We start from the raw sequence: 143,644 nt of genomic DNA, 5'->3' as shown, positions 1-143,644 counted from the left end.
TACCTGTTCTGCTCCTGAGTCCAAACGCTCAGATCACACTATCCAAAAAAACTCTACACTTTTCTTTACATGATAACTTTATAAGAGAATTGTAATCCATTTCTTTAAAAACATACCAGGATACCTCAAAAGCTCATGGACATGAAATTAAAAGATAAATTTATGTTGTCATGAAAAAAAATTTGAAATCCATGCATAAAGGGTATATTTAGGGCCGGCTCACTTGGTTAATCCTTCTCCTGCAGCGCTGGCATCCCATGTGGGCACCGGGTTCTAGTCCCAGTTGCTCCTCTTCCAGTCCAGCTCTCTGCTGTGGCCTGAGAAAGCAGTGAAGGATGGCCCAGGTGCTTGGACCCCTGAACCCGCATGGGAGACTAGGGGAAGCACCTGGTTCCTGGCTTCAGATAGGCATAGCTCCAGCTGTAGCGGCCATTTAGGGGGTGAACCAATGGAAGGAAGAACTTTCTCTGTCTCTCTCTCACTGTCCAACTCTGTCGAAAAAAAGGAATATTTAAAAGTTCATGGATAATGTGTGTTATAGAAAAAAAGTTATGCATGAATTTCAAAGTTGTTTGTACCAAAATAAACATATCTTTCAATTCAACTGTCTGAAATTTTCGAAGTATTTTCATATATGAATCAGAGATTTATTTACAAGTTTAGAGTATTGCTCTGCTAAGAGACAAAGTCAGACTACATTTCTTTATAGCCATATGATTTTTTTTCTAATTGGGTACCTAATATCTATATCCTTAAGAGAAGAGGGAGCAAAAGCAGTGATGAGTCATTCCCTGTGCTGGGCTAGCTCTTCTTCTTTAGTGCTAAGAGGGAAAAGTTGTGACTAGAATCATCAAACTGGGTTCTACAAAATTATTACAAAAGCAGTTAATTGGGTCATGTTCCACACTGCCTAATTTATCATAAGCATTGGATCATCATTTTTTTCTGTTCTCCCAAAACATGCCCTCCTGTACCCTCTGCCCTTTTGAAATTCTCAGCTGTCCAGGGTTTTTATGGCATCTTTAGTTTATTACCAGAGAAGGTACATTGAGCCCTCAAAGAAGAAACAAGGAGTATGAGTCATGGTCTTGTTCACAGCATTTCTGTTTTTCACTGATGTCCTGGGTGCCATCATCTTTCTTCACAGCTTTTTCTTTAAAAAATATTTATTTAGGCTGGCTCCGTGGCTCACTAGGCTAATCCTCCACCTGCGGCGCCAGCACCCCGGGTTCTAGTCTCAGTTGGGGTGCCGGATTCTGTCCTGGTTGCTCCTCTTCCAGTCCAGCTCTCTGCTGTGGCCCCGGAAGGCAGTGGAGGATGGCCCAAGTTTGTGGGCCCTGCACCCACATGGGAGACCAGGAGGAAGTACCTGGCTTCAGGCTTCAGATCAGAGCAACGCACCGGCCATAGTGGCCATTTGAGGGGTGAACCAATGGAAGGAAGACCTTTCTCTCTGTCTCTCTAACTCTGCCTGTCAAGAAAAAAAAATTATTTATTTGAGAGGTAGAGTTATAGACAGAGAGAAAGGTCTTCTAACCACTGGTTCACTCCCCAGATGGCTGCAATGGCTGGAGCTGGGCCAATCTGAAGCCAGGAGCCAGGAGCTTCTTCATGGTCTCCCACATGTTTGCAGGAGTTCAAGCCCTTGGGCCATCTTCTACTGCTTTCTCAGGGCATAGCAGAGAGCTGGATAGGAAGAGAAACAACTGGGACACGAGTAGGCACCACAGTGCTGGCCCCACAGCTTTCATTTTAAGACATTTAGAGAGCAATCTCAGGGCTGTTTCTAGGTGGACAAAACAGGAGTTTAGATGGCATAGATGGATTCTATAGTTCAGTGCCACAAGGTTCAATCAAGCAAACAGAGCATCCCAGGATGTCTTGAGGACTGTGATTATGGGGCTGTCATTTATAGGCCTTGTGAGATTACCCATCAGAGAGCAAATTTCAATTTGATTTCATCCTCCTCTCATCAATGTCCAGTCTGCCTCCACTTCTACTCTAAACAGACCATCCATGGGGTTTGCTCCTCATTTGCTTAAGGATTATCACTCGAGTAAGAAGAAGCATCAAATATAAAAGGGGAGAAGAAGCTCAGGTATTTGCAGCATTGCTATTCTGTGCCAGGCAACTTCACACTTCACATAGATTGGTTATCTCATTTTATCCTTAATGCAAGTCCCTTAAGCTCTATCCCACCTTCCCTAAACAGAGGAAACATTCATGCATAAAATCACTAAGTGACTCACCCCATATCTCACAATCAGTATTTGGTGGTTAGGATTTGAACCAAAGACTGTCCAACTCAAAAGCCTATGTTGTTTCTTTTCTACCAGTGGTTCCATTAGAACCAAGCCATAGTAGAATCACCAGGGGAATTTTTCAAGCAATGCTGACACCTCAACTTCTACTCCAAAGCAATTAAGTCAAAATTTCTGAGAGCATGTCCAGAGTGTTTTTTAAAGCTCCCCAGATTATTCTCCTGTGCAGCTAGAGTTGAAAAAAAAATCTCTCCTCTACAGCAAGTTTAACGTAAAATGTCAAGGGTGGAGAATGAACAAATTATTACAGATTCAATGCTTATGGATGACTAATGTGTGACAACCCTATTGATTATGATAAAAATTATTTTGACATTTATACCAAAAGCACTCTAATTGTTCGTGCTGTCTCTGAAAATGTAATTCGCACTATTCTCTCTAACTTGAATCAAGAATAGGAAACTGAACACAGAAATTCAAATTATTTTCTCCATTTTGCATCAGTGGGAAATGGAGAACTTGGCAAAAGAAGAAGAAAATGTTCAGCCTGCTATGATTTAAATCATGGTGTTTCTTCCAGAATTCATGCTGAAACATACTACCCAAAGCAACAGTGTCAACAAGTGTGGCCTCTGGGAGATGATGAAGTGATGAAGGCAGAGCCCTTCCTTGGATTAGCATCTTTATATAAGAGCTGGACGTTGAAAAAGTGCTCTCTTGTCCCTCCGCCTTCTGCCGTGTGAACACACAGTAACAAGGTGCCATCTTGGAAGCAGGCAGACCAGGCCCTCGTGGACACTGCACCTACCGGCACTCTGATTTTGGACTTCCAGCCTCTATAACTGTGAGAAATAAATTGCTGTTCTTTAGAAATTACCCAGTCTGTGGTAGTTTATTACAGCAGCACAAATGGATAGACATGGCCTTTTATGTAATCCCCAGCACCTCACTTTTTCTGCCATCCAGGGCCCATGTATTCTAGCAGTTCGATCCCAAAGCCCCATTTGACAAATGCATCTTAAAATTGGAGTATGCCTGAAGTTTCTTTCCAAAGGAAATAGAAAATAAATCCAGCACTTTGTTTCAATACCTATATTTCTTAAAAACTTCATAGAAGCTGTGAAAATTATGCTGCAGCTTATAACCAGAATTCATCAAGAAGGAAGAAGGAGCTCATAGGTTCCACCAGCTTTGGATGCATAGAGTTCAAGGTTGGTTGCAAAACAAAACAAAACAAACCCAACCAACTAACCAAAAAAATGTATGCCATGCATGAGCCATCAGAGGCAGCACTGCAATTTCTGAAACTCAGGGTCTTCTGACAGTGTTGGGATCTAGGTGCCAGAGACCTTTGTCACAAGAAGCCTGTGCACATGGAGAGTGGGGCAGTGACAGCTGAGAGGAGAAATTACAGAGGGAAAGAGGAGCGAGAGATGGGAGAAGCTTGCTGGATGAATGTAGCGCGCTCTGCAAGCATCCCAGATCCTTCAGTCTGCAGGTGCCAGGGAAAGATGGAGAGCATCTGCAAGGGCTTTCTCTCCACATGAAGCAAGAACAGGGCCTTCGGACCTTTGCCTTGTAAACCACAGAAGTACCTCTGATTGGTCAACATTTCACCTAGAGAAGGAGCAAAGTGGGCAACAGCAGGCTGGTAAAGAAGATACTGAGGCAGGTGGGACCTCACAGTCGCCCTCAGATCACATAAATGGTATTGGCTAATTTGCCACCTGTGTGGCCAGGTGTGCTGTCTTCCCTTCCCTTGAGAGGCATCACACTAGAGCCTGAGAGTCAGGGATCCAGGTGGGATTAGAGCCATTTGCCCTGTCTCAGAGTGCAAATGATTAGTAAGCTAGTCTTATTGAAGTCTAAATCTTTTTTTAAAAAATGTTATTTATTTATTTTGATTTTATTGAAAGGCAGAGAGACAGGCAGCTCTTCCATCTGTTGGTTCACTTCCCAAATGCCTGTTAACAGCCAGAGCTGGGCCAGGCCAAAACCAGGAGACCAGAACTTCATCTGGGTCTCCCAAATGGGTGGCAAAGATACAAGCGCTTGGGCCATTATCTGATGCCCCCAGGATAATGCACAAATTGGAAGCTGAGTTGGAAGTAGAGGAGCTGGGATGTCAACCAGACACTCCAATCAGGGATTCGGGTGTCCCACTTGGCAACTTCACCCTAGCATCTAAATCTTGAGGGCAGCAAGTGCTATGATCAGATTCTATTCCACAAAGACAATCTTGCCAGCAATGTGGAGCCTGGATTAGAGATGAAGGGGGGACAGAGAAGTGAAAAGACTTCTGCTGACATCCAGGAGATTTGGAGGATTGAGCTAAGGTGATGGTTGTAAAGTACCAGAGGAAAAGCCAGATGTGAGAGGCGTTTGGGGAGTGTGTGAGACAATATACAACAGAGAGAAGGAACAATCAAAGGCGACCCCAGAGGTCCTGTTTTGCGCAGTTTTGTATATGGTGGACCACTGACTGACTGTTGGATGCAAAGCACATTTATAAAGCTGGGAAATTGGAGTGGTATCAGGAAGGGCGAGATACAAGCAAAAGGATATAAGAGAAAGGAAGGAATGGCAAGCAAAAGCAGAAGAGTGTTGAGGAGCAGATGCTGAACTCGGTTTGGGGCACTTTATTCTCTCCTGTCTGTCTCTCACCAGCTTAGATGTCAAGTCCATCTTCTGAGTTAATCATGTGGACCCATCAGAAAGATGTCTTTCCTGCTCTGATTGTTCCAGGAGGAGCAGGAAGATGTGGTAATTACTACTCTGTTATCTCCTCTTGGGAAAACTAAATCTTTTTCAAAATGAACATAAGTCTTCATTGACATAGGAAAAAAATGACCAGAATGAGAGCAATCTTCCTTTGAGGCTGAGAATAAAAGTCACTCACTGTAATCATTTGTCTTAGCTGCTGTCACCAAAAGAGAAAATGGTTAGGTGATCATTGCTCTAGGAAAAAGGTGACCAACCTGTCCTGTGTTGTCTGGGACTGGCATGGTTTTATTGTGGAACACACCCAAAACTGATTGGAGGAATTGTTATAGAATCCCCTAAACTGGGTCTACTTGCCTGGTGTTCAGCAAGTCAATTATTGATGTTGGGAGCTGGAAGAAAGCAGGAGTATATTTGCAATGCACAGAGCAAGGAATCAGACAGGTACCACTCAATTCCCAGGCTCTCCAAGGCATTAAAGGCAGCGAATCTTTTTTTTTTTTTTTTTTTGACAGGCAGAGTGGACAGTGAGAGAGAGAGAACAGAGCGAAAGGTCTTCCTTTGCCATTGGTTCACCCCCCAGTGGCCGCTGCAGCTGGCGTGCTGTGGCCAGTGCACCACGCTGATCCGATGGCAGGAGTTAGGTGCTTCTCCTGGTCTTCCATGGGGTGCAGGGTCCAAGCACTTGGGCCATCCTCCACTGCACTCCCGGGCCACAGCAGAGAGCTGGCCTGGAAGAGGGGCAACCGGGACAGAATCCCACGCCCCGATCGAGACTAGAACCCGGTGTGCCGGCACCGCAGTTGGAGGATTAGCCTATTGAGCCGCGGCACTGGCCAGCAATGAATCTTATAGGTAGGCATGAGAAGTACATAATTTCCTCATGTGTGGGTCTCTGATTGGTCCATGGTGTGCCTGGCCTTTCTTTGATGGGTCAGTGAAAGGAGCCAACATGTTTCTTTTGGAATGGCAAGGGTAGGCTTCCATCTCTCTGAGTCTAAGGGTAGTTTGGGTATTATTTTGTTGGATCAGGGCCTGTGAGTTCCTGCAAAGGTATCAGAATAGAGAACAGCATGGAAATATTAACTATAAGGACAATTTGATTGACAAAATGATTCGGGGTCTCAACTCTGGTTTTACCCCCATGTCACTCTCTTAACTTAATTAGTTAAATGTTACAGAGAAATTTCAAGCTGAGGAAGAGATACTGGAGACTGATAAATTTCCAGGTTATTGGGGGGGGGAGACTCCGGTTTGAACACGGGGTATATTGACTTCACTCCAGGCTCCTGTCAAGCACAAACACACGCATTCTAAATGCTGACATATATAAGGTACACAAAGTAATATAACCCATTTTATTCAAAAGGTAAGAAAGTGAGAACACACACATACATGTGAGCATGGTTGCCCCACACAGAGAAATACCCATCGTGAGTGAGCAGTGGGCCAGAAGAGAGGAAAATGAGGGGAGACAGCACCCAAGCAGCAGGGCCTATGGTGGAAGAAGCCCTCTCAGTGGGTGGTACCTCCAAGCATGATGCCCCTGTGAATTATAGAGCACCTCTAAAAATTCTACATGGAGCTCAATATCCTTATTTTCATGGCATCCCCCTTTTAGTTCCAGGTGAAGCAGATGCATCCTGGGAACTGGAGCAATTTGATTGATAAGTAGAAGGGTAGAATTACATAGGGCAGGGGGCAGGGAGTGTGGCTGGCAGGTACTTTCAGCTCAGTTGACCTGTCCAGCTGCCTGCCTGTCCTGTACCAGCTCAGCTTCTGTTTTGGCACAGAAAGTCCAGTGGTTAACCTCTTCAAGAATTGGATTTCGATTCTAATCTTGGCTGTTTTTGCTGCTTGATTGAAAACTTGGGACACACTTTCCTGAGTAGTTTTCTCCTCCGCAGAATGAGGAAAAAGGGCCTTTCTTTGTACATTCTCTCCTAAGGCAAACTCATGAGGCCCCATGAGTTTAAATATATATTACCAAGGACTTCAAAATGTGTGTATCCACACCTGAGCACCCCTCCCACTCCTGACCTACATACAGATTACTCCACAAGTCCTCAGATGGCTAATAAACATTGAACACTTTAATGCCCAAACAGAACTCTTGATTTTCTCTCCCAAACCTGTATCTACCCAACCTTCTCTTTCTCAGTAAACAACACTATCAACTTGCCAATCCTTTGAACCAAAAATCTAAGAATCGTCCTTGATTTCTTCCTCTGTTCTCTGTACAAATTCCAATCTAAAAAATGTTCTGTAGGCTAAACCTCTAAAACATGTCCCAAATACATCTAAGTCTCCCAATAATAGCCAGAAGGATAAAAACAAAGCCCTGTGCAACCATATGAGGACATCTTCCTTTCCCTCTAACCGAGTGACTAGCTGTACATCTGCAATTGTACAGGAAGTACATCTTCCTTTCCTTTCCACATCCCAATTAACAGGAGTTAACTGCTAATCTTGTGACTGATGAGAATGTTTGTTGAACAGATGCTGGCCTAAGACTTTCAGGGGGTAATATCAGATAAGGAAGCAATTTATAACCACCAGTCCCAAACAGCCAAGCTTCATATCCAAGAATCCTCCATCTAACTGGCATCAGAGTAACTATCAGAACCGACCCTAGAAACCTGACAACTAGCCCTCCCCACCCACGCACCCACCAAGTCCTCTTTTTCCATTAAAAGGCTTTGTGCTTATTTGCAAATTGGGAAAAACACTTCTGATGTTGAAGAGGTCTGGCTTTCCCCCCCGAGGCCGCATCAGCTCTCAACTCTAGTGAATTGGCTGTTCAATGTCAAGCAGCCCAGGGCACATACCACTGCCTCCTTGCTGTGTTCCATGAAGCCTCCCCAAACTGCTTCCCTCTCCTGTCTCCCTTCCTCTCTGGCACCTCTATTTCAGCCCTGGGCACACTGGCTTTCCCTGATGCTCAGCTGTACTCAGAGCCCCTGCATGTGTCCTTCTGATATGGGTTAGGCAAGAAGTCAGTTAGGCCTGGAAGATTTTCTGCAGTTTCTGTTTCTAGCCCTGTAACCCTAACACCACCTCCTTGTGTGCCAATTCAGTACACCCACTTTCCCATGATGCACCAGAATCTCCTCCAGTACCAAGAAGATACCATGATGAATACATGTAAGCTGAGCTCCACACCTTGAAACTTTCCCAGAGGACACATGCACTGAACCCTATCCTAAGTCCACTCTATTTATATATTCAATTAGTGTACCATCTCCTGCTCCATTAAGGAGTCCATTGGGTTGGGGGGTACTTGCTTGCTCTCTCTTCTGGGTGGGAGTACACACTCTCCTCATAGGTGAATTCCCAAGGCACACACCCGTCTCTCCTGCAATGGCCAAATCTGGACAGGGACCAAAGACCAGAACCGGGAACTCAATTCAGGTCCCCTATGTGGGTGGCAGAAACCCATCCACTTGAACCTCCAGGATCTCTATTAACAGGAAGCTGGAATTGGGAGCCAGATCAAGGAATTGACCCCAGGCCCTTCAATATGAGTATATGGACTTTTTTTTTTTTCATTTTCCTCTCTTCTCAATTTTAGGCATTTTTTTGTATAAATTTCTTTTCTTTTTTTTCTTTTCTTTTTCTTTTTGACAGGCAGAGTGGACAGTGAGAGAGAGAGAGACAGAGAGAAAGGTCTTCCTTTTGCTGTTGGTTCACCCTCCAATGGCCGCTGCGGCTGGCGTGCTGCAGCCGGCGCACCACGCTGATCCATAGGCAGGAGTCAGGTGCTTCTCCTGGTCTCCCATGCGGGTGCAGGGCCCAAGCACTTGGGCCATCCTCCACTGCACTCCCGGGCCACAGCAGAGAGCTGGCCTGGAAGAGGGGCAACCGGGACAGAATCCGGCGCCCCGACTGGGACTAGAACCCCGTGTGCCGGCGCCGCAAGGCTGAGGATTAGCCCAGTGAGCCGCGGCGCCGGCCTATTTGTATAAATTTCATAAATACAACTTTAGGAACGTAGTAATTCTTCCCACCATACCCACCCTCCCATCTACACTCCTACCCCTCTTCCACTTCCCTCTCCTGTTCCAAGTCTTGCTTTTTACTAAGATCTATTTTCATTTAACTTTACACACAGAAGATAAACTTTATTCTATTCAACACTTTGTATGAGGAAGAAAAAGAAAAAGAAAGAAAGAAAGAAACCAAAACAAACAAACAAAAAGAAAAACTAAAAACATAAAGGAAAAAAAAAAAAACCACCAGAACAAAAGCTGTTCCTCAACAGTCCAGATAAGGGCTGTTCAAAGTCATTGCATCTCAATGGTAATTTCGCTTTTTTTTTTTTTTTAACTTAATTATCTTTTAAAAGGAACCCAAGAATGATACATCTTTTGTGAGCACTTAGACATAACTATAATTTGTATGACAGAAGAATATTCTCCACTTAATACACTAAAATGAAGTAATTCTTTGAGAACAAGTTTTACTATTAAGTCTCATAATGCAACTCTTTGAAGACAGAGGTCACGCATGGGAAGTTAGTGCATAGTGACTCCTATTGTTTATATAACAATGAACACTCTTATGGTTGACGTCAGTGATCATCCGAGGCACTTGATGAGAGTTGCCTAGGGTATGGAAGCCTTTTGGATCCACAAACTCCTTCAGTAATTCAACAAGGCCATAGGCAAAGTAGAATTTCTCCCCTCCTTTTGGAGAAAAGTACCTTCTTCTTTGATGACCACTTCTTTCCACTGGGGTCTCACCCACCGAGGTCCTTCATGTAGGACATTTTTTGCCACAGTGTCTTGGCTTCCCATGCGAGAAATGCTCCCCTGGGCCTTTTAGCCAAACCAGAATGACTTAAGGATTGATTCTGAGGTCACAGTGCTACTTAAGGTGATTGTCATTCTATGAGTCTGCTGTATGGATTGCTTCCCATGTTGGAATATTCACTTTCTTTTAAATTCAGTCTATTATTGTTACCAAACACTTATCCTATTTATATGATTGTTTTAACACTTGATCCTATCTATATGATCACTTTAACACTTAATCCTATCCGTATGATCTCTGTAACACTTAGAATGCTATTTTTACCACCTAACTTAAGGGGATTTGGGGGTCCCATGGCAAGTTTTTAAGCTGTACCCTTAGAAGTAAGTCCATAGGAATGTATGCACAACTATACTGCTTTACAGTTACAAACTTCATGCATTTCACAATTACAACTTTAAGGTCATGGTGATTCTTCCCTCCATGCCCACTCTCCTTCCTCTTTCTTCTCTTATTCTGACTCTTATTTTTAACTGTTTCCTCAACCATTTTAACTTTTTTTAAACTATTTTCAATTAACTTTATATACACATATGGTTAACTCTATGGTTAGTAAAGAGTTCAACAATTGGTATGAAAGAAAAAAAGTACAAAATACAAAAAAATCAAAACTGTTCCTCAGCAGTCAAGGCATGGGCAATTCAATGTCGTTGCTTCTCAAAGTATCAATTTCACTTCTACAGGTTGCCTTTTAGATGCTCTATTAGTTATCACAGATCAGGGAGAACTATGGTATTTGTCCCTTTGGGACTGGCTTATTTCATTAAGTATGATATTTTCCACTTCATCCATTTTGTTGCAAATGACCAGATTTCTTCTCTTTTTCTTTTTTTACTGCTGTGTAGTATTCCATGGTGTACATATTCTATAATTTCTTTATCTAGTCTTTAGCTGATGGGCTTGTGGGTTGATTTAAAGTCTTTGCTATTGTGAATTGAGCTGCAATCTCTGTAATATGCTGATATAATTTCCCATGGGTAAATTCCCAGGAGTGAGATGGCTGGGTCATATGGTAGGTAATATTCATGTTTCTGAGGTACCTCCATACCATATTCTATAGTGGCTTTACCAGCTTACATTCCCACCAACAGTGGATTAGGGTACCTTTTTCCCCACATCCTCACCAGCATTTGTTGTTGGTTGATTTCTGTATAAAAGCCATTCTAACGGGGTGAGGTGAAATATCACTGTGGTTTTGATTTGCATTTCTCTGATGGCTAGCAATCCTGAGCATTTTTTCATCAGTCTGTTGGTCATTTGGATTTCCTATTTTGAAAAATGTCTGTTTAAGTCCTTGACCCATTTCTTCACTGGGTTTTTTGTTTTGTTGTTGTTGAGTTTCTTGATCTCTTTATATATTCTGGTTATTAATCCTTTATCAACTGTATGGTTTGCAAATAACTTCTCCCATTCTGTTGGTTGTCTCTTCACTTTGCTGATTTTTTTCTTTTGCAATGCAGAAGCTTCTGAATTTGATGTAATCTCATTTATTGCTTTTGGCTTTGATTGCCTGTGTCTCTGGGGTCTTTTCCAAGAACTCTTTGTCAATGTCAATTTCTTGTAGGGTTTCTCCAATGCTCTCTAATAATTTGATGGTGTCAGGTCGTGGATTTAGGTCTTTATTCCATTTTGAGTGGATTTTAGTACAAGGCGTAAGGTAGGGGTCTTGCTTCATGTTTCTGCATGTGGAGATCCAGTTTTCCCAGCACCATTTGATGAAGAGAATGTCCTTTTTCCAGGGATTGATTTTAGCTCCTTGGTAAAAATGAATTGGCTGTAGATGCTGGATTGATTTCTGGAGTTTCTATTCTGTTCCATTGGTCTATCCATCTGTTTTTGTACCAGTACCAAGCTGTTTTGATTATTACTTCTCTGTAGTAGGTCTTGAAATCTGGTATTGTGATGCCTCCAGGTTTGTTTTTGTTGTAGATGATTGCTTTAGCTATTCAAGGTCTCCTGTGTTTCCATATGAATTTCAGCATTGTTTTTTTTTTCCTATATCTGAGAAAAATGTCTTTGGTATTTTGGTTTGTATCACATTGAATCTGTAAATTGCTTTTGGTAGTGTGGACATTTTGAAGCTACTGATTCTTCCAATCCATGAACATGGAAGATTTTTCCATTTTTTGTGTCTTCTTCTGTTTCCTTCTATAATGTTTTGTAATTCTCATCATAGAGATCTTTGACATCCTTGGTTAAATTTATTCCAAGGTATTTTTTTGTAGCTATTGTGAATGGTATTGATCTTAGAATCTCTTTCTCAGCCATGGTATTGTCTGTGTATACAAAGGCTGTTGATTTTGTGTGTTGATTTTATACCCTGCTACTTTTCCAAACTCTTCTGAATTTCAACAATCTCTTAGTGAAGTCTTTTGGATCCCACATATATAGAATCATGTCATTTGCAAATAGGGATAGTTTGACTTCCTCCTTCCCAGTTTGTATCCCTTTGATTTCTTTTTCTTGCCTAATGGCTCTGGCTAAAACTTCCAGAACTACATTGAATAGCAGTGGTGAGAGTGGGCATCCTTGTCTGGTTCCAGATCTCAATGGCAATGCTTCCAACTTTTCTCCATTCAATAGGACACAGGCTGTGGGTTTGTTATAGATTGCCCTGACTGCTTGAGCAATGATTCTTCTATACCCAATTTGCTTGAGGTTTTCCATCATGAAAAGTTGCTGTATTTTATCAAATGCTTTTTCTGCATCTATTGAAATAATCATATGGTTTTTATTCTTCAGTTGTTAATGTGATGTATCATATATATTGATTTGCTAATGTTGAACCATCCCTGCATACCAAGAATAAATCCCATTTGGTCCCGGTGAGTGATCTTTCTAATGTGCTGTTGGATTCGGTTGGCTAGTCTTTTGTTGAGGATTTTTGTCTCTAAGTGCATCAAGGAAATTGGTCTGCAGCTCTCTTTCTCTGTTGCATCTTTTTCAGGTTTAGAAATTAAGGTGATGCTGGCTTCATAGAAAGAATTTGGGAGGATTCCTTCCCTTTCAGTTGTTTTGAATAGCTTGAGAAGAATTGGAGTTAGTTTTTCAAATGTCTGGTAGAATTCAGCAGTGAAGCCATCTGGTCCTGGGCTTTTCTTTGTTGGTAGGGTCTTTATTACTGATTGAATTTCTGTCTTGGTTATTGGTCTGTTGAGGTTTTCTATGGTTCATTTTAGGTAGGTTGTATGTGTCCAGGAAACTATCCATTTCTTCTAGGTTTCCCATTTTGTTGGCATATAGCTCTTTGTATTAATTTCTGATGATTCTTTTTATTTCTGTGGGGTCTGTTGTTACATATCCTTTTTCATCTCTAATTTTGTTAATTTGGGCCTTCTGCTTCCTCTTTTTGGTTAGGTCCATTTGGTATATAGTGTCAATTAACTGTTTTCTCCTTGCTGATTTTCTTTCTGGTTGCTCTGTCCATTCCTGAAAGTGGGGTATGGAAATCCCCCATTACTGCACATTTGATCTGTGGAGTCTTTCCTGTGAGCAAGGTTCCCTGTCTTATGAGCTGCAGTAGGTAACGGAGGAGCTCAGAGTGTGGAGAGGCACTCTGTGGTTGCCCAGGATCTAGCCACACTGTCTCCTCTTATGTAGTCACTGTTTTTTCAGCTCCCAAGGCCCTCTAGGTCATGGATTTTCAATGGGGCCACTCCACCCTCCTAGTCAGTCCTGTTTATAAGGAAACTCAAGTGTTCCCAGAGCCGCTGTGTGTGGTCCTCCCAACCAGCTTCAGTGTCTGGGGGCGGGGGCGGGGTGGGGGGGTAGGGTTTTACCTCTGGTTAGGTCTGTGGTTCACAGGTGTGTAAAGTGCCTGCCCACTGTAGCCCCACTCAGTTCTTGATGGTGCTCTGCGGGTAGGAGAGTCCCACAGTCTGTGTTGCCCCTCCCCTGCCGTTGCTGGGCAACTGGTGCAGAAGGGGAAGCAATTCTTCTGAACTGTTGTGGCCCTCACTGATTGGGTCAGATGCGACCCCTGTTATTTATTGTTGGGCTGCCTGTGTCCAAAAAAATTGGCTAAGCCCATGAGCCCTTCCCCCACTGGTTGCAGATCTCTGCTGTAGGGAGTAGGGGGAGGGACACGCAGTCCCCCCACCCCACCCCGCCCCGCCCCGCTTCTGCTGACTTAGGGAGTTCGCGTGGAACTTTAAAAGCAGTATCAGCAGCACCGTGGGCCCGGGGAGTCCCCTCACCCGATTTGCCGCGGCAGGGGTCTTCCTCCCGGGATCCAAGCTTCTGTTGTTTTCTACTGTTTATTTGCTCCCTTGGCACGGGTCTGGAGCATTTCTATTGCTCGCGCTGGGTCTCCTGCTGGGGTTCCCCCAGAGCTCTATCCTACCAGTGTATTCACTCCCCTTTTTAAATATTATTTTCGTTCCCGGTCAGATTGGGCTGTTGCTATTTTGCCATCTTGGAACCCCTGTTATGGACATCTTAAGTACTAGAACAAACAACTGTCCAGGATGTCTCCTTTTGTTGTTGTTTTTAAGATTTATCTTATCTTATTTGAAAGGTAGAGTTACAGAAGAGGCGGAGAGAGAGAAAGGGAGATCTTCTGCCCACTGGTTCACTCCCCAAATGGCCACAATGTCTAGGGCTGATCCATGCCAAAGCCAGGAGCCTGGAACTCCATCCAGGTCTGCTATATGGGTAGCAGGGGTCCAAGCACTTGGATCATCTTCCACTTCTTTTCCAGATACATTAACAGGGAGCTGGATCAGAAATGGAATAGCTGGGACTTGAACAAGCACTTGTATGGGATGCCAGCATTGCTGGTGGTGACTTAACCTGCTTTACCACAATGCCAGGCCCAGGATGTCTCTTAAAGAAATTTGATTTCCTGGAGCTGGCATTGTGGCGCAGCGGGTTAATGCCCTGGCCTGAAGCACCGGCATCCCATATGGGCACCAGTTCGCATCCCAGCTGCTCCACTTCCAGTCCAGCTCTCTGCTATGGCCTGGGAAAGCAGTGGAGGATGGCCCAAATCCTTGGGCCCCTGCATCTGTGTGGGAGACCCAAAAGAAGCTCCTGGCTCCTGGATCCTTTGGATCAGCCTAGCTCCAGCCATTGCAGCCAACTGGGGAGTGAACCAACAGATGGAAGACTCTCTCTCTCTCTCTCTCTCTCTCTCTCTGCCTCTCCTCTCTCCATGTAACTCTGACTTTCAAATAAATAAATAAATCTTTTTAAAAATTTTGATTTCTTGTGCCCATTTACATGGTAAATTTGAACTTGGGTCTTTCCTGAATCTGTGGGAGTTTTTCTGACCTTGCCACACTATTGGTATGTCTGGTGTCAGATTCTGTACAATTTATGTGTCATAAAGGAAAATGTGAAAACCTCAAATTCATTGCTGTATAGCTCTTCACATGAGATTCCTTTATATCTAAATTCTTGTCTCCTCATTAGTCACCAATTTGTGGAAATTACCTTCCAGAGTGTTTGTGAATGCAAGGTCTGCCCAGCTTAAAGCGGCAACTTAAATTCTTGAGAGCCTGAAATCATCTAAAGAGTTTTCTTCCTTGCATTGTCCTGAGTCAGGGCTTCTGCCCAGAGCTGAGTGCATGCTCCTAAGAGTGCTTCTTGAAGATGTTTATTTTTCTCATCCCAGAGATGCTGAAGGTACATCTTGTACTGGAGAAGAAGTGCTTATCTTGAGATGTGTGTAAGGATGAAGTACTTCAATAAAGAGCCAGTCCTCTGGTACATTTACCCTGACAGCTGAATTTTGTATTCCAGGCCTTGCTCAAGCCCTGGAAATTTCAGGGCTGGATCACAGCTCAATTTTTTTTAAAGATTTTATTTATTTGAGAGATAGATTTACAGACAGAAAGAGGGAGAGACAGAGAGAAAGGTCTTCCATACACTGGTTCACTCCCCAAATGGCAGCATTGGTTGGAGCTGAGCCCATCTGAAGCCAGGAGCTAGGAGCTTCTTCTGGGTCTCCCATGCAGGTGCAGGGACCCATCACTTGGGCCATGTTCTTCTGCTTTCCCAAGCCATAGCAGAGAGCTGGATAGGAAGAGGAGCAGCCAGAACACAAACTGATGCCCATATGGGATGCTGGTGCTACAGGCGGAGGTTTAGCTTACTACGCCACAGCACCGGTCTCCCACAGCTCAACATGAAACAACTTTGTGTTTACCTTCGTATTCTAGGGACCATGCTAAGTGTTCTTTGTCAACATACTTACTCAGCCTTCTGATACTCTGAGGTGCTATGAGCCCCATGTCATCAATGTATAAACAGGAGCTTGAAGAAGTTCAATAACTTGCTCATGGCCACAGAGCTAATAAATGTGAAGCTGGAGTGCAAACCCAGGGCATCTGTTAAGATCCACTCATGACATTTTTGAGACATCAATTGTTTCAGTGATTTGCTTAAGCCAGTGATTCTCAACCCTGGCTGTACAGTCGGACCCTCCAGAGGAGTATTTAAACATCTTGATGTCCAAGTTGCACCCTAAGCCAATTAAACCAGAAATTCTGGAGGTGGAATCCAGGCACCAGTAATCATCAGAGCTCCCCAGGTGATTTCAATGTGCAGCCATATTGATAATCAGTTGCTAAGCAATCACAATTCTTTCCATCTGTTAAATTTTTTTAATGAGAAAATAATTCGATTCCATTTGCCCAAGCAATAGCTGGGAGGACCTGATGTACAAGGCATGGAGCTACTCTCTGTACTCTGGCACTTCTTTTCTCCCTGGGGATCCAGAGAGCCCAGGCCTTCACTTTCTTATTCTGGAACAAAGAGGAAGGAGTGATTGCTATGGTAGACCTATCGCGTTTAGGTTCGCCAGACACTTTAGGAAGACTTCCACTCTTTTTTTTTTTTTAAAGATTTTATTTATTTATTTGAAAGAATTACACAGAGAGAGGAGAGGCAGAGAGAGAGAGAGACAGACAGACAGACAGGTCTTCCTTCCAATGGCTTACTCCCCAGTTGGCTGCAATGGCCAGAGCTGTGCCGATCAGGAGCTAGGAGCCAGGAGCCTCCTCTGGGCCTCCCACGCGGGTGCAGGGACCCAAGGACTTGGGCCATCCTCCACTGCTTTCCCAGGCCATAGCAGAGAGCTGAGAGCTGGACCGGAAGTGGAGCAGCTAGGATGCGAACTGGTGCCCATATGGGATGCTGGCGCCTCAGGCCAGGGTATTAACTCGCTGCACCACAGTGCAGGCCCGACTTCCACTCTTAATAGTATTATCTTCAAAGGGATTTTAATATTATCTCATGACTTAAAAGAATGCTTTGTTGCCATTAAGAAAAAAAGTTACAAGAAACAAAGGCAAAATGTCATAGATTTATATCTGGGGTGCTAAAAATTATCCTTGGTTGCCCCTGACACCTTAGAAGTGTTGAAATACTGATCCTATTAAAAGAGCTGTGAAGTCACTTGCCTTCCATCTGGACAGGAAGAAAATGAGCTATTACTGAGCACTTATGGAGATAGGCAGACATGAGTTCAAACCCCAGGGTTGCTATTTACTAGCTTTGGCCTTGAGCTTCTACATCTGTTTCCCTGTCTGTAAAGTGAAGTCGATAAAGTAGGACTGTCTGATTGGGGTACTGTGCATGAAGCACCTGGTGCCTCCTGACACGTGGGATCATGATTTTCATGTGGCAGACACCATGTTATCTACATTGGTTATGTCACATAATCCACACAGGACACCCTCAGAACGATGCTGTTGTTCCCGCTGAAGGGAGATGAGCCCCTGGGAGGCTCCACCGAGGGCCCAGGGCACATGGCTGGCGCAGTCAAGTTAGGATTTGTCTCTTGTGCCTGCAGCCTGCATTTTCTTTGTTTTTCAGGCCATGTGGCACCACCTTTGCTTCACAGGCAATCTCATGGCTGACTTATCTTTTGGAACAGGAAGAGCAGGCATTGGGCCTAGCGTTAAGAATCCACAGCAGAGTTCTTAAGATTGATTCCTGGCTTAGGCTCCTGATTCTAGATTCCTGTCAATATAGACCCTATGACGCAGCTGTGAGGCTCAAGTAATTGAGCTTCTGCCACTCACATGGGAGACCTAGGTTGCATTTCTGCCGATGGTCCCAGTTCCAACCTTTGCAGGCACTTGGAGGGAGAACAAGTGGATGGGAACTCTGTCTCTCCGCTTTTCAAGAAGGAAAAGGAGGAGGAGGAGGAGGAGAAGAAAGAGAAAGAAAGAAAGAACTGATATTCTCTAGATAAGTAAATAAAATTAAAAAGACAAACAAATTTCCAGCTATCTCCCCAGGATGACAAGGGATACTTGGTAAAGGAAGGGCAATTGTATTCACCCCTTTTTCCTTTTAAAGTGGGGTTCTACTTGGAGAACACCTAAGATACTGAAACCACAAAGCTCACTCTGGCATCAAGAACCCAGGCTTAACTTTCTGCTGAGTTAAAAAGCCTGGTTATCCATTGTCTGATCATTCAGAATTCCTTAATAGTTCCATATTCCCAAGAAAATTAAGTATAAATTCCTTCTGGGGCCAGCGCTGTGGTGTAGTGGGTGAAGCCACAGCCTGCAGCGTCAGCATCCCATATGGGCGCCAGTTCAAGTCTTGGCTGCTCCACTTCTGATCCAGCTCTGTGCTGTGGCCTGGGAAAGCAGTGGAAGATGGCCCAAGTCCTTGGGCCCCTGTACCAGCACGGGAGAATCGGAAGAAGCTCCTGGTTTCTGGCTTCAGATTGGCCCAGCTCCGCCATTGCGGCCAGTTAAGGAGTGAATCAGTGGATGGAAGACCTCTCTCTCTCTGCCTCTTTCTCTCTCTGTGTAACTCTGACTTCTGATGCTAGCTTTTGTGATTCCTCTATGGGAGATGGCTTGTGGGAAATATTTTAAGTAATTTAAAATGAAATATTCCTGAGCCGGCGCCGTGGCTCAATAGGCTAATCCTCCACCTTGCGGCGCCGGCACACCGGGTTCTAGTCCCGGTTGGGGCGCCGGATTCTGTCCCGGTTGCCCCTCTTCCAGGCCAGCTCTCTGCTATGGCCAGGGAGTGCAGTGGAGGACGGCCCAGGTGCTTGGGCCCTGCACCCCATGGGAGACCAGGAAAAGCACCTGGCTCCTGGCTCCTGCCAGGATCAGTGCGGTGCGCCGGCTGCAGCGGCGGCCATTGGAGGGTGAACCAGCGGCAAAGGAAGACCTTTCTCTCTCTGTCTCTCTCTCTCACTGTCCACTCTGCCTGTAAAAAAAAAAAAAAAAAAAAAAAAAAAAAAAAAAAAAGAAATATTCCTGAAATAGTTTAGGAGCTCCCTGAATGGGAAACTAGGAAAAGAGAGGACTTTGGAGACACATGCCATCCAGAGGAAGGTGTCGAGTGCTCACTGGGAATACAGCATAGGACCTTGGGGCACAGTGGACCTGAGATATAAATTGTTGAGACCATGAGATCAGATGAAATTGATTGTTTTAGGGTTAAGAAGAAGCAGAAGCAGAAGCAGAAGCAGAAGAAGAAGAAGAAGAAGAAGAAGAAGAAGAAGAAGAAAGAAAATCCAATGGTATCTGAAGAAGAAGTGTTGAAAATTAAATTTGAGGAATACTAGCATTTAAGGAGCAGGTAGAGAGAGAGAAATTGGCAAGGGAGACCGACAAACAGTAGACTCAGCAGAATCAGGTGACCTAAAAGGAGGGCAGTGTGTCAGAATGCAAAGGTGAGGAGAGCTGTGAGGAAGGACTTGGAGAAGAAATGGGGGCAACGAGGTCAAGCAAGGACAGGAACTGCAGTGATGTCATTGGATTTGGCAATTACAGTGTCGGTGACCCTGGGGACCAGAGTTTCGGTTGAGATGGTGGAATCAGAGGCCTGAGGAGGAGTTAGGGCTGTTGAGCACAGACTGCTTATTGACTACTGAAGACTTCTGGCATTCCAAGCAACTATTCTCATGAAACCTCAGTTAGTCAGCGAACATGAGTTGGGTGTCGTATTTCCTGGCATTCTGCCTTCAAGATTCTTAGTCAGGTTGATTAATGCAGATGTCTTTCTTCATGGAGAAAGCAAGGCACAGCAACTGGCCATCTCACTGCGTGGCATACTCATTTCCCTGGCATCCTTTGCTACGCTTCCTGTGGGATCTTTGCAGGAGCAAGTGAGTCAGGAGTGGGCACACACACATATTTAAGCAGAATAGTTCCAGGGCGGGGGGTGGGGTGGGGGACAAAGCCAAATGGCAAAGCATTTTGGAAAAATCAGTTATAAGCAGTTTATCAAACATCATTGTCAGGAATCTGGAAATGTTCCTTGCACAAGTCTCATTGTGAACCTACAGTGTAGGTTGCAAAATCTTGGGGCAGTTGTCCTATCAAGTTTTTTTCCCTTTCAGTGTGGCATATGTTTTTCTTCTCTCACCCAGTCCCATAACTCCCATGGGTCTACGACATTCATTTATGTCATCTGTCTGTCCCTGAAAACATGTCGTCTGTAACTTCTGCCAAGGTATTTGGGGGCCTCCTTTCCAAGTGACTTCTTACATCTAGGTATTGTGATCTATCTTCCATTGCTATAATGAAATACCACAGGCAGGCTATTCTAGAAAAGGGTTTATTTCGCTCACAGTTTTGTAGGTTCAAGAGCATGATGCTGGCATCAACTCAACTCTGTTGAGTACCCTCTTGGCTATGTCACATCCTGGAGGGAGCATATAATCAAAGTAGGAGATAACAGCATCAAACAGGAAGCCAGAGAGAGTCAGGGGTGAAGCTCAGGCTTTTATAACGACTTGCTTTTTGAAAGCTACTCTAGGAGACCAAAATTCCCTTCCCAAGGCAGTGCCCCAGTGACTCACGGTCCAGAATCCTTGCTACCTACATGGAAGATCCAGAATGAGTTCCCAGCTCTTGGCTTCAACCTGGCTGTTGCAGGCATCTGGGGAGTGAACTAACAGGTGAAATATCTATCTTTGTCTCTCTGCCTTTTAAACAATTAAAAAAAAATTCTGCTAAGCAAACAGGTAAAAAAGTGGCATTTCTGTTTTAATTTGCTTTTGCTTAATTACTTATGAGACTGAGGATCTTTTGATATTTATGTTGACCATTAAATTTTCTCCTGTTAATATTCTTTCCCCTTGGGTTGTCTTTTTCCTGTTAAATTCTCATTGCTTTTTAAATGTGGGTCCCTATACCACCTCTTTGATAACTGTGTTGTAGATGTCCTCTCATAAACTATCACTTTGGATGTGAACTTTTTCATAGACGGGATTTAAATTTTAATGTGGTGCTGATGATCTCACCTTCTCATGGTCGCCTTTGCTCTGTAGATTGTTCTCTCACCCTTCCAGCACCAACCTCAAACCCCTCCGTAGAAAAGTTGAGGCACACTTTCCAAGATGCTCCACTTTTTACAACTTCTCCAACTACTTGTCTCTTTGCTTTGCTTCATAGCAAAGTTTTTCAAAAGAAAGTTGTTCCCTTCTCTCCACATCCTCTTCACTCCTCCATTCATCAAACTGGCCTCGGTGACCACCCTTCCACTGGGTTGTTCTCATCAAGGACACCAGTAACCTTGATGGAGCCAATTGAAGTCACATCTCTCTTCTCACTACATTGCGGTCATGAGTGACCGTTTCTGCTTCCTGAAACTTTTTAAAAAATCTTGGCATTGATAAGTGAGTTCTCAGTCTTCTTCCTGGCTTCCTCACCACTTCTATTTTTTGCTGACCCTTCCTCCATCACTACTTCTCTGAACAGTGGCGTATACCAGGGCAGAGACTTGGACCCTCCTCTCCAACTTCTTATCAAGTAAACTAATTCTGTGTCATTGAATATCTTCTATGTGTTGATGAGTTCCAAATTCATATCTCTGTCTGACTGCTACCTTGAAATTTGGACCCATACATACAGCTGCCTATAGGACGCTTCCACATGGATATTTCATGCTTAATGGGTCCAAAATTTTCTCTTGGTTTGCAGTGCCCTCCCCTCAACTTTTCCCACTGTGTCTTACCCTATATCCCCAAGAACTCTGTTGCCCAAACAACTTAAGACTCCTCCTGATTTCCATTCTCTTTACTTCTAACACCCAAACCATCTGCACACCCTAGTTTCTATTTCCAAAATGTGCTCACCAGCCACCCACTTCTACTCATCTCTGCACTTCCCACACTATTCCTTGCCATTGGCATCTCTCCTCTGGGCAAGAGCTGTAGACTCCTAAGTGGCCTCCTGCTTCTGTACTTGTCTCCCTCCAGTTCATTCTCCTGTTAACATCCTTTTCAGCATTTATCACCACCTTAAGTCGATGTGATTTATTTATTTATGTTGTTTCTCCCACTAGATCACTAGTTCTACAAAGGCATGGCAAATTCTGATTCATTGCCAATTCCTGGGACATTGAAACTTCTCAGTAAATATGTTTAGAATAAATGAAAGATATGAAAGGGCAGATGAATGCATATTTTTAAATAGTAGTCATGTTTGTAATTTGCCTACTCAGAAAATTCTCCTGAGATTGACTACTTCCAAGATAGGTGGGATGGAGTGAAAGGACACTCTATTTTGATGATCCCTAAAAAGAAAATGAAAACAAAAACATATTTGGGGGGACTAGCACTGTGGTGTAGTGGGCTAAGCCTCTGCATGTGGTGCCAGCATCCCAGATGGACACCCATTCGAGTCCTGGCTGCTCCACTTCTGATCCAGCTCCCTGCTAATGGCCTAAGAAAGCAGTAGAAGATAGCTCAAGTCCTTGGGCCCATGCACCCAAATGGGAGACCTGGAAGAAGGCCCTTGCTCCTGACTTTGGATCTGTCCAGCTCTGGCCATTTTGGGGGAGAGGGTGAACCAGTGGATAGAAGACCTTTCTCTCTGTCTCTCCCTCTCTCTGTCTATAACTCTGTCTCTCAAATAAATACATATTTTTAAAAAAAAACCCAACATATTTGGACACACAATTGGGAGCAGGGGTTGCAAACTCAAATGTCGCAGGCTTGGGCAGGTAACAAAATTGAGGTAATGACCACGTGTAAGCTACAATGAATGGCAGGGACTGTCACAACGTGGAGACCTCAGCTCCAGCTAAAACAGACTTACTGGCTTCAGCTGACTATGGCCAAGTAGCCGTGCAGGCAGAAGGTTTAGAAATCATCTCAAAAGAAAATGCAAAGTTTGTATGTCAGTTACATTTGGGTTTGACTATTACAACTGAAACATATTAAATCAAGTGGGATTACCAAAAGTGGTCTGGGGTGTAGACTCTAGGGTTCCCAGAGACTCGGTGGAATTCGGGACACAGGCTCCTAATTTGTTGCTTAACTGGCATGATGTCTATTATGAATTGAACAGGACTTGGCTCCCCAAAACTCTTGCAGAGGTTTAAATCCTGAAGTCCGATGTTAACAGCTGCTGAAATCAGGGTGGAGTCTTGATCTAATCATGGCATCTGGTCAGTGGGCCTGGTGCTTGCCCTCAGAAAGCTGGTTATTTACGCTGGGTGCTCTTATGTCTCTCTGCTTCCGAGATTTCCATGTGATCATTCTTCTGCACGTGCTCTGCCGTCCCTGGCTCTACCAGCCGGACTAATGGTGCTGCCTAATTTTGAACTTTGAACCTCCAAATTATAAGCCCAAACAAACCTTTTCCTTCCCAAGAAGCCCCGCTCAGGTATTTTAGTTGCACTACTGAAAGCTGACTAATACAGCTTCCATTTCCAAGTCACATCATGGTCCAATGGACCGATGCAGCTCCAGCCGCTGCCTCCTCATTCAGGGAAGCGAGGAGAAAAATAAGGAAGATCCCGACTGTTCTTCTATCAAGAGCCTTCCTGGAAGCTTCCATGCACCACTTCTATTTCATTTCTTTGCTAGAATTTAGTCCTGTAGTTACTCCTAGCTGCACGGGAGGCTGGAAAGCATCCTTTTTATTTCTAGTGGACACGTGCCTAGCTCGAGAAGAAGCCAAGTTCTAAATGAGAGGCTTTCTGCCAGAACTGGATTTTCATGTGAAGCTCCCAAGCTTTCATCCTACAGCAGCCAAACAAAGTGTGCCTATCATCTGGATTCAGCAGAGGAGCTTCAGTTTGGGGAACCCTGCTCAGAGGGGCAGATATGCACGGGGTGCATTTCTATGACAAGTGGGGCAGTCAGCAACTCATAAACAAAGGTCAGCAGGGCTTAGATGAAGCACACAAACAGGAATGTGTTCAGGTGGCCTGGGGAGGGGGGCAGGATGTGGAGAGGGTGGGGGAAGGTGGGCAGTGGGTGAGGCAGTGTAGTCCTTCATCTGTGCATTTACGGAGTGGCCCTGGCAGTAACAGGGGAGGTCCATGGCATCCCTTATGTCTAGGTGTGAGCAGTTATTCCATCTCCTCTGAACTGACTTTCACCAAAGGTGTCCTCTCACACCACCTCAGGGTCACCCTCTGGAGCGACAAGCAATCCTGAGTCAGACCCAGTAAGTCACTATCTTGGGCTTGGGCTCGGCCCAGTCTCAGGCTTGGTGACGATTCCCTTCTAAGTGGCTGAACTTCCCATCCGTGCTGGATTGTCTTGCTGTGGAGGCACGATGCTATGATGAAAAAAGCACCGGACTTGGAAGCAGACTTGAAATTCCTGCAGCGTCACTCACCAGTTGAGTGGACCATAATAAATACTTTTATAACTGTAAATTAGTCTGGCCGGTAGAGCCAGGAACGGCAGAGCACGTCCTTACCTACTTCACAGGCTTTTTGGTGGATTCACGGGGATCACTTACATAAAAAGTTTTTGTTTAAAAACTAAATAAATAAATAAAAAGAAAGCGACCGGCACTGTGGCATAGCAGGTAAAGCCCCGGCTGCAGTGCTGGCATCCCATATGGGCGTTGGTTCAAGTCCCAGCTGCTCCACTTCCAATCCAGCTTTCTGCTATGGCCTGGGAAAGCAGTGGAGGATGGCCCAAGTCCTTGGGCCCCTGTACCACATGGAAGACCCAGAGAAAGCTTCTGGCTCCTGGCTTCGGATGGGCACAGCTCTGGCTGTTGCAGCCAATTGGGGAGTGAACCGGCGGATGGAAGACCTCTCTCTCTCTCTCTCTCTCTCTCTCTCTGTCTTTCCTCTCTCTGTGTAACTCCAACTTTCAAATAAATAAATCTTAAAAAAAAAAGTCTAAACAGGTCTACATACAAATGTAAGGTTCCAGTAAAGATTCTCTGTAACCACCCATATGTTTGAAATTAATGACTTTATTGACACAAACTTTGCAGTGGAAAGTGTTTTCCCAACGGGATAGCAAGAATCAATGCCTGTCTCATATACACACGGAGAAGCTGCCAGATGAATTTCCAGTAACTTGATTTAGCTTCTGGTCACTGTCTCAGAGAGACCCAGATGGTTCTGGGGAGGGCCAGATCACATGTCCTTCATTCCCTTCTCCCCTAGAGGCGAAAAAGTGTTTCTGGATAAACAGAGCCACCTTCTCAAGCTGCTGAATTCCAAATAACCTGTAGCAGTGAACTGAGGCAAAAACAGAGTGGAAAGAGAAACTAGGCTTAGCCCATGGCTCACAGCACAGCGACTGGTGAAAGAACGCCTTACACAAAGCAAAACACACATGCCCTGGGAGAACAAGCCCTTGAACTTGCAGGATCATTGCCAACCTTTAGAGTTGGGGACTCCTGCTGAGTAATGCCACTAGGGACATATGAGTCACAGGTTTTGCTTTAAAATAATAAAAGTTAAAATTTTTTTTCAGAATGTGAAGTCCTTAAAAGCCCTTTTTCAAGGAATCAAAATGAGAGAGGTTTAGGAAAACTTGTAGTTTTGTGTATGGTAAAGGCTTGTACAATGATGATGAGAACACCCAGATCTGTCATTTAGGACACACATCAACCCTACTATAAAAGCAAGACTCCATTGCAGAGTAATTCACAACACACACTACACCTTAGTGTCGCTAAGTCAGTCCTACTTGTTAGGCCTACTGGTAGATTCTGGATATAAGGTCGCAAGAGGCCTGACCCCACATCTCTCAACATCTGCACAGTAACTGGCATAAAGTGGGCACTTAATGTTTAATGAATAAGTATAAAATCTATCAGCAGGAGGAAGAAAAGGAGGAAGGGAGGGAGGGAGGGAAACAAGAAAGGAAGACATTATCCTCTGGTGTCTGAGGAATACCAGAGTTAGTAGGTGCGCCACTGAGTAACTGAATTTTAACCTCGTAGGTCAGTTCTCGGGACTATGTTACATAAACACATACCATCAAGCTGCCTATTTCTGCTAAACATGGAGTTTATTGGTATAGTTTGGTACAACTTTAGTCCTACTTTTCCCAATCCCAGACTTGTTAGCAGTTCTTTAAAAATCATGCTACGTTATTTTGGAAGAAAATACTTCCAGCTGAACATGTTTAAGGAAATGCTAGAAAAACTTTTTCTATCAGAACATCATTTTACTGTGTCAACTACCTGATCTGTAACACAGTGCACATTAGTCTAATATCAATGTGAATACACATCCAGCAGGTGCTGTCTTTCTAAAGTAGTTCCTTTACAGATGCCAAAATGACCCAGTCCTGGGGCTGTGGACAGAGAAAGCTCCATGTGCTGCCACAGGTCCCTAGACTATCTCTCTCCTGTGAGCAGTGTCTAGTTTTCAATTAACCGTAGTGAGTGACTCAACTGGAGAGAGAAAACTACTAAGACAAGCAAAGGGAACCAGAAAGCTATGAAATACGCAGTGTCTGCCTGAGCCCTGAGTGGTGTCCCAGGCTGGATGCATGGCCACTTTATATGACATGACGCCACAGACTGATCCTGTGGTTTGGAGGCAGGGGAGGAGCAGGTGTGACAGCATCACACAGACTTCCCAAGGACACGCCATGGGCCTTGCCTGCTGGAGTTAGTGTGTGTGAAACAGGATCTGGTCTGATTGTGAGCTAAGGAAATGAGAATAACCGGGACTTTTCCTGTTTCCTGATTTCACATCGATCTGGGTTTACAGTTGGAGGAAAGCCAGCTTTTAGGCGAACACAGTACGCTTTGTGATGGTGATGTTTAAAAATAAAGAATGAAAGGGTAAGCTTGCCTGAAATTCACACTACTGTGCTCAGAAGAGCTTGGCACTGATGTGCAACTTTTTCACCCAGGAAATCTACTCTTATTTTCCTCTTTCACAAACTGACCTGTGGCTCCAGCTCACCACTGTACCCCCACTCCCTACTCCAGGAGATGCAAAGAGGCAAACTGAAGGGCACATTTGCAGGTTATTCACAAAGGTGAGGACTGTTAATGCATTCACGTGCTAAACAAGAGGCTCAGAGGACCCAACAGCTCAGGCAGGCATTTGCTGTGGGGTAAGACAGTCCCACAAGGCACTCAGCAGCGTTCATGGTCAGTAAGTGGTCCCCACTTTTTCAACTTTCACCGACAGGAATCAATATCATGAAGTCACCGAAGAAGTCCACCTGCCCTTGTGTTTGGACACTCGGCTAGTTGACGCAGTTCTTTGTGATTCTTTTACTTCTGTCCACCTGTCGGATGCTGTCTGTAACGTTGATGGTGACTTCTTTTGCAGACATTCTCTTAGCGTCTCGCTTAGCCTGTTAAAAAGTTTAAAACAGCAAATTGAGTTCATTGGAAACATCCAAGGCTCTTGCACTTGCATTTATCTCCTGAGCTTGTTACACACACAGGCAGCCGGAAGGGCGACCCACAGAATGCATGCATGGCAGCACAGCCAGAGGTGTCCTGCTGGATCTCCAGTCGCAACTAGCAGAGGCTGGCAGAAGACATGCTGGGTATTGAAGGTTGAATTAGCGAAGGTCTATCAAAGGGTAATGTGAAAACTTTCACAGTGGGCTTCAGTAGAGTGGGTAAGGGTTTGAGCTTTGGAGTTAGGGAGACGTTGGTTCAAAGACTGAGCATATGATTTCTCAATCAGCAAGTTTTTCCTAGCCTCTCTAACCTTTAGTTTTCTCACCTGTAAAGTGGGGAATACGATATCATCTACCTGATAAAGGTTGTTATAAGCATTAAATAAGGTAATGAATATAAGACACTTAGCATGATGTTTGTCACTAAATAAATATAAGATAAAACAATCTTTAAAAGCACACTGGGTAGAAGTTTGACACATTAGTTAAGACATTGCTTGGCAGGTGGCAGTGTCAGCCCCCCCGCCCCATCCTAATAGGGTTCGCTGTTCCTACTTCCCTGCCCGCCCCTCGGCAAAGTTTTAAAAGGACCTGTTCCTGAACACATGTGTCTCTCTCTCTTCCTCTCCGTCTCATGACCTGTGTCTGTCTCTGTCTCTGTCTCTCTTTCTCTTATGCTCTCCTTTTCCCTCTTTTCCTTCTTTGCTCCTTCCCTCCGGTCTGTTGAGTTTCCCCCAATAAACTCTTTCCCTTAAAAAAAAAAAAAGACATTGCTTGGAATACCTGGTTCCCACATCAGAGTGCCTGGGTTTGAGTTCTGGCTCCTCTCTAGCTTCCTGCTAATGCTCACACTGGAAGGCAGCAGGCTTGGCTCAAGTACTCAGGCCTTTGACATGCACACAGGAGACCTGGCTTGAGTTACCAGCTTCCAGTTTTAGACTAGCCGAGCCCTGGGTGTTGTGGGCATTTGGATCCCCCCATCCCTTTTCTCTCTCTCTCTCTCTCTCTCTCTCTCTCTGTCTTTTCAATAAATAAAATAAATTAAAAGTTTAAGTACAAGTTCAAAGTAAAGATAGACCAATGACAAAAGTCCAGAATTAATATGAAGTTCCAAACTAAATGTAGGTGCTTCAGTAATATGTTCCCAGTGCCCTATCTCTTACTCCCAAAGAGAAAACAACTTCAACCTGTTGGGACTGGGGCTGTTGCAAGTTGTCTCCAGAAGCAGATGGGAACAGCTATGTGCCATCCATTTTTCACTCCAGGAAAGACCTGACACCCACTTACAGGGAATACAGTTTCCCGTAGCCCTTTCAGGGGTGGCCTCACCTGCAGAGAATCCCCTCTCTCAAGGCTGTGCCAGAGGAGGCCCAATATCGGGGTAAATGGAGGAGTATAAAGACCTGGCCATTTGGGCCCAAAGCAAGCCCTGCTCTAGTGAGCCATTTGGTTCCAAAGCTGTCCCTGGGGTGCAGTCAGCAGAGGCCATTTTCATCCCACATTGTGGATCGACTTCTCCCTCTGTCCGCCCCTGCCTCCTCCTCTTCCTTCCACGTGTGTGGACCTCAAGGGCTTCCTAATGAACATTCTGTGTAGTGACATCTCAAGATGTGCTTCCTGGAGAACATAGAGCCTGTGGGAGTCTGTCACAGGGTATGAGCATCTCATCGTGCTGGGTGTGAGTCCAGTGCTGACAGATGCATGCTTTTCATACAACATGGCCCTGAACACAAGCCAACTGTGTTATCTGTAATGCCTCCAAAGAAATGGTGGAGTCTTGCCCCACTGGTTACATTTATCAACAGGTGATATGTAGGTTTCTAACATTTCACTTCAGTGCTGAGTACTGTAGCCGCTGCTGGCAATGGCCATTCTCCACTTTGCCTTTACATGGCTATGCATCTGTACCCCAGCTGCTGGGAGTGTTGCCTGCTGACTATTTGCAGCAGCACCCTTCTGAGAATTGGCCTCATCTGATTGGAACCACTGCTAGAGAACGCTCATAGCCAATGCTTGCTTGTTGGAGATATAAAAGGTTGGCCCTTTTGCCTCATAGAGCTGAAATCTATGATGCCATTCTTGCTCCACAGCCCTCTGTGAGGTCACCTGTCTGGTGACCTTGGGTATTTCTTAGCTTGATGGTCTGCCTTGCCCTGGCTCCCCCACTACTGTGCAGGGGTCAATCTACTACTTGCACAAGAAACATCATCTCAGGCCCTGCTTCTAGGGAACCTGATGTAATATTTATGGTGGATTTGAGAGAAGTTTAAGGACAATGTCACTTCTATGTGATTACCTGTATCCATTGATTTCATGACATTGGATTTCGTTGTTTCCTTTTATTTTCCCACTGCCCAGCACAGTTCTGAGAGATAGAAGGCCCTACATTTAACTTTGTTTGACTAAATGGATGAACAAGCACCCAGCGTTTGTCCACATACTCTTACTCTATGAACCAATAGTCAGTAGTGTTTAGGGTTTAGTTGTACAGTTGGGTTTTCAGAGCCTGAACCGGAACCAGAGCTAGCAGGAACTTGTGTGGGCTTATTTTATCCCCAAAGCGGAGAACTCAAAGTCACAAAACAACCTTCAAACTAGATAGCTGTAGGTATTCATCTGCAGCTCCTCCTGTAAAGTCCTTTAAAGTGATTCTTCCCAGGACTACTTCCTTCATCTTCTCACTCCACACTGGGCTTCCTCCTGCCTGCTGATCTCACACACACACACACACACACACACACACACACACAGCATTGTGAAGAAAAAGAAGGCAAAAAGAAATGTGTGGTGATGCCGAAGCCAATTCTGTCTGACCTCCCATTCAGGTATTGTTACACAAACTCTGTGGAAACTGGGACATGGAATAGAGACATAGAGGCAGTATTTGAAATGAGCCAAGTTGACGGCAGCATTCCTTTCAAACTGGTGGGAAGTGAGAGAGCCTTACAGAATGGAAATGTAAACTTTCTGAACTCCAAAAGTGTTTTCCTTTGGAAGAGATTATTGGCAAGATTTCACAAAAGGTTATTGAAGGCTATCCATGGAAAATGCTTTGCTCTCTATTCTTGCCTGCATTTCCATGCTTGAAAATCTAAGCAAAAGTTTAGTAGTTGGATAATTCTTAATTTCCAAACCTACATAAAGAGTCAAAGGCTATAAAAAAGTCATCCTTAGAACAGCCTCAAAATAAGGGATTGTAATTGTACTTACAGTGGGGCAATTTCTTTTTATTTCATTTACTTATTTGAGGGAGAAAGAGAGAGAGAGGGAGAGTCGGGGTTCACTCCTCAAGTACTCAAAGCAGCTGAGGCTGGGCCCAGGTAAAGCCAGGAGATGAAAACTCAATCCATGTCCCTCATGTGGGTGTTAAGAACCCACCGACTCCTGGGATCTGCATTTCAGGAGCCCAAGGCAAGAATTGAACCCAGGCACTCTGATATGGGATACAGGCATCCTAACCACTAGGCTAAATGCCTACTCCAAAGGGGGCAAGTCCTTCAATTTGTCTATCACAAGCCTGCAAAAAGGAAATGTTCAGAGCACAAACTCTGGGGCCAGAGAGACCTGGATGTATTACAAGGCTTTGCCACCATTGGCTATAATAACACTTACTGCTTCATCTCTCAGTTTCAATTCCCTTACTTGAAAAATGGGAGGCCAGCACCGCAGCTCACTTGGCTAATCCTCCGCCTGCGGCGCCGGCACCCCAGGTTCTAGTCTTGGTTGGGGTACCAGATTCTGTCCCAATTGCCCCTCTTCCAGTCCAGCTCTCTGCTGTGGCCCGGGAAGGCAGTGGAGGATGGCCCAAGTGCTTGGGCCCTGCACCCGCATGGAAGACCAGGAGGAAGCGCCTGGCTCCTGGCTTCAGATTGGTACAGCGCAGTGACCATAGTGGCTATTTGGGGGGTGAACTAATGGAAGGAAGACCTTTCTCTCTGTCTCTCTCTCTCACTGTCTAACTCTGCCTGTCAAAAAAAAAAAAAAAAAAAAAAGGGAAATAATGCTGCTTCCTAAGTTCTTTGAGAGAATTAAGTATATCGCTTAACATTAATAAGCTGGTTAACATCTCCCTGTTTACCACAGCCTAAGCCATTTTCAAACAAAAAGTCCCACACCCTGAAACCTCCTTGGTCCCCAACAAACCAGGGAGGTTACTCAGCCCTGTTACAGGCATTAACGCTAATTTCACTTGCAAAACGGCGGTAGCAGTCAAGCATTCCAAATCGGAAACCTCCTTTAACTGAAAGATTGCTACAACCTCTAAATAGCAGCAACACAACAACAGACCACAGAAACAGCAGAAATCTAAAGGGCACTCTAGACTCCTCTATGCCAGTAACGGGCACAAAAGCTTCCGAGCCATAAAGCATTTTAGTTCCAAATTCTTGCACGGTATCACGTTCAGCAAATTAAGCAAGGAGAATGACAACGCATTTTCTGGGAAGTGTTTTAGGCAGGAGGAACCGCCGAGTCTGAGACACGAGCTGTAAAGGGCCTGTCCTTCGCACAGCTGCGAGGACACGCAGGAGGCCCGTAGTGGCTGCAGGCTCGTCCCCACTCGGAACGCTCCACACTTAAATGAGAGGACGAAAGAAGATAAGAAAGACAACTACAGTGCTAGGCATTTTCTCCAGAAGTAAGCTCCCTGAGAAGTCGAGTTGCTTTGCCCGTCTCTGAGAAAACAGCTCTTTAGACCCAAGGAGCAATGGCACCATTGTGTCCCTCCAAACCCTTTGTACCACCTAGATGTTTCCTCCCTTTGATAGGGTTTCAGCTAGCCAGAGCTTTTCCTCTAACATCACACCCTTGTTATTAATGACTGGAAAAGAAAACGTATCCCTATTGCATATCCCTATGGCTTAAAAACAAACAAAAAACCCAACTGTGGTTCCCAGTGCCATGATGACAGAGGGCTCTCCAGCCCCTCCTCTTTGCAGATGTCTGCGGCTAGTTCAACCCCTCCTCCATTGCTGATATTCTCGTTTTGTGAGTTTTGTCACCACTGACTCTTGTTAATGGGCCACCTCCTGTTTCTCACCTAGTTGTACAGCTGTTCTATTCTTCCCTTGCCTCATTTTAATTTCTGCAGGTTTAGTACCCTGTGAATCATAGATTTTAGTCTTCTTGATAGTGCCTCTTTAATTAAAAGTAATTTATTGGCTGCCATCTCTCAAGGATAACCAGATTGGCTGCGATAACTTCTTGGCAGTCTCCAACCAGATGGACTTGTTTCCCTTGGGGCTCAGAAGCCAAGGATCAAGTTCATTCCCTGCGGAGGTGGGGACAGCTTGGCTGCTCCCAGGAGACTTGGAATCAAGACTGCAGCTAAATTTGCTTACTTTCCCCCCAAATAGAAATAAGAAATGTTCTTGGCATTGCCTGAACTCTACAAATATACCTGTACTCAACAGGGTATTATACAAACCTTTTCACAGACAACAAAGGAAGGCAAGGATTACTAAGTTATGAATCTCAGATGCCAATTTTTCTGCACAGTTAGTATTTCAAAACTGTAAAAGCAACATACAATCATGATAAAAATAAATAAATAAACAAACCAGTGGAGATGGGCAAATTGAAAAGCATTGCTTGATTCCTTGCCCTGGCCTCTAGGACTTTCCCCAGAGATGCCCATGGCTAATAATTTCCTATACAGCACTGCAGGAACTTTAAGCACATACAAACTTGAGGTGCTGTTACTTACTGTTTTTCTCTCTCCCTGTACTGTTTCTTCTTTCTGGCCTTTAACCAAAGTTTAAATTATATATTTGGTTTCTTGTTTATTTTCTACTTTCTCCTCAAACTATAAACTTCAAAAAGATAGGAAAAGTCTGTTTTGTTCATAGCAGTATTCCCAGAATCTTAGGGCCTATCACATAATAGACACCCAGTTAGTACCTTCACAAAGGACACGTGTGAAGGTAAATCTTCATAAAGAAAGAAGGGGAGAGAAGATTCTTGGAAACAGAGTCTGTCTGTATTGCCCTGCCTACATGTTCTAGAACTTTCCTTTGGGATTTCAATTATGTGCATAATCAATTGTTCGTTGCACCACCCCTGAGAGACAGGTGGGAATGTTACTGTGTTCACTTTCCCATTGGGGCAGCTGAAGTCACTCAGGCTAATGCAATTTGCCCAAGGCCAATGTCAATATAGGTGCTGAGTCAGACTGAAGATGGTGGCCTCAAGTCTCACATCCAGTCTCTCACAACTCCATTCTCCATCATTATGTTTTAGGTAACAGGAAGGATGAACATAAGATCTGGAGGCACACAGACCTGGGTTTGAATTCCAACACAGCCAGAGCACTACTTCCTTGGTCATGCTGGCCAAATGCCTACTTTCTGAGCCTCTACTTTCCCAGTTGAGGAAGGGTACTACTTAACCTTTTAGAGTTGTGGGAGCTAAAAATGATGTCATAGATAGTGTGGCTGGCATGGAGTAGGTACTCTAAAATGTTAGTTTCTTCCTTCCCAAAAGATTAAAGACCATAGTTTTGGGGCCGGCGCTGTGGCACAGCTGATTGAAGCCCTGACCTGAAGCACCAGCATCCCATATGGGTGCCAGTTCTAGTCCCGGCCGCTCCACTTCTGATCCAGCTCTCTGCTGTGGCCTGGGAAAGCAGTAGAGGATGGCCCAAGTCCTAGGGCCCCTGCACCCACGTGGGAGACCTGGAAGAAGCTCCTGGCTCCTGGCTTTGGATCGGCACAGTTCCAGCTGTTGCAGCCAGTTGGGCAGTGAATCATCAGATGGAAGACCTCTCTCTCTCTCTCTTCCTTTCCTCTCTCTGTGTAACTCTGAATTTCGAATAAATAAATAAATCTTAAAAAAAAAAAAAAGACCATAGTTTTGTCAGCTGCAACTCAAGACATCTGGCTTCTTTTCAGTACTGTCCCATGGAAAGGAGATAGGCAATACCAAATGTCTAATGGTTCCCAAATTCATATATTTGCTGCTGCTTCATGAATTTTTGCAGCATTAACGCAAGATCAGTGAGGGAACTTTTGATCTCAGCAGCTCCACCAAGGGCCAGCTGGAGTCTCAGAAGGCAGGGATCAGATCATCCTTCAGGCAGAACTATCATGAATTCCCCAAGCCTGGAGTGAATCCTGTGCAGACCACAGCCTGTGCCCAGCTCTCGCTTAGACAAACTCAGCCTAGGGGTTTTCAGTAAGTGCCAAAGGGAGTTGTTGCTTTTCAACTTGAACCTCAGATAGAGAAGATCAAACACAGGGAAGGCAGTAGAACCTGCTTTAGGAGAGCAGCTAGACTCCTACAGAGTAGTCATCAGTGACAGTGATGCTGGAGTGGGGATGGGTGGGGTGGAACCCATGGGAAACCTTCCTAATCTGAGTGAATTACGAGGCTGTCTCATTCAATCAGCACGTAGTTACTGAGTACCTACTTGGTGCAAAACCCTGATGTAGGCTTGGGGGGCAAGGGAAGTAAGTGAAGAAATATTTTTAAGATCTCTATCCCAAAAGCCTTAGGATTGACCTGGTTTTATTGTAGACTATTGGATGAACAGTGAGTCTTGCAAATCTCTACACAAGGCGGCCACTGATGCATATAGGTACACATCCCCATAGTGTTAATCCCTTCTGTTTTCTCAGACGTGAGCTAATGAGTGCCCCAAAGTGCCCTAACACCCTCCTCTCTCCTTGGTGTTCTGAAATGGTTACTTCGGTCCTCTCCATCCTTTTATTGTCTTATTTTAATTTTTCCGGCAGAGACTTCACATTTACTTTCCAAAATTTTTCCTGATATGTCTCCCATTCCTGTTGTTCAGGAGAAATTCTGGGGAGTCTTCCCTTCTGAAAGATTCTCTGTGGGGTTTCACTGTTTCTTCTTAGACGGGGCCAAGCCTTGCAGAGGATTACTGGCCAGGCACTGGGGGTGGGGAGAGAGAGGCTCCTTAGCTGCGAAGCAGTCCGGGCATCCGCGAACTCCTTCGGCATGGGCTGGTTGCTTAGCCAAGGACAATGAAACCACTGGAAAACAGGCAGCTTCTAAGACATGAGGGCTCACTGGGAGGCCAGCTGCACACTCAGAGCCTTGTCTACACAGAGCTCTATCCACACACACACACTTCTGCAGCTGAACGCTTCAGGAAATGGTTTGAGGGCGAGGGGTGGAGGGTAACTAAGATGGTACATGAGGCTACACAGTAAATATCTGGGGGCAGCCCAGAGCTCCTGAACACGGGAAGACAAGCGGCTGCAAAGCAGTCTCCCGTGCGGTTTGTGGGAGCTGAAGATGCAGCCAAGGATGTGTCTGACACTGCAGGCTCAAAAAGGTGCCAATGACCGAGGAAATCACAGTGCCACAGGGAAAGCCGACTGAGACTGTTCTGAATTGAAAACTCATTTTGCCAGTTAGCACCTATTAACACAAGGCTGAAGGCAGGGGCCTGGAGGAACTGGGAAAAAGGAGACGGGGTTAGTTTGAGCTGGGGAAGAAGGACTCAGAACGCGAGATGCGACTGCTCACGGTCCTTAGCCACGTTGAGTCGCCCCTACCACCTTTCAGAAAAAGACGTGGACTGCGGTGTGGCATCTGTGTTACACGGAGCAGTTGTTCCCCTGTGCACGGATCTTCCGCCTCCCTCAGAGCAGCATTCTAAGTCTACACTTGCTCTGTGTATTTGTTCCATACTATCTGACTCCACTCCCTCACCCCATTAAAACTGGCTGTTGTCACTCCTGGACTGTTGGCAGCAGCACAGTGCCTGGCGCTCAGACAGCCCTCGATGAACACTGGATGAATGAATCTTAAGAGTGGTTACAGGAATGGAGCAGGACTTTTTCCAGGTCTAACAAGGACTGCCTTAACACACAAACGTGTTTTGTAAATCTGAATGGGAAAACGGAGGTAGCCTTGTAGATGAGGATGAAAAGGACCTTCTGGAGAAGGAAAGGTTTTTTTAAATATTTTATTTACTTATTTGAAAGATAAAGTTATAGACAGTGAGACAGAGAGAAGTCTTCCATCCACTGGTTCACTCCCCAAATGGCTGCAACAGTTGGAGCTGAGCCAGTCCAAAGCCAGGAGCCAGGAGTTTCTTCTGGGTCTCCTACGTGGGCACAGGGGCCCAAGCATCTGGGCCATTTTCTACTGCTTTCCCAGGCCATAGCAGAGAGTTGGATTAGAAGAGGAGCTGTTGGGATTTGAACCAGTGCCCATTTGAGAGGCCAGCACCACAGGCAGAGGATTAACCTACTGAGCCACAGTGCCAGCCCCAGGAAAGGGGTTTAAAAACAACCACAACAAAGAACCATCACCTGGCAGCCTGGTGATGCGCAAGAGGAATGCTGTGAAATGTGAATACACGGGGTTATGCCCTGATAACCCACTGTAAACTGAAAACACTGCAAGTCAAAACTGCACTTAATGCATCAGACCTATGAACACCCTAGATTCCCCCTCTGATCCTGGGGCTGCCTGGGAGCTGTTGCCACTGCCCAAAGTCACAAGAGAGGAGCCTACCATGTATCACTAGCCTGAGCAAAGACCAAAGTCCAAAATTGGAAGTTGTCTCTATTGAATGTATATTGTTTTCACACCATCAAGTCAAAAATTAAGTTAAATAATTATAATTTGGGGGACCACCAACAGGTCATCTTGGGGGTACAAAAGAAGACTAAAAGGGGCAAGTGGATACTGATTTGAGCCAGATGCTGAAAATGCATGACACTTTGGCCCACAGCATAAGAGACAAGCTAGGAATAGACAGTATATCAAAGGCCAGGGAGGGAACGGAAAGAAAAGTAATTCCTTGGGGCAGATTCTAGGCAGCTGAGGCCTGCTGAGTGTTGGCATCAGATAGTTCTGCCCGGGGAAGCTTCAATCAGAGGTAAACACCCTTGTAATTGGACACCTTTGACAGAGAAATCTGTGCCCTGGCCTTTGAGGGCCTCAGAAGTCTGGTGGCTGGTGAGGGCTTGGGACGTGAAGACCACCGATGGACTTGAGCAACTGTCTGAACACTTAAAACTAATGCTGTCAGTTCCTGGATCTTATTTTGGATATCATTGCAACACAGCCATTGTTCATTGAATTAAGGCAACAAAAGCTGCCTGGACTTCACTGACATGCGCCATCTACCCCAGCACAGTGTGAGTCAGGGATGTGTGGTCATCACTCCCTGGCCACAGTTCCCACTGTTGCTGGAGCCCTGTGCAGAGCTGGCACTGCCTGGCTCCATTTGAACCATCACACAGGCATCCAGACATACAAGGAGCTTCAAAAAGCTTGGAATTAAGAAAAGATATGTTTCTTTTGGTGCAGAAATATTTTGAGGGATAGATGTTGTGGTATAACAGGTTGAGCCACTGCTTGGGACACAAGCTGGAGTGCCAATTCAGGTTCCAGCTACTCTGTACTTCTGATCTACTTCCTGTTAATGTGCTTGGGGGGCAATAGATGATGGCCTAAGTACTTGGGTCCCTACCATCCCTACCACCCACCTAGGAGGCCCAGAAGGAGTTCCTGGCTCCTGGCTTTGGCCTGGTCCAACCTTGGCTGTTGTGGTCATTTGGAGAGTGAACCAGCAGATGGCCATTAAAGTAAATAAATCTTAAAACAGTTTTTGAAATCCATGATAGGACCAGCGCTGTGACATAGGGTAAAGCCACCGCCTGCAGTGCCAGCATCCCATATGGGTGCTGATTCGAGACCCAGCTGCTCCACTTTTGATCCAGCTCTCTGCTATGGCCTAGGAAAGCAGTGGAAGATTGCCCAAGTCCTTGGGCCCCTGTACCCACGTGGGAGACTCAAAGGAGGCTCCTGGCTCCTGGCTTCAGATTGGCGCAGCTCCGACTGTTGTGGCCAACTGGGGAGTGCACCAGCAGATGGAAGACCTATCTCTCTTTGCCTCTCCTTTTCTCTCTGTGTAATTCTTTCAAATAAATAAATAAATCTTTAAAAAAAAGAAAGTCATGCAAAGTTTTTTCATAATATGTATTTCCATGAACTTTTGGAAGACCCTTTATATTCATGGATTTAAAAATTTTGTACCAAAAAAAAATTTGTACCAAAATAAACTTATTTTAATACTATTTTCCATGAACTTTCCAAAGTAGCCTTGCATGTGTGTGTGATGTATGGTGTGTGTGGAGGAGTGCTTTCCTTAGCTCTATCTGAGTCTCAATTCTTAAATATAAACTGGAGACAACAATACCAATATTTTAGTTATTGTGAGAACTAAGTGAGATAATATAACGCAGTGCTTAGCATCTTATGTTATATCTAAAAAACACACAAATAGATAGTTAATATGACAAGCCTAAGGAAGATAGACTAAGCAAAATTTATTGTTTTTTTTTTTTTTTTTAATATTTGTTGAATGAAGAATTACAGAGACTGACAGAGATCTTCCATCCCCTGGTTCCTCCTCAAAAGCCCACAGCAATCAAAGTTGGGCTGGGCTAAAGCCAAAAGCTTAAAACTCAATCCAGCTCTCCCACATCAGTGGTAGGATCCCAAGTACCTGGGCCATCACCTGCTGCCTCCCAAGGTATGCCTCAACAGGAAGCTGGGATCAAAAGTAGAGTCAGGACTCAAGCACGAGCACTCTGATATGGCATGTGGGCATCCCAAATGGAATCTTCACCACTGTGCCAAATACCCAGCCCCGATTTTTACATTCTTATATTCCATAACCACAGAACACATCCTCTGTTGATTAGAGCATGAAGTGGTATAGTCACTTTGGAAAACTCTGTCAGTATCTTTCAAAGTCAAATATATCCCTATCCTAAGATCTAGCAATTCTTTTTTATTTTTTTAAAGATTTTATTTATTTATTTGACAGACAGAGTAATACAGAGAGGGGAGAGGCAGAGAGAGAGAAGTCTTCCATCTGCTGGTTCACTCCCCAATTGGCCGCAACAGCCGGAGCTGTGCCGATCTGAAGCCAGGCGCCAGGAGCTTCTTTCAGGGCTCCCATGTGGGTGCAGGGGCCCAAGGACTTGGGCTATCTTCTACTGCTTTCCCAGGTCATAGCAGAGAGCTGGATGAGCAAAAGAGCAACTGGGACTAAAACCGGTTCCCATATGGGATGCCAGCGCTTCAGGCCAGGGCGTTAACCCACTGAGCCACAGTGCCAGCCCCTAGATCTAGCAATTCTACTCCTAGTTATATGCCCAAAAGAAGTGATGTCCACCAAAGAGCGTGATAAGAATGTTAATTGCTCTATTGTACACAATAGCCCCAAATAGGGAATGACTCAAAATGTTCATCAAGTAGAATGGGAAATTGCTGTGTATACAGATAATCAAATATATATGATAATGAAAATGAAGAAATTATTTCAGCTCACAATAACATAGATGATGGCCGGCGCCGCGGCTCACTAGGCTAATCCTCCACCTTGCGGCGCTGGCACACCGGGTTCTAGTCCCGGTCGGGGAGCCGGATTCTGTCCCGGTTGTCCCTCTTCCAGGCCAGCTCTCTGCTGTGGCCAGGGAGTGCAGTGGAGGATGGCCCAAGTCCTTGGGCCCTGCACCCAATGGAAGACCAGGATAAGTACCTGGCTCCTGCTATTGGATCAGCGCGGTGCGCCGGCCATAGCACGCCGGCCGCGGCGGCCATTGGAGGGTGAACCAACGGCAAAAAGGAAGACCTTTCTCTCTGTCTCTCTCTCTCACTGTCCACTCTGCCTGTCAAAAAAAAAATAAATAATAATAACATAGATGATTTTCACAAGGATTATGTTAGGCAAAAGAAGACAGACACAAAAGAGCACACACTGTAGGATTCCATTTATAAAAATCTCAAAAATAAGCTAAACCAGGGCTGGCATTATAGCTTAGTGAGTAAAACGGCCACCCGCAATGCCAGCATCCCATTTGGGCACTGGTTCCTGTCTTGGCCACTCTACTTCTGATCCAGTTCCCTGCTAACAGCCTGGGAAAGCAGAGGGAGATGGCTCAAGTACTTGAACCCCTGCTATCCATGTGGGAGACCAGGAAGAAGTTCCTGGCTTCAGCCTATACTGGCTATTGCAACCATTTGGGGAATGAACCAGATCTTGATCTCTCTCACTTTTCCTCTGTAACTCTGCCTTTCAAATAAGTAATCTTTTTTAAAAAAATAAACAAAAATGATGTACAACGCTAGAAGTCAAAAGAGTGGTTATAGTGTGAGGGAGGATGGTGACTGGGGAAGGGCATTGACAGGATCTCATGACTTTATCTGGGTGATAGTTATATGAGGTTATATCACCTTACAAAAATACGAGAGGCAGATGATTAATGTGGTGGTTAAGATGCCACTTAGGATTTCCTGAGTTCGAGTCCCAGCTCCACTCCAAATTCTAGCTTCCTGCAATGCTGACCCTGGGAAGCAGCAGGTGCTGTTTGAAGTAATTGGGTCCCTACCACCCATTTGGGAGACATGGATTGAGTTCCCGGCTTCAGCTTGGTCCAGGCCTGGCTGTTGTGGACATTTGGGAAGTAAACCAGCAGATGGGAGACTTCTCTCTCTCTCTGCCTCTTCCTGCCTCTCAAATAAATAAAATAACACAGTTTAAAAAATGTACAAATCAATTGAATTTATGAGTTGTACATTTTCCTGAATGTAACCTGTAGCGGACTCCCTTATGCTCTGAGTTCTCTGTCTACTTCAGACAGATTACACCTCCTTTCCCTGCTGCTGCTGGGCTCATCCATTTGACTTGTTTTGTCAACAGGATGTTAGTGGGGATGATGGGAGCAGAGATACAAAATGTGCTCAGGTCGCTTGGTTTTCCCCTTCTGGAGTTTCTGCCACAGTCATGGGAAGAATAGAGCCGAGAGGTGCTGCCTTCCTGGCCCGATTCCCAGGCAGGCTTAACCCTGAAGCTACAGCGACCATGAAGAGGAAGCGAGGGCTGTTGCTCTAAGCCTTGTGTGTTGATGTGCATTTTTAGGCAGCACTATTGAGACAACAGCTGACATTCTTTTTATTAAAAAAAAAAAAAGGCACTTTAAGATCTTATGTTCCCCCTTTCCAGTAATCATCTTTCTACTGTTTGAAGTGACTGACACTCATCTTTACCACTTCTGTGGTCTGATTCAGGTCACACAATCAAATAAACCTCATCCATGAAATGGGCAAGATGCTTCCTTCACAATGCTCTTGGGAGGATCTAATGAGCCAACAGACCCCACAGGAACTCTGGAAACTGCAAAGCCCAATTCTCAATGATGGGTGACGGCGCAGGAAGTGAGGTGGAGAAACACATGTGGGGGTTTTCCCACCCACCAGGCAAACTGACCTCAACCCTGCCGTGGCTCATCCTGTCTCACAGTGTGGGGGCACAAATGGAGGGAGGATGCCAGGGGCTGAATGCCTGGGCCTGCACTAGTGCAGTCACAAAGCATCTGTGCACAGTTCAACAGGGGCTGCACAGCCCCAAGAGGTGACGATGATGACTTGGGCTGCAAAACACCAGCCCTTGCACAGGAAAAGTAGGCCACAAGGACCCTCACAAGGCCACTGCCACCCTCAAATCTACCTCCGCCCATCATCTTCCATAGTGTGCAAAGGGCCACCCGCACGCTAGTGTTGGGTTATGGCTCTGAGTGCCTAGCGACCCTCTGTCACTCCTCATTGCCATTCTTGTGTCATGTCCATTAGCAAAGAGCAGGCCCATCTCTTCTCTCATTTTGATATTATTTCCACTGTGTGGATAAGAACATGAGATTGTATAGATTGATCCTCGCAAGGCCCTCACAGACCGGAGCAAGCATTTTATCATTAGATTACAAGTTGTACCTTCAAAACACAGGCACATTGGCCTGCAGGGACAGGATCAGTAAGTTTTGACAGGAGAGAGAATAAAAAATGGATTTGGAGCATAGCAGTAGTGTGGACTACGGGAAAGGTGATTGGGAGACAGGAACGGGCTGCAGCCCCTGGGGAGCATGGGCCCTGGGCTGTGCCTTCCCTCATCCATGGGAGGAGCCACAGGCTGCAGCAGGGGTACTTCTAAATAGCAATGGGAGAAGAGACAGGATCAGGAAGAATGCCAGCCAGAAACGGAGACATCAGAGCCCTGCCCAGTCCCTGACAGCAACCGTCTGGGGATGATGCTGTCAGCATATTTTGCTGTGACATCTATCATGGGGACTCTGCTGCTGCCTCTGGAGGGTGGAAGGCAAGATACCAGGCCTGCTTCCTACCACACAGGTCTCTCTCCTTCCTCTGCTCATCCCTGGAACTAGCCAGGAGCTCAAGAGAGATCCTTGAACAAAGTTGGACTTAAGCAAACACACACTTTCTTTAAGAAGGCAAACAGCATGGGGCTGGTGCTGTGGTGCAGCGGTTTGAAGCCCTGGCCCGAAGTGCCGGCATCCCATATGGGCGCCAGTTCTAGTCCCGGCTGCTCCACTTCCAATCCAGCTCTGTGCTATGACCCGGGAAAGCAGCAGAAGATGGTCCAAGTCCTTGGGCCCCTGCACCCATGTGGGAGACCCGGAAGAAGCTCCTGGCTCCTGGCTTCGGATTGGCATAGCTCTGGGCGTTGCAGCCATCTGGGGAGTGAACCAGCAGATGGAAGACCTCTCTCTCTGTCTCTACCTCTCTCTGTAACTCTGTCTTTAAAATAAAAAAGGAGGAGGTGGACGAGGAGGAGGAAGAGGAGAAGGAGAAGGAGAAGTCCCATTTCTGCTGATTCAGCAAAACCTAGCAACCTGCAATGGCAAGAGCTGGGGTAGGTATGAAGCAATTGTTACCCTGTGGTGACGTGTCCACTGGGGGTAGGGGGATTTCCAGTGCCACAGGGAGCTACCACAGCTCCTCCCCTGGCCACAGCCCTGCCCTGCAGCAGGCTCCACCCCCACTCTCCAGCCCCACGCGCATTCCCAGGCTCAACCCTACCTCTGTGGTCCGAAGGCCGTTCTGCTGCTGGGGCAGAGGGCCCGAGCTGAGGCTCTGGGGATTCGAGCACTGGGTCCCACAGCTCAGCTTCTTCTCCAGGTTAGAGAGTCCGCCCGGCGCTGCAGATGGAGGCGCAGCACTGGAGGGCAGTCCATCTTCCAGCACACCTGCGGGAGGGAAGCAGAGGATGGCAGCAGAGCCTTGCACAGGGCAGCTGTTGCAAACACTCCCAAGATTGTGGAGAAAAAGACAGTCACAGAGAGAACTCAGATGTCCACCCCACCGTGCAGAGCTCTCGTTTTCTAGAACGTGTGAGCTTTTTTATAAACATGAAGTCTGAAAATAATTTTGGAACCTGGCATTTCTGCTTAATAATGCATGGAGTGTTTTCCTGTGCCACTGCATGTTCAGCCATGTTATTTTCTGCACCGTGTCTGTCAGCGTATGGATGCATCACCATTGACCTAACCAACCTCTTTAACTGGCTATCTGCTCTTTTTAATCATGAACGTCCCTGTGATGAAACTCCTTGTGGTGAAGGCTTTCGTCTTAATTACTCCCTTGGGACACATTCCTAGAAGTGGAGTTGTCGGCTGGAAGGTTACACAGAGATGTTTGCATAATTCCATCTCAAAGCTTTGACCTCAGGTGTGCCTCCCATAACAAACACCAAGTGGCCTAGAGAAGCGACAGGAAGGCCACACAGAGGCATTCACAGGGAATGACCAGTGTCTGGAGAGAGAAGAGGGGGCCCACGAAGCAAGGGGAAGGACACCGAGGGGGAAGCAGGAAGCTGGCAGAGGCCCTGCAATTGGCACGGGAGGTTAGAAGTGGCCAGCTGCATCCGCCATTCTGCTCTACCTGCTTGAGACCAGACAGCAACGATGGAGGGGTCTGTGAGGGGCTTGGCTCAGGGACAGGGGCAGGGTGCTCAGGTGCTGGGGACACCAGAGGGACAGAGAAAACCCAGGCCAAGAGGACTGCCTGGCTTGCTGGAAACAGTGCCGAGAGCCAGGCCAAGAGCTGCCATCCCATCTCTGCCCTCCTGTGGGCTCTTCAATTGCTGCAGCTGACATTCCAGCAGACGCTTCAGCTCTAAAACTTGGCACAAAAACCAGAATATGCCAAAGAGCTGGGGCAGGTCAACACCAAGAAAGGGAGACGAGGAGCTCTAGAAGGTGCACACACCTGAGGAAAGGGAGCTAATTGAAAGGCAAAACAGGATTTTAAATAAGAGTAATAGACGATGAGGGTTTATTTAGAGACATCGGATGTAATCTTAACTGTTGATATGAAAGGGGAAACCTCAACAGAGAAGCTGCACAGCAAGGTAGAAAAAGAGCAATTGAGGAGCCAGCGCCGCGGCTCACTAGGCTCACTAGGCTAATCCTCCACCTGCAGCGCCAGTACCCTGGATTCTAGTCCCGGTCGGGGTGCTGGATTCTGTCCCGGTTGCCCCTCTTCCAGGCCAGCTCTCTGCTGTGGCCAGGGAGTGCAGTGGAGGATGGCCCAAGTGCTTGGGCCCTGCACCCAATGGGAGACCAGGAGGAAGCACCTGGTTCTTGACTTTGGACTGGCACAGTACGCTGGCCGTAGCGGCCATTTGGGGGGGTGAACCAATGGTAGGAAGACCTTTCTCTCTGTCTCTCTCTCTCACTGTCTAACTCTGCCTGTTTAAAAAAAAAAAAAAAAAAAAAAAAAAAAAAAGAGCAATTGAGTGAGCCGGAGGAACTCTCCTGGATAGGAGCTAAGGAACTCTTCCTGGGTAGGAGCACAAAGGGGCAGGTGAGTGATTACCAACACAGTAGGAAACTCACAGGATAGAAATCCAGAAATTACAATACTGACCTAATAGGAGCTTTGGAAGGCAAGGGTAGAGATGATTACGGGGAAGCCAGAGTCACAGAAAGAATAGGTCAGGATTTCCCAGAACTGAGCAGAGATGGGAAACATCAAACTGCAATGCCCTACCAAGCACTTGGCAAGATAAGTAAATATGGAAGCCAGCATACACAGATCTCGGTGATGTTTTAGACCATCAGTAATAACAGGAATAGCCTCAGAAGGAGAAAATATCAAGGAGACTGACATCAGTCTCCCATCAGCAACCAATGGAACAAAGTCATCAAGATTTTGAAGGATATGCACACTTTTAAATCTTTTGCAATACACTCCCAAATTCACCTCCATGAATCTTTCTTCCTGTTGTCCTTCTGCCAACAGCACATGACGGAGTACTACTCCCCAAACCCCCACATTTGGGGAACATTCTCTTCTTTTTTCGTTTTTCATCTTTGCCAATTTAAGAGGCAAAATAAAGTATCTCATTGCTTGGGTGTATGCTTCTTAATTCAGTAGAGATATTAATCTGCTTATTGACTAGAGGTATAGCTTTTTAAAATTATCGAGTTATCTATCTTCCCTTTGGGGTGTTTGTCTTGGCTTACTTTTAATCAAACTTAAGTAAAACAAACCAAATCCTCTCCCTGGGCACTGAGCAATGATTTGCCTTGAGGCAGGCATCAGAGGCCCAGTGTACTTAATATTCTAAGGGTAGGGAGTGGGATTGGCTGAGCTGAGCTAATGAGGCTGCAATTCCCACACAACTGGGAAATCAGGAGAGTCCACATGACACACATCCATGTGTCACCCATCTGCTCTGGGTGGGTGACATGCTAAAGGGCCATGGGATAGAAATTAGAATTTAATGCATTGAAAATCACAATAGAAAATACATCATCCAGGCCAGCGCCGCGGCTCAATAGGCTAATCCTCCCCCTAGCGGCGCCGGCACACCGGGTTCTAGTCCCAGTTGGGGTGCCAGATTCTGTCCCGGTTGCCCCTCTTCCAGGCCAGCTCTCTGCTGTGGCCAGCGAGTGCAGTGGAGGATGGCCCAAGTGCTTGAGCCCTGCACCCCATGGGAGACCAGGAGAAGCACCTGGCTCCTGCCTTCCGATCAGCGTGGTGCACCGGCCGCAGCGCGCCGGCCGCGGCAGCCACTGGAGGGTGAACCAATGGCAAAGGAAGACCTTTCTCTCTGTCTCTCTCTCTCACTGTCCACTCTGCCTGTCAAAAAAGAAAAAAAAGAAAATACATCATCCACAGTTTGTTAATTGGTAGGTCTCAGCCTGGTCCAGATGCCAGGCAAATGGCTGCTTTCATCTAGGCTTATCCCAAATCTTTGGGGTCCCCTTTCTCTAGCAGCCACAGCCTACCTCCCTTTTCCTCCCATCTCCTCTCTATCCTGAGCCAAAAGAGGTCAGCACTGCATAGGCATGAAAACCCAGCACACGTATCAAAACTCTATCATCACTCCTTCCTGCAGACAACTACTCCTTGGCCATGTCTTGGGCCTAGAGTAGTGCATACCTGCAAACTGGATCAGGAGATGAGGCCCATGAAGACACAGGAAGCAGGCTTGCTTTGATTTGGATTGGATTCTAGCATCCCAGCACCCACAGAAGAGTCTAGAATGGAGCTTGTTGTCACTGGTCTGCTGTGAAATAAGTCTAAAAAACTGAGTGCAAGCATATAGAAATTTCTATGCAACTTGACACTGATGAATATCCAAGGATGAGTTTGATTGAACGAGATACAGGTTAGTTCGGGTGCTATCAAACTCATGTGATAAGTCACAAGTGGCATGAGCTGTGTATCAGTCATGCACAACAGGATTACACATTTGTGATGGATTGCAGGGAGCCAGGGGGAGGGGAAACAACTAGTCCTAAAGGAGGGCTGGGGACTTTGGTAGATGTGTCCCCATAATCCACAGATAACGCACCGTGGGGAAGGGTGTGGCCAGTGGGGTGGAAGGGCAGTTATTCCACGTACCTAAGCCTAGGGTGGAATTGCCTTCAGCACCTGGGGCTGGTGACTGGGACTCAAGGCCAGCCAGGGCTGCCTTTGCTGTTCACTGCAGGGTTCCATACAAAGGTGGCATTTTCAGTGTGTACTGTGACTCCAGACTCGTATGGAGCATGGGTGAGGGGCCCCTACTACTGTGGTTTGGATGTTGAATGTCCTCTAAATGCCCAGATGCTAAAGGTTTGGTCTTCAGGGTGGCACTCTTGGGCGGTGGCGGAACCTGTAGGAGGTGGATCCTGGCAGGGTAGTCCTTAGGTCACTGGGTGCATGACTTTAGAAGGCGGTTCTCACGTAACTCCTGAGAGGCTTGTTACCAAAGCCTGAGTGGGCCCACCCATTCTCTCTGCTTCCTGGCTCACCACATGATCCATCCTCTGTACTTGCTCTGTCATCTGCCACAAGCCCCCTGCCAGAGTCAGTCTACACCATGCCACATAGACTTTGAACCTCCAAAGCTGTGAGCTAAATAAACCCGTCCTTTCTTCATAAGTAACTTGTCTCAGGGTTTTTGATGTAGTAGTGACGAACTGACGAATATACCGAGTCATCCATTAAATGCAGCAGCCTGATTATTTCCAGCCTGCCCACCACCTTGTCCTACTCTGAGACACTGTAAGACGTGCAGCTGACACCGAGCTCTGCACATCCATGGCGGGGGCGGGGGCTGCTGGGGTTGGGAGACATAAAACAGTTCCCTGCCCGTTTCCTCCCAGTGCAATACGATTGCTCACCCTAAAGAAGTCGGTTGTCTCCTTTCCTCTCCATTAGCCACATGAGTCACGTTCTTGACTGTGAGTCACAGTCAGCTAAGTGCTAAGACGTCGGCCCTCTGAGTCTGATAAATAAGCAGAAAAGCTCTGATGACAAGCAGAATACAGGGCCAGCGTAGGGACTGGCATTGCAAACAGTGAGAGGGGTTGTTGACCCGGGTGGTCAAGAGAGGACCCTAGAGAGTCAGGAATATGAGTTCATTTACTGTTACTTCTGCCTGCAGCAAACATGGGGTTAACTTGTATTTTCTAGTTTCAAAAAATTGACTCAATCTTAGAGAATTTATAAAACACAGAAAACCTAAAAGGAAAAACCATTTTTACCTCATCACCCGGAAAGATGCCTTGTGTAGGAGATGAGAATAGCCCACCTCAAAGTACGTTGTTTTGGAATAAGATCGTTTTGAGCTGAAGGCAACTGAGAAGAAGCAGATACAAAAAGTTCTCTGCTCTTACCCCATTTGTCTCAAAGTAGGACAGAAATTTATAAAAGTGTCCCTCCTGCCCTCTCTACCAGGAAGACAAAGGTTGATCAACAAGGACAACTTTACATCCTTACCAGCCTGGAGATAGCACTAGAGGAATCGACATCAGCAAACGTCACTAACTAGTCTTTCTCTTCTACATATTTGCCTTCCCATGGGCTGTGGTCCCAGGCTTTTTCTTTTGTCTTTCTATGTCCCTTCAAACTTACTGTTCCTTGTTAAAGATGCTGTACAAGGTGGAATCCTCAGCCACACCTTTGAGATTTACTCATTCTCTGGGTATCCCCACGTATGTGAGAAATATACATGCTACTAAACCTCTGTTCGCCTTTTTTTTTTTTTTTTGGACAGGCAGAGTGGACAGTGAGAGAGAGAGACAGAGAGAAAGGTCTTCCTTTGCCATTGGTTCACCCTCCAATGGCTGCCGTGGCCGGTGTGCTGCGGCCTGGCACACTGCGCTGATCCGAAGGCAAGAGCCAGGTGCTTCTCCTGGTCTCCCATGGGGTGCAGGGCCCAAGCACTTGGGCCATCCTCCACTGCACTCCCTGGCCACAGCAGAGAGCTGGCCTGGAAGAGGGGCAACTGGGACAGAATCCGGCACCCCAACCGGGACTAGAACCCAGTATGCCGGCGCCACAGGCGGAGGATTAGCCTATTGAGCCTTGGCGCTGGCCACGCCTTTCTTTTTTCTTATAGAGGGTCCACTCCATCAGCGAACTAAGAGTAGAGGGAAAAATTAATTAACACAAAATTTATGTAGAGACATCTGTTAGCAAGGAGATATACATCCTTCCAAACAGATGCAACTGTGCTTGCCAGACCCTGCAACTCTACCCCCAAATCTTCCCCAGCTGCAATGATGGCTGGCATCTCATTACTCACCCCTCCAGCTTCTCCTGACACCCCTGGAACCCTCACACCAGGGTGGGCCTGGCCGATTATATCAGCAGCAGCCCAAGCCAATGACTGAAAGTATGTGTATGTGTGTGTGTGTGTGTGTGTGTGTGTGCGCGTGAGCACACACAAGGGATGACACGGATATAATAGCCTTTTGCCTCTGAGCAATTTCTGTTCCTTCATTTTTTTTTTTTTTTTTTTTTTTTGGACAGGCAGAGTGGAGAGTGAGAGAGAGAGACAGAGAGAAAGGTCTTCCTTTGCCGTTGGTTCACCCTCCAATGGCCACTGCGGCCGGCGCAGCACCGATCCGAAGCCAGGAGCCAGGTGCTTCTCCTGGTCTCCCATGGGGTGCAGGGTCCAAGGACCTGGGCCATCCTCCACTGCACTCCCGGGCCATAGCAGAGAGCTGGCCTGGAAAAGGGCAACCGGGATAGAATCCGGCGCCCTGACCAGGACTAGAACCCGTGTGCCGGCACCGCAAGGCGGAGCATTAGCCTATTGAGTCATGGCGCCAGCCCTGTTCCTTCATTCTAAAGCAAGCAGATCAGGCTGAGGCTTTATTAATCCTGAAGCCACATCACTGCTCAGCTCCTGCTCCCACCCCTTCCTGCCTCCCTTGCATTCTCCCTCACATGGATCTCCTCCCAGGAATCACGTCTGCCAAATCCCCACCTCAGGCTCTGTTTCCAGGGGACCAAACCCAAGACAGGATATATGCCCTGCTTGCTGGCTATATTTCTTCTGCCCCTCACACTCTTCTTCCCTGTTCTATTTCCCAGGAGACTGACCCGAGTACATGTGTCAAAAGGTTGTCTTTCCAAAGGTTTTGAGCTGGGTTGGCCAATGGGAGGCACTAGTGAGTGAGGGAGGAGGGGCTTGAGATCAGGTCTTGATTCTCCTAGCTCCCTCCCTGCGGAATGTCATGGGTGGCTGTGTCCTCTAACTCCTCGACTGGAAGAATTGATAGAACCAAGAAAAAACCAGGAAATCATGCAGTTAAGAGTTTTCTGATGACTTGAGGCTCAAGGATGAGGCAGTAACAGAAGACAGAGGGCAAGTTGTTGAGAGTACAGAAACTGTATCAGAATTCTTAACTGCAAGCAACAGAAATTGGCTTGTGAGTTAAAGTAGAAAAGGGGTTTATTAAAGCAATATGGGGAGCTTGCAGAATTTCTGGGCAGGCTAGAGGCTGAGTCATGTCAGGCTTGAGGATGTCAAGGAACAATTTTCCAAGTCTGTCCTCAGACCTTGTCCAACCAACTTCTAGACTCTGGAATCTGCTCTCAGCATTACTGCTGTCATATTTGTGATATAAAAAAGAGTTGTTTTCAGAAACTGAAGTTTAACTGGGTGTCCGGCACTTCATCTGGCAACTCTGTTGGGTGTCAAGTGCCCCAGACCTGGGCCACTGTTGTGAAAGCTGCATTGTCTTGGACCCCGGGTTCCGTGTAGAAGTCCACTTCCCAGCACCTGCTAAGCCTGGAAGGTGGGAAAATTACACTTCATTATTTCAAGAAATTAACATTTAACCCAGGTTCTGTTTGTTTCCAAAGCTTGTGGCACTAACAGGTATTTCCTTCTAGGAAACACTACCAGGTAAACAGTTCTCAAATTTTAGTGTGCATGAGACCACCCAGGATGTTAAAATGCAAATGCCTATATCCATTCCTCCAGAACCTCCCGTTCAGAAGGAGCCCAGGAATACACATTGTAACTAATTCCCTTCACCCTGCCCCTGGGGGTACAGAGGCTCACATACAGTACAGGAATATAGATATGTAAAGATGTCTCTATCTATCTGTCTATCTATCTACCTATCTTCTAAATGTATGTCTGTCATAGAGATGTTAGTGTTGGGCTGCATGCAAAAAAAAAAAAATGCTATGATTTGAATGTGTCCTCCTTCATGTGTTAAATAATCACCTCCGTGAGGTACTGAGGGTGGAGACTTAATTCAACAACTTAATTTAACATTTGGAGGTAGAGCCTTTATGAGGTGAGTAGGATTAAATAAGGTCATTAAGATGGAGCCCCCATGATTCAATAGTGGTGATTTCATAAGAGGAAGAGAGACCAGAAGGGCCACACACACACACACACACACACACACGATCTTGCCATGTGATGCCCTGTGTCACCTTAGGACTCTGCCAGCAACAAGGCCACCACCAGATATAGCCCCTTGACCATGGACCATGAGCCACAGTAAACCTCTTTTCCTTACAAAGTGACCTAGCTTCAGATATTTCATTATAATAATGAGAAGAATGGACTAATACTTTGCTTGTGTATATATTTCCACAGTAAATTCTGTAGCAGTAAATTAAGAGACATTTGTGTGCCCCTACAGAGTTTCTTTTTTGACACTCTTCACAAAATTTTCATTCCATCCAAGAGAAAACCAAATCGCTGACTGCCAAAAGATAGGAAGCAGCTGTGTCCAAAGCTTGCTGGTGAACTGCAACTGATACCAGCACTCCTTGCAAATTTGGAAATGGAACTGGTGGGAAAGCAGAGTATAGACATTAACAATGGCAGCTGGAAGCCATGTGGAGAGCAGACCAAGGGGTAAGACCTCCTTAACCCAAGCATCTGACTTTTCTTGGTGAAAGTAATCACAGAGTTGTGCCTAAAAGTCTTTGAAACCACTTATAAGGCATTTCCCCTCAATAACAGAAAACCAAAGTATAGTACATTAGCCATCTATTTGGGAAGCATCTTCTAAAGTCACATCAGATGAAATTCTGGTTCATCAAATACGGTCTGAGTTCAGGTCCTGAACACACAGGTGATGACAATTTTGTCTAAACTGAGGCATAAATTAAATAAACCATGACTACCCACTTATTGAGAATTTGTCTCTTCATCTTTTGAAATGAACTAGGTACCTGTCATTTCTTCAATCTTATGAATAATTTGCTGACTATATAATATGATACTGCATGGCTATTTTAAAATATTTTAGAAAATAGTGAGTAACCTTTACATTTATGGTAAATTGATTTTGGATGAGAATGCAAGACAATTCAATGAAGAAAGAATAACTTTTCAATAAATGTTCTGAGATACTTGGATATCCACATGGAAAAGAATGGACTGGACCCCCTGCCTCACACCATATACAAAAAATTGGGTTGAAAGGCATCAAACATGTAAATGTAAGAGCTAAAACTAGAAAACACTTTTAAAAACATAGCAGTAACTTTTCATGACTTTGGATTAGGCAATAATTTCTTAGAAGTGACATCAAAAGCACAAGCAGCAGCAACAAAAAATAAATTTGACATCAAATTGAAAACTATTCCTCGCTATAATCCAGAAGTTGTGCTTTTGAAACTTATATTTATTAAATAAAAGTTTCCTATAAAAAAAGAAAACTTTTGTGTTTCAAAAGACACTGTGAAGAAAGTGTGAAAAAAACCGACATTGGGGGAAAATTTCTTTTTTCAAATTATTTATCTGATAAAGAACTCTTACTCTCAAAGAACACTTACAACTCAATAATAATAAAGATAAATAACCCAATCAAAACATGAGCAAAGGATGCGAATAGACCTTTCTCCAAAGAAGACAAGCAAATGGCCTGTAAACACATGAAAATATGCTCAGCACCATTAGCTATCAGGGAAATGCAAATCAAAACCACAAGGAGACACCACATCACATCCACTGAGATGGCTATATTGAAGACAGACACATGATAAATGTCAGCATTATTATTATTATTGGGAAGCCTCACACGCTGCTGGTGGGAATCTAAAATAGCACAGCTGCTTCCAGCCGATCAGCTCCTCAAAAGCTTACAGATAGTTACTATAAGCCAGAAACCTACTCCCAGGCATTTAGCTGAGAGAAATGAAAACCTATATCCACTCAAAACTTTACACAAGACTGTTTATAACAGCATAATTCATAATTGCTGAAAATACAAACAACACAATATCCATCCATTGATGAATGGGTAAATACAGTATATACATATAGTGGAATACTATTTGGTAATATAAAAATCTAAGTACTGATACTTGCTATACAAATAAATCTTAAAAACGTCATGCTAAGTGAAAGAAACCAGTTATAGAAGGCCACATGTTCTGGGATGCCACTTCTGAAATCTTTAGACACGGGCGATTCAATAGAAAAGTGGACTCCTGGTTGCTTAGGAAAATGGGTATTGGCGGAAATGAGGAGTGACTGCTAAGAGGCATGGGGTTTCTTTTTTGGGCAATGACAATGTTCTTAGGTCAATTGTGGGGGTGAGCTGCACAACCCTAAGAATTCTACAAAAACATCTAATTGTATACCTTTAACAGGTTAATTGTATGGAATGTGAATTATAACCCAACAAAGCTTTATTTTAAAAATGGTGAGCAACACATTTTGGAATGTGATTCTGAATGAAGAATGTAGGGCAGCACACTTGGACCTGAGAGAGACTAACTGGCACTGTACAGCTCTTACGGCTGCAGTCCTGGAGACAATGAGGGCCCTGGAAGCCCTATTTCTGGAGATGAATCCCCAGCCTGCCAGATGTGTCCTTGGCCCCTGGGGTCTGTCCCCGCAGTCTCCAGCCGTACACGGGAAGATGACTGCTGAGAGCCACAGCTGTCACCGAGTTGACGGCAGTGACACCAAGCCCGCGTTCTCCTCTCCCCAAAGACACGTCCCGAGATAACAAGCAAGCCAAGGGACCGGAGGCAGCCAAAGAAAAAGCCGAAACCTCACTGCTCCTTTCCCTACAGCCACCCTCGGACCCGCTGGTCCTCCCTGGGGCTCCAGACTTCCCTCCGTCCCTCCTGTCCCTCCTGTCCCTCAGCGGCCTTCCCTTTTCGAAGGTGCACCTCTGCTCAAGATCCCCACAGAGCACATTCGTCAGGGTGGGTTGCACCTTGTGGTAATTACTGTGGTGCTCCCGACTCAGAGGTGCAGATTCAGCCCTCTCTTTCTTTTTCTCTCTCTTTTTTAGGAGAAATAGAAAATGCCTTTAATTTGTGAAGTTTAAGTCTTGTTGAAGTCAGGAACTGGGGGAGCCTGAGTTCATTTTCAACTCTTGGGACAGTATAATTTGGATAGACTTAGTGATAGTGGGATTCTTTGTTTCATTTGAGCTCTAGGGACAGCTTTCTTTTTCTTTTTTTTTTTTTAAACACTGGCCCAGCACTTGTTAATTTCTTTTTGTTTTCATTTTAATTAGTTTTTAACAATATGATTTGTGCATACAATTCTGTCTTTTAAGATTTCTTTATCTGAAAGGCAGAGTTACAGACAGGTGGAGGCAGTGAGAGAGAGAGGTCTTCCATCTGCTGGTTTATTCCCCAGATGACCGAAAAGGCTGGAGCTGTGCTGATCCGAAGCCAGGAGCCAGGAGCTTCTTCCAGGTCTCCCACAAAGATGCAGGGGCCCAAGGACTTGGGCCATCTTCTACTGCTTTCCCAGGTGCATTAGCAGAGACCTGGATTGGAAGTGGAGCAGCCAGGACTCAAACTGGCACCCACATAGGATGCTGGCACTGCAGGCTATGTCACAGTGCTGACCCGGGGACAGCTTTCAACATATCAGCATTCAGTAAAGTTTGAAGTGTGTTTCATTTTTAGTAACATTTTGTTAGGTTAGGAGTCTTGTTTTGTCCCTGGTTTATGAAGATTTTTTCAGGAATAGATGTTACATGTAAAATATTTTCCTGTATTTGTTGAAATGGTATTTTTCCTCCTTTATTCAATTTGGTGAAATACACGGTTGATTTTTTTTTATTTTTTAATTTTTGACACGCAGAGTGGACAGTGAGAGAGAGAGACAGAGAGAAAGGTCTTCCTTTTGCCGTTTGTTCACCCTCCAATGGCCGCCGCGCTGCGGCCGGCGCACCGCGCTGATCCGAAGCCAGGAGCCAGGTGTTTCTCCTGGTCTCCCATGGGGTGCAGGGCCCAAGCACTTGGGCCATCCTCCACTGCACTCCCTGGCCACAGCAGAGAGCTGGCCTGGAAGAGGGGCAACTGGGACAGAATCTGGAGCCTTGACCGGGACTAGAACCTGGTGTGCCAGAGCCGCAAGACGGAGGATTAGCCTATTGAGCTATGGTGCCGGCTTACACAGTTGATTTTTAAATGCCTGAACAAGCTTGTGTCCTTGGGCAATAATCCAAATTAGAAGTTTTGATTAAATTTTTATATAAAATAGGCTTTTAAGTATCTTTTAAAATATTCATAATGGCATTTTAAAAATATTTATTTATTTATTTATTTGAAAGTCAGAGTTACACAGAAAGAGAAAGAGAGGCAGAGAGAGAGGTCTTCCATCTGCTAGTTCACTCCCCAATTGGCCACACTAGCCGGAGCTGCATCGATCCAAAGCCAAGAGCTTCTTCCGGGTCTCCCAAGTGGGTGCAGGGGCCCAAGGACTTGGGCCATCTTCTACTGCTTTCCCAGGCCATAGCAGAGAGCTGCATCAGAAGTGGAGCAGCTGGGACTTAAACCAGCACTCATATGGGATGCTGGCACTGCAGGTGGCGGCTTTACCCACTACACCACAGCGCTGGCCCTTTAAGTATTTTTTAATCTATGTCCATGAGTGTGATTGGCTTAGAATTCTCTTTCTTGTTGTATCACTTTATTTTAGTATCAAGGTTATATGGGTCCGAAAAATAAAACTGCAGACATTACACTCTGTATTAGTCACCCATTGTTGTCTAACAAATTGCCCCAAAACTTAATGTTGTGAAACAACATTTGTTATTGCAGTTGTTGGCAAGACTCAATTCCTTAGCGGCTGTTGTATGTAAGTCTGTTTCCCATGAGCTGTTGGCACGAGGCCACTCCTAGTTCCTTTTCATGTGAGTCTTTCCATAGGGCATCACACAAGACAACTGGCTTCGTCTAAGTGAGGAAGCAGAGAAAGAAAGCTTGCCGGTACCAGTAAGAGAAAGTGTGCCAGCATTCTTATCCCACTTCCTTTCATGTCCACACAAGGTGTCCTCCTGTGGCCAGGTCTCTTCCCACCAAGGCAACAGCTCTAAGCAGTTGGGGATTTAAGACACGCTGGAGATTCCCTTCAGCCACCCCTGGTACCATGCCAGGTTTGATGGACTGGCCTTTAGACTCTTCTCCGTAGTCAATGAAATTCTTCCTTAGGGAAAGAGCCTTCTAATCCAGTTTTCCTCTGTGCTATGTTCTGAATATCGATGTCTTGGTGTCTAAAATGTATGTGTTGAAACCTAAGTCCCAACACAATAGAATTCACAGGTAGGGCCTTTAGGAAGTGAATAAGTTCTTAAGGCTCCATCAGTATGAATGGGACTAGTGCCCTTATAAAAGAGGTTGAAGGGAGCTGTCTTGCCCCTTCTGTCATATGAGGATGCAACAAGAGCCCCCATCTTTGAGGCATAAACAAAGGCCTCACCAGACACTGAGTCTGGTAGTGCTTTGATCTTGGACTTCCCAGCCACCAGAACTGTGGGCAATGACTTTCTATAATTTACAAATTAACCAGTCTAAGATATCTACTTATAGTAGCTTGAACACACAAAGACATTCCCAATTTTCCTTACTTCCCTGTTCAATCACTTTTGGGGTAGCTAGCCCTTTAAGGAAGGAGGAGTCAGTTTCTTTTATTTTCATCATTTAGAGAATATTTTATCAGTTTTTATAATAAAACTCACATAAATAAGACCTTACATAGTTAATATAGTGTGTTAACCTTGTAGAAATGGAAAAAATTAAGTTTAATATCTCAAGACCAATATGGCTCCAAATTTCCATAGAATGCCAACTCAAAATGGTAAGCTGGGATACAGAAACTAAGAAGCAAGGAGGGAGGGAGGGAGGGGAAAAAAGAGAGAGAGAGAGAGAGAGAGAGAGAGAGAGATACTCCCATCCATCCTAAATGCCCTAAACAGCTAGGTCTGGGCCAAGCCAAAAACTCAGTCCAGGTCTCCCATGTAGACTGCGGACTCAACTACTTGAGCCATCACTTGCGGCCTCCCAAGAGTGAGCATTAGCAGGAAGCTGAAATCAGGAGTGGAACTGGGACTCAAACCCAGGCACTCTGCTAAGCCAAACACTTACCCTACTCCTTGACACTTTCTAAATTTAGTACAACCAACTTCCTCACCAAGGCTCTTTCCACACAGGCCAGCTACAACTAAACAGTTCTCTTGGATATTAGAAATTAGATGATATATGTTTATTAGATCTAAGGTATTTGAGGGGATGGTGTTGCTGTGTAGTGGGTAAGGTGCCATCTAAGCTGCCAGCATCCCATATCCATGCTAGTTTATGTACTGGCTGCTCCACTTCTGATCCAGTTCCCTGTTAATGGCCTGGAAAAGGCATCAGAGGATGGCCCAAGTGCTTGGGCCCCTGCCACCTGTGTGGGAGACCTGGAAGAAGCTCCTGATTTCAGCCTGGCCCAGTCCTGGCTGTTGTAGTCATTTGGGAAATGAACCAACGGATGAAAGATATCTCTCTCTCCCTCCCCCATCCCCCTTTCTGTAACTCTGACCTTCAGAATAAATAATCTTTTTCTTTAAAAAAGGATATGTGAATCAATCAACAGTAAAGGAATTGAATCAATTGAATTGTTTTAATTCTTGAAATTTTTAAAATACCCAAAGCTATCCATCAATCCTCCAGCATCCCTTGGATATCTACCCCACACCGAGCACTGTGTTACACTTAGGGGATACCTACCCAAACCCTTTATTCTTCTATAATTTAATTTGGAACGTGTGGCTTATTAAAGAATTACTGAAACACAGAGTCATGCAAGATGAAATCATAATATATCATTTCTTAGCCATCCGAATGTCAAAAGCTAGGATGTCTGGCAATATCAAATGTTGAAAGAGTATGGGGTTAATAGGCTGTCTCCTGTACTGCTGGTGGGAACACAAAAAGAACTGTTTTGTAAGGCAGTTGGCAGAATCTAATCAAGTTTAAAATGGGCACACCATTATGACTCAGCAATTTCAGTGCTTGGTATCTGCTTTAGAAAACCTCTTACTGTTGCATAAAGAGGCCTATTGAGGATGTACTTCATACCGCTGAGCTGAGGAAAAGTGGAATTGGCATAGACATTCAGCATCTGATAACTACTGAATAAATTGTGGCTTGCCTGTACTCTGGAATTCCACACAATTTAAAAGTATGCAGATTTATAGATAGAAGCTAAATATATAATGATGAGTATAAATGTGTATAGCATAAAGTGGAGCATAAATATGTACAAATGGCAGCTTTTATGGTGAAAAATACTGGTACATACTAGGTTATTACTTTTCTTATAGGTATACACCTCTATTTGTGTCTGTGTGTGTGTATACAGAGGGATGCCCCACTAACTGATGACTGCTTCTGCAGAACAGACAGGGGCCAGGATCAGGGGGAGGCCCAAGGAGCCTTTTCTATGAACATTTCTATATTTTTCATACACTGCTCGGGAAATAAAGATAATTTTTTAAAAATAGAGCTATGTCACTATGTTATATTCTACCTTTTCTCATTAGTGATAGCTTTGGAAGAATATTTGACTTTTTAAAGTTAATTTATCACATTTGATCATCAAACATGCTATCAAAAATAGTAATCAAATATAATGACTTGTGGCCAGCCCTGTGACATAGCAGATAAAGCCACAGCCTGCAATACCAGCATCCCACATGGATGCCAGTTCAAATCTTGGCTGTTCCACTTCCAATCCAGCTCTCTGCTATGGCCTGGGAAAGCAGTAGAAGATGGTTCAAGTCCTTGAGCCCCTGCACCTGTGTGGAAGACCTGGAGGAAGCTCATGGCTCCTGGCTCAGATTGGCGTGGCTCCAGCCATTGCAGCCATCTGGGGAGTGAACCAGTTGCTCTGCAACTCTGCCTTTCAAATAAATAAATAAATCTTTTTTAAAAAATCAATCATCTAAAAATAGATATAGATATATATATATTGACTCATAAGATAGAGAACATGTGAGAATTCACACATTGCCATATTAGCCTAGTCTCCAAAGTCCAACCCTTTTAACATGCAGAGATGAGATGTTCAGTTCTCTGTTGGGCAGACACTACTGTTGGTGGAGGCAACCCAATCTGCAGAACAGCTCTTGGCTGTTCCCAAGAAGCTGTGGGTTCAACAACAAAACAAACCACCCACTTAAGAGATGGGCCAAGGACCTCAGTAGACATTTTTCAAAAGAGGAAATCCAAATGGTCAACAGGCACATGAAAAAATGTTCAAGATCACTAGCAATCAGGGAAATGCAAATCAAAACCACAATGAGGTTTCACCTCACCCCGGTTAGAATGGCTCACATGCAGAAATCTACCAACAACAGATGCTGGCGAGGATGTGGGGAAAAAGGGACACTAACCCACTGTTGGTGGGAATGCAAACTGGTCAAGCCACTATGGAAGTCTGTCTGGAGACTCCTCAGAAACCTGAATGTAACCCTACCATTCAACCCAGCCATCCCACTCCTTGGAATTTACCCAAAGGAAGTTAAATTGGCAAACACAAAAGCAGTCTGCACCCTAATGTTTATTGCAGCTCAATTCACAATAGCTAAGACCTGGAATCAACCTAAATGCCCATCAACAGTAGACTGGATAAAGAAATTATGGGATATGTACTCTATAGAATACTATACAACAGTAAAAAAAAACAATGAAATCTGGTCATTTGCAACAAAATGGAGGAACCTGGAAAACATTATGCTGAGTGAAATAAGCCAGTCCCAAAGGGACAAATATCTTATGTTCTCCCTGATTGGTGACAACTAACCGAGCACCAGAAAGGAAACCTGTTGAAGTGAAATGGACACTATGAGAAACGGTGACTTGATCAGCCCTTGCCCTGACTGTCGATGAACAACTTAATATGTTATCCCTCTTAGTATTTTTTTGTCTGTTCTACTTAATACTATTGGTTTAATTCTGTAATTAATACACAGTTATTCTTAAGTGTTGAAACTTAACTGAAAAGTGATCGCTGTTAAATATAAGAGTGGGAATAAGAGAGGGAGGAGATGTACAACTTGGGACATGCTCAAGCTGACTTGCCCCAAACGGCAGAGTTAGAAACATACCAGGGGATTCCAATTCAATCCCATCAAGGTTGCATGTACCAATGCCATCTCACTAGTCCAAGTGATCAATTTCTGTTCACAATTGATCATAATGATAGGACTAAGAATCAAAGGGATCACATAAACAAGACTAGTGTCTGCTAATACTAACTGATAGAATCAAAAAGGGAGAGAACGATCCAACATGGGAAGCAGGATACACAGCAGATTCATAGAATGGCGGATGTCCTAAACAGCACTCTGGCCTCAGAATCAGCCCTGAAGGCATTCGGATCCGGCTGAAAAGCCCATGAGAGTATTTCAGGCATGGAAAGCCAAGACACTCTGCCCAAAAAAAAAAAAAAAAATGACCTAAATGAAAGATCTCTGCGAGTGAGATCCCAGTGGAAAGAACAGGTCATCAAAGAAGGAGGTACCTTTCTCTGAAGGGAGGAGAGAACTTCCACTTTGACCATGGCCTTGTCTAAATATGATCAGAGTCGGTGAACTCAAAAGGCTTCCATAGCTATGGCAACTCATGACAAGAGCCTAGGGTGATTACTGATGCCATAAACAAAAGTGTCAACTTGTTAAGTCAACAACAGGAGTCACTGTGCACTTACTTCTCATGTAGGATCTCTGTCCTTAACGTGCTGTACATTGTGATTTAATGCTATAACTAGTACTCAAACAGTATTTTTCACTTTGTGTTGCTATTGGGTGCAAACTGTTGAAATCTTTACTTAATATATACTAAACTGATCTTCTGTATATAAAGAGAATTGAAAATGAATCTTGATGTGAATGGAAGGGGAGAGGGAACGGGAAAGGGGAAGGTTGTGGGTGGGAGGGAAGTTATGGGGGGGAAGCCACTGTAATCCATAAGCTGTACTTCAGAAATTTATATTCATTAAATAAAAGTTAAAAAAAAAGAAGCTGTGGGTTACTCTCATGACTAAAGTCAGGCATGGTCAATCCGTAGACAGCAACAAATGCTTGAGCAGTGCTCCAAAGGAAAGACTGGCCATTGATGGCATGAAGTGTAATGGAAGAATGGAAATGTAACGCACATTTGTGGGTTCACGCTTGCAATGGAGGATACAAAGACAGAAAGACTCATGCAGTGATTCGTAGCTCAGAGCATGGCATTGGAATTGGATTCACAGCTTGACTTCATCGTCATAACCACCTTGTAGGTAGGTGTTCAGATCCTCCCACTCCCCCTTCATTGTCAGAAGAAGAACTGAGGACCGGGCAGGGAGGCTGGGTAACTCGCCTTGCCCGAGGTCCTGCAGCTGGTGCCAGGGCCAGGTGTCCAACCCAGGCCTGCCAGACCAACATCTCTGCTTTCAAGTACATTTGTGTTTACTCACATCATTTAAAACAAAACAAAACAAAGCAAAAACCTACCATGAATCAGATTCTCCTTTTCAGGTCTAGGCAATAATGAGTGGGAGTATGAAGTCATCAAAATAAATGCAAGGCTTTTGGTTTGTTGCTTTAAAGATAATTCACAGCTCACATGTCTCAAGGCTGCAGCAGATCTTCAAAGTCCAAGGAACTTGCTCTCAGAATCAAGGCGGTCACACCGAAGTACAGTCAGGAAGAAGATGGGTATGTTTCAACTCCCTCAGCGCATTTTCTACTCCTCCAACCTGTGACTGGTCCTCCCTCCAGGCTCAGTCCTCTGGGTCACCCACTGAAGAGGAGACATTTATTCCTAGCCCACAGAAGTCCCTGCCAGGCCCATCTGCATCAACAGCTCCCGTGTCAAGGGTGCCGCCAGCTTGCCTGGATCAGTCTCTGTTCCAGACAGGATCACGACTACCAGCTGCAAGGTGGAAAATCGTTCCAAGTAGGCTCACCAAGCCAGGCTGCTGCAGGCGTCTGGTGACCAAGGGGACAGGGCAAGGCTGCTCAACCAAGCAGAGTGGGGGAGTGGCCTGTGTACTGCGTTCTCATGGGCAGCAGAGCCATCTTTCAGATTTGGAATCTGATCTCAGATCTCCTCCTTCATCAGCTTCCAGTGTCTTTGGGATAAAGATCCTGCTCCCTGCACACCACGCAAGGCTCTCAGTGAGCTCTCCTGCCCCTCCCAGCCTCACAGGTTCCTTCTCTGTCCCCTATGCTCCAGCCCTACAGGACATCTAAGTCACCCACCACCTTTATGACGGAGTCCCGGGTATTCAGCCGGTCTGCGTTTGGCCTGGCTGATTCTCCAGCTCAGCTGACATGCGTCCTCTCAGAGGGGCCTTCCCACACCCCTCCCCACCCTAGGGTGGTTGTCCCTGTTCCCTCCCACAGCACTGTGTTTCTGCCGGGGAGCATTTATCGCTGTGGGGATAGTTTCAAGCCTGCCGCCCTTCTAGCCTAGGAGACCCACGAAGACAAGAACAGTACCTGTCTTATTGGGTGCAGGCCCAGCCTACATTAGGTATTCAAGAAATGTGTTTTAAAAGAGTGTTGAACAGCAGAGCAGTGTGCAGGAGAAAGAATCCTCCCTGCTGGAGAGAGCTGCACGTTGACCTCTATATGCTAAAGTGTTTCTACCTTGATGCACCAACTCGCTGAAACTCCAGAGGGCGCAAGTGCAAGCAGGAGCTGCACCTGCTGTGCTGACTGCTGGCAGGTATCAGAGAAGGAAGTGGGCCAGCTGGGCACTCGCCCTGTCCTCCTCTGTAGGTGGCCCCAAGGGCTCCCGGCATCGTGCAGGTTTCAGAGCCGAGTGCCCACCTGAGGACCACACTGCCATTCTCTAGATTCCTCCTGAAGTCCTGAGTGACTCGCCCTTTGGGGGTGGGGTCTGTGTGGCAGGAAGGAGGGGTAGCCTGCCCCCTTGTTCACATCAGAGCCCTTTAGTAAATGCCAGTGTCCAACAGCCTCAGCTGAGGAACGATCAGCAGTGCCCAATTTACAGGAAAGGCGGGGAACGCTGCATGGGGGCTGGGGGGCAGGAGGCATCACGTGGGCTTTCGCTGTCTCTTATCACCGACGGCTGCCTTGCTGCTGGAAAAGCAGACTTCCTGTCCGGTGACTTTAACAGGTGGAGTCAGGGGGACTCCACTCCCAAATGATCAGCGCCGCACAGAAGGGCTGGAGGGAAGGAAGTGTGGGCTCCTCTGTGCTCCTCCACGTTTCTGCCACCTGAGGACACCCATCCAGTGCCACCTATGAGGATGGGTCCTCCACGGGCTCCAGCCTGCCAGTGTCTTGATCCTGGACTTTGCAGCCTCCAGACTGTGAGAAATAAGTTTCTGTTCTTTATAAATTACCTTGTCTCGCTGGTGCCACGGCTCATTAGGCTAATCCTCTGCCTGCTGCGCCGGCACCCCGGGTTCTAGTCCCGGTCAGGGCACCGGATTATGTCCCGGTTGCTCCTCTTCCAGTCCAGCTATCTGCTGTGGCCCGGGAGTACAGTGGAGGATGGCCCAGGTCCTTGGGCCCTGCACCCGCATGGGAGATCAGGAATGTTGGGAGCAACCCGGACTGGACTGAGTTACTGGAATTAAGACTTATTCTATGCATCTGCTCTCCCACAATATGGCGCTGGGAGAGGAGGCAACAGCTTCTACCCAGCTGCCTCTCACCAACTTGACAAGCTGCAGGACCTGCTCCTGATTGGAGGAGAGCAGCGTACTCGGCGTGTGGGCAGCCGAGTTAGGATTGGCGGAGGAGGACTATAAAGGAGGAGAGAGACGGCATGCACCAGGAACATCTAAGGGGAACATCTAAGGGGAACACCTGTGCAGCCCCCGAGAGAGCCGGCCGGCGGTGTGCCGCTCCCCCGCAGAAGTGGGGAATGTGGCAGGGGGAACCGCCCTTCCACGGAGGTGGAAGGGATGGTAGCCAACCCGGAAAGGACCAGCAGCAAACCCGGGGAGGGCCGAGCAGACAAAAGAACAGCGCAGGGTCCTGTGTCGTTCCTCCACGAAGAGGGGGAGCGACAAGGAAGAAGCACCTGGCTCCTGGCTTCGGATTGGCACAGCGCGCCAGCCACAACGCACTAGCCATAGCGGCAACTTGGGGGGTGAACCAACAGAAAAAGGAAGACCTTTCTCTCTGTCTCTCCCTCTCTCTCTCTCACAGTCTAACTCTGCCTGTCAAAAAAATAAAAATAAAAAATTTAAAGTTAAAAAAAATTACCTTGTCTCAGGCATTTTGCTAGAACAATAGAAGTGGACTCATACCAAGCACCAGCATCTTTTACATTATGAGTTTTTTTTAAAAAGTATTTATTCATTTATTTATTTGAAGGGAAGAGATACAGAAAGAGATCTTCCATCTGCTGGTTCACTCCCCCAAAAGGCTACAACAGTTAGGGCTGGGCCAGTCAGAAGCCAGGAGCCCTGAACTTTATCCAGGTCTCCCATATGGAGAGCCACCAGCTCTGCCCCTTGAATGTTTCTTGACCTTCTCAAGAAAATAGATAATACCGTCTATAGTGCATTTGGTCTACCAAGTGTCAAACACCTGCTATCTGCAGTAGCTACTTCTGCAAGTGGGTATTACTGCTGTTTTACCAACTAGGGTACCGTGGCTCAGAAAGCCCAAGAACTTGCTCAAAGACAAACCATCAGGCCAGTGGGGTAGCCGAGATTCAAGGCCAAGCTCTGTGTGACTTCAAGGACACCTTGCCCCCATCTACCTAGCAACACGAAGCCTCATTACTAAGCCTCTGTTTCCTTGGGTACAAAATGAGAATCATGTTATCTACATCAAAGAGTGTGGATCAAAGAGAAAAAGAGCAGGTGAGCTGGCACAAAGTCGGGGTTAATTTCACAACTTCACACCCTCAGGCGCAACAACATGTAAATGGCTGATTTCAGAGCCTGTCTCAAGAGCAAAGGGAGGGCACGTTGTGGGTGGAAGAGCGGAGAAGAGAGGGAGGGACAAGAGAAGATCAGCCCTGCCAAGTCCACTACACTGACCCCACCAGTCAAGGCAGAGCAACCCCTGAGGGGACGGAGACCAGAGACAAAGGGGCTTGGGAGGCCAATCACAAAGTAGGAGACTGAGCTGAACTGGAGACTCAAATGGCAGCACAGACAGCTGTTACATCAGGGAGTGTTGCAGGCAATCAGGGGCTGCGCTGTGACACACATGACACAGAAACAAATAATAAAATGAGGCCCATGTTGTGGCGCAGTGGGTTAAGTTGCCAATTATGAAGTTGCTGGTTGTAATCCTAATCACTCTGCTTATGATCCAACTCCCTGCTAATGACCTGGGAAAGCAGCAGGAGATGGCCCAAGTGCTTCTGCCCCTGCACCCGTGTGGGAGACTGGGAGGAAGCTCCTGGCTCCTGGCTTCAGCCAGGCCTAGCCCTGGCTGTTGTGGCCATCTGGGGAGTGAACCAGCAGATGGAAGATTCTTCCCCCGCCCCATCATTCTGCCTTTCAAATAATTATATCTTTTAAAAATAGTAATAACAACACATCACTTTCCCAAGCACTTTCTTTCTGTACCTCAACTTTTTCAGGACAGATCACTGGGGCTTGGCTAGCTGCTAGGGCTTTGTCATACTGAAGAGAAATGGACAGAGCCAGAGAGAAACAGAACACAGTTGGAGGGAGGAGTGGAGGGTGGATCATGTAGTTCTGTGCCAATTTATTTGCCTCTCTGATGTGCCAGGCTCTGCTCGAAGGCTTGGCATGCAGAGGTGAAAGAGAGACCCAGTTCTTGCCCTTGGGTAGTGATATTTATGATGCTGGGAAGAGAGAAATCTACTGGTGGGGAAGCACCAGGCAGCCCAAGGAGAGGCAGAGGCCAAGCCCTGGATGACCACATGTACCTCGTTAGGGAGTCTGGATGATGTCCTGGGGTAATGACAGCCTTGGGACCATGTGGAGGATCCGTATGAAGGGCTCAAGCCTGGCGTCAGGGAGTCTGGCCCGGGGGCTTTTTCTGTGGGATTCGGCCACCTTCTGGAGCTTCCTTTGCCGTCTGAGTGTGCCTTTGAGACGAACATATCCCCAGCTGGACTCCCAAATTGGACAGAACTCTTAGAAGTCTGTGGTTGGAAACTATACCGCTGTAGAAAACTGGCTTTGGCCCAAAAGCTCACCTGATAAAAGGAATTAAACATTTAGAAAGAAGGGGGGCCGGCGCCGCGGCTCACTAGGCTAATCCTCCGCCTTGTGGCGCTGGCACACCGGGTTCTAGTCCTGGTCGGGGCGCCGGATTCTGTCCCGGTTGCCCCTCTTCCAGGCCAGCTCTCTGCTGTGGCCCGGGAGTGCAGTGGAGGATGGCCCAAGTGCTTGGGCCCTGCACCCCATGGGAGACCAGAATAAGTACCTGGTTCCTTCCATCGGATGGGCACAGTACGCCGGCCACAGCGGCCATTGGAGGGTGAACCAACGGCAAAGGAAGACCTTTCTCTCTGTCTCTCTCTCTCACTGTCCACTCTGTCTGTCAAAAAAAAAATAAATAAATAAATAAAAATAATAAAAAAAAGAAAGAAGGGGGGGGCAAAACAACAGTAAATTGATCAGGATAATTATGTATAACCTCACTCAGATGAAAAGGCTTTCAGTAACAATTCCCACAGGACACAGAACCCAGGCTCACATAACCTATTCAGCATGTGCTCCCTGTTCACGCTGCAGTAGCTGGTGATACTCCAGATCTATTTTCTTAAAAAAAAAAAAAAAAAAAAAAAAACTCTACTTATTATTTGTATTTGAAAAGTAGAGAGAGACAAAGACAGGTGCAGAAAGGTCCTCCATCTGCTGGTTTACTCCCCAAATGCACACCCCCTCGATCTCTTCTCTCCAAGCATCAGAAGTGAGGCTGTGGGTTCACTGTGGGAGGAGTAGGATAGAAACTCCCACGGTGGATGAATACAGAGGTGTTGGGGTGCAGTAGGTGAAGCCACTGCTTGGATTCCCATATCAGAGTGCCTAGGATCAAGTCAGCTTCCTGCTAATGCACCTGGGAGGTAGCAGGTTATGGCCCAAGTACTGGAGATCCTGCCACACACCTGAATGGAGTTTCTTTTTTTTATAGAAAACTTTTATTTAATAAATATAAATTTCAAAATTGCAACTTTGGGGTTGTAGCGGTTTTTCCCCCCATAACCACCCTCCCACCAACAAACCATCCTATCTCCTACTCCCTCTCCCATCCCATTCTTTATTAAGATTCATTTTTAATTATGTTTATATACAGAAGATCAACTCTAAACTGAGTAAAGATTTCAACATTTTGTTCCCACACAGACACACAAAGTATAAAGTACTGTTTGAAGATTAGTTTTACTGTTAATTCTCATAGTATACCACATTAAGGACAAAGGTCCTACATGGGGAGCAAGTGCACAGTGACTCCTGTTGTTGATTTAACGATTGACACTCTTATTTATGATGTCAGTAAGCATCCGAGGCTCTTGTCATGAGCTGCCAAGACTACTGAATGGAGTTTCTGACCCCTGGCTTCAGCCTTGCCCAGCCCCAGCTGTTGTGGGGATTTGGGGAGTGAACCAGCAGATTAAAGATCTCTTTCTTCCTCTCTCCTCTCTCTGCCTTTCAAATATAAACAAAACAAAACTTTAAAAAAAAATCACATTCTGCTGACTTGATTTTTTATTTCTGAGATGCAGGCATTGACTCATGAATCCTCAGTTCCTATCCCTCCAGCTTTTCCTGAGTAGCTTTTTTAAAAAGGGGGCTTATTTGTTTTGAAAATCAGAGTTTCAGAGAGAGAGAGATGGAGACAGAGATCTGCCATCTGCTGGTTCACTTCCCAGATGGCCACAATGGCCAGCACTGGGCCAAGCCAAAGCAAGGAACTTCATCTGGGGTGGCAGGGGCCAAGCACTGCTTTCCCCCAGGCCATTAGCAGGGAGCTGGATTGGAAGTGGGGAGCTGAGACACTAACTGGCTCATGTAGGGATGCTGGCATCGCAGGTGGCAGCCCAACCTGTTGCTCCACAATGCCAACCCCTCCCTGAGTAGCTTTGAAAGCAGGTTTAAGCTTTTTTCTTCTGAGCAGTCAAGTTCAAGTCCCCGCAATGTTCTGAGAGCAGGTGCAGTTGACTTTGCTTTAAATCATATTACTATGCTCGATATTTCTGGAAGTTGGCACAGCCAGTGGAACAGTGTGACATCAGCATATGTAAAGTCATCAACCTGTTTGTATGATCTGACCCCACGCTGGATACACAGATTCCATGCTGACCCAGAAGTTCTGGTCCCCGGATGATTCGTCAAGTTCCCGTTCCAGATATCAAGATCAGACCCCAGGGATGAATGAGAAGGTGGGCAGCTCTAGGGAAAACCCCATGAGCCCAAGGTCATTCTAGGACTCAGGGCAGCCCTGGGACGGGTGTACTCATGCCCCACACTACTGACCTCTAGCTTTGTTGTTTCTGTCCCCAAAATCAGCACAAGTGACTCACACGTAACTGAGGAGAAGCCAGACACCCAAAGAATCTGTTCCCCTCGCTTTGTTCTACTCTACTCCCCTCTCAGAACCACCTCCGTCTTCACTGTTTTAGCTCACTGACCCCTGCCCCTCTGCCCTGCCAGTCCACCTTGGTCAGTCTTTGCTAAAGCCTCACACACGGCAGACATTTCAGCAGGCCCTGGTGACTCACAGAAGCGACAGTTCCCGTCTTCACCCCGCAGGAGCTCACATCTGGTGAGACAGTTGGAAAGGAAGGTCAGTGCAGTCCTAAAAACCCGGTCATCCTTGGGCTCCTGTCTCTCTGTCATCAGATCAAAAAACAAGATCAACACTCACAGGTATTAGAAAGCAATCTAAATCTTCCCTTGCTTTTCTTGGAGAAAAGCAAAGGAGGTGCGTCTGTAACCCTTTGCAACATCTCACAACATCTCTAAACACTGAGTAATTAGGGAAACAAAATCAGAACATTAATGAAAACATGAGGGAAGAGTTCAGAAACAAAGGAGTATGGATGAAGGAGGAAGGACCATTGGCTGGACCTGTTCCAACCGCGGGGGCAAGAGAAGAGGTGAAGAGGCCTCGACCCGCACACGGGGATGTGGGTGGGTGGGGGCTGGATGGGTTCAAGTGGTCTCTAGGGGGAAAGGAGGAAGAGATCTCTAAAGCGACACAGACCAACGGCAGTCTTACTTTTCCACGTCGAGGTCTCTCCAGCGACTTTAGACTCAATGTGTCCACACTGAGCTGTCCATGGCACTCCTGCAGCCCAGCCCCTCCCTCCCCTGCCACGGCTGTCAGCTGTGCCACTGGTTTTCCAGCCTCTGGCCTTAGAAACTTCTGCACACTCATCCCCTCCCCCATTCCCTAGACTCCCTGCTGACGCCAGCCCCTCTTCAATTGGCTCTCTGCTCTCCACTTATGTCCCCGTGGAAAGCCCAATCCCCCTGTCACCTCTAGGTCACTCCGCTCGGCCTCCTGGATGTCGGTCCGTCCTCACGGGCCAGGCAGCCCTGTCCTGCAGGAAGGTGAATCTCCACAGAGCGTGGCTTCCACACGAGCCCTCTGCCTGGCTCCACAGTGCTCCCCAGGGGTGCCTGGTAATTATCGCGGCTCGGTTCTCATTCAGGCCTTTCCTTTCCGTCATGCTGGTGCCCTTCCGTTCCTCATGTGGGCCACTCTCGTGCCACGTTTGTGCTGTCACTCAGGACAATCCCGTACCTTGAAGGCTCCCCCCCAACCACTTCCCATCTGGTAAAGGAGGCGACCACTGAGCAGTACCTTGCTCCACATCCCACCATTCAGCTCTGAATGATTCCTGGCTCACTCTGAGTGCCCACGGCTCCCCTCCCAGGCTAGGCTGTTTGTCCCCTGGGAACGAAGGCGCTCACCCTGCCCAGCTACCTCCGCTAAGGTGTCAAGAAGGAAGACTTCAGGGAGCTTTGGTATTTTAGCTTTTGATCTCATTTCTTTTTTTTGGGGGGGGGGGCAGGTAGAATTAGTGAGAGACAGAGAGACAGAGAGAAAGGTCTTCCTTTTGCCGTTGGTTCACCCCATAAATGGCCACTACGGCCAGGCGCTGCACTGATCTGAAGCCAGGAGCCAGGTGCTTCTTCCTGGTCTCCCATGGGGTGCAGGGACCCAAGCACTTGGGCCATCCTCCACTGCACCCCCGGGCCACAGCAGAGAGCTGGACTGGAAGAGGAGCAACCGGGACTAAAACCCGGCACCCATATGAGATGCCGGTGCTGCCGGGTGGAGGATTAACCAAGTGAGCCATGGCACTGGCCCCCAGATCTCATTTCTTCCATGTTTTTCTCAACTAGAACATGGGAAACACAACAATAATCTTTGGAAAATTCTCACATCATTGGTTCTCTAATTCATTTTATATTATTATCTTTATTAAATTATATGTTTTTTAAAAGATTATTTTATTTGCCAGTCAGAGTTACACAGAGAGAGGAGAGGCAGAAAGAGAGAGAGGTCTTCCATCTGCTGGTTCACTCCCCAGATGGCCGCAATGGCTGGAACTGCACTGATCCAAAGTCAGGAGCCAGGAGCTTCTTCCAGGTCTCCCCCGTGGGTACAGGGACCAAGGACTTGGGCCATCTTCCACTGCTTTCCCAGGCCATAGCAGAGAGCTGGATCGGAAGTGGTGCAGCTGGGACTGGAACCGGCACCCATATGGGATGCCTGCAATGCAGGCGGTGGCTTTACCCGCTATGCCACAGCGCTGGCCCCAAAAAATTATATGTTACGACAAAATGCTTTAGTTAAGTGAAACCTCACCACGTCTACTGACTGCAGCGCATATGTTCTAGTTCTTTTCCTTCATAAGAATTTCAAAATGCTTCTAAACACAAACAGGAAGGATTTCTACTTCTAGAAAGCCTACTGCACCCCAGGCACTGAACTAGTAACTTTATCTGCTTTAAGTCTTACAACTGTCCTGTGGGATGGGTACAAGGACAAATATTTTTTTTCTAAAAAAAGTCAATTTTAAAATTGTATTAAAAATAGTACTTGAATAACTTGAAATAATGTACTTGGAAGCTTAGTGGGGGAAAAGTACTTCAGTTGCTTCTTTTTGATGTTTCAAGTCAACTAGCGGGACAATGTTTTAGAAAGTCACCCATTAAAATAAAGATGGATTTTACCAGCAATTTTAGGGAAAATCTAAAACATGGACAAATTACAATGTAGAGAACTGTAAGCACTCATCTCTGGTGAGTACATCCTGGCCTATTATCAAGAAAAATCAAGCTGTTTATAAACTTCAGATATTGAAAAGTTGAGGATGCAAGTGGGGGCCTAATTATGAGGCCGTAAAAGCCGTCAGCGGAGGCGCAGGCAGCCACATTTCTTTTCTCTCACAGATTCCTTTAGCAATCTCTACATTTCTCATCTCCCCATTTCCCACACCATGCATTCTGATTTCCCTAAACGTGGAATCACCAATCCTTCCTGCCTGTTTTAAAAGGATACACGCTTCATCAGATTCTCTTCCTGACCTACCATCATCCTACAGCGCATCACTTTCAGACCATGTGGGCGGGGCTTGGAGCATGTAACCGAGGGCAAAACCAATCAGCATTCAGCATTATCCTGAGCCACCTTTGGTTTATTCAAGGGCATCACGTGACCTGAGCCAGTAAATCTCAGGACCTGAAAAGTTCTCTCCCTGCTGCATTGGACTTGAGTCTGGGAGACGTAAGGTGGGGTTGTGACAGGGGTCTGCCCACAGGAAGGGGAGGGCCTCGTGCGGATGCAGCCAACGTGGACGGAGGGGCTGGGGAAACAGAGAGACAGGCTCCTGTGACATCCTGTGGACCCTGAACCCTGCCGCACTCCAAGCCAGCCCTACCCTTGGGTGCTTGATACCTGAGCCAGTACGGCCCCTTCCTGTGCCTAGAGCATCATGGGATGTTGAGGTATTTGTTTATTTATCACTTGCCACCCCAAGAGTCCTCACACAGCAGACAGCACAGCGCTAACCCTCAGTAGCACTGTCCAAGTTCGGCACCCCGGGACATCAGCTCACGGAATATTCTCTCTGACTTGCTTGTAAGCCAGGACCTGCCCTGCAGTCAGACCTGTCAGGACCAGGCATGTTCGCGTCAGGCACTAGGAGCCTCCCCAAAATCCCTGCGCCCGGCTCAGCCAGCCTCAGCCAGAGGCGACGGTGAGCTGCTGAGCTCAGAGCGCGGAGGGGAGGAGCCACTCAAGGAGACCCAGGCTCGGCCCACAGATGTGTCTTCTGCTCACAACCCGGCCCCATGGAAAGGAGGGGGTGATAAGAAAAATCAGAAAGCTGCGTGTCACCAGAGGAGCTGGGACGCAGGGGACGGGCGTCGCCGCGGGGTCCGCGCCGTACACTGCGCACACCGAGGATTCCTCCGCTGCTCCCGGTGCCCCGGCTTAGGGCAGGGTGTCTTGCCTCAGCCCCGCTGACACTTGGGGACAAAGAGTTCTTTGCTGGGGGCGTCTTGAGCATTGTGGCTGTTTAGCGGCACCCCGGTCTCTACCCACTGGATACCAATGGCATCATTGTCCGCACCACCCCCTACCCCACCCAAAACGACTGCAGACATGGCAAATAACTCCTGGGGGTGGGGGCAAAGCCCGCCCAGTTGAGAGTCACTGCTGGGGAGCGTTAGTCTGAGGCACAGCTGAGTGAGGACTTCAGTGCACACAGGAAGTGGCAGACATGCCCAGCGTAAAAGTAGCAAAAGTATGTAAAACACCCCAGTGGAGGCCAGCACTGTGACATATCGGTAAAGCTGCCACCTGCAGTGTCAGCATCCCATCTGGGCACCGGTTCAAGTCCCAGCTGCTCCACTTCCTATCCAGCTCTCTGCTATACCCTAGGAAAGCCGTAGAAAATGGGCCCTGCACCTGCATGGGAAGACCCGAAGGAAGCTTCTGGCTCCTGGCTTCGGATCGGCGCAGCTCTGGCTGTTGTGGCCGATTGGGGAGTGACCCAGTGGATGGAAGGCCTTTCTCTCTCTCTCTCTCTCCCCCTCTCCCTCTCCCTCTCCCTCTCCTCTCTGTGTAAAATCTGACTTTCAAATAAATAAATCTTAAAAAAAAAAAAAAGCCCAATGCCCATGATGTGTATATGTGGGGTTGGGGAGCAAGGAGGGAGGGAGTTCTTTTAAAGCAAATATGGGACCCAGGAGTAACAGAACCACACCCAGCCAGGATGGCTCTGAGACCCTGAAATGCTTTGAGAGACTTCATGGAAGAGCTGGTGTCCTGAGAGAACAGGTGGCACCCAAAAGCTCACTGCGTTTTGGGTGAGCCCTTTTGCACTCTGGGCTAGATTAAACTCAGAAAATTCCATCTCCTTGAATCATACCACATGGCAAGGCTCAAGGTTACCCACTGCCCTTCTGCCAGTCACAAGAGTATCTACTGACAGCCAGAGGACCGTGAACTTCAACTCTGCGTTCTCTGTTGCCGGGGCTTGGGCAGTGCAGCCTGCATCCTGGGACAGCAGGAAGACATGTCCCGGGAATTCACTCAGGGGCTCCCAGCAGCAGAGAGTAGCTCCGGTGAAGAAGAGGCCTTGAGACCTTGAGAAAAACAGAAAATCACCCTGCAGGCAGCGGGGTGGAGACTGGGGACAAGAAGCAGGTACGGAATTTCCCAAAGGAACTGATTTGCCCAGTGCGTCCTCACTGGCCCCGCGTGCCTACGGCTGAGTCGCGGTGGTGGAACGGAGCTGGCCTGGCCACCACACAGAGCACGATCTGAGCCCTTGGCCACCACTGCTCTGTTACACGATCTCGGGCAAGCAACTTCCCCAAGTCCCAGTTTTCTCAAGGATGAGAGATCCCAGAGTTCTCCCCTCACAGGATGAGGGTGAGCAGGCATGACGCTTAGTAGGTGCTTTGCCACATGCTAGGGAACCTTCCGTAGAGGGGAACAGGAAGGGCCTCCTGCACCTCCACCCTAGTTGGATGCCGTGACTTGGTGACCCTGGGGGGCCTCCCAGATGACTGAGGTGTGGCTCCTGCCCCTCAGGGGCATGGTACCTCATTCTCGGGTTCTATCCAACAAACAACTCAAATGGTGTAGATCTGGGTGTGTGTGCTACACATAGGACTAACGCACGATCCTGGCAGCAGGTGCAGGAAAGAAGGCTGGCCCCAGCCCGCAAGGCAGCACCAAGGGGCTGAGGACATGGAGCAGTGACCCTGAGTCCCCCCAGGTGCTCTGGCTACAGGGCCTTACGTTCCAAGTCCAAAGCCCTTTGCGCACTGCAAGTGTTGTGTTAATGGTGTGGTTGCTGCTGTCCACAGTGCTGGAGGGTGAGCCCTGCAAAGTCAGGGACCGAGTTTGTGTGCTCTCTGCACCAGTCCTTAGCAAATACCCGGCCGCAGGAAACACTGGATGTGTTTACGTGCCTGAAATCAGGATGTGTGCATGTTCACCTGCTCGGCGTTTTTCCCTCCTAGCGCTATTATAAAAACGACTTTACAATCCGCAAAGTTCTCCGAACCACAGAAAGGCTGTTTCCAGCTAACAGAACAGCATGGGTGAGGAGTCACCCACGGGCCCAACCTGCTGTCCCCCCTTCAGAGATGAACGGTGGGTTTGACTCTGACCCAGCAACCTACAGAACGCAGGGGTTGAGATGCCTGATCATTCACCCACTTCTCAGAAAGATGGCTGGCTACAGCTGTGTTCAGAAAAGCAAAGGAAACGAACACAGCTCTAAGGCGGGTGCAGGTGAGGAAAGAGCGCTCTGGGCAAGCGTGTCCGGGGCCTATGGCATTGCGACACGGAGCTCGTCCCTGCAGGAAAGACATCGTCCCCGGAGACGCTCTGGGAGGAGGGCATGGCGGTGGTTGTTCAGCCAGACCCCCGGGAGGCAGGAATGCAGTCAGCTGGCGGGCAAGGCCTTGGCAGAAGGGAGGGACAAGGCCTCATTGGCACCACTGAGACTCAGTCCTTGGTCTCGAAGAACCTTTAAATAATGTGATTTTTTTTCTCTTCACAAATGCATTTGAAAGTATTAGTATTAGGGACTGAACTGTGTCTGCCTAAAGTTCATTTGTTCACCTCCTAACCCCCACAACCTCAGAATGTGACCTCATGTATAGACAAGGTTATTGCAGACCCATTAGTTAAAATGAAGTTGTTAGGGAAGGCCCTAACCCACTATGAGTGATATCCATCTGAAAAGGGGAAATTTGGACACAGACATGCACACGGGGGTGAAATTCTATAAAGGCAGAGATGGTGGTGATGTACCTACAAGCCAAGGAACACTGAAGACTGTGGTAAAGATGGGTGGTGACAAGAGAAGCCTGGGACAAATCCTTCCTCCAGCCCCTCCCAGACGCCAACCTTGCCAACACTTTGATCTCGAATTTCCACCTCCAGAATGGAGACAATAAATTTCTGTTGTCTAAGTCACCCAGTTGGTGGAACTTGGTCGTGGCAGCCCTAGCAAACCACACACCTGGTGATCAAAGAGAATGGAACAGCAGAAATCAAAGGTGATGGCAGGTGGCTAAGACTTTTCTCTAGTGACAAATGACCCTGTTTAGGGGAGGAAAGAAACTTGGCGTCATAAAGACTCCAGTCCCTCTAACCTGCCCAGGTCACACACTGAGGAGTCGTTGGCCACAGCTTCTTGAACTTCAAGCCCCATGTGTCCCTCTCAAGCACTGGGTGTCTTATCTTGTCTTAACTTGACAAAGGAACAGGGACTTATTTAGACTTTGATAAATCATATATGTAAAAACATTAAGATAATCATTAGATAGAGGATGCAAAAATTCCCAATGAGTGTACGAAGAAATAAGAAAAATACACAAATAAAAAAATCCAAATGAAGATGAAAACATAGAAAAAATACAATGGGTGGTAGGAGCGAATGGGAAGAAGCAGGAGTCCACAGAAGTACCAGTGTGCTCCCAGGAGAGGGCGGCGCCGGCGACGGGAGTGAGTGAGCGGATAAGAGTTCAGTCTAGGCTGAGTCAGAGAAGCATCGGGCCGTAACCAGGGCCTGGCGGAGGCGTGAAACCCTGGTTTTGCGACACAAGCAATCCGCTTGCTCTGAGACAGCAAGCCAAGCAGGAGGCTGCTTGGTGCCGCAGAATCTGAGCACGAGGAAGAGGGTTCCTGGCTCTTGTGCCAGCTTCAGGGGACGGATGCCTCTGCTCTCCGTCAGACACCGGGGCCCAGGGACGTGCAGCTCCCCTCGCAGGGAGCTCAGCAAAGCTGAGACACTCCTATCTCAGCTCCTCTGCCAATCACTCCCCAAAGACATCCGTGTCGGACAGGCCCCAAATCATCCGAGTGAATGCAGCGCTCTGTGCCTCCTTCCCGGTGGTGCTCCTGGGCCCGCACCCCCAGGGCTCCCACTGCCAGCGTGCAGACCCCCACCGGTGAGTCACTGCCGCTGGCCGCTGCTCGGCCCGATTTCAAGTCACCCTCCTTAGTGTCAAGTTCAGAAGGTGACTTCTCATTGGGCTTTTGTCCCTCGTGTCCACAGGGTGGTCCCCGGGGCCATTCGGCAGGGAGCCAGGGGCGACAGAAGGCAGCACGAGGGGGCGCCCCCAGGCCCGAGCCCCACAGGCACCGGCGATGTGACTGTGGGTACCTGCAAGTTAGGGACTGCGTGGGGGGATGAAACGAGAGAGCCCGCAGAGCCCCTGCCCTGCCTGGCACACGGGGACGCCCAGTGAACAGCAGGTCTCCTCCCGCAGCTCCCTGTGTGCTGAGCGCGAGAGGAATCACAGACCGCCCCTCCCCCGCACTGCCAGCCCTCAGCCAAGCCCACGCCTCCTCGCCAGAACCTGTGCCTGTGATAGCTTCCATAGCAAAGGGAGGTGAAGGTTGCAACTGCAATTAACGCTGATAACCAGCGGTCCTTAAAATAGGTCCTCCCAGCATATCCAGGTGGGCCTACTGCCATCCCTGGCATCCTTAAAAATGGAAGAGGGAATCAGAAGACAGAGACTCAAAACTGCGCTTCACGCAGACACAGTTGCATCACGCATGGAAGTTTCTGGATCGTTCACACAGAAAGAGCAGACAGCGAATCACGCGGCAATGGCTCAGGGGTCCGTGCTGGAAACCAAGGGATGGGCGTCAGTGTGGCGCAGCCCCGTTCCCGGAGGAGCTGACTGGCAGTGAGCGTGGGGACTGGCGACAGCTGGCTTCACTGTTAGAGGCAAAGACAGCTGTGATAATGACGATGACGCAAACGATGGTTCCCGGGGCTCCCAAACTGTGGTGGAATGAAGAATTCAGGGGGCAAAAGTGACATAGAAAGGAAGCCAAGGGGTTTTTCTACCGCTAAAACCAACATTTGCAGTTCAGTTTCTGTGAAAGTGTTTGCTGCATTGATACTGTTGTCTGAAATGCTGCTGGCTTTCCAGTCGGTGAGTCTCACCACTGCCAATCGGTTTCTGACTGCAGACTGTCGATGAGCTGTAAGGACTTGCTTTACTAATTTAATGTGCACATTCTTAAGTGATTTGTAATTTCTTTCAATGCACTTTTCCCCTGGGGTCATTTAATCCTTGCACCTGTGACGCTGGCAGTGTTCCCCCGCCCCTCATCTTCCGGGGAAGTTAGGAGATGCAGGATTTGTTCCAGCCAGAGAAGGCAGGCAGAGAGAAGGCAGGCAGAGAGAAGGCAGGCAGCGTGAGCCCGGTGACCTTCCGTTGCCTCCTAAAGCGAGAGATGCCTTCGTGGACTAGACATCTGGTCTCTGGGTGGTTTTGCCGAGTTCTCATTTACCAGAAACCTTCTCACCCATACAAATTCGCCAAAAGCTAACAAAATACTGTTTACTGAGGAAAAAAACAAAAGCCAGTGTTCCACTCCCCAGACGCTTTCAGGCAATCACTTTAAACCCAGTCCAGGAGTAGACGTGGCCCCGTGTGGAGGCAGACACAGTCAAGGCTGGGGCTGGGTAGGAGCAGGAAGACGTGCAGAGCACAAGTCCAGAGAGAATGAGCACCCGCACCTGGACTTAAAGGCAAGCCAGCCATTGGCGCTTAAAGCATCCGGGGGCGGGTTTTTTTAAGAGTTGGTCATTACTCTATATTGGGCGCTACACACGGTGGCATATATTCAAAATAGCACATTTACACACATATGCACACACACACACACACTGTGCCAATTAGTTTTTTTAAATTAACATCTAAATAAATAAAAGTTCTAAAATAGGGGAAAAAAACAAGGAAGTAAGCAATCTTGGACTCTTTGCCATATACCAACAACATATGGATATATACTTTAAAAATTAAAGACAAAGAATTCTGTACTAACAATTCCAAGCAAAAGCAGCTGCAGCAGAGTTGAGGCAGAAGCGGACCGTGGGGAAGGCCTGGGTACTCAGGTAACGTCGCTACCAGCAAGCTTACTCTTGGTGCATTGGTCTTTGCATTGATACAGCGTCTACATTCTCCACCTGTCTCCACCTGTGAAGTGTGGATTTGGGGACATTTCCTCACCAAGAAAGAATTCTGCCAGGAAGCTTGTTGGGGTGCTCACCCTCTGTGAGAGGCGAACGGGGTTGGGGGTGGGGTGGGGGTGGGCAGCAGTCGCTGGTGACGGCTTTCTTGGGGCTCCTCGTTCCTCATGGTTCTTTGCTGTCCACAGCATGGGAGGGTGGGGGTCTGTAAGTCAGCCAGCTTCTATGAAGGGGTCCTAGGGAACGAGACTTCTCTCACTCTTTGGGAAAAGCCACAGCCCAGGACAACGGAAGCAGCTGGCGACAGCCACCAGCCCAGGTGAGGGCTTCAGTAGTGGGGGGAGTAGTCAGTGACACAAATTACAGGACAGCCCTAGAAGAATTCGGTGGAGGCGCTGGAACCTGGATTGCATGGAGGAATCTGAGAGCCCCAGACTGGGTTCTGGGGTGCCTGGTGACCTCAGCAGGAGGAGGCAGCGGGAAATGGAGAAAGTCCTGTTAATTCCTGGCTGCTGGAAGGTATTCAGCGTGTGCAGCAAAATGAGTGGAGGTACATTTGGACTCCTCCGTTTGATTTCTTTTCCGTTAGCTTTCTTAAATTTCAATGGGCTCTGTTTGGCTGGATGGTTTTAAAAGAAGTCAGCCAGGCAGTTTAAAAGTTAGCCAGAAAAACAGGACACATGCAGATGTCTGCTACACAATGACAACTACATGGTGCTCAAGAAAAATTAAGACTTTTCCTCAGTGAAACTGCCAGAAACAAATAACTGAGAATAAATTCCCGTCTTGGGAAAAATTGCCTCCCATTTCCCAAAGCACTTCCACTTCTAAGAACCCTGCAAGTTTTTCAAGGCACCTCCGTTTCTAAGAAGACCACGTCTCATAATCTAAGACCCTCTGTACCCGTTTCACAGGGCTGCCACAAGAAGCCAAGAGCAGACGGAACGCTGGGTTCAGCTCCCAGCTCCAGCTCCTGACTCCTGTTTCTTGCTAATGCAGATGCTGGGAGGCAGTGATGGCTTTCATAACTGGGCTCTTACCACCGTCGTGAGAGATCTGCATTGCATTTCTGGCTCCTGGCTCCAGTCCTAGCCCAGCCCCAAACACTGCAGGCATTTGGGGAGGGAACCAACAGATGGGAGCTCTCTCTGTCTCTCTCACTTTCTCTCTCTCTCTCTCTCACTCTCTCTCTCTCTCTCAAATAAATAAGCTAATAAATTTTTAAAAATAAGTAAGCAACAGAAATGCGTTGTCCCAGAGTTCCGGAAGTGTGAGATCAAAGCGTTGGCATGGGGGGTGCCTTGGAGGCCCTGCGGAGAGCCACTTCCAGGCGTGTCTTCCAGCTCCTGGTGGGTGCCAGCAACCTGCGTGCTGCTCCGTGTGTGGGTGTTTCACTCTAATCTTCGCCTCCAGCTTTACAGGGCCTTCTCCTCTCTGCATCGCTGTTCGCACTGCCGCCTTCTTACACGGGTGCCAGTCACTGGATGAGGGCTCGGCTTAACCCAGAACAACCTTGCTGTAACCCAATTACATCTATAAACACCCTGTTTCCAAATCAGGTCAAATTCACAGGTCCTGGGAGTTAGGACTTGAGCATACCTTGCTAGGGGATACAGTTGCAAAGCCACTAGGAACCATCAGATCCGTTCTCTATGTTCAAAACAAGATTTTTAAAAGATAGGCTCACGGTATTCCAGTGTTTAAATGGAAAAAAATTTTAAAGATTTATTTATTTATTTGAAAGGCAGAGTTACACAGAAGCAGGGGAGAGAAAGAGAGATTGAGAGAGAAACAGAGAGAAGGGCTTCCATTCGCTGGTTCACTCCCTAAATGGCTGCAAGGGCTGGAGCTAGGCTGATCTGAAGCCAGGAGTCAGGTGCCTCCTCCAGGTCTCCCACGCAGGTGCAAGGCCCAAGCACTTGGGCCATCCTCCACTGCTTTCCCAGGCCACAGCAGAGAGCTGGGTCAGAAGTGGAGCAACCAGGACTTGAATCGATACATTCATATGGGATGCCGGCACTGCTACGCCACAGTGCCAGCCCTGGAAAATTTTAAAACTGTAAATACAATTAGCCCTGACCCACTCCCAAATTCCACTGAAAGAAATGTAAGAAAACTTTAAAGTCATAAACACAAAGGGCAGAGATAAGGGAAGAGAAGATTCATCTCCAACTTTTAGAAGCTGAAAGGAAATGAGCAAGTGCTTAGGGACTTAGCAGTCCAAGACAGCTGGATCCAAGCAGAAGTGGCAAGGCTGAGATGTGACATGGTTTATACCCCTATATCCTCAAGGAACGCGGATCAGGAGAAGGGAAGGGGCTGTGGAAATTATGCATAAGCAGCAGTCAGGACCCCAGGTTAATAGCAAATCTGAGTGACTGCCCTCCCTCCACCCGAAACTTGTAGTTTTGTTTGCCAGTGAAAATGTCTGTGTTGAGGATCACTCACAACAACTGAGGTCAGGGCTACTGTACGGAAGATGTGGAGCGCCGAGGCGCCAGGCTTCTTCTCTTTCTCAGACAGGCGTACACCCTGCAGGGAGGAAGCTGGAGGCATCTGCCCAGTAGAATCTGTTCACTCCTACCCACAAAGGCTCCAGCGCAGACACCACGGGTCGCTGAAAGAATGGATCCAGATGCTCCACAGTGAAGATCACAGACGTCAAGCCACAGCCTCGTGCAAAGTGTTCCCAACCAGCACCTTAGTGCCCTCTCCTTAAATATGAACAAACAGCCCAGGCCACCGGGCATTTGGGGAAAACCTCCAAATAAGAAAAAGGTAGCAAAAAAGGGACAGAAATTAGAGGGGGCAAATCTAATAAATGTCATCATCAAAGAAATAATGTATCTTCAAAAATAAGAATGGGATGTTGTAAAAAGGGATTTCCAAAATAGAGCTCTTAGAAATTAACAAAGTAGGAGATATGAAAAGGTCAATGGAAAGAAATCACTCGTAAAGTAGAGGGAAAAGATGAAGAGATGGAAAATAGCAAACAAAGATAAGAAAACTAGAGGACCAGTCTAGGAGAAAAAAAAAACTTGAAATATGTTTCCATCTTTGAGGGTTATTAGTTTTGTTTTTTAAAGTCTTAATGGGTCAGGATGAGAAAGGGAGAAAAAGAAAGGATAAATTACTTATGAAGGATAAAGAATCAGAATGACATCAGACTTGTCTGTAGCAGCTCTGGACTCCAGCAGACACGGAGCAACACCTTCAGAACGCTAAGGGAATGTGGTTTCCATCTTAGCCTATTACACCCAGCCAAGCTGTCAATCAGATATAGAGGTAGAAAGAACTTTTTGAACAACAGAGTCATGGGAAGAATGTTCTACAGGGATGGTGTTGTGGTGCAGTGAGTGAAGCCTTGCCTGTGATGCCAACATCCCATATGGGCACTGGGTCATGTCTCTACCTCTCCACTTCAGATCCAGCTCCTTGCTAATGCACCTGGGAAAGCAGCAGAAGATGGCCCAAGTACTTAGGTCCCTGCCACCAACATGGGAGAACTGGAAGAAGCTCCTGGCTTCAGCCTGGCACAGCTCTGGCTGTTGCAGCCATTGGGGGAGTGAACTAGCAGATGGAAGGTGTCTGTCTCTTCTCTCTGTGTCTGTCTCTTCTCTCTCTCTCTCTTCCTCTCTCTTTCTCTCTTTCTCTCCCCCCCCCCTCCCTAACTCCCTCTCCCTATAACTCTGGCTTTCAAATAACTAAATAAATCTTAAAAAAAAATCAGTAAAGGAAGACAATGAGTCCAAAAAATAACTGATTCAACACAAGTCGGCAACGGAATTCTCAGGTTAATGTTGACGAAAGACTCCAGGTAAAGAGATGCATGTATAATTTTGAAAACTATTTTTAACTTTATTTATTCAAAAGGCAGAGACACAGACAGAGCCCATCTGCCAGTTCACTCCCCAAATGCCCACAATAGCTGGGGTTGGCCCTTGGGCCAGAGCCAGGAGCCAGGAGCTCAGTTCAGGTCTCCATTGGGAGGCAGGAACCCAACTACCTGAGCCACCACCACTGCCTCCCAGGGTCTGCAGCAGCAGGAGGCTGGAGTCAGGAGCCGGAGCTGAAATCAAACCCAAGCTCTTCAGTATGGGGTGGGAGGTGGCGGGGTGGTTTAGCCACCAAGCTAGACACCTGCTCCTATTTTTAAAGCATAATCAGATTAAGTTAATTTTCTCCTTAACGCCCCCCGAAGGCTTCTCATTGCTTTTAGGAGAAAGCTGAAGATCCTCAGCACGGCCTTCGGGATCCCGCGTGATGCAGCCCCGTGCTGACCCCCCCCCCCCCACTCACTACTGCCGTGATCTTCCTTTCGTCTTGGTTGCCCTTCGGTATTTGGAGAATGCCAAACTCTTCCTGCCTCAAACCCTTTGCACGTGCTGTTCCTTTTGCTAGAAATCTTCCTCATGCCAACCCCAACCCCAACCTAGTAAATTCTGGGCAGTCTTGACATTTTAGCCCAGACGTCAGAATCTCAGAGAGGTCTTAGCTGACCCTCGTGTTGGGTTTTGTTTTTTGGTTTTTTGGTTTTTGGTTTTTTTTTTGACAGGCAGAGTAGACAGTGAGAGAGAGAGACAGAGAGAAAGGTCTTCCTTTTGCCGTTTGTTCACCCTCCAATGGCCGCCGCGGCCGGCGCACCGCACTGATCCGATGGCAGGAGCCAGGTACTTATCCTGGTCTCCCATGGGGTGCAGGGCCCAAACACTTGGGCCATCCTCCACTGCACTCCCTGGCCAGAGCAGAGAGCTGGCCTGGAAGAGGGGCAACTGGGACAGAATCCGGTGCCCTGACTGGGACTAGAACCCAGTGTGCAGGCGCCGCAAGGCGGAGGATTAGCCTAGTGAGCCGCAGCGCTGGCCATCGTGTTGGGTTTTACCACCCAGCTTATTTTTTCCATAGTGCCTGACTTCTCTTTTATAGCACTTAAGATAATCATAATTCATTAACTATGTGACTCAGTTTCTCTCTTCCAGCTAACATGGTAGCCACTAGCTACGCTGGGCCATGTACGTTCAAGTTAACATTAAATAATATGAAAATTCAGTTCCCATTCACTTAAAATGACCCACAGTGACAGCTGCTGTATGGGACAGTGCACACCCAGCTCGTCCCACCCTCCCAGAAAGCTCTGCTGGACAGTGCTCCCTGACTGCCACTCCACAGGAGCTGTCACAGGTCCCCCGAGGGCGAGGACTGCGCAGCGCTTCGTAAGCTCCCCAAGCAGCCGCCGCAGGAGTAAGCTCACTCATTCATTCAAGGTAAGAAGTGAGGCCACTGCCCTGAGTGGCCGTCTATAGTGTGGTCCCCCTCAGTCTCCTGAACCCTTCAATAACCTGTGTTTCTTATCATTCCAACAACACCCGCATCAAGGAAAACTACAATTTAACCAACAAAGTAAACGCTCATGGACCATTTGGGGCTAATAGTGGACTCTGGAGACTCATCAAGGCACTCACGAGTCACTCTTGAATCAGCTCCCCATTTGTCTTGGGGACAAAATTAATCTGGAAGAATCCATTCCGATTTCATTTATTATTTATTTATTTATTTATTTGACAGGTAGAGTAACAGACAGTGAGAGAGAGAGACAGAGAGAAAGATCTTCCTTCCATTGGTTCACCCTCCCCAAATGGCCACAACGGCCAGAACTACGCTGATCCGAAGCCAGGAGCCAGGTGCTTCTCCTGGTCTCTCATGGGGTGCAGGGCCCAAGCACTTGGGCCATACTCCACTGCGCTCCCGGGCCATAGCAGAGAGCTGGAATGGAAGAGGAGCAACGGGACTATATCCGGCGCCCATACGGGATGCCGGCGCCACAGGCGGAGGATTAACCTAGTGCACCATGGCTCCGGCCCCAGAATCCATTTAGATTTAAAGCATCCTAAATGTCCTTTCACTTTGGTCACTGCAGATTCTAAACCCAGTTTAGATGCTGAATTTAGCAGTCCACACAAAGAAAGATTAAATAGCTATGCTTTTCTTTTAAGAGGATCATTACCAGATGCTCAAAGAAGCACGAGCCCCTCATTAATGGTTAATGTGTTCATTGGGTTTGGACAAATCCAACAACCGAGAGATTCATTCAAACTTTTTTTTTTTTAAACTATGGAGATTTAGGGCCGGCGCCGTGGCTCAATAGGCTAATCCTCCACCTAGCGGTGCCAGCACACCGGGTTCTAGTCCCGGTCGGGGCGCTGGATTCTGTCCCGGTTGCCCCTCTTCCAGGCCAGCTCTCTGCTGTGGCCAGGGAGTGCAGTGGAGGATGGCCCACGTGCTTGGACCCTGCACCCCATGGGAGACCAGGAGAAGCACCTGGCTCCTGGCTCCTGGCTCCTGCCTTCGGATCAGCGCGGTGCGCCTGCCTCAGCGCGCCGGCCATGGCGGCCATTGGAGGGTGAACCAACAGCAAAGGAAGACCTTTCTCTCTGTCTCTCTCTCTCTCACTGACCACTCTGCCTGTAAAAACAAAACAAAACAAAACACTATGGAGATTTAAACGATAAAATAAAATCAGGTTTTTCAGGAAAATGGTAAAAATCACTCTCTGCCTCTGCCTGGCACTCTGGCAATAGGAAAAGTTCCCTGACAGGGTCCCTGTTGGTTCCAGAACAGTGTCTGTCTCAGTGCTGCCCCTCCCACCCACACATCTCCAGGTGAAGGCAGGATTCAGGCAGGACCCGAGAAGAAAGCTGCTCCTGAGACCCGGGCAAGGAGGCTGGGGAAGCGGGCTCTCTGCTGCTTGTTTTCAGTGGTGAATATGCAGCGACCCTCTTTTTTGTATCAGTCTCCCTTGCCTCTTGTTCTCCCACTCTCTGGGACAAAATCACTCAAGGGCAGGCTTGCAGCATTGCAAGAGCAGGGACTGGCAGAGGAAGGACTCTCAGCGTCAGGCCCATCTCAGAGCTGCAGTAAGTTAAATTCTGAAGTTCCTAAAGGACACTGAGTACACACAGCCTCCCCTCCCCAAGGCAGCCTCACCTGGCACTGACCACGTGGGATCAGTTCAGGGCAAGCAGGCAACGGGGAGCCTGCACAGGTGCTGGTTAGACCAGCACAGCTGGAAGGCGCTGGACTTGGGCAGCTGGGTGAGAGCAGGAGTCATGGGAGGAGCCCAGCGGGACTGGGTCACAGTCATCATAACCGATGGCTTGCACTGACCAAGTCCTTGCTGAGTCCCCGCATATGTACACCATTCATCTCCACCCAGTGTTTTGGGGGTAGATGTTCCACAGAGGCGGCATCTTCCCAGCTGTGTGGCCTCCCCTGCAACGCAGGGGTGACCTGGCTTGAAAGGGTTGCCACAAAAATGCAGCGACTAGAACCGTGTATGGTCCAAATCAGTCAAGCAGACAAGTATTTGCCAGCCACCGTGAGCAGTTCCCCATTCTACAGCTGAGACTGGATTCTCGTTTCAGATCCGTTGCGAGAAGCTGTGGGGTTTCAGGCAAGACCCGGAAGCTCTGGGTCTCCACGCTCTCAGCAGCTCTGGGGTACTTGCATCCCTTGCAGCTGTACACTGCTTCTGAAGGAAACAATTTCTTTGTAGCTGTTCCCTCCCCTGACTACCCTGGCGCTCATAACTTATGGATCTTGTTTTTTAAAAAACAGATTTGTTTGCTTATTCACTCAAAAGGCAGAGAGAGAGGGAGAGTCGGGGGTGGGGATGGGGAGAGGGAAGGAGAGAGAGAGAGAGAGATGGAGAGAGATCTTCCATCCAATGGTTCACTCCCCAAATGGCCACAACAGCCAGGGCTGGGCCAGGCCAAAATTAGGAGTTTCATCTGAGTCTCCCACGTACATGTCAGGGACCATCTTCTGCTGCTTCCCAGGTACATTAGCAGGGAGCTAAATTGGAAGTGGAGCAGCCAGGACACAAACTGGTGCCCATATGGGATGCCAGTATTGCAGGTGGTGGTTTAATCTGCTACACCACAATGGCAGCAACTTTTAGATCTTAACAGGTGGAGAGAGGGAGAGCTTGGAAAGGCACAAGACATTTGGGGCTGTTTTGATGAACAACTGCGACATACTGCCACTTGGTGGCAGACTGCTTAATGTTTAGCAACACCTGCTACAGTCCCCTCTAACCCTCCATACCAATGACTCACCTATGGAAAATATAACCAGCTTTAAAATGTTGGTGGAAGCTGTGATGTTACTCACAGGAATACAAAGGGAAGAATTTCTGTCAAAGCGATGGAACCACGGAAACTGTGGCCAACAGTGAAGCTTCCACATACACAGGCAGCTAAACAGTCCCATAACCACACAGCTAAATGTTCAAGGGGCCATGCCTAAAAGCACACAGTTCTACAGCCAAGCAACAGCACATCATGTTCCTCAACCGTCAGATGGACATCAAAGGAGGTATGTGCCTGTCTTGTCAAGCTCAGGAAACACTAATGGAGTTCCAACTGCATACAAGGCTTCACAGGGGACAGACAGTGAGCAAGGCCCAGTGTCTGCCCCCAGGAAACACTCATTCCCGTGGAAAGACTGACCTGTGCCTGTGCGCAGGCTGAGTGTGACTACAGGAGAAAACAGAAATAGCGATGGACGAGAAACAGAGCTGGGATCCACCGGGGGAGCCCAGGGAGGCTCCGCAGAGGGTGGCTGTGGGGTGTGGCAGGTGCAGGGGAGCTCTTCCATCTGACGGGACTGCAAGGCTGGCGGCACAGAGAAGCAAGCGCCCAGCTGGCAAAGGAAACGGGGAACTCGGGAGTGGGGAACTACAGGGCCAGAAGGCTCAGGCTGGGCAGCCAGGGGACTGGGATGCCACACCAAGGGTGTCCTCATGGTCTGGTAGGATACTGGGGTCAGGAAACATTTTGGGGCACGAGAATGGCAGGATCCCTACTTGGGAAGACTATCTGACAGGAGTGAGGAATGGACTGAAGAAAGAAAAAGTCAGAGGTTAACGAGGGCTTTAAGGTTCCAGTATGGGCGCATCTGGTTAAAGCCCTGGCCTGAAGTGCCGGCATCCCATATGGGCACCGGTTCCAGTCCCAGCTGCTCCTCTTCCAGTCCAGCTCTCTGCTATGGCCTGGGTAAGCAGTAGAAGATGGCCCAAGTGCTTGGGCCCCTACACCTGCGTGGGAGACCTGGAAGAAGCTCCTGGCTTCGGATCGGCACAGCTCCAGCCATTGCGACCAACTGGGGAGTGAACCAGCGGATAGAAGATCTCTCTGTCTCTACCTCTCTCTGTAACTCTGTCTTAGATGACACAGTCAGTGTGGGAAGAGAACCAGCAGTGTGGGAAGACTGAAGGAGGAAGCTGACTTCCAAAGTGGGCAGTGGCCATGGGCAGAACAGACAGCTCAGATCAGCCGTGCTGAAAGCTGCCTGGAGGACAAGGAAAATGAGTGTGGCGTCTCCACGGCCAAGGTCATGGGAAGCCCTCAGAAGGAGACTTCAGTAGATCAGCAGGAACAGAAACCATCTGTAACATAGGTGCACAAATCCACGTGGCCCCATCTGCTTTCCCCCAGCAAGATTGGGGACAAAGAGGAGCTGCCGCAAGCATGCTAAGACCCGCAAAGCTTGCCGTAGCAAGGCAATCTTGTGTCTTACCAGAATCGAGAAACTGTCTCGTGGGGGGGGGTGTGTGTGTGTGTGTGTCTCAGATCCCTTGCGGTTTTGGAAAATGCCACGCTCTTCCCCAGCCTTGCTGTATCTGAGCAGGCTTGTGATTCAGAATGCTGGAGGACTGACAGTACATGACCTCCAAGACTAGGTCATAAAAGGCAATGCAGCTTCCACCTTGCTGCCTGGGATGCAGGTTGGAGTTCTGAGTGGTTTCGTAAGTGGTCTGACAGCCCTGAGGCCACTAGCCCCTTGCAGGGAGCCCAGACATGGAGGAGCCCTGGGCCTGCACTGAGAACCACACGAGCCCAGCCCAGCCCGGCCGCTGCACCTGACAGCAAGCACCCAGCAACTTCATTCACCCAATAACCGCAGAGATGCCATGCTTTGCAAAGTCTCCCAGTCATCCTCAAGGATGAAGATGACCAGCTAAGTGACGATGGTGAAAAGAACAGGCCTAGAGATGCAAGCAGATCGGTACACAGAAGGCAAAAGGCAATTTGCCCACAATCCTATGAGAAGACAGCAGCCTCACTCACAGAAATGACCACTAACTGAGTTCCAGCTTCTCACCTCCTCCAGTGACGACAAGCTCTAAGTGTGACAGCATCTGTACTCTGGGGACAAGGCTGCAGAGCAACAGGTACCCTCACACCCTGTTGATGGGAAAGGCAAAATGATACAAGCCCTGGACAGCAGAATTTGGCTCCATCTAACAAAATTGTACTTGCATTCAGACGTTGGCCCAGACAGCCCCCTTTTAGAAATCTATCTACATAAATACTGGCAAAAAAAAAAAAGACATGTGGCCAAGACCCTTTGTTGTTGAGAAAGATTGGAAAGAACCCAATGACCATTGGTGGGAAGCTACTTTAATAAACTGGGACGCAACTACACAACTGAGCACTCTGCAGTTACTAAAGAGAATGATGATTTTCTCCACACAGGGCCTTGAGGATACCTCCAGGATAAATCGTTAAGTGGACAGCCAAGCTACATACAGCACACCAGGTGTACAGTGCTGGGGAAGAAGCAGGTGACCTTCTGGCTTGAAGGAGAGCATATGAATGCAGTCTGTGTGTGTGTGTTTGCTTGTTAAAAAATAGAAAAGATAAAGCACAAACTAACACAGTGGTTATCTAGTGGATGATGGGTGTAGTAGAGAGGCCAGAAATGAAAATCAGACTTCTTACATGTAGTTTGGTTTATGGATCTGCCATTGGAACTAGGCAGGTGTTTGACCAACATAAAACAAAAGGAAATTCACGTGAAAGAAAAAGTAATTTTGTCTGAAAAGCAAAAAAGGAGACAAAGGAACCTACCTATCCAGTAAGTGGATGGATTAACCACACTGCATAAAACTATTTCAAGTGAATTTAAAACATGGAAATCTGTCTCTGATAGGATGTACCCTGACAGCAAAACACAGCAAAACAAAACTCCTCCAAAATCTTAAAATATGTTCAGTAATCATACCTTGAGATCTACATGACAAAGCAAATAAACACAATATTGTAAGGGACCAAGAGTTTCAGCATTAAATATACATATATATAGCATAAAGGAGACAAGCACATGGTCTCTTTAGAAAAGAGAACTGTCCCGAGCTCTGGCCACTGGAAATGGGTATGGACAACAAGCCACCAGCCGCAGCAAGAGGCCCAGGCGCCCATGCTGGGGCCTCACATTTCAACCAAAGGACCCAGGGCTCCTAAGAGAGATGGCCAGTGCCAAGTTCAGCACAGGAAAAATACAAGAGAGCCTAGAAAAGTATATCATACCAGAAAGCAAGGGCCATAAAAAACTATTGGAGGCGCTGGCATTGTGATGTAACTTGTTAAGTGGCTGTGTGTGATACCGGCATCCCATACCCATTCAAGTCCCAGCTGTTCCACTTCCAGTCTAACTCACTGCTAATGTTCCTGGGAAGGCAGAAGAAGTGCTAGGGCCCCGCTACTCCCATGGGAGACCATGAGTTCCTGACTCCTGACTTTGGCTAGTTGTAGCTATTTGGGGAGTGAACCAGTGGATGGAAGTGTCTTTCTCTCTCTCTCTCTCTCTCTCTCTCTCTCTCTCTCTCTCTCTCTCTGTGTGTGTGTGTGTGTGTGTGTCTTAACAAATTTTTTTTAAAAAAGAAAAAAAATTAGAATTATGTGAAAAGAGTTAAGAGTCCAGCTGAGGGGCTCTCACTGGCTAAGCGTAGGACAATTTGAGCACACAACACACAAAACAAGTGCAATGAATTAAAACTTATCAAATACACTGAAAACTCATAAGTTCATAATGATACTTTAAAAAGGAATGAATTAGGCATTTATTCAGCCTTTTCAGGAAAACCAAATGAGCCATGAGGACAAATTATTCTTTATAAAAGAATTTCAGCTAATCACTGTTGAATAAATGTTAGAATATCACCACTTTGTGATTCTTCATGAAATAATTGATGTGGACAATGATTATAAACAGCTGCTAAAACCCTTAGGTGTAATGCTGATGGGAAATTTTCTAATGAATGGATGAGGATTTCTAAGCCAATCTTAATCACAAAAAAAGAGAGGTGACCAGATAGAGTGTGGCTGCTGGTGTGATTCAATAGAAACAGCATATACTTCATCATTCATGACACATTCTTGCCCCCAAAATTGAACCTGAACCTCATCAAACCTATAGTTCTATTCACAGTGAATATAAGAATATTTTATTCAATTAAGTTTTAAAATTTTATTTATTTGAAAGGCAGAGTTATAGAAAGAAGGAGAGATAGAGAGAGATCTCTCATCTGCTGGTTTACTCCCCAAATGGCCGCAACGGCTGGAGCTGGGCCGATCCAAAGCCAGGAGCCAGGAGTTTCTCTTGGGTCTCCTGCATGGGTGCAGGGGTCCAAGCACTTGGGTTATCCTCCATTGCATTCCCAGGCCATCAGCAGGAAGCTGGTTCGAAGTGGAGCAGCCAGGACTTTTGAACCAGTCCCCATATGGGATGCCAGCACCACAGGCAGAGGCTTACCCTACACAGCACTGGCCCCATTGTTCAATGGATGTTTAAGAACACTTCCTGAGACAGAGAGAGAGAGAGAGAGAGAGAGAGAGAGAGAGAGAGAAATAGAAAGAACTCCCATCTGCTGTTTTACCTCCCACATGTTTGAAGCCAGGGCTGTACCAGGCTGAAGCCAGTGTCTAGGAACTCAATCCAGTCTCCCAGGAGGGTACAGGAGCATGGTTACTTGAACCATCACCCATACCTTTCAGGGTCTGCACTGGCAGGAAGCTGGAGTAAGGAACCAGAGTTGGGAATTGACCCCAGGCCTCAAAAATGGAATGCAGGCATCTCATCTATACCGATTCCCTCATTTTTTTGACAAAAAAATATGAATTTATGAGGTACAACATGATATTTTAATGTACATACACATTGTGGAATGGTTCATCCATGCTAATTAACATATCAGTTACTTTACATACTTAACTTTTGTGATGAGACCATTTTTAGTCTCCTTATTAAGCAGTTTTTTAAGTGTATAATGCACTGTTAGTAACTACAGTCATCATGTGATACAATAGATTTCCTGAACTTTTCCCTCTAACTGAATAAAGGGACATTTAAAACAGCATTATTGGGTTTCAATCAGCAAAATCCATAAAACATGAAACACTACAAAACAAAAAAAAAAGCACTTTCTTCAACAATAAACTGAAGGAGGGAGGGAAGAAATGGGAAACCTATAAACTAAAAGAAATTTGAAAAACATATTGACCAAGTACAATGTGTGAATGCTGTTTATATCCTGACTTAAACAAGCCAATTACATTTATTTATTTTACTTATTTGAGACACTGAGAGCGAGTGTGTACCCCCATCTGCTGTTCACTCCCCAAATGTCTGCATGCAAAGGCCGGAGGCAAGGGGCTGAAGCCCTGAGCTAGGAACTCAGGTCAGGTCTCCCATGTGGGTGGCAGGGACCCTCCTCAGCTGGTGCTTCCGAGGATACGCAGCAGTGGGAATGCAGAGCCGGGAGCCAGAGCCAGGAATCCAACCCAGGCACACCAGCGCGGGCGTTCCAGGTGACAAACACCCACCCTCACAAACCAACTGTAGAAAAACATTTACATGGCCATCAGAGAAATGCGGACCTGTGCAAGGTGGTGGCCACGCTTACAGACCCATCATGTCTCCCCAGCAGGCAGGCCCGAGCCCGGCTGCTCCCACGCTGCTGGACTGTCCACGGAAGTAAGCAGGTTCAAACCTGCCAGGTGTTGCTTGAGATGCTTTTACCCCCAGGCCGGTGCTGTGGCTCAAGATGCTAATCCTCTGCCTGTGGCACTGGCACCACGGGTTCTAGTCCCAGTCGGGGCACCGGATTCTGTCCCGGTTGCCCCTCTTCCAGGCCAGCTCTCTGCTGTGGCCCGGGAGTGCAGTGGAGGATGGCCCAAGTGCTTGGGCCCTGCACCTGCATGGGAGACCAGGAGGAAGCACCTGGCTCCTGGCTTTGGATCAGCACAGCACACTGGTGGTAGGGGCCATTGGGGGGGGGGGGTGAAGGAAGACCTTTCTCTCTCTCTCTCTCTCTCTCTCTCTCTCACTGTCTAACTCTGCCTGTCAAAAAAAAAAAATCTTAAAAAAAAATTACTCCATGGAATATTTTCAGTAGATGTTCACCTTGTGGACACACTTGACTTGGGAACATTAAAAACATTACCATTAGTATTACTATGGCAAAATCTTAACCCCAGCAGTCCTGTCACCCGGTTGCTGGCAGACCTCTTCCCCTCCTCACCTCCCTCCTTCCTTCCCTTCTCCCTTGCTCTGCTCATCCTCCCCTCCCTGCCCCCTTAGGAAGAGGCAGCGGCCCTGTGGAGCCTGCCCCAGCGCTGGTACCCCATTCTCTTGGAGGGGCAGGTGCCTGGCTAACGGTCTTGATTTCCTAACTCCCTTGCTGCCAGGGACACCCGCATCGCCCAGTTCTGAATGATGACACCCAGGCAGAGTTTCCCTGGTCTGGGAAAGCTGCAGTTTCCAGATAAAGCACAGGTTCTGGCAGGATACTCCTCTCTGCCCGCCCTTCTCCTGACTAAACTAAGATGGAGCAGCCTCTCCTAACCAGGAGGATGAAACCCACACTACAGGCTGGGAGGCCGTGCACAGAGGCCATCCACCCCCTGAGCAGGTGCAGCTGCCCACCTCCAGACCCCTCATGCAAACCCTTTACTTGCTGAATAAACCCCACTGGCCGGGTTCTGTTCACACAGCCAAACACGGTCCCTAACTGGTACACTAGCTGAGGAGGGCTCCCCTCACTGAACAAATGTCCACTCAGTGCCTCGCTGTGCTGGGCACCGAGCTGAGCGCTTGGGCTCCCACAGTGAGTGTGCGAGTCAGACCCTTGACCTCATGGGGTGAAGGAGTCATGAAATAAACGAGTGAACAGGACAATGAGAAGCTGTGGCTTCAGGAAGGGAGCAACCAGCCAGTCACTGGAGAAGGCTGCTCTCCCTGAGGAGGTGACGTACGAACGGAGAGCGGACAGGTGCGGTGGAGTTTAAGGGAGGAAGCGCATCCCACGGGGGCACGGGCCTGGTAGAAGGAAAGGGCTGGGTGTAATCAGAGAACAGACAGCAATGCAATGAGGCTAAAACACTGCAGGGGAGGCCTGGATAGACCATGCAGGAGGAGCTGCAGGGACCCTGGCGGCCAGGGAAAGAGAAGGGGAAGTGAGCCGGAGGTGTCAGACCAGAGGGTGACGGAAGCCAATACTGCTCTCCCTGTGACACCAAAGGCGAGTTGTCAGGGACAAGGGTGGAAGCAGCTATCGCAGGGGGTCAGGGGCAAGGACGTTGAGGACTCAGAGTGAACCCTCCCCAGACGAGGCTGCCTGGTGGGGCCTGGGAGGGAAAAGGGGAGAATTCACAGCGAGTCTTTGATTCTTTGGTAATCACAGGGAAAGAGCAGGACAGAATTGGGGGTTGTGCTGCGGGGGCTGTCGCAGCTTCTTAATAAGAACTTTGAGGCCTGCACTGCGGCTCACTAGGCTAATCCTCCACCTGCGGTGCTGGCACCCCGGGTTCTAGTCCCGGTCGGGGCGCCGGATTCTGTCCCAGTTGCTCCTCTTCCAGGCCAGCTCTCTGCTGTGGCCTGGGAGTGCAGTGGAGGATGGCCCAAGTCCTTGGGCCCTGCACCCGCATGGGAGATCAGGAGAAGCACCTGGCTCCTGGCTTCGGATCAGCGTAGCGCACTAGCTGTGGCAGCCATTGCGGGGTGAACCAATAGAAAAAGGAAGACTTTTCTCTCTGTCTCTCTCTCTCACTGTCTAACTCTGCCTGTCAAACAAACAAACAAACAAACTTTGGATATCTGCTGAGAGGTGGTGAGGGAGCTGAGGGTTCCAACAGGGGCAGGGCACCTTCTGTCCGCTGAGGGTCAACTGACTGGATATTAACAACATCACGCACGGGCCACACAAAATTATCAACTTAAGAAAGAGCCTCTGGTTGCCTTGGCCACGCCAGGCCACATGACTTTGCTGGCCCTATGTGGCCCGTGGGCAGGGCGGTCCCCTGTATCGAGAGCATGAACTGCTCTTTGGTGCAGTCACCAACCATCACGACTTCCTCCAGCAGTGCCAGACAGCTGCGGGCAGGGGTGTCAGGCCCAGAGGGGACAGGTGACCCAGGAGTGGCAGGAGGAGCCCGATGCACGCTGGAGGAGGTGGAGGGGGTTCTGCTGGTGGGGCGGGCGACACTGACACACCGGGCCCTTCACGTGTGGGGGTGCATTAACTCTTCAGTGAGTCCCACCCCCACGGCGGGGGGTGGGGAAGACTGAGACACAGGAAGCTGAGGTGTTGTCTCAAGTTCACACAGCTGATAAAGGTCTGCCGTTCAAGTCAAATTCCTTAGCCACTGACCCTCACTCCTTAGCTCCCAGCACTGAACAAAGAGTGAGGTGAGATCAGGGGAGGGTTACGGGGAGAAAGCAAGCACAAGGCAGGGAGACCACATCTGGCTGCGTGGCCTCGTGGGTGTGGCTGAGTCAGAGTGCAGGGCAGCAGCGTGAAGAAGAAAGTCAAGAGGCTCTGGGTCAGGCCTGCAGGCCAAAGGGCACCTGGCTATGGGCTCAGTTTCATCCAAGTGCCCACTGAGATGCCCGCAAAGACACAGCAAAAAAAAAAGACACAAAAGATCACCATAAATGAAGCCTAACAGGTGGTCTAATCCCAGAATCTGGGAGAAACTGGACAATCATAAAGCCAACACGACTGGATGAAGGAAGCATACTTGGGCGTCTGGCTTTGCTTCATGACACGGGAGCCTGATGGTAGACACCCCATACCTATCCCATCTGACAGAGACCCAGGGCTGCTGGGAGTGCACGGGGTAGGCCCAGCCAGGACACCAGGCGGTGTGAACACCTAAAACAGATGGGGAGCACACACAGAGAGAGAGAGAGAGAGAGAGAGAGCACATGCTCACATCTCTACATCCATAAAAAGCAGAAAACGGTGGGGTTGGATATAAAGCATATATATATTATATATTATATATATTATATATATTATATTTATATATATATTATAAAGATATAAACTGTGGGAGGTCAGAGGGGAAGGCGAGAGAATCATACAGCAGTGTGTGTTCATCACAGTATGGGTCTACTGTGCATGGAATTCACCTGAATCCGACCACATCTGCTCAGCGTTGAAAGGAAAAACTGGAGAAAAGTCCCTTCACTTACCCCTGGCCTTTCCCCCTTGCTCTTCCTCCATTCAGACTAGAATTTGGAGGAGCAGGGGTTTAACCAAGCAGTTAAGCAGCCGACATCCTACACTGGGTGGGGTACCTGGATTCGATTTTTGCCTCTGGCTCCTGACTCCAGCTTCCCACTGATGCGGCCCCTGGGAGGCAAGCAGCTGGGTGCGTACCACCCACATGGGAGGCCTGGATTGTGTTCCTAGCACTCACCTCTGGCCCCAGCCCAGCATCTGCCACTGCTGTATTTGTGGAGCTCACTCTCTCTTGCTGTCTGCAAATAAATTAATTTTTAAAAACTGGACTTAGGCTCCCACTACCTCCAGGTAGTTTCCCAAACAAAAAGAAAAAAAAAGTTTTTCTTTAAAAAAAAAATTTCTTAGACTTTTTCCTAGGTCTTTGAGCTTCCAAGAATTTGAGGGATTTTTTCCCCATGCCCCTTGAGCTGTAAACATCACCCCCATGTACAAAGTAACCTGCACTGCCTACACCTGGATACAGGACAGGGAGGATGGGAGGCTGCAGAGCTACGGGACTCAGGTCCTCAGCCCTGGACGTGTTGGTAGGAGGCTCCCCCTCCAAGTGATTAATGCTTCCAAAAAACTCAAGGCAGATGGGGCGGAGGAGGGTACGAAACACATGCTTAGCAGTTACAGTACAACGGATACTGCCCAGGATACAGATGCAAGAGACCTGAATTGCAATCCAGGCTTCTCCACCTCCTCACTGGGTGACTGTGCTCAGTGCCATCTCATTGAGGCTGCTTCCTCATCCAGAAAGTGCTGGCAATAATGACCGATGTTCTTTCAGAGAATCATATGAATTTATGTCCAAAAGAGAAATGCCCATGAGTAGTCCATGCTCAATGAATGCTATTGAAATCTACATGGTTGGCCGGCGCCATGGCTCACTAGGCTAATCCTCTACCTAGCGGCGCCGGCACACCGGGTTCTAGTCCCAGTCGGGGCGCCGGATTCTGTCCCGGTTGGCCCTCTTCCAGGCCAGCTCTCTGCTGTGGCCAGGGAGTGCAGTGGAGGATGGCCCAAGTGCTTGGGTCCTGCACCCCATGGGAGACCAGGAGAAGCACCTGGCTCCTGCCTTCGGATCAGCGCGGTGCGCCAGCCGCAGTGCGCCAGCTGTGGCGGCCATTGGAGGGTGAACCAACGGCAAAAGGAAGACCTTTCTCTCTGTCTCTCTCTCTCACTGTCCACTCCGCCTATCAAAAAAAAAAAAAAAAAAATCTACATGGCAAGGGAATGGCCCCATCACAGAAAGGTGAGGAAGTACATGAACATCTTCCCTCATTATTTCCAGGGGTCCACAGAGTTTGTGCTCATAAATGCAGGCTAGGGCTGCTGTAACACGGTGCCAGCCTCCGACATCAGAAAGCTACTGCTTGGGAGTAGCTACTGCTTCCAGTCTTGGAGGCTGGAAGGCAGGGATCAGGGGGTCGGCGGGGTTGTTTCCCTCCGGAGGCCCCGAGAGGGAATCTGTACCTGCCTGTCTCCCGCATTCTGTGGTTTCCTGTTAATCCATGATGCTCCTTGCCTTATGGAAGCATCACCCCATCTCTGTCTTCCCCTGCACGTGGCAATCTCCCTGCATGGCTGTCTCCAAATCCCCCCTTTTCCTAAGAACATCAGTGAACTGGAGCAGGACTCCTCCGAACTCTGTAAGGGCCCTATCTCCAAGTAAGGTCACATTTTGAAGACTTCAATATATAAATTTGGGAGAACATACTTCAGCCCCTTAAAACATCTAAAAAGTTTTTATTCCAAAAGATGTGGAGGTGGTTGGGTGGGGGGACAGGGGGAGTCTGTAATTGGTGGTGGGGGCCGTGTGGGGATGAGCTAGAAGGGGCTGGATCACAACTTGGGCTTGGGGACACCCATGCAGGCTACTCCACAGATACGAGCCAAGGTGGCATTCAGACTAGCCTGACGGACACGATTCTGCAGCAGCAGCTTAAGGGTCTGCTGCAGAGAGGCCACTGGCCACGGGTCAGACCGGAAAGGATCCAGGATCAGCTCCCAGGCCCCATCATCCAAGAGCAACAGGCTCAGATGCCCAGCCTCACTGAAGGGTCCAGCAGCCTGATCACAGGACGAAGCTGTGGGTCACAGGTACGCAGAGCCTGTGAAGGTGGGACCGCCAGGGGTCCAAGCCCCAGGGACTACTGAGTACAAGACAAGCTAGGAAAAGACACCCTCGCCAGCTGAGAGGAGGCTATCTCCTTCCCATGGGCATCTAAACAATCAGGAGACAACTCTAGAACTGTCTTAGGATGTTACAACACCCACCAGTGGACTCACCCTAAATTCATCTTTGGTTGGAGTCAGACTTGCTCATTCTAGTGACCAACAGAGACAAGCTTTGAGGGACGGATAGCTAAAACAAAAGCATCTCAGGTGACCCTCAGGAAAGAGGTTACAAAAACACAGCTTCACTGGCGTAGCTAGCTCATTCATGGTTAGTCACACCTGTGGCAGAGACAGGCCCGCAAATGTCAATCATTGATCCCAAACCTAGAAGAGCTCGCAGGCTAACTAGAGAGACACAGGCCCAAACAAGCCTGGGCGATGCAATGTGGCAAAGTGCCTGGAGAGCCTACAGCAAAACCTGAGAGCTGCCCAGGACACGAGGGCCTTGAGAATAGGAGATCCCTAAGCCTTCAAACACCGCCCACCTTTGTACCCACCCGTTTCGTGTAGTGATCTTTGCAAAAGCAACCCCTAGAACACGGTGAGGCTTGTGCTTGGCAAAAGGGATATGCAGAAGGCGGGGCTCTGCTCTTACTACGCAACCAGTCAGGTAGACCGGAGCCCAGGGAGCAGGAGCAGACGGAACTGCCGAGGAAGGAGGACATCACCTCTGGGGTCTCAGGGAGGAAGAAAAGGACACAGCGATGCTTTAAGAGATTCATTCATTCTAGCGAGATCAGGCAAGGCCCTACCGTAGTCAGGCAGAGCTGGGCCCAGGGACACAGTGGGGAGGGGGGGTGCAGAGACCCCCTACCCAACCCATAGACTCCTTGGCTAATGTCCCAGTCATCTTTGAAGGGGGCAGGCAGTAGTCAGGCTTCCTGGGAAACATCACCACAAGCAGTGCCAGGAGTCGGGGTGGGGGGTTATCCGTCAGCAAGCCCGCAGGCTCTCCACAGGTGCCCTCACGCTCGGGGGAGGGCTCACTCAGCCTGGCTGCCTTCTGCACCTGTCCCCGCTGGGCAGGTCTGCAGGTGCCATCGTTTTTTTGGGGGGTAGTTCCCTGGATCTCTTTTCCTTCATGTTGTTCCAATATGGACCATGCTGACCCAAACTTTGCCCACCTGTGTGTCTGTCTTAATCTTAGCTGTTTGAAGTCCAGCAACATCTTACTCAGCTTTGTGCCCAATTTCTACTGAATGAATTAAAAACAAATAGTGTTTCTTCTTTGTCCACACAGAGAATCAAAGACCTAGGATGGTCACTTCTTAGCAGTATCAATAGGGATCAAGACCGGCAAATCTAAACATTAAACAGAAACCACCAAGATGAATTTTAATAGGAATAAATGCAAAAATGACAAAGTTGAGTTAATAAAAACAGTGCTACTGCAGGATTCACGGGAGAACTCATTCATTGAACAAACACACGCAGGCCACCCATATTCTAATCACTGAGTGCCAGGTAGTTAGCACAGAAAATAGGAACAATGTCCCTGAACTTAAATTTGATTAGAAAGAAAGCCCTCGGGGTTTTAAGTGATCACAAGCTTAGTGTGACTCATCAAGGTAAGACGGCAACAGCAGCAGGGAAAACAAACAAATCGTAACCCATTTAGCCTGTGCCGGGAGAGACTCCTTCCCAGGCCTCATCACAATACACTGTGTGTTGCCCTGTGATGCTCAGGTAGCCTGGAGCCAACCATGGGTTCCTTGCTTCAAGTTTCAAGAAGTTGGGGCCCAGCGTTGAGATGCAGTGGGTTAAGTCACGCTGACAACGCGGACATCCCATATCAGACACCAGCTGGAGTCCCAGTTGCTCCACTTCTGATCCAGCTCCCTGCTAATGTGCCTGGGAACAGCAGTGGAAAATGCCCCCAAGTGCTTGGGGGCCCTGCTACCATGTGGGAGACCTGGATAGAATTCCTGGCTCCAGACTTTGGCCTGGAACCTCAGCCATTGTGGCCATCTGGGGTTTGAACCAGCAGATGGAAGATCTCTTGCTCTCGCTGTCTCTCCCTGTCAATTAAATAAAATAAATCTTAAAAATAAAATGGCACTGGCAAACCAAAGAGTGTCGTTAGGCGGCTGTGAATGAGAAGTGACAGCAGGACTGCCTGTGTTTGTAGGAGGAGGTGGTTGCCACCCCCACCCCCCACCCCCCGACTGACAGAGCTGTCTGGGCAAGACTCCCCTCCCACAGTCAGGAGCTCCCCAGCAGCAATCACAAAGAACAGGAGGGGTCCTCCCAGGGAGGCTGCGCCACAGCAGTGCCGGGAGGCCCCAGGCCAGGGGGAGGGCTGCCGCCGCCTGGAGATATGCAGAACAGCCTTGCAGATTGGATTGGAAATCAAGAGATCCGACTCAACTGTGAGTCCCACCAACTGGAAGATGCAGACCTCCGAGGCCAGCCCCCACCCATCAGGAAGACAGTATTGAGGGGTACAGGCTTTGGAGTCGGACACAGCTGGACCCCAGTCTCCGGCAGGCAGAAGTCACTGGCGCTCCCTGAGCCTCATTCTTTGCTTATAAAATGGGGGTGACAACAGCCCTACCTCATCGCAGCTGTCGGGATTCATGAGATGACGTGCATATAGCGCCCAGGCCTGGGTAAACTGTCAGTCAGTGTTAGCTCATGGTAATGGTAAGCGCTCTTCGTTTTATTTAACTGTCTTTCAGTTTATTTGGGTGAATCATTTTGCTGTGAGTCTCCCATTCTCTGCATTTCCATATACTAAAGCAATCATTGTAGCAATTCAAAACATACAGAAGCACTTTAGAGAAATAGGACGCATTTTATTCTCTAGAGAAACTTGGAGAAGGGGAAAAACCCACCCTAGCAGTGCAAAAGGAGACCCTTGGGATGTAATTAAAGGGACTACAATTCACTGGAGGAGATGCTAGGAGGTATTCACGCACGGAAGGGCGGAACTAGGCTGCAGCAAGTCCACCCCAGACCCCGCTGCTCCTTGGAGGTTCATCTGACAACAGAAGCAAAAACCAATCCAGTGAACTGAGGCTATGAGGAGTAAATCACGCCCCACCGAATTTCCCTCTGCACAGAGACAGCCTTCACGGGCACAGGCAAGCCGTGGATGCCAGGCAGGCTGACTTCAGCCAAGCCTTCAACTCCAGCCCACAGAGTAGGCACACCCAAATGAATCGAGTTCTCCTGGCTAGTGGAGTGTGTCTCCAAAAACAGGTGCTCACTTTCTGACTAAAGAGGGGGCAAGAAGCTCCCCTTTGTGGATGAACAGGAAAGCACGTTCCACCCCCAGCAGCCACGGTGAGCCGTGGAATCTGTCCTGGGAGAAGCTGGCATCACAGTTAAAAACAGACCCAGCGCTGGGGCTGGGATGCAGGGTGCTGACATGGGAGATGGACTGTTTGGGCTGGGCCAGGGGTTTCAAGGGAAGGGCTGAGCCTGGGGGCCAGAGTGGGATGCTTTGTAAGAGAAGCTGCAACCGGGGAGGGTGGGTGGAAAAGCTTCCACAGCAAGGGCGACAGGAAGGCGGGCAAAGAGGGACTCCGGGAAGGACAAGGACTGCGAAGAAGGAAGGGCAGGGTTACAGTGACTGCCTGGCTGTCCATTCAGAAAACTCCACAAGTCCCAACCTTGTGCCTCGCGTGGCTGCACTGTGAGCTCACACAGGGACACAAAGAGGAGGTAAGTCTAATTGGTGCCCTTGAAGATCCCGAGTTTACGGTGGCCTATTTGACAGGAGGCCCAGAAAGAGAAGATATTGAGGGCTGAGGAAGGAGGATAGGTGTTGCTCCCCCTCTCGCGGAGGAACGACACCGGACCCTGCTCCCCCACTTTCACGGAGGAGCGGACCCGCGAGCTCTCCCACCGACTCTCGGGGGGGGGCGGCAGCCCATGTTGTTTCTCTCCCCCTTTTAAGGGACTGGGCCAGGAATCAGCTAATTAACGATGCAGCTGTGTAAGATTTGTTTACTCTCTCTCAGCGCCATATGATGGGAGATCAGATGCATAGAGTTAGTCTTAACAGTCTCTGGTCTAGTCTAGTCTCGGTAGTCTCAATACTTATTTCACCATGTTGCAGGAGACAGGCCCTGCTCCCCACAGGTAGGTAAGGGCTGTGAGGTAGGGGAGGGTCGTCCTTCAATGGGACCATCCCACTGAGAACCCCATGTGCCTTTCCATTGATGTAATGGTCTGGATTCTCCTGCCTCCGGCTCTTCCTCTTGCTGCCCTGCCTGAGACAAAGGGGTTGCTGTAAACAGGAATATATGGTGGCCTGGGTCCCTGCCCCACTGCTACTGTGGCCACGGCTGTCTCCCAGTGGATTCACGGGTACAGCAATGGCAGCGGGTGGGTGAGGCAGGGGAGCAACAAGGAAGAAAAAAACTAAAGGATCTGGCAAATCTCCCAGGGTGGCTGCAACCCAGGAGACTTGTAGCTTTCCCTGATGCCCCTCGCTGACTACAGATGACCAGTGTACAGGCAGAAGAGCCCCCGGGATCAAGCCACTCTTCCAAAGGCCCGAGGGAACACCAGAGCACTCCTAGGGAAACTTTGCCTCCATCTGCATCTTCAGAAATGCCATTTCCCTCCGGGGCTGATAGAAATTTCTAGGGAGTTGAAACCATGCCGCCCATCTAAGAGTGTGGCCAATCTGAGGGTGCTGTCCTGAGCTGAGCCCCTGAGTGACGCGGGCCTTCTGCACCAGCCGTGCGGCAGGGCTGCCCGGCCTGACAGGCACCATGAGCGGTGCTCCTGCCCAGGGCACCGCCTGTTGCAGGAATCACATCCCACGATGGATGGGATACAAGTTGGGGTGCCACAGTAATAAATGAATAAACGTTGGGAAAGACTTGAGGAACATATATGTACACACTTAGCCATCCCATACCCCTCTCAGTACCACTACAGCATGCACACATGCACACACACACCCCAGATACTCCCACTCACCAAAGCTACCATTCCCAAAAGCTGAACTTTGTTTTTTTGTGGTTTTGTTTTGCTTTTCACGCTAGGTCTTTTTTCCCCTGTTTCTTGGAGCACAGCTCTGGCCGTGGCCTCTGCGGAGAAGTCAAGGGCGGAAACACCGTGACATCCAGCACTCACCAGGCTCCTGTGAAAGGCTCCTGCCCTACCCTCACTCTGACACTGAGCTCAGCCGGCAGTCACCTGGGAACTTCTGAAAGCATCAGCAACAAAATAACCGCTGCACCTGCCACTGGGAGTCAGAAACAGAGAGGCAAACCCGGAGCCCTGTGTGGCAGCGCTCTCACAGGGTTCTCACTCACCGGAAAGCAGGTCCCCAGTTCACACGGCAAAGGGGCCCCACGGGAGGACTCTCGAGACTGAAGCAACAGCTCTCTGTGGGAGTGGATTCAGGGCTGTTGACCTTTTACAGTCGCTCCCACTCCTCCCTCCTGCACTGTAGGATTACACATCACGCCTCCCGTGAGCCCTACTTCTAGTTCAGATTTCATTACTCAAAACTGCCAACAACACAAGGGGTCGCAAACAGGTACAACTTTTTTTTGTTATCCAAGTATTCACCTGGTTTTTGACAACACCCATGTAATGAGCAGTGGGTTTCTTCCGTTTCATGTCATGAGCGCACTTACAGTTAATGGTCAGTTAATGCAACAATTTTCATCTCTGCTAAAATCATCAGTGTTTGCCTCATAAAGAAAAAAATTCTGTGACCGGACCAGAAAGTTCTTTGCAGATCCTGCCATCAAATTTCCACTGCACAGGGCGGCCCGGGTGGGGGCATTTAGTTAACAGTCCAAATCCACTTCCTTGCGCTCCCTCCTATAGCGCTGGGCGCCACGGGCAGGGGGGGAGGGAGGGAAGCCCTGGGCTGTGGAGCCGCGCCGAGAGCGGGCGTAAGCGTGCACGCGCACGGACAAGTGCTTCTGTTCCGCCCTGAGCCAGGATTCCGGGGTTGAAGCCCGGGAGCAGGGCTCGTTCCCAAAGGGTGGGAAGAGGAAGCGACACGACGACGCCACCGGGGCAACCCCAGAGAGGGACCAGGTGGCTATGGGGTGGCGAAGTCACCGCCCGGGTGCGCAGGTGGCAAGAGGGGCCTCTGGATCACCGCAGCGGGGAGGCGAGCCCCAGGCGGGTGGGAGGCCTGGGGTGGGTGAGTGGCGGAGTGAGCTGCCCGTCCCCTGGTCCCCCGCCGCGGACCCCGCACCGGCCCTGGCCCCGCGTTGGTCCCGCTAGCTCAGGACAGGAGCTGAGCGGGGGCTCTAGGTGCTCGCGCGCTGGGCTGGGGTCCGCGTGTCTCGCCCCCCGCCAGCGATTCCCTGGGGGCTCGAGCTGCGGGCTTCTCTTCCCGCGAGCGGGGCGCTGCGGGCAGGGGCTGCGGGCCTGGCTCACTCACCCGCGTGCAGGCCGCCCGCCTCGGGGCCGCTGTCTGGGCCGGCGGCGCTGGGCGGCGCGTCCGAGTCGGTGTAGGTGAGCCAGGTGGACTCGGTCTCCCGGGTCCAGCTCTCGTAGTAGCGAGGCTCGATGGCATCGGCCCGGCTCCCGCCGCAGCCCATCCTCCCGCGCTGCGGGTGCGCCCGGCGGCCGCTCGCCTAGCGGCTGGGGCTGCGGCTCAGCCCCGGCGGCGCAGCCCCGGCCCACGAGGAGGCGGCGGCGGCGGCGACATCGCGTCCCTGCGCCCGCCCGCGCCGCAGCCCGCACACAGCTCCCACCGCGCCCGCCCCTCTTCTCCGCCTCCGAGGCCCTCCTCCCACCTCTCCTTCCCCACCTCCCCTCGGCCTCGCCTCTTGACCAGCCCGGCCGGAGTACCCTGCTCGCCTGCACCCTCCCTTAGTGTTCCGGAGCTGGCTGCTGTGCGGGAGCCGCACCGGAAGCGGGAGGAGTGTGGGGGTCCCGCGAGGGATTATTGTTGCTAGTCTCTAGTCTGCCCATCCGTCCGTCCATCCATGCGCCCACCCATCTCCCATCTACGACTCATCCATCCCCTCATCCATCCATCCTTCTAGCTACCTGTCATCCATCTACTGCTCATCCATCCACTTACTCACCCACTCATCCATCCACCCACCCATCTACCACCCGTTCATCTACTGACCCTCCCTCCGTCCCTCTCTTCCCTCCTTGGTTCCTCTCCATTAGGAAAGAACTGAAAAGTTTAGAAAAATAGGCCCCCACGCTTCTGTGGTTCGAGTCCCAGCTACTGCACTTGCGATCCAGCTTCCTGCTAAGGCACCTGGGAAAGCGGTGGAAGATGCCCAAGGCCCTGCACTGACATGGGAGACCCAGATGAAGCTCCTAGCCCCTGGCTTTGTTCTGACCCAGCCCCGGCCACTGTGGCCATTTGGGGAGTGAACCAGCAGACAGAAGATCTATCTCTTCCTCCTTTCTGTATCTGTGCCTTTCAAATACATAAATAAATATTAAAAAAATAAAAAGCAATGGAGCTGGGGGCCGTCCACAGCAAGCGGGGAAGAAGGTGTGGCCTCTAAGAACTAGTGGGGCGGAGCCGGCGCAGGGACCTTGGCTCTCTTGGTTAATCCTCCTCCGCTTGTGGCGCTGGCATCCCATATGGGCCCCGAGTTCTAACCCTGTTGCTCCTCTTTCAGTCCAGCTCTCTGCTGTGGCCCGGGAAGGCAGTGGAGGATGGTCCAAGTGCTTGGGCCCCTGCACCCACATGGGAGACCAGGAGGAAGCGCCTGGCTCCTGGCTTCAGATTGGCACAGTTCCAGCCGCGGCGGCCATTTTGGGGGTGAACCAACGGAAGGAAGCCTTTTCTGTCTCTCTCTCTCACTGTCTATCTATCTGTGAAAAAAAAAAAAAGAAAGAAAGAAAAGAAAAGAAAAAGAAAAAGAAAAAAAAGAACTAGGGGGGCAGCTGGGCCAGGTTTGTCTTGTCTTAGGGAGCAGGCAGGAGGGCCTTGCATTTCACAGAGAGCCAGCATCCACTTCAGTTCTGCAACTTCATGACCCTCTGAACTTTGTCCTCAAAAAAGTGCAAGGTCACCAGGAACCTGGAACACCCAGGACCCGACTACGGGTGGGGCTGGCAGGCAGGCTTCCCTCCCAGCCCCTGGTGCCCTTGACATTCCCAGGCAAGTCTCAGGAGTGGGTTCAGGGCCTTTGGGAAGAGGTTGCAAGGCCGAGGTCCCCAGCAGGGAGGTCAGATGAAAGAGGGGCTCACAGGCCAGGTGGGTGCCCCCTGTAGCCCCTGGCTGTGGGAGAACCAGAGCCAGGGAGCCAGAGGGGGCTCTGAGGCAGAGGCCCAGGCCGGGTGCCGCCTGCCCATCTGGCAAGAACACAGCAAAGGGTGGCCACGTGCGGCCAGAGTGTGGCTGCTCCTTCCTCACGCGGGTGTGAGCAGCCACCTGGGAGAGAGCCTTCAAGACGCTCGCAGAAAGTGCAGACTATGAAAAGACCATGCACTGATTTCAAAACGTCACTGCACCACAATAAACTCACCTTTCTATTCAATTTTTTCCTCACCTCTCCTGTCCTCTCCTCTCCTCTCTTCTCCTCCAAGAACTTTTCCAAGTCCGTTTGTGTATTTTGAGCTTCTTCTCTTTCCTACAGCCATTTCTACATAACATCATCCATAGTGCAACGTTCTATCATTTTCACGGAATCACTTGCTATGAACTAACCCGCAGTCAGAGAATGTTCTCTTGAGAGGCTGAGAGAGAGAGACAGGCAGAGCTCCCATCTGCAGCTTCACTCCCAGATGCCAGATCCGAACCACCACCTGCTGCCTCCCAGGGTCTGCATGAGCAGGAAGCTGGACTGGGGAGCCAGAGCTGGGGACGGAACCGGGTACTGTGATGTGGAATGTGGGTGTGGCTGGGCTAACGGGCATCTTAGTGCTAGGCCAAAGGCCCTCCCCAGAGAAGTTCTGAGTCCAGGAAACTTGGAGCACTTGCCAGTTCTTGACTTGACCCAGTGGCTCCCAGTCAGAGAGTAACTGTTATCTCCGGCCTCTGGTTACTGTGGCTCTTTTATAATTTAATTTTTTCTAATTTATTTATTTGAGGGGCAGAGATAGGAAGAGAGGGAGAGAGAGAGAAAGAGAAGTCAGTACAGTTTTTATCTGCTACCTGGGTGGCAGGAATCCAATTACTTGAGCCATCACTGCTGTCTCCCAAGGTCCACACTCACGGAAAGCTGGAGCCAGGAGAGGAGGCAAGAACTGAGCGCAGGCATTTCAGTGCGGGATGTGGGCATTGTAACCCCCAGGCCAGACACGCACCCCGCTGTGTTCTTGTAAGTACAACACCCTCGTTGGGACTGAATTCACTCTTAAGCCTTTAAGAAAAAATTAAATGTAGGCCGGTGCCGTGGCTCACTAGGCTAATCCTCTGCCTTGCGGTGCCGGCACACCGGGTTCTAGTCCCGGTCGGGGCGCCGGATTCTGTCCTGGTTGCCCCTCCTCCAGGCCAGCTCTCTGCTGTGGCCCGGGAGTGCAGTGGAGGATGGCCCAAGTGCTTGGGCCCTGCACCCCATGGGAGACCAGGATAAGTACCTGGCTCCTGCCATCGGATCAGCGCGGTGCACCGGCCGCGGTGGCCATTGGAGGGTGAACCAACGGCAAAGGAAGACCTTTCTCTCTGTCTCTCTCTCTCACTGTCCACTCTGCCTATCAAAAAAAAAAAAGTTAAAGAAAAAATTAAATGTACGCATGTAAAATGTAATAAATGACCTTAAATCACCTGTTCAGAAAGTGTAACTTGACTGCTAGGAACTGGCCACCTTTTTCCATCAAGTTTGAGAGCAAAGTGAGAAGGGTTGCAACTGGGAACAGGAAAGCCTTAGCCAAGGCCATCCAGACCACGAAGCAAACGATCCCTTTAAAACCTGCTGCTGAGCAGTAGCTGTCACCTAATGGGAGTCTAGAATAAAATGCCAGTGGCTTGGGGACCTGTGTGGTGGGTGCCACCTCTGGCTCATTGCTCCGGAAACCAGAGCAGAGCGCTTGAGGGCGCAGGGCCCTTCCTGTGGCCAGCATCCCAGGGCTCTGCCCCACTTCTGTGAGCACAGAAAGGAGATCCCAGTGAGGCAGACAATCGGGCAGAACCGAAGGCTCAGCAGGAACCCAACCCTGCCTTGGGGACCCAGCCTCTGAAACTGTGTAATGGTAGATTCCCCCTCAGAGGTCTCCACCTTCCCAAGTGAAAAGTAGCAGGAGGGAGGCACAGGCAGCAATCATTGTGGGCCCACAGGGTGCACCCCTGCGCATGGCCCTCAGCCCTCAGGGCCTGAATGCCAAACCCAGCAAGCACTCGCACACCAGCGCTGGAGCCCCTACCCGCTCTCGGGTGCAGATTTTCAGTTTCCACAGGTCACCCCCACAGGTCCCCAGTCTTGGCCTAGCTGACACATCCTCACTCATCTACCAAGCATAATTTCTTTATCAAGGAAGAGAACTCAAAGTTAACAACCCAAAGCACAAAATCATATTCCATACTCCACACCTGGAGAAAAACATCAGCCAGTGTCATTTGATGTCAGCCCATTCACTATCTCTTGCCTTCGAAGAATGACTCCATCCCCAAGAAATTAGAGGTACACCTGGAACCCAGGTGATGCCGACGATGGGGAAACATCATGACAGTGTGAAAACAAGTAAAAGAAACTGAAATAGTAAGACAGCAGGAGGATCGATGAGTTTAAAAGGATCAATGTTTTAAAAGGTTGAAAAAGATGAAGCAGGATGGGCTGCAGTTGTGGCACAGTGGGTAAAGCCACCGCCTGCAATGCTGACTTCCCATATGAGCGCCAGTTCAAGCCCCGGCTGCTCCATTTCCAATCCAGCTCCCTGCTCATGCACCTGGGAAAGCAGCAGAAGATGGCCCAGTGCTTGGGGTCCTGCCACCCACACAGGAGACCCAGATGGAGTTCCAGGCTCCCGCCAGCTGTTGCAACTGTCTGGAGAGTGAACCTGCAGAAGGAAGATCTCTCTCCAGCTCTGCCTTTCAAGTAAATAAAATAAATCTTAAAAAAAAAAAAAAGACAAAGTGGGGGTTTGGCAAAAGGAAGAATTGGATTGCTATCACAAAATATTTATAGAGGGAATGAAATTTAAATGTGAAACTGAGCATAATAGAGCTCATTCTCCCTCTGCTAATCTTGAAACCAGGTAGTTCTCATGGGAAGGGAGAGCAGCTCCCTTGGGTTAATCCCAGCAGGTTCTTCTGGTGACTGCGTGTCCTGTGGTTTGTCACACCCTGCACTGAAACACAGGGCAAAGCCGTGTCTGATGTCCCCAATACCTGGTCTCATTGCACTTCCTTTTGGTGCAGTACCTGCTCATTCATGAGATGTGATGAATGACTGATCTGCTGTGTCACAAGGGAATCTGAGTGACATACACAGGGAATGGCCTGGAGAGGAGAATCTGATGATGATGAGGTCGGTGGGTGAAGTTTAAAATGACAGAACGAGCGGCTGCTTTCGTCACAAAGACGCCGGGTCTGGAGGCTGCAGGCCCTGCCCCAGGCGAGCCTCTGGGGGAGGATCCGATGATGCCCTGCTCACCTGCCCGGGGACCAAGGCGCGACGCGTGCATCACGGGAAGGAGAAGAGCACTGGGGTCACCTAACCGAGATCACAGGAGTGCGCGAGAGTCCGGGGATTCAAGACAGGCAGTGGCGCTCTGCTCGTGAGTCCCTGAACAGTGGAGAATAAGCAACACTGCAAGTTCTTTAATGAGCTCTGATAAACAGAAAAATACCCATGGTCAAAGATCTTCAGGTATGCTGTGTCTTTTTTGTGTTCCTCACATGATCACATAGCTCGTGTGTGTGTGTGTGTGTGTGCGTGTGTGTGTGCGTGCATCTGTATTAAAATGTAACATTGGGGCCAAAACTGTGGCATAGCATGTAAAGCCGCCAACTGCAGTGCCAGCATCCCATGTGGGTGCTGGTTCGAATCTCGGCTGCTCTACTTTTGATCCAGATCTCTGCTATGGCCTAGGAAAGCAGGCACCTGCATGGGAGACCCAGAAGAAGCTCCTGGCTCTTGGCTTTGGATTGGCCCAGCTCCGGCTGTTGCAGCCATATGGGGAGTGAATCAGTGGATGGAAGACACCTCCCCACCCCCCGTGCCTCCAACTCTGCCTTTCAAATAAATAAATAACTCTGTAAAAAAAAAGGGGGTGGTGGCACTGTTGTGTAGCACCTGCAGTGCCAGCATCCCATATGGGTGCCGGTTCAAGTCCTGGCTGCTCCACTTTCAATCCAGCTCTCTGCTATGGCCTGGGAAAGCAGTAGAAGATGGCCCAAGTCCTTGGGATCCTGCACCTGCATGGGAGACCTGAAAGAAGCTCCTGGCTCCTGGCTTCAGATTGGCACAGCTCCAGATCTTGCTGCCATCTGGGGAGTGAACCAGTGGATGGAAGACCTCTCTCCCTCTCTCTCTCTCTCCCTCGGTCTCCCTCCCTCTCTCTCTCTCTGCCTTTCAAATAAATAAATAAATAAATATTTAAAAACAAAGGATATATCAACAAATCTAGCCCAAAAAAGATAGGATTATAGATTGTAACAGAAAAGAGACTGAGTTAGAAATGAGAATAGATCCAGAAAGGCAAATTCCCACAGGACCAGCTCCAATGACAACTCTGAAAACCCCAGGAGGGCTCTGCTAGGACATTCATGGGTCATTCGCCTCTTCTTAGAGCCCCCTAGAGTCATCATTACCTGTTGCTGTGGATTCGTTCTGAGAGGAGGAGTGCAGTGGGGGCAAGAGGCGTGGAGTCACCACACAGACCCTGGGAGTTGGGTAAAAGCAGGCCAGAGGCGAGCAGCCCACAGACTCATTTATTTCAGTTGGTACAGCAGCTTATATAGCCAAGGCAGCCAATCCAGCCAAGGGGTAGTTTAAGCCCTAGCCAATCACAGCCTGTTGCCAGGCAGGCTCCGTTGCCAGGTGGTTTCTCAGGGGGTTTCCAAAAGCATTCCTGAGTAACTGACACTGGCTTGCCAGCAGCCATCTTGGCATGGCCTTCTCATTCCACCACAATTACCTATGTCTTCTCACACTGCAGTGGGCAAGTTAGTGCTGCCTTCTGCACTTTCTTCACTAAAACAAATAGAGGTTGAGCAGTTCGCTAAGTTACTCTAAATGTCAGGAAGATGATGATCAGGGCCTAGATCTCTGAGTCCACTCGCTTCTCCTTAGAAAAAGGGGGCTGGCACTGTGGCGAGCAGGTTAAGCTGCCACCAGCAACACCAGCATCCTGTATCGCAGCACTGGTTTGAGTCCCAGCTGCTCTCAGCTCCCTGGTATGGTGCCTGGGAAAGCAGCAGTGTTTGGGCCCCTGCACCGACATGGAAGACCTGGATGGAGTTCTTGCCTCCTGGCTTTGGCCTGGTCCAGCCCTGGCTGTTGCCGCCAGTTGGAGGATGAACCAGAGGATCGGTGGAATATTTCTCTCTCCCTCTCTCTCCCTTTCCCTCTCTCTGTTGCTCTGCCTTTCAAATAAAATAAATAATTATTTTAAAGAGTAGTTAACCAGAACAGTAAATTAAGAAGAAAGAAAAAAAGGAAGAGCAGATTTTCCCCTTTTCCAGCCTGAAGAAAAAGTGTTTTCTACAGATCTGAACAGCCCACCTTACAGCCATTGTTAATGCTGCCGTCCCTACGCACATCTCTGACTGTACCTTCACCGTAACCCATGGAGACCTGACAGTGTGTGTCTTGTCTTTACCCACCCCGACACACACGGTGGGCTGGGTAATTTACAAGGACAGGAGTGTGTGCTCACAGCTCTGGGGGCCAGGGAGTCCAGGGCCAGGACCAGCAGCAGGTGCTGTGCTACCAGGCGGCGCCTTCTTGGAAGGCCCGGCCGGCCAGCTCCCTGCAGTCTCTGGTAAGGGCCCTAACCCCGTTCATCAGGGCTCTGCCACAGCCACTTCTCCCAGGGGCCCTCTGTTATACTTTTACACCCTACACATTTCCAAGGGACACACGCGCGCGCGGGTGACAGCGGTAGGTGGCGCTGGGGAGGAGCGGGAAAACCGGCGGGCACCTGGGGAGCAGGTTTGGCGGCTGCTTGGGGCAGCAGATGGCGAGTCCCCTCTGTCAGCAGCCCCACGTGCGGCGACATGGCCCCGAGAAGGGGAACTGAGTGCTCGCCTCCCCCTGACCATGGCCTGGAGCAGGGGAATTGCTTCCTGCAGCCCCGGGAAGTTCCCAGATACGTTCATGTCACACAGATAGGTCAGAGACCTGGGAGTCTTTCTCTGAGAGGAGAAGGTACTTTCAGAACCTCTGTTCTCCCGGGCCCTGGGATGTGGCCACCTGTCCCTGTACTCCCGTATAAAGTTGCCCGAGGAGGCAGGTGGCAACTGTTACTCAGCGTTTCCCGGGTGAGGGAGAGGGACCCCAGTCACTCATTCTCTCAACACCAGTTTGGCTGCTGCTACTGCGATCAAGGCTTTAGTCAGATAGGATGCAGACACGGAAGAAGGGTCATGGCACAGGTGCTGGTGCAGCAGTGGAGAAAGACACCACTCGGGACCAGACCCCTGGGTCTGCGTCCCACCTCTGTGCCTGATCCAGCTTTCTGCTGACGCACACCCCAGCAGGCAGCACATGACGGCTCAAGTACTGGGGTCCCTGCCACCCACATGGGGGACCCAGATTGAGCTCCGGGCTCCTGGCTTCAGTCTGGTCCACCCCAGGCTGTTGCAGGTATTTATAAAGGGGAGTGAACCAGTGGATAGAAAATCTCTATCTCTGTCCCTCTTTCAAATAAAATGAAGATGAATAAATTTAATTTATTTAAATAAAAGAAGGCTGGGGCACTGGAAAGCCAGGCTGCCCCTCAGCCCTGTCCCTTCACATGAGTTGGAAATGAGGCTCAGTTTGCTTTTTACAGTCTTCAGTCAACAGAAGTCACTGCCGTGTCTTACATGGAAAGCACGACTCCCTGCTCACAGGAGGTACAGGCGCAAGGGAAAGGAGTGGGGCAGAATACAGGGTTCTTGACTGTGATCACCCAGCAGGACCCTGCCTCCTGACGGAGCGGGAGCACAGCAGCCACTGGTACAGAGGCTGGGCAGCCCCACGTTGTCCGTTGTCTGTGTGCACACTGCTTCCTACACTGCTTGTTCGGGGGAGCTGACTTGGCTCAGCCTGAATCTGGGGTGATTAAATCAATGGTCAGAGTGGGTTTCCTACCCCACCCCCAAAGTGTGCTCCAGTAATCAGGGTCCCAGCCTCAGGGTGTTGTGGGGAAGCACAGAGAGTGCCTGGAAAGTGCGTGGTGGAAGTCGGCACACAGAGCAAGCACTCAGCAGATGGGAGCTGATATTTCAGTCTTGCAAATGTTTGATTCTTGTCCTTGCTCTTCCTTGGCGAATGGGGGCCACGGCGGCTTCTTTCTGTCCCGCCTGTGACGTCACGCCTGCAGATGTTGGCCATAAAGTCAGGGCACCCTCAGGGCAAGACTGAGAACCAGAGCGCACTAAGGGAAGCTCAACAGGGCTCTGGAAGTGCGGAGGCCCCTCTGCCCTGCCCTGCCCTGGGTCGCCCCCTGCGGCCAGGTCGGCAGAGCTCACAGCAAGGGCCGGCACGTGCATGGGCACTGCTGTCTTGCACCTAGAGAGCCTCTTCCACACCTGGAAGGCTCCCCAGGCTGGGGCAGGCTACCCTCAGAGGTTGGCAGCTGTCCTCTCTACCCTGTAACTAACAATAGCTACCATTCAAGCAGCACTCACAGATCTTCCATCCACTGCTTCACTCCCAAAATATCCACAATAGCTGGGGCTGGGCCAGGCCAAAGCCAGGAGAGCAGAACTCAATCCCATCTCTCGTGGGTAGCAGGGGCCCGATACTTGAGCCATCACCTGCTGCCTTCCAGGTGCTCATTAGCAAGAAGCTGAAGCAATTCTGTCACTTAGACACTCCGATAGGGATGTGTAGGCACCCCAAGTGGTGTCTTGAATACTGTGCCAAGCAGCCCCCTGACCCCCAAATGAGCCTTTTAACAGTACCTACCTCCTGGCATTGCTGTGGGGATTAAATGAAATAATCCACGCTAACAGTATTTATTATGCTCGCATCCCACACCAAATCCCTGAGTCTGCGTCCCACCTCTGTTTCCGATCCAGCTTCCCGCTAATGCACACCCTGGCAGACAGCTGCTGACGCCAGCGTCCTGGTGGAGGGTTTGTGACGTCCTCTCAACGCAAGCCCCAGCGGGAAGGCCGCACGCCCTCCCCTGCAGTTAGGAGGGAAGACAGGAGATTACTGAGGGCCTTGGGAGAAATTTTCCATTCCAAGCAGCGTCTGTCCTGGGAGTGATCCGATTCAGAACTGAGAAAAACAGAACAGAAACTGGAAATAGCGTGAAAAATGCTCCCCCCTCGGTGGAGAACGGCTTCAGGCACACTCAGAGGATGAAATCCATATCAGCACGAGGACTTGGTTTTGTTTTTTATCTGCACTGCCCGGGTGCTGTCCCAGCAGCGTGGGGACGTGAGCGGTGCACAGGGTGTGCGGGCCCGTGCGGGCGGCACCTCCTGCAGGCCGGATAAGCAGTGCGCGCTCCAGTTCCCCGCGAACGGGGCGACGTGCAGGGGAGAGCGGTGACTGGGGCGTAGAGCAGCAGCCAGGGGTACGCCGCCTCTGCCCAGGGCCACTGAGAGATTGACAACGCCATTCTCAGGCCACACAGTGGGCCGCGTAAAACGGAGCCTGCTGGAGATGTGCTGGATTCCCGGTCCGCCTGCGGCTGCCTAGGCAGGGCCGACCCAGAGGATTTCACGGTCTCATGGGCCGCGGGCGCGCGTTCCCCACCCCGGCGCCGCCCACGCTCGGGCTCGGGTGGGCTCCGGCGGCGGCGTCTGCGCTGGGGACTGGAGCGCCTGGGGCTAAGCTCAGAGGGGGCTTGGGCGGCACGGCGGGCAGGGTTCTTCCTGCAGCTCGCGCTCCTATTCGCATCTGCCCCCAGCCCCAGTCCTGTCCCCAGTGCCCAGCCTCCTGGCCTCCGTGAGCTGTGCCCAGACCCTGCAGAAAGGAGGCTGGGAGCAAAACTTGGAGAGCAAGTCCCCAAAGCTGCCTGCTGTTAGGGAAGAGTTTCACTCCCGCTGCAGCCTTCTGCTCCGATGGCACAGGTACAAAGCCAGGAGAGAGACCTGTTAGCACCTGCAGGGCGCCATGTCCCCGCAGGAGACCGGTGTCCAGAGGAAGGGCTGGCGCCCCGGAGGGAAGCTAGGGGCTCTGGTGCAGGCCGTGGTAACAGTGAAGAACATTTTCATCGCGTGAGAGAAAGGTGGTTTCCAGCTCTCACAGGCTCCCTGGTAGGGACACCTGACTTTAGGGAGCCCAGAGAAGAGGCCTGGGGACCAGCACAGCCAGGGGAGATGACGCTGGTTTGTAGAGCAGGGTGGAGGCCGTGGAGGTGAAGAGAGGGGACAGAGTCCAGAGCCCTTCCCGAGGCAGAGCCCAGAAGGCTTGTTGATATTCTGGGCGTCAGGGGCCAGCAAGAAGCAGAGACCCCGGCTGTCTGGTCCCTGCTTGCGTATCTGGGTAAAGGAGGAAGACTTGGTGGGGATCCCTTTGGCAGAAAAACAAGTCAGGGTTTCTGTTTTGGATGCGTTGAGGTAAACATGCCTTGAAGACAGGCAGGCAGGTGGATGAGAAGGCGGGAAATCAAAGGGAGGTGGGCGCTGGGGCCATGGACAAGGCCTGAGCTTCCCTAAGGAGGGGGCAGTGAGTGGAGAGAGCGCGGAGGAGCAGCCTGAGCTCAGCCCTGAGGGAGCCACTCTAGGGGACCAGAGAGGACAGTGACCTTGAGGACAAAACTGAGCAGGAGTGGTGTCACAGCAGCCGAGGGACGAGAACACGTCGGGAAGACAGGGGCGGGCGCATGGAGCCGCAGGCAGTGCCCCCGCCTGGGCCACCTGCGCCCCGTATCTGAGGGCCTGCTCCTGGCCCTGCTCCCCCCACTTTCCTGATTCCGCTCCTGCGGGTTGCAGCCCCCCTGTGGGAGATCTGGTTGGAGTTCTTGGCTCCTGGCTTTTGGGCTGGCCCAGACCCAGCTGATGCAGGTCTTCCCAAGTACTGGAGTGAACCAGTGCATGGAAGACCTTTATCTCCCCCTTTCTCTCTATCACTCTGTCCTTCAAATAAGTAAAATAATCATTTGTTAAAAAAAAAAAAAAGTGTTTGGGGTGGGCATTTGGAGCAGCAGTTCAGACACCACCCACAGGGGAGGCCTGGACTGAGGTCCCAGCTCCTGGCTCTGGTGCTCCCCAGCCCTGGCCAGTGTGGGCATCTAGGGAGTGACCCAGCCGAGGGCAGCCCCCTTTCTAGCTGGCTGGCTCTGGCTCTCAAATAGTTCTTTTTTTTTAACCTCTCACACATTCCCCAAGGAGAAACTGGAAGATGCGTTTTACCCAAGTAGCAAAGAAGAATTTTCAGTCAGAGCCCGGGAAGAGACGAAGGGAGCCCCCGGGGTCGGGGGTGAGGAGCCTCCTAAGGCACAGTGCTGCTCCAGGGCCGAGGCACAGGGTGCAGAGCCAAGGAGAAGCCGGAAGGCTGGGGAGAGATCTGTTTTCATTTTTTAAAGATCCATTTATTTATTTGAAAGAAGCATAGATAGAGAAGGGAAGACAGAGAGAGAGAGAGAGAATATCATCCATCTGCTAGTTTTCTTCTCCAAATGACCGCAACGGCCATGGCTGGGCCAGGTTGAAGCCAGCAGCTTTTTTGGGGCCCCCATGTGGGTGGCAGGGGCCAAGCATTGGGCCATTGGCTGCTGCTTCCCCAGGCACATTAGCAAGAATGTGGATGAGAAGAGGAGCAGCCAGAACATGAACTGGCACCCACACGGAATGCTGGCATCACAGGCCACTTAACATTTGAGGCCACAGTGCCAGCCCTGCAAGAGATTTCCTTAAGAAGAATAGAGCTGATAGCATACATCCCCAATATTGGGAGAAGACAGCTAAATAATGGCAATTTGAGATTGAACTGGGGGGCCGGCGCCACGGCTCACTAGGCTAATCCTCCACCTTGCGGCACCGGCACACCGGGTTCTAGTCCCGGTCGGGGCGCCGGATTCTGTCCCAGTTGCCCCTCTTCCAGGCCAGCTCTCTGCTGTGGCCAGGGAGTGCAGTGGAGGATGGCCCAAGTGCTTGGGCCCTGCACCCCATGGGAGACCAGGAGAAGCACCTGGCTCCTGCCATCGGATCAGCACGGTGCGCCGGTTGCGGCACGCCGGCCACGGCGGCCATTGGAGGGTGAACCAACAGCAAAAGGAAGACCTTTCTCTCTGTCTCTCTCTCTCACTGTCCACTCTGCGAAAAATGGGGGGGAGGCATATCAGAGGGGAGGGTGTTGTGGCATGGAGGGCTCAGCCGCCACTGAGATACCCCCGTCCCATACTGGAGAGCCTGGGGTGCAGTCCCAGCTCCTCCACTTCTGCCCAGCTCCCTGCTAACGCACACCCTGCGAGGCAGCCAGTGATGGCTCAAGGACTCGGGTCCCGCCGCCTATATAGGGAACCTGGATGGAGTTCCCGGCTCCTGGTTTAGGCCTGGCCTAGCCCTGGCTGTTGCAGGCATTTGGGGAATGAACCAGTAGGTAGAAGACATTTCTGTCTCTCTGAATGTCAGATAAATAAAAACAAACTTTTTAAAGCGGTGTATAGGAAAGTAGAATTGTCTCCATGGCTCAGCTCTCAGTAGCATCATACGATTGTAACACAGTAAACACTGCTCAGGCGCTGAGCCAGTCATGCTGTAGCCATGCAGCAAGGGGAAGACAGCAGCTTCTAGCACGTTCTCTGGAAACACAGAGCTGAACCCCCAGAGAATCATCAGCTCAGAGTCTCTGTCGGGGAAGCAGAACAAGGGGCCGCTGCTTCCCCCGACCAGTCTCACAGAACGGCTCCCCGTGGAAACACGTGGGTGCACGCCGCGGCCACAGCCGGAAACCAGCTAAAGCCTAGGAAGGCGCAGAGCGAGACCGAGCGGGCGTGGGCGGACTCTCGCCTCGGGATCCTCCACTCTAGAGGGGGCCGGGAGACAGAGAGGGGTGGCTGGGTCGGAGCATGGGCCCGGGAACACTTACTGGGGGGTGGGGGGTGGGGTGCTGTCCACATGACAGGGGAAATCCACGGTGGAGCCAAGTGTCCGCGGCCGTGGGAGGCCGAGGGAGCCGCGGGGTCCAAACCGTCCACGCGGGACCGGGCTTTGAGTCGAAGGAGACGCCTACTTCCCGGGCACGCGTGACAAGACACTCCCCGCAGCCACGCTGCCCCGGTCCCTCGGAGACACAAGGAAAGGGCTCACACCGGCCCCGGTATTCCGGCGGGAAGTTCTTCCCTCGGTGCAGAACGAGCGCACCCCACAGGCCCCGCTGGACTCACAGGGAATGGGGGACACAGCCCGGAGGCCCTTTCACCCACAGGAGAAAGCCGGAAGTGGACCCGAGAGACTGACGCGAGGAGGATAGAGCTGACCCCGAGAGCAGGCTTCCATCCCAGGGCCACGGTCCCGGCGCCCCGCGGGAAATCTGGGAGAGCACACGTGGGGCCGAGGTGGCGGCGCCCCCAGCGCTCGTCAGAAGCAGGTGCAGCTCTCCCGAAGCGCGCCTGGACCCCCACAGGTGAGCGGGTACCGCACGTGAGCGCGCACTCGGACAGCAGTAGGCCCAGGAGTGCAGGGCCACCATGAGGGAGTCATGAGTCTGAAAGACCCACGGGAAGAGGAAATAAAACTCTAGTTGTCGCTTTCCCGCGTCTGGCCTCTGGGGCACTCACAGCGCTGTCACCTGAGTGCTTTCTAAAATGCACATTTCTGGGTCGCATTCCAGGCCTGCAGAGCCTGGGCCCTGCGGGTAGAGCCTGGAATCACATCAAGAGCCAGCCCACACAGCCGGGTTTCCTGTCCACAGTGGCCTTCCTGCAGCCTCAGTATCCACTGAAAAGCTAAAGCAAAGTCAGAAAAGGGCTGCACACAAGAGCACCCTCCAGCGTCGGCAAGACAGAGGGACCCACCTGGCCGCAGAACACAGCACCTGGGGCCGTCCCTGCCCCCAGTGACAACACACAAACTCCCAGGACTGAAGCTGATGGAAGTGGGGGCGTGGTTAGCCAGTGTCACAACAGCTCACTGTAAACTGTGTTCCCCAGGAATCCAGAGGTGCCTGGGGCGACCACAGAACAGGCTGGCAGGAGATGCAGGAGGGACCAGCAGGGGCAGGGGAAGAAATCGCTCTGCAGGACAAGGTCAGGCCTAGGCTGGGCTCGAAGGCAACGGCCAGGCACAGGCTGCAACTAATTCACCCGGCCCAGCCCCAGGTCCCCGATCCTAGGGACAGCATGGACCCAAACAGCAGCAGTTAGGACCAAAGATAGCATTGCTTTGCAGGCTTTTAGCTTACAGAACAGGGCACAGACTGAGAGAGAAATGGCAAATGGCAAATGCCTTGTGAAAGACTGGTGATGGCAACAGCAGCCAGTCAATGCGAGTGGCTGCTGTGTCTGTTACAGAAATCTGGGGTGGGAAAACTCCCTCTATTCAAACAGGCCCCAGAGACAGCGGAGGATCAAGCAGTTTTTTTATGCCAGCGGGCTCAGCTGGAATCATTTCCTGAGAACTAAGCAACAATCCCAAGTTTCTTACAATATTTATAGGTTCATCAGCATCATACCTTAGCTGTAACAGCATTGGTGGGTTTAAATGGCAGCCTACGTGACTTAGGACTGTTGTAGACAGGTATAGAGGGTAAAATTGATTAGGCGTGTGAGCTGGAAGACCATGCCTTCCCCATGCCCCTGTGTGACCTCATGCCCCTGACCACACCTGTGTGCCCACCGGCCAGTCAGGTTAATTAACCACTCCTCTTTGGAAGTGGCTTAAAGGCCTGGAACACAGCCCTTTTTTTTTTTTTTTTTTTTTTTTTTTTTGCCCCTTTCACCCTTTTACAGTGGACGTGCTTGCTGTCCCCATGCCTTTGGGGGCACGTGGCCTTCGGGCCACCTGCTCCATGCTTTCTGGCCTGCATGCACCTCCACGTGGCTGGCTCCTGGTACTTGGTATGGACCCAGATTTCTCTCTCTTTTAGACAGGGCCCTCACTCTCCTATGCATTTCTCTCACTGAATAAAAAAACTTAAAAACTTGTCATGTCACCTCATTCATTTATGCTGGTATTCAGAATTCTCCTCTGAATATTAGGTAAGAACCCGCACAGGCTTATTAATATTGGGAATTTATTAATAAGCACACAGTAATAGAATTGGCACCTCATACTCAGATATCAAATGGCACCCCAGATGGGAATTTTAAGGGGTCGGGCTCTGGTGACAGGACCATACTTCCAATGGTCGGTGGGCCAGGTATGTTTGTAAAAAGAGATAGCAGGGCCATTTAGATTTATTAGGACAGATTTATGACTGGAGTTTACAGAAGCAAAACTTAGGACACCTTCCCTCCTAGAGAAGGTGACAGTGGGCAGCTGCTTCACTAGTTAATTGAGAGCAGCCACTTTTCAAGGTCTGTGTTGGGAGGAGGGGTCTGCTTTTCTTTCTTTGTCTCTGGTTGCGGCGTATTTCCTCTACAGGTCCTAGCAGGCAGGCATTGCTGTTTTTATCACACAGGTAGGAAAGCCAAGTTCAGAGAGGTTGAGTAACTTGCCCAACACTACACAGCAATAAGTTATAGCCCCAAACTCAAACCCAGGACTGCTCGACTTCATGGCCAGTTACTAATTTTTTTTTTCTAATGTGATAATATTTTTAATTTGATAATATTTCTAATTTGATAATTTTTCTAATTTTATAATAGGTGCTTTAATTTCACAGGTATAGATTTAGAAAAGAGGTAAGTGTGTGGCACAGTGGGCTAAGCTGCCACCTGTGTTGCTGATATCCCATATCAGAGCCCAGGTTCAAGTCCTGCCTGCTCCACTTCTGATCCAGCTCCCTGCTGATGCACCTGGGAAAGCAATGGAATATGGCTCAAATACTTGGGCCCCTGCACCCACAGGAGAGACCTAGATGGGATTCTAGGCTCCTACCTTCAGCCCAGACCAGCCCCAGCCACTGTAGCCACTTGGGTAGTGAACCAGCAGACGGACAATTTCTCTCTTCTCTCTCTCTGTTACACAAATAAATAAATCTTTTAAAAAGAAGATTTAGTAAAATCATTCTTTGGTGCAAATCCCTTCCCCCACCACTGTCCCCGGCACCCCCACCTCTCCTCCATAGACAACCATTGCCAGCAGGTAACATGGGAGACCGCAGAGGGATTTTATGAATTTGTTTTGCTGCCCAAGGGACAGCATATTCCACAGCACTCTGAGCCCTTGGGAAATGTTCCCTTAGGAAAATCTTTGTCATTCACTTCCTGTCAGTAGGCTAAGAGCTTCCGTGTTCCGTCTATGGCTGCAAGATTCCGCATTTCCGGGGTCTCCCATTTCCACACCCAGCCCCTAGCACCTTGTCTGGCACACCCTACTTTGAACAAACCTTAAATGAGAACATAAAACATGCAAAGCAATGTTTCCACCTTGAAGGAAGTGGATCCTTACCACTCAGCTCCTGGCTGCTGACCCTGGCCTTGGCCCACCTCCAGCCTCTGGGGGCGTTGGGGGAGCACACCCCTGGGTGGGAGCTTGCTGTCTCTCTGCCTCTCAGGGAGCCAGACACTCGAGTCATCACCTGCTGCCTCCCGGGGTGCACATTAGCAGGAAGCTGGGCTGGAAGAGGAGGCAGGACTTGAACCCGGGCATGCTGACATGGATATGGGGGCCAAGCAGAGGTTTAATGCACTGTGCCACATGCCAGCCCCAGTCAGTGTATTTATTGGTGACTTGCATCCTCAGGTTTTGGAAAGTCCAGTCCTGTCAAGCATCGCCGCTGTCCCACACCTGTTGTACGTCTCAGGCCTGACTCAGGCTCAGAAACTGAACAGGGAGGAGGAGGGCCATGGACATCTCGCCCTGCTCAGGGAGTCTTCTGGCTCCTGCAGGCCTGGAGTGGCCGAGGCACTGCAGACTTACAGGGCAGGAAGCTCCAGGCAGTGCTTGATCAGTACAGGAGCTTCCTGGAATCAGCATCCCGGTGTGACCTGCCCAAGTGCTGACTCTCTCCCATGTGGGGCTTTTGTGGGGTCCTTGGAGGCCCCACTGCAAGAGGACATGACCTCAGTCCCCTGGCCCGGAAGACACTCATCAAGCTGCCCACCAGTGACTGACGGCTTCTGATGTCCACGCTCCCCTGAGTCTCCCTGCTGGATCCCCTGGCCTTGCACAAGGTGCTTCAGGGCTAAGCACAGTAAGAAACAAAGCCCACTGGCTGCCAGCCATGGCGGGGTTGGCAGAGGACGACGCTTCCTGAAGCGATGTGCCTTCTCCCAGCGCTACCAGGTGAGAGCAGGCTCTGCCGTCAGAGGCCTCGAGCCTCTCCTGCTCTGACCCTCAATTCTCTCTTCCATCAAGTGACAAGGTAATCATCATTCCCTTGCAGAGCTGTTGGAAGGTAAAGGGAAGATATGCCCATGAAAACCTAGCACAACGCCTGGCACACAGTAACTGTTCAGTAAACCCGAGCAATTCCAAATCCTACTGCTACTGTCAGGCCGAGGGACCGTGGGTGCCACATCTCACCTCCCCTGCTCCCCAACTTGTTACCACTGCTTCTGCTGCTTAAAAAAAAAAAAAGATTTATTTATTTATTTATTTTAAAGGCAGAGTGACTGAGAAAAAGGGAGAGAGAGAGAGAGAGAGAGAGATCAATGTTCCATCCACTGGTTCACTTCCCATGTGGCTGCAACAGCCAGGGTTGATCCAGGCCAAATTCTGAAACCAAGAACTCCATCGAGGTCTCCCACACAGGTGGCAGGGGCCCAAGTACTTGGGCCATCATCCACACTGCCTTTCAAGGTGCATTAGCAGGAAGCTAAACTGGAAGTTGTGGGGAGCAATCCGGACTAGACTAAGTTACTGGAATTAAGACTTATTCTATGCATCTGCTCTCCCACAATATGGCGCTGGGAGAGAAGAAAACAGCTTCTGCACAGCTGCCTCCAGTTCAGCCAATAAACTGTAGGACTTGCTCCTGATTGGAGGAGAGCAGCGTACTCGGCGTGTGGGCAGCCGAGTTAGGATTGGCAGAGGAGGACTATAAAGGAGGAGAGAGACGGCATGCACCGGGAACATCTAAGGGGAACACCTAAGGGGAACACCTGTGCAGCCCCCCAGAGAGCCGGCCGGCGGTGTGCCGCTCCCCTGCGGAAGTGGGGAATGTGGCCAGGGGGAACTGCCCTTCCACGGAGGTGGAAGGGACAGTAGCCAACCCGGGAAGAACCAGCAGCAAACCCGGGGAGGGCCGAGCAGACAAAAGAACAGTGCAGGGTCCTGTGTCGTTCCTCCACGAAGACGGGGAGCGACAGAAGTGAAGAAGCCGGGACTTGAACCATTGCTCTGATAGATGATGCCGGCATTGCAAGCTGTGCCGAAACGCCAGCCTCCTGGCACTGCTTCTGGAACACAGAGAGATGGGAATCGGGGTTCTGTATCTGCTTCCCTTACAGACCTAGGAGCTCCTTGAGAGTAAGGCCTGGGTCTCAGCCGGCCAGGGTCTAGCAGCCTCCATCATGCATGAACTCATCAACAAAGTAATTAACTGATTGTTCCCACCCAGGAGAACCGGGGCAGGTCAGAGCTCGGAAAGAGTTCAGGGCATCAGTGACTTCACAGATCCAAGGTTCCCGGAATCATGAGAGACCTCGGGAGGACTGGGTGGAGGCATGCGTGGTGGGCCTGGAGCCATGGGGGTCGCAGCTCCCCAGCGTGCTGAAGCAGGGCTGGCCGGCACACCTGCTTCCTCCTCGGTCCTCTATCCCACAGTGACTGGTGGGGAAACTCAGGGTTTGCAGCCCACGCTTCCTGGTCGGTGCACTTTCTTCCAGCAAGTTCCAGGAAGCCCACACTTGGGGCAGCAGGAAGTCTGATTCACGTGCAGAGGCCTCCTTCACACTCCCTCTCGGATTCCATTCTGGTATCTGCCTGTTAAAAAGCACTGAGTTGGGGCCGGCGCTGTGGCATAGTGGGCTAAGCCTCGGCCTGTGATGCCGGCATCCCATATGGGTGCTGGTTCGTGCCCTGACTGCTCCTCTTCTGATCCAGCTCTCTGCTTATGGCCTGGGAAAGCAGTGGAAAATGGCTCAAGTGCTTGGGCCTCTGCGTCCATGTGGGAGACTCAGAAGAAGCTCCTGGCTGCTGGCTTCAGATCAGCCCAGCTCCAGCCGTTGCCATTGCCAGCAGCGCTGGCTTTCCCCGCAGGGAGCAGGAACACAGCACCTCCAGCTGCAAGTACTCTCACCAGGACTCTGGCTGAGTCTTCCCACAGGCTGGAGAGGGACCGGGAGAGCCCTGATGCCAGCCTCCCGCCGGTGATGCATTCCAAGGGCTCTGCAGGGGCTGGTGTGTGTGGCAGTGCAGCAGTTATGATGCCTGGGATGCCCGCATCCCATATCAGAGCTCCTGGTTCAAGTCCTGGCTCTGCTTCCCATTCCAACTTCCTGTTTCTGTGCACCCTGGGAGGCAGCAGGTGATCGCTCAAGCAGTGGGGTCTTTGCAACCCAATGGGAGACCTGGATGGATTCCCAGCTCCCTGCTTTGTCCTCGGCCCAGGACAGCTATCAAGGGCATTGGGGAGTAAACCAGCTGATGGGAACTCTCTCTCTAAGGGCAGGAATTCTGGTTCATGGGTCAAGCTACAACTTAGGATGCCTGCTTCCGATACAGGAGCCCTGGCTGCTCTGCCCCAGTGCACAAGAGAGACAGCACACGGTGGCCCAAATACACAGGTTCCTGCCACTCACGTGGAAGACTTGGATGGAGTTCCTGGCTCCTGGCTTCCGCCTGACCTAACCCTGGCTGTTGTGGCCATTTGAGGAGTAAACCAGTGGATGGATGATATCTTTCTCTCTCTGTCACTCTGCCTTTCAAATAAATAAATACTTATTTATTTATTAAAGAAAGACCATCGCTTGGAAAGTGTTTGAGTCCTTTCAGAGAACTGTAGCTATACAAAGTCAAGATGACATACATTGAAGTTACAAAATACGGATTGCATATGGGAGGCCAGGCAAAGGAAAGGCCAGGGAAAAAAAAAACTGTTGGGGAAATAGAATGAAAAACAAAATCTTTTTCCAACCCAGACATCCTTTCCACAAAGGTAGTAGAGAACAAAAGCACTTTTAATACTGCATAAGCATTAAACCAGAATGCAACATGTGTCACAGGCAACCCGCTAAGAGATTGCAAAGACAAAGAATTCTCACCCTTTAAACAGTCAAGTAGGTGCGTGCGTGCTTCCAGGATAAACAAAAGCTAGTCCTCAACTAAGGGCTGGACAGCACCAGTGAGCACACACAGTTTGTCCCAGCTTTGCCCGGTAATTGGGGGTAGCATCTGTCTTAGCTAATTGGCTTTAGCCAGAAGGAAAACAAACTTCAGGAATCTTCCGGAGAGAAGGTAGTTTTGCATTTTGGAGCAGGGCTCCCACTTCCTCAGAAACTGAGAGATGGGGCCCATCTCCCTGGGTGTTACCATTTCAAAGAGAAAAGCATTTCCAGGCCCTCCCTCAAGCCCACAGAGTGCCCAAAGCAACTACACACACTTCAAAGAGAGAAGGAAGCATTTCCAACCTCAGGACTTCTAAAGAGAAAGCTGGGGAGGGAAAAGCTCTTGTTTTTCCTTGGTATCTGCCTTTGGGGGTCCACGCTAATGTTTCTTAAAATGATGCACACAGGGCCGGCGCTGCGGCTCAATAGGCTAATCCTCCACCTAGCGGCGCCGGCACACCGGGTTCTAGTCCCGGTCGGGGCGCCGGATTCTGTCCCGGTTGCCCCTCTTCCAGGCCAGCTCTCTGCTGTGGCCTGGGAGTGCAGTGGAGGATGGCCCAAGTGCTTGGGCCCTGCACCCCATGGGAGACCAGGAGAAGCACCTGGCTCCTGGCTTCAGATCAGCGCGGTGTGCCAGTCGCAGCGCGCCAGCCGTGGCGGCCATTTGAGGGTGAACCAACGGCAAAAGGAAGACCTTTCTCTCTGTCTCTCTCACTGTCCACTCTGTCAAAAAAAAAAAAAAAAAAAAAAAAGATGCACACAGAAGAAATCGGTGTTGGTCCCAGCTCTCAGTCGGAGCTTCAGGCTTAGGGAAATGTCGCTCCCCCTCTTCGCGGAGGAACGACACAGGACCCTGTGTTGTTCTTTTGTCTGCTCGGCCCTCCCCGGGTTTGCTGCTGGTTCTTCCCGGGTTGGCTGCCGATCCTTCCACCTCCGTGGAAGGGCGGTTCCCCCTGCCACTTTCCCCACTTCCGCAGGGGAGCGGCACACCGCCAGCCGGCTCTCTCGGGGGCTGCACAGGTGTTCCTTCAGATAGATGTTCCTCGTGCATGTTGTCTCTCTCCTCCTTTATAGTCCTCTTCCACCAATCCCAACTCTGCTACCCACACGCCGAGTACGCTGCTCTCCTCCAATCAGGAGCAGGATCAGCTCCTGCAGGTCATCACTCAAGTTGGCAAGAGGCAGCTGCGTAGAAGTTGTTACTCCCTTCTCAGCGCCATATTGTGGGAGAGCAGATGCATAGAACAAGTCTTAATTCCAGTAACAGTCTAGTCTGAGTTGCTCCCCACAGGGAAAAGCCGAGGTGAAGGCTGGGGCCAGAGGCCCGGCCCCTGCAGCCTCGACTCCCAGGGACTCTTCTCCCATGCAACCCGTTCCCTCCTTCCCTCTGCGACTCATCATTACTCATGAGGCTGCTCCAGGAACCACCTTCCCTCCTCCTTCCTCCCAGGCAGCTCCTGGCTTTGATTTGTGCCAGGCTGATCAGAAGACTCGCCAAGTCCTTAACTGACTCCTGGCCTCTGGGGGCCGCTGGAGCCGCCTCCACTGTGGCCGGGCTCTGCGTTGTTCGCTCATTAGATGCCAACAAGGTCATGGCCTGCATCCTCTGTCCTGGGCTGATTCCCTATTGTTCTGTCTGAAAAGAGACATCTGCAAGCCATTTCTTGCTCTCCACAATGCTACCAGCTTCTAAGTGTTTTTCACTGAAATTGGGTGGCTTCCCTTTCTCATTAACTCAAGCAGCTTCCTTCCTGATGGTGGCGGCTGTAATTCTGCCTCACTTAACTCCCAGAGGACTATTTAAAACGGGGGGGGGGGGCGGGGGCGGTGGACAAGGTGACCTTTCTGACCACCCTTGTTTAACCCAGGCTTGGTTTCTGGGCCAGAGAAAGCCACTGCCCAGAGCTGCACACAGTCCACAAGGCTGCCCCCACCCTCCCAGCCTACTTCAGTCCCAGGGGCCTGGAGCTGAATTGGTGGCTTTGGGGGGGGGGGGGGAGTGCGTGTGTGGTGGTGTGTGACAGTGTAGGAGGAGGGAGACGGTGATACTGTCATTATTTAAAATCGCTGCCACCCACCAGTCTGAGTCACGGAACGGCAGCGTCACTGCCTGCGATCCTGCATCAGCCGCAGAGATGTGCCTGTGCAAAGAAAGCTCAGCTCCCGGCAGTCTGCCTGCTGCCGCCCAGGCCGCCGCCGCCTCCGCAGGCTGCGTGCAGCTCCTATATTAAGTGCCTAATGCTCCCCTGCGGCGTCCTAGCCACAGTCATATGGCTTGTCTGTGCCGTGCAGAGGGAGGCCGGGAGCGTCTCCCCAAGAAACCGAGGGTTCTGGGCCGGTGCGCCAGTTGGGAGCCCTCAGCTGCATCACTTCCTCTCCAGCTCCTTGTTAAAGGCCTGGGAAAGCAGTGAAAGATGGCCCAAGTGCTTGGGTCCCTGCCACCCATGTGGGAGACCCAGATGAAACTTCTGGGTCCTGACTGCAGCCTGTCCCAGTCCTGGCAGTTGCAGCACTCTGTGGCATGAACCAGCAGATGGAAGATCTCTCTCTCTCTCTCTCTTTCCCTCCCTCCCTCCCTCCCTCCCTCCCTCCCCAACTCTGCCTTTCAAGTAGATAAACAAGTCGAAAGAAAGAAAGAAAGAAAGAAAGAAAGAAAGAAAGAGAGAGAGAGAGAGAGAGAGAGAGAGAGAAAGAGAAAGAAAGAGAAAGAGAAAGAGAAAGAGAAAGAGAAAGAGAAAGAGAAAGAGAAAGAGAAAGAGAAAGAGAAAGAGAAAGAGAAGAAAGAAGGAAGGAAGGAAGGAAGGAAGGAAGGAAGGAAGGAAGGGAGGGAGGGAAGGAAGGGAGGGAAGGAAGGAGGGAAGGAGGGAAGGAAGGAGGGAAGGAGGGAAGGAAGAGAGAGAAGGAAGTTTCCAGGTGACTAAGACCTTAACCCTGGCAAGGAAGGGAGCCTGGGCTAGAAGCCAGGTCTGCTGCCTCTTAGCCTAACCCTGAACGAACAAGAGAGAGAAAGGTTGCTGGGCCTGAAACCGTGGGCCTCACCAAAGGCTCCAGCCAAGGCACAAGTGACAAAATCCCACGTCAGCAGCAGTGATTTCAGGACACCCTCTCCTAGCTCCTCAAAAATCCCAAACAAGCCCTGTGATGGAGAGCACTGGCTTGGAGGCCGGCATCGCAGTGCGGCAGGTTAAGCCTACGCTTGCGGCGCTGGCTTCCCACATCGGAACACCGATTCAAGAAGACTGGCTGCTGCACTTCTTATCAGGCTCCCTGCTAATGTGCCTGGGAAAGCAGTGAAAGATGGTCCAAGTGCTTGGGCCCCTGCCACCCACATGGGAGATCTGCATGGAGTTCCTGCCTCCTGGCTTCGGCCTGGCATACACCTGCTGTTGCATCCATTTGGAGAGTGAGCCAGTGGATGAACCTCTCCGTCTCTACGCCCTGTTATCTCTCTGCCTTTCCAATATGTTGTCGCTCCCCCTCTTCGTGGAGGAACGACACTAAACCCTGCCTAGGCTTCATATCCGAGTCACGGCACCATTATGTCGCTCCCCCTCTTCGTGGAGGAGCAACACAGGACCCTGCGCTGTTCTTTCGTCTGCTCGGCCCTCCCCGGGTTTGCTGCTGGTTCTTCCCGGGTTGGCTACTATCCCTTCCACCTCCGTGGAAGGGCAGTTCCCCCTGGCCGCATTCCCCACTTCCGCAGGGGAGCGGCACACCGCCGGCCGGCTCTCTCGGGGGCTGCACGGGTTCCCTTAGATGTTCCCCATAGATGTTCCTGGTGCATGCCGTCTCTCTCCTCCTTTATAGTCCTCCTCCGCCAATCCCAACTCGGCTGCCCACACGCCGAGTACGCTGCTCTCCAATCAGGAGCAAGTCCTACAGTTTATTAGTTGAACTCGAGGCAGCTGTGCAGAAGCTGTTTACTTCTCTCCCAGCGCCATATTGTGGGAGAGCAGATGCATAGAATAAGTCTTAATTCGAGTAACTTAGTCTAGTCTGGATTGCTCCCCACATATGTAAAATAAATCTTGGAAGAAAAAAGGCTTGGCTGGTTTCCACAGCACTAGGCACTGCTCTCAAGGAAAGTAGTGATTTCCAAGCAATGGGCAGCATGGCCTTGTGGTGCTTCTTCTTTTTTTTTTTTTTTTTTTTCCTATTGTAGATAGTTTTATTAGAAACAGAAAAATGTCGGTCCAGGTAAAAAGATTAAGATTTTCACCCAGCCCATTATCACAGAGACTCACATTGCTCCCAAGCCGAATCCTCCAGGAGCTTGCTGGCAATCTCTGACACTTTGCTGCATCTCAAAAGTTGTTCTCTGGACCAGCGCTGTGGTGTAGCAGGTAAAGCCACTGCCTGCAGTGCCGGCATCCCATATGGGCACTGGTTCTAGTCCTGGCGGCTCCTTCTCCAATCCAGCTCTCTGCTATGGCTTGGGAAAGCAGTAGAAGGTGGCCCGAGTGCTTGGGAGACCTGGAAGAAGCTCCTGGCTCCTGGCTTCAGATCAGTGCAGCTCCAGCCAGTTGCAACCATCTGGGGAGTGAACCAGCGGATGGAAGACCTTTCTCTCTCTGACTCTCCTTCTCTCTCTGTAACTCTGACTTTTAAATAAAATAAATAAATCTTTAAAAAAAAAAAAAAAGGTTGTTCTCTCAGTGGAAGTGATGGATCTCTCTCTTGCTCTGGTTAGGAAATGAGTAAGCAATAGTGCACCGGTAAACAAGGTGAGAAAGTGGCCTTGTGGCTCTGTGACACAGCGTGGTGGTCAGGCAGGCTGAGCAAACGCCTGCTTGTCCATGGCCAGCAGAGGGCACTGTAAAGCATTTCGTACGTATAAACGTGGGTGAGAGCAACAGGGGGAGATTCTCGGGGGACGGTCATAGAGTTCTTCTGTAAGAGATTCTCCAGCCCGCATCCCACACACTGCGCGCAGTCACGTAGCAAAGCAAGGCAGTAAAGAAACCGGCACTCACGTCCATCACACGGGTGCCTGGAGCCCCCTGCTGTTGGGGAAACCCCCACTGCCTGCCTTTCGGGGTTTTCCGTGATCTGATTTCACAAACCCCTGGGTGACTTCTAAGGAGGGCCCTGGTGAGGCTCAGGAGCGGACGGCCCATCAGAGCGGGCCCCACACGGCGGAGAACAGGAGAAACCCTGCTCTCTCTACAGTACCGGCGCCTCCTCTCCAGGTGTCGTGTAGAGTCCTCCCCTCCCCAACAAGGACCTCCACCTGCCTCACCGAGGGTTCAGAGTGATCCACTGCCCTCTGTACTGCAGGTAAGCCCGGGGCCCTCCGTGCCATGGAAAGAACCAGAACAAGCCACGGCAGATGCCCCACTGTCCCCATGGTGAAGGGGTGGGCCCTGGAGTCTGCCCCAGCCTCCTACCCTTCATTTCCAGATGATGGGAGAAATGTGGCTCCCCCTGCTCCCAGGGCTCAAACCCCTCCCCAACCACCCCACTCCCTCCCCCCCCCCACCAGGTAATCCAACCTCCTCCAGGCCTGGAACCCTCCTCCTGGAGCCAGAGCCCCCACTGCCACCACCATCCCCAGGGAATGTCCCCACGTGACAACACACAAGGGCAGAGATGAGCCAGTGCAGAGGGAAGAGGGCTACCTGCTAAGTCTGTTCTTCCATGATGTCAGCACCACATCAACGCCTAGAAAGTCATCACTGCAGGAGAGGTCGGCCCCACAGGTGTGACAGACGCAGAGAGGTCAGCCCCACAGGTGTGACAGACGCAGAGAGGTCGGCCCGACAGGTGTGACAGACGCAGAGAGGTCGCCCCGACAGGTGTGACAGACGCAGGGTGCTCACGTTTTATCATTTGTTTCCACTTTATTTGAAAGGCAGAGACACAGACAGAGATCTCTCATCTGTTGGTTCACTCCCAAATGCTCCTAACAGTGAGGGCCGGGCCAGGCTGAGGCCAAGAGCTGGGAACTCCACGAAGGTCTCCCATGTGGGTGGCAGGGACCCAACCACTGAGCCATCACCAGCTGCCTCCCAGCGTGCGCACGAGCAGGAACTGGAATTGAGGGCAGAGCCAGGACTTGAACCTGGGGGCTCGGACTCAGGACGGGGGCATCCAAGGGGCATCTTAACCACTGCCCCAGGGCTTGCCTGAGACATTTTCTAAGCTTCCCTTGCCCAAGGCAAGGCTCTTGGCCATCTGGCCATTGGGCCACCCATGAGCTCTGGAACCCGGTCTCCTGGTTCCCCTGGCTCCGTGCCGAGTACCCGGCTCGGGGTGCCGCGCTTGCTGTTCCCTCTGCCTGGCCGCACCACAGCAGGTGTTCCCATGGCCTTCGTCCCCTAGCTCCAAGCCTTCCCCTCACAGGCCCCCGGACCCCCTGTTGGCACCACAGCCCCTCCGAGTCCCGCCTCCTAGCGCTCCCTGATTTCTCTCGCTGCATGGGGGCAGGGGCTCCTGCCTGGTGTAGGCACACAGGGCCCCACCTCCACGGACGACTTCTCTTGGTTCTGCTTTTCCACGGTGAACTTAATGAGAAAGCGGCAAGAACGCGCGAGAATACACCTGCTGATAACACACACTGCAAAGGCACGGAAGGAAAAAAGTCTTCTTCAGCTGTCCCACATCAAGAAAAGAGGCTAAGTCCGTGATTTTCAAACGTTGGGGCACGCTCCTCCCAAGAAGAAAGAGGTCTAGTATCGCAGAATTTCACAGTTGTTGGCCCCGCTGGCAGCGGCGCGCACCAGGACTTTATACTTCATCCTCTCCTTCCTGCTCTTGTTCCCCGCCCCCCTTCCCTCCCTCCTTCCCTGTCTCCCTTCCCTCTCTTTCTCACGTACTGACTGAAACCCCCTACCCTGGCTTCGTAAACCCCTAATGGATCTTAGCCCGCAGTTTGAAAAGCATTGGACTAAATGGCGATTATACATTAACAAGGATTAACACAAAGGATATGTTTAAAGTCAGTTATAATTGTGCTAAGGGATAAAACTAGTTCCCATGTTACAGACTCTATTATAGTAGCAGGCTTTTGTGGGACTTTTTCTTTCTTAAGCAAAAATGTTTTAATTACGAGGCTCACACCAGACTTGAACAGCTCGCTGTGAGATACAAATGCCAGGGCTAAAGTAGAAGTCCTGTGGGCCAGTCCCCGCCGCCACCCCCAGCCTCCTCCCAGCAGTGGCTGCTGTCCCAGGCACTTACACACACGCGCGCACACACACACACACACACACACACACGGCTCTCAACAATGGGTTAGCCTTCTGTTTTCCTGATTGAAGTAGTCCATGGGGTTCAGGAGATGCTACCCCAATACACGGCAGAAGCAGGCAGGCCCACCTGACCTCCTCCACCCTCCTCAGGAGCAGGACATAAAAACCTTGGCAGGAGGGGAGGGAGCAGCTATAGCTACAGTGGCCGCAGCTCCGGCCCGCGCGCCTGCGTCCTGCGTCCTGCGTCCTGCGTCCGGAGCGCCTGATCTGCACCTGGCTCTGCTCCCAACGTCAGCTTTCTGCTCCTACCTTCCCTGCCTGGGAGCCACTTGATGGTTCACGTACCTGGGGACCCTGCCACACACCCAGGAGGCCCAGATGCAGCTCTCAGCTCCTGGCTTCAGACTGGCCCAGTCATTTGGGGAGTGAGCCAGTGGATGGAAGGTTCTTTCTCTCTTTCAAATAAATACATCTTCAAAAAATTAAAATTAAAACAAACACAAGGCCTAGGAAGGATCCTTTGGTCTCCTGAGCAGCAGGTTGTGAGACCCTCACATGAGAGGTGCCTTCTGCACCCAGAAAAAAAGCGTCCCTGTCCCCCCATCTTCGGGACATAGAAGATTCTGGACAGGCCTTGCGCGTGTCCCCCGGGTTTCTCACCATTAGTTCACACTCCCTTTGTCCAGCTGTGTTTCTCTGCCTGCTCATTCATTCCTGAGGAAGTAGCAGGAACACACAAGCGTAATCATTGCTTCGGGTCTTCATTTCCTCGCAGAAGTTCCCATGACACAGACAATTAAATAAATGTGCACGCTTTTCTCTTGCTCATCTGTCTTAGCCATAAACCTAGATGAGTGAGGAAAAGATGTTTTTCCTCCCTAATATCATTGTTCATTTTTTTTGGAGACTATTCAAATTTTATGCAACATAGTACTGGAAGTTCTGGCTAGCGCAATGAAGCAAGAGAAAGAAACAAAGGGCACCCACGTTGGAAGGGGGGAAGCTAAGTTGTCTCTGTTTGCCCATAACATGATCTTATATATAGAAAACCCCCCAGGACGCCATCAAAAAGCTGACAGAATAAACAAACTCGGCACAGCTGCAGGCTACAAAGTCAATGTACAAAACCCAGCACTACTGTCACACAGCAACAGTGAAGCATCTGGAAAGAAACTCAGCGAGCAATCCCACATCCAATACTACACGAAGAAAGCAAAGATGCCTGGGAATACAGCCAACCGAAGAGGTGAAAGATCTCCACAATGAAAACTATAAACCATCGATGAGAGAAATGGAAGAGTGGTTTAAAATTTGGGATTCGCATGTTAACACGGGTCATTTTATGGCTACAGTACAATATTCTAGTACATACACCAAGCATAAGCTGCTCATCCCAGATAGCCAGCCTTCCTGGAGATCTTACTTCTTCACAGCTTTGGATTCCCGCCTGCTGTCCTGCAGTTCATCCTGAAAGACGCCCTTCACACTCGCTCCCTCACCCCCACTCCCCACCCCCAACCCCCCACCCCGGCTAAGGAGGCTCAGGACGCTGACTGCCTTGCTGAGTTTCCCGACTGGATCGTGCCCATGTCTTGGGCCTTCCCAAGCAGTCGTTTCCTCCCCTGGGAGCTCTGGCCTGGAGCTGTCCCTCTGGGGAGCTCAGCCCAGGCCCGGGCCTCCAGCTGCCCTTGATCCTGAGGGCCAGAGAGGAGACTGTTGGCAGCAGACGCTGGCGGGCTGGCGGGAGGGGCCCTTGCTAAGGCAGGTCCCAGGGTCCCAGGCGCCCAGGCTTCCTCCAGGGAAGCCTCTCCCGTGCACTGCAAGTGGTCACAGCCATCGATGGCCTGGGGGCTCCCCGGCCAGGTAAGATCGGCCTTCACCTGGGGGAAGGGCTGGGGCAGCAAGCAGCAGGCTGGGGACGCGGGCAGGCTTGTCGTCTGGCTGCCTCCAGTGTGCACTCTCTCTACAGCCAGCAGCCCAGTGTGGGCGCCCGGTGTCCTGAGAATCTCATTCTTCAACTGGGTTTTCACTGGTTAACTTGGAATAAAAGCTGTCACTGAGTATGTGTGCAAAATGCCACATTACATACATCACTTTCACCTGCTTTTGGAAGAGTTACTGAAATGCTAAATTAGATTGGAAATCAACTAACACTTAAAAGATTTTTTTTTTTTTTTGAGTGCCGGAGAGATGGAGAGAGAGAGAGAGAGAGAGAGAGAGCAGGAGCACTGGCACCTTCTGGGCAACTCCCCCCAGGCTCTCGATGGCTGAGGCTGAGCAAAGGTCAAAGCCAGGAGCCAGGAACCCCGCCCAGGGTCTCACAGAGGTGGCAGGAACCCAGCTCCTGGAGTCACCGCTCTGCCTCCCGGGGTCTGCACTAGCAGGGAGCTGTGGTCAGAAGCCAGGGCCGTGCATCAAACCCAGGCTCTCTGGGATGTGCGTGTCTCAACATCTGGGCTAAATGCCCACCGCGACAACACTTTCGCATGTTTAACAATTCCCGCGATTCCCAGCTTTGCCTTTATACATGGATGTAACAGCCTCACACTTATCCAAAGTCTACTTTCTCAGACCATTTCATGTTTTCTCCCACGTCAGATTCACTGCTGGTGCCTCTGTGCCCCGTGCTGGTTTCCTCAAACACTGGGGGCTTCCTGGACGCAGGTCCTCTGCATACCCGAGCCCCTCCAGGTCGCCGTGAGCAGACCGCCTCCTGCAACGGGCGGGCAGGGGCAGCGCACGGCTCCTCAGCCGTCTTGGGTCCTGAGCCTCTTCAAATCCTGCCCTGCCCGTGTCCTGCCTACACCCCCCTAGAAGCAGACACATCTCCCTGTTGTTGGCACAGAATAACTCATAAAAACATTTACAAGGGGAGCCGGCACTGTGGAGTAGCAGGTTAAGCTGCCACCTACAGTGCCAACATCCCATGGGGGTGTCAGTTCGAGTTCCAGCTGCTCCACTTCCATCCTGGGTCCCTGCTAATGTGCCTGGGAGTGCAGTGGAGGACAGCCCAACTGCTTGGGCCCCTGCATCCATGTGGGAGTCCTGGAAGAAGCTCCTGGCTCCTGGCTTCAGATCGGCCCAGCTCCAGCCATTGTAGCCACCTAGGAGTGAACAAGAAGATGGATCTCTCTCTCTCCCTTTCTCTCTCTCTAACTCTGCCTTTGAAATAAATAAAATCTTAAAATTTAAAAAGGAGCGGCGAACCAATGGAATGAAATGTGTTGTAAGCAACACATCCTTCCACTACATTGTAGGAGTTTTCCGATCCTCACATAAACTCGAGACATAAAAACAGGCCCCACCAAGGGTACCAGGGCACCCAACAAAACCTCAGTGAAGACACAGACCCTGTGGCTGTATTATCTGAACACAGAGAGTCTGTTATTGCCCTTCACGCACGCTGTTTAAATCAAGACTAACTCCCACTTCTCTCTGCTAAAGGAACTTATCGCCTCATACAACGTAAGAGGTCAGGTGCGCACTGGGCTGCAGGCAGCTCTGTACCCAGGAGCTCCAAGTCAGCAGGAATCTACCGGCTTCCATTTTTTAGGGCTGCTTTGATCTGTGCTGGCCTCCTTCTCTGGCAGGCTCTCGCCTACCCTGGTAATAGGAAGATAACCCCCTCCATCGCCAGAGCTGGCATCTAAGCAGCAACGCATCCAGCGGAAGGAGAAACGCTTCTTCCCCAGTGGCTCCGGCAAAGTCTCGGGGCTGCACCTTTTTTAAATTTTTTTTTTCATTTATTTACTTGAAAGGCAGAGAAACACAGAACAGATGGAGGCAGGGAGAGAGACAGGGAGGCAAGATCTCCCATCCATTGGTTTACTCCCTAGATGCCCACAACAGTCAGGGCTGAGCCCCACCACACCGAAGCCAGGAATCAGGAACTCAATCCAGGTCTCCCATGTGGGTGGCAAGGATCCAACTACTTGGGCCATCACCTGCTGTCTGCAGACTCTGTCCTGTGCTGGTGAGAGTCAGGTCCCACCACTCGCCTCTGCATTGCCCATGCCTGGGTCAGGGGCCGTCCCTGAGCTAGCCAGTGGAGGCCTCCCAGTGACAATGGGGAATGGCCAGTCCCGCCAAGGGAAATCAAGGCACCATCACCCAAAAGAAGCTTCTACCCACAACCACCAGGGACCACCTCACCCTCCACCTCATGCCCACAGAGCTTCTGGAACTGCAAAGACAAAGGATCCTTTGGGGAAAATGACTACAACATACTCGAGGAGGGGAACACCACCCCTGGTGATCGTCCAGAGTTTAGAGGAACAAAGGGTGTGGCAGGCAGAATATCGGCCCTGCAAAGATGTCTACACCCAGAGCCCAGAATCTGTCACTGCCACCTTGCAATGGGAAAGGGACTTTGGTGATTAAGGTCATGGATCTTCTAACTCATTGTGATTTATATTACTTGGTAGAAAGGCAGAAAGAAATTGAGTTGGGGGCTGGAGAGAGATCGCCCATCTGGTTCACTGTTCACTGGTTCACTTCCCAAATGCCTGCAACAGCTGGGGCTGGGCAAGGCCACGCCAGGAGCCAGGAGCCAGGAGCCAGGAGCCAGGAGCCAGGAGCCAGGAACTCGATCCAGGTCTCTCCTGTGGGAGGCAGGGATCTAAGGACTTGAGCCACCACTTGCTGCCTCCCGGAGTGTGCATTAGCAGGAAGCAGGAAGCAGGAGTGGAGCCGGGACTCAAATCCAGGCACCCTGATATGGAATGCAAGAATCCCAGGTGGTTTCTTTTTCTTTTCTTTTTTTTTTTTTTTTGAAAGGTTGGATCATGGAGCCTATGCCGTGGTGTAGCGGGTAAAGCTGCCACCTATAGTGCCAACATCCCACATGGGTGCCGGTTTGAGTCCCGGCTGCTCCACTTCACATCCAGTTGTCTGTTATGGCCTGGGAAAGCAGTAGAAGATGGCCTAAGCCCTTGGACCCCTGCACCCTCATGGGAAGACCCAGAGGAAGCTCCTGGTTCCTGGCTTCAGATCAGTGTAGCTCCAGCCATTGTGGCCATCTGGGGAGTAAACCAGCAGATGGAAGACCTCTCTCTCTCTCTCTATGTAACTCTTTCAAATAAATAAATAAATCTTGAAAAAAAAATAAAAGAAAGGTGGAGTCAAACACACACACACACACACACACACACACAGAGCATGAATGAGCCCCTGTTCCTCTGGAGACCCCCTCCCCACTGCTTCACTGAATGACGTCACCCGTCTCCCCTTCGGAGAGGATGTGAAATGGCAGTTTAGCTACAGAAGCTGCGGGCCAGTCGGCTTTCTGCACAACTGCGATCCTTACAGGAAAACAGGGCAGCTTCCCTGGGAAAGGGTTCTGGGAGGCAGTGAGGAAAACAGGAAGACTCCACAGGACTACCAGAGGGAACCAGATGCTCAAAGAAAGAGTTTGGTGACACAAAATTAAGAAGCAAAGAACAGGGGACAAAGCAGGAGACAAAGAAGGCGAGGAAAAGAAATTCACTAACATAAAAAAAAAAAAAAAAAAACAAGAGGCGCCTACTAGATGTTCCTGTCCCTTCCCAATTCTCACACGGGATGTGATGGCTTCAGAGGCTGATGAAGTGGGGACAAGATTGCGCACAAACTGCCGCTTTCCTGATCGGGAGGAACTGAAGGCGGGTGTCTGGCTGTAAAGATAAGGGCCGTCCAAAAACACTTATTTTAGAAAAGAAATTCAGACACAAGGGCAAGTGGCCAATTCAAATCTGGAGAGCTGTGACGAGGGGAAATCTTACATTTCCTTTCAATGGGAGCAGCTGATTGCGCGGGCCCGTCCCAGCACACTGCAGCGGCCACGTCTCTCCAGAGCACTTCCCCTGCGAGAGCGTGACAGCTCCAAACAAGCACCCTCGGTGACGTGACACAGAGGCGACACGGGATCCACCGAGGCGGCGACGTGGGTGGGGGACTGGCCCGGCTCGCACTGAGTGCAGGCCGTAGCTCCTGACTCCCAGCACAAGGCTGGCACAGTTGGAAGAAAAAAAAATCAAATCACTACCCTCGCCCCTAAGGAAAGAGGAAGTGACAATTAGAGTTGGCCTCTGCATTTGTGGGATCTGCCTGCGTGGACTCAACCAACCACAGAGACCTGAAAACAGTCCCACGGGCATGCTGAACGTGTACAGAACGTTCACCCTTCCCACTCCCTAACCAAGCCAGCTACTCACATGGGACGCGTGTTGAATGAGGTGGCACAAGCAATCCAGAGATGATGCAGATACAGGAGAGGGAGCGCAGGCCGTACACAAAACCACGCCATCTTACGGCAGAGACCTGAGCACTGGCAGAGTGTGGTATCCTCAGGGGGCTGGAGCCAACACCTCACAGACACTGCAGGAGGCCTGCACCGACACGCTGGGGCAATGGACAGGAGAGACCACTGAACCCCTCCTCACAAGAACCCACCATCACAGGGTGGGTGGCTACAGGCGGGACTCCTGTGTGACCAAGGCAGGGTCAGTCACTCAGGCATTGCATCTGACCTCAAAATGCCAGCTGCTTTATAACCAAGTGATGATTGGATTCTTGAGAAAATCAGGGCAGCTGCAAAGGAACTCAGAAATCAAGTTCACGAACGACTGCATTCACAGGAGAGCGAGCCTGGAGGGCGTGTGCAGGACCAAGGGTGGGGAGATGCAGAGAGCTTTGTGGGGCACAGACACTGCTTCCCGGACAGAACAGACTCACCAGTCACCTATCCGAGACGGGACCGGAGCCTGCACAGTGCACCAAGCATGACGGGAGCCTGCACAGTGCACCAAGCACACAGAGGAAGAGTCCCACACATGAGACCCTGCTGGGGGGACCCGGGAGAAGCGTCGATGCTGCTGCGGGTTCTGTGATCAGGAAAACCAAAGCTGCTGGCCATGGGGGGAAGATGCTGCCCCGTGTGCCATGCTGGGCCCCTGCACCCCTCGCTCTCACAGCTGTGGCCACGCCTACCTCTGTAACCCCTGCTCTCCCCAGTGCGCCCCACCCCCGTCCCTGGACCTCAAACAGCCAGAACACTGATCAGACGCAATCCTAACACGTGGAACTCCTGATCTTTCCTAAATTGAAGTCGCCTTCACTTACAGAATGAAGTCGCCTTCACTTACAGAACTGTGCTGAGCAGGAAAATACAAGCAAAGAATTACGAGAATAGGAGATCACCCTGGCAGGTCTTTTAAATTGAGAAATGATTGACACGCACAACATTCGCCCACTTACCTGCAATGTGGTGTGTTCTGGTCACATCCACCGAGCTGTGCCACCACTGCCACTACCAAATTCCTCAGCATTTTTATCCCCTCGAAACAAACCCTGTACCCACTGCATCCTACTGAACTCTCCCCACCCCGTCCCCGGCCACCACTGCTGCTCTCTCTGGCTCTGTCACTCCCGACGTCTCACGTGAACGGATCACGCAATACAGGCTCTGCCACTGCGGGTCAGGGTTCACCACACCACGGCACAGACCCAAAAGGCTTCGTGCCTTTTCATGGCTGAGTGGCACTCCTCTGTGTGAAGGGACCACGTTTTGTTTATGCCTCTGCTCCTCACCTGAGAGTCCCCTGGGGCGGACTCACACCAGAGCTGCATTCTCAAGCTGCAGGCTCGGCGGTTCGCCCACTTCTGCAGACCAAGGAGCGGCTCAGGCCTGGGACGCGAGGCTGCCCGAGCGCTCGCACCGCCGGGGCACCAGCCAGGTCGCTCGGGGTGGGGGGACGGTGCCCCCAGGGCCGGTGGCACCGGGACGAGGGGCTGGGCTGGCTCATCAGTTATAGTCTTGGTTGAACCCCCAAAGGGTGGGGGGCGTAATGGAAACTTGGGGCAGCAGCGCGTGTCGCCCAGGTGTGGCCGCTTGGACCCGCGCTGTCCCACGCAGCAGCCGGCAGCCACCGTGAACCCCTAGGACTGGGTCTTCAGTCCCCGCGGCGGGCGGCGGGCCTGGGGGTTGGATGTCAATGACATCCGTGGGCCTACAGGAGCGCCCACGCCTGAGTGTCACCTCCGGCTCCCAATGGGGCTTCCTGCAGGGCTGATCTGGGGAGGCGGCAGGCGACGGCCCCCAGAGGTGGGTGCCTGCCGCCCACGAGGGAAACCTGGGCTGAGTCCCCGGTCCGAGCTTCAGCCGGCCGAGCCCCGGCCCCGCAGGCACCAAGGGAGTGAAAACAGCAGTAAGCGCGCGCTCTCCCCGCCCGTTGTTCAGCCACACCAGCCACACCCCAAGTGGCCCAGCACCGCAGTGCCCACGCAACAAGGTCCGTGTCGCAGCAGGCCCGTGCACAGCGCGGGCAGACGTGGAAAAGCTGGGGACCTGTTCTGCACCCGCTGGCTGATCCTGGGTGCTGGCTTCTCTGCACAGGGGCCCTGAAGTCAGCGTTGCCTAGACCCCGGATTTCCTATGCACGCTTTTTCTAACTTGGAGTTCATGCTCCAAGCCCTGGCGGCCACTCGGCCCAGGGGGCGCTCAGGAGCCACGCTGATAGGAGAGGACGCGCGTGCATCCCAGAACACACGCACACACGGCTGGTCCTCGTGGGTATCATAGATCTACACAAAACCCTGCCGCCCCACACCAGTCGGCTGACCCAGCTTGGATTCCACGCGCGCACACGCACCAGGCTGGATCAAGTCACGACGTGAGCGTGAGCCATCGGCCATTTCCCCAAGAACTCTACGGACGAATGCTCCCAGCAGAATGCCCCACGTCAAAGCCCTGCTGGCTCCGAGGCTGAACCGGCCTTCAGCGGTGCGGGAGAAGCCGCGGGCTTTCCAGTGGCGCCCGCGCGCCCCCTGGTGGCCGCAGGTAGCACCTGCGTCATCCAAACCTGACCCACGGCGACTCGGATCCCTCCCCACGCACGGCAACTGTGTGCGTGAGGAAGGCGGTTACACGTCACAGACTTGTGCAGTGCGGCCACGGACACCTAGGAAAAGGCAAAGCAGTTTGAAAGCTGTTCTGGGATAGTTTAATTCTCTGGCTACACACACGCGCACACATGCACACACACGCGCACACATGCACACACACGCGAGCACACACACGCAGCAGGCGGTACCGCGCAGTCTCCCTTTCGCTATGGAGCACCCACAGCCTTTCCCGCTCCCACTCGCTCGGTCTTCGCCCGGACCGCTCCGCCCGCACAGGGTCCGCGCCGAGGCCTGGAACGGGAGAAACGCGGCCTTGGCCGGCGGCGTCCGCGGAGGTCACGCGGCGGGGCTCCGGCCGTGCAGGACAAAGGGCCGGCGCGCAGCGGCTTCCTCGGGCGGCAGCGCCGATGTCGTGGGCAGGGCCGCGCCGCCGTGCGGAGGCACCCGGGACGCCCACGAACCGCAGTTCCCCAGCCCATGGCCTGAGAGAAGCGTCTTTGCGAGGCGCCGGGGTCGCGGCCGGCGGCCCCCGGCCCAGGTTGGAGAGGAGCCTGGTCTGCGAGGGAGCGCCCGCGGGCAGCACCCACTCGCCCGCTGTGCACCCACCCGTCTTCTTGGCCCAGCGAGCTCAGCGGGCACTTCCACGCGGACGTCCCCCACGCGGTCACTCTTGTCCCCTTTCCCCGCGGCTTCTGGGGCTCCATCTAAAATACCCCAAGGCCGCCCCTCTGGCGAAGAACGCGGGCCCCGTGCCACATTCCCATTTTTAATAAAAAGGATGAGGGGGGCCGACATCCCACATGGGCGCCTGTGAGACTCCCCGCTATCGCGCCTGGTAAGGCAGCTTTCCCAAGGGCTGGAGTCTCTGCACCCCCCTGGGACACAGAGGAAGCTCCTGGCTCCTGGCTTCCCATTGGCCCAGCTCCGTCTTGGCCACCTGGGGAGTGAACCAGCAGGTGGAAGATCTCTGTCTTTTCCTCTGTAACTCTGCAGCTCAAATCTGTAAAATAAAGACAGGATTGGCAAGCGCCACGGCTCAATAGGCTAATCCTCTGTCTGCGGCGCCGGCATCCTGGGTTCTAGTCCCGGTCGGGGTGCCGGATTCTGTCCTGGTGGCCCCTCTTCCAGGCCAGCTCTCTGCTGTGGCCCGGGAATGCAGAGGAGGATGGCCCAAGTGCTTGGGCCCTGCACCCTCATGGGAGATCAGGAGAAGCACCTGGCTCCTGGCTTCGGATCAGTGCAGCGGTCATTGGAGGGTGAACCAACGGAAAAAGGAAGACCTTTCTGTCTGTCTCTCTCACTGTCCACTCTGCCTGTCAAAAATAAAAATAAAAAAATAAAGGCAGGATTGCATTCAAACTTTAGCCCAAAGGACGAATGCCATCCCTGCCAGAAAAGGGAAGAGTGTGGGAGGCTGAATCAGGTGCACCCGCTTAGAGAGGCTCCTCCCAGACCTTCCCTGCAAAGCTCGGGTGCCTGGTGTCCAGGGGACCAGGGCCACGGGGTGCTCTACAGGCCAGCGAGGCTTCCCCTCCAGACGGTCCCAGCATGGTTTATTTTCATTTTTTGTTTTTAAGATTTATTTTATTGATTTGAAAGAGAGAGTTTCAGTGAGAGGAAGTCAGTCTTCCATCTACTGGTTCACTCCCCCGATGGCTGCAATGGCGGGAGCTAAGCTGATCTGAGGCCAGGAGCTTCTCCCGGGTCTCCCGGGTCTTCCACGTGGGTGCAGGGGCCCAACGACTTGGGCCATCTTCCACAGCTTTCCCAGGAGCAATAGCAGGGAACTGGATTGGAAGTGGAGCAGTCGGGACTTGAACCAGCACCCATGGGGAATGCTGGCGTCGCAGGCAGAGGTTAACCTTCTGGGCCATAGTACGGACCCCAACCATGGTGGTTTTATCGTGGGCTCCCATGAGAATGTCCTGTGTATGTGGTTTTACCATGGGCTTATGTGACTTTGATTTCTTCCTGAAAGGAAAAGGAGCCAGAATGAAGAAGAAAAACCTCAAAGCTAGGTCACTTTCTGATATTTTTATTTTTGACATTGGGACTACTGAGTTTGAAGTAAGAGCAAATACAAGTCCACATCTGCGGAGTA

At 49.9% G+C, this 143,644-nt stretch overlaps 1 long non-coding RNA gene across 1 annotated transcript; it reads right to left on the bottom strand.

Annotated features, from left to right (window-relative positions):
* Positions 1-24,925: 24,925 nt before the first annotated feature.
* LOC103348106 (BAALC binder of MAP3K1 and KLF4) lies at positions 24,926-104,855 on the bottom strand. Its single transcript, XR_007919126.3, has 3 exons — positions 104,517-104,855; positions 43,216-43,382; positions 24,926-27,300 (listed from the first exon to the last, which is right to left on the bottom strand). It is a non-coding gene; the product is annotated as a BAALC binder of MAP3K1 and KLF4 (long non-coding RNA).
* Between the last annotated feature and the right edge of the window lie 38,789 nt (positions 104,856-143,644).

This window comes from Oryctolagus cuniculus, chromosome 6, assembly GCF_051225735.1.
Source record: "Oryctolagus cuniculus isolate XC-2025 breed Fujian yellow rabbit chromosome 6, ASM5122573v1, whole genome shotgun sequence".
NCBI lineage: Eukaryota > Metazoa > Chordata > Mammalia > Lagomorpha > Leporidae > Oryctolagus > Oryctolagus cuniculus.
Note: the sequence above shows the minus strand (reverse complement) of the source record. Positions and strands in the feature narration are given on the sequence as shown.